At 39.6% G+C, this 121,896-nt stretch overlaps 2 protein-coding genes across 3 annotated transcripts; one reads left to right on the top strand and one right to left on the bottom strand.

The window, feature by feature from the left end:
• Positions 1–28,325: 28,325 nt before the first annotated feature.
• LOC126238324 (coiled-coil domain-containing protein 149) lies at positions 28,326–81,096 on the bottom strand. Of its 2 annotated transcripts, none has more exons than XM_049947783.1 (11): positions 80,646–80,899; positions 78,269–78,427; positions 72,783–72,947; positions 65,062–65,178; positions 64,257–64,429; positions 61,319–61,391; positions 60,408–60,492; positions 58,007–58,151; positions 47,398–47,576; positions 41,841–41,969; positions 28,326–28,554 (listed from the first exon to the last, which is right to left on the bottom strand). In XM_049947783.1, the coding sequence occupies exons 1-11, from the start codon at positions 80,700–80,702 to the stop codon at positions 28,439–28,441; spliced, it is 1,398 nt and encodes a 465-aa protein (XP_049803740.1). In that variant the 5' UTR covers positions 80,703–80,899; the 3' UTR covers positions 28,326–28,438. The 2 variants fall into 2 exon arrangements, 1 of the variants encoding a protein (XP_049803740.1); XR_007545318.1 differs by lacking the exons at positions 28,326–28,554; positions 41,841–41,969 and adding exons at positions 48,956–49,290; positions 81,079–81,096 and having other exon boundaries at positions 47,442–47,576; positions 80,646–80,902.
• Positions 81,097–82,667: 1,571 nt separating this feature from the next.
• On the top strand, positions 82,668–121,569 carry LOC126198682 (transmembrane protein 192). Its single transcript, XM_049935181.1, has 7 exons — positions 82,668–82,817; positions 82,890–83,027; positions 83,106–83,222; positions 94,330–94,444; positions 95,429–95,590; positions 109,456–109,567; positions 118,981–121,569. Exons 1-7 carry the CDS (start codon positions 82,779–82,781, stop codon positions 119,111–119,113), a joined length of 816 nt encoding a protein of 271 aa, XP_049791138.1. The 5' UTR covers positions 82,668–82,778; the 3' UTR covers positions 119,114–121,569.
• Positions 121,570–121,896: the final 327 nt, after the last annotated feature.

The following is a 121,896-nucleotide window of genomic DNA, read 5'->3' on the forward strand; positions in this document are numbered from 1 at the left end:
GCCGGGATCAGCCGCACAGTCCATCCTATGATAATACTTCCCTTGAAATTTATAGTATTCCGTTCTTCTGTAGATTTTAAACACCGTATCAGTACAAGCCATAACGTCAGAGAATAGGTGCGGGTGTAAAATGAGTAATATTAAATAACCTCTTAATGTGGCAAGTGTCGTGCATAGCTGCCACGCTTATCGCGGGTTATCTCTGCGTCGTTTTCGCTTCCGACACGACTTACTTGGAATATTGCTAGTTAAGTAATTACGGGCTTAGATAAAATGAACGAAGAGCGAAAACCTCAATTCAGAGAGGAATTTGGCGGACTGCTTACGACGGATGAGCGGAAAAAATTCGAGAAACTAAGTAGCTCCTGAGTATATCTCGTCGGAAGCAAAAGCGGAACGACAGGTTCTTTTATTGTGAGTGAGCGGACTCAGTAGGGAACGAATAGGATAATTATGGGAGACGGGAAGCTCTTTAGGAAAGCGGAATAAAAAATTTACGAGCACTCCTGCGCGTTATTACGTTATATTTCTGTAGCCATAAAACAGCTTTAAGCTTTTTACGGTTCCGCGCCGTACTGGCAGCGTCGCAGAGTATCTGAATATTCTGAGAAAGGTGTAGCCGTCCTCGAGATTTAAATTTTACACGTCGCTCGAAACGTGCCTGCACTCCGCAAAATCGCATTCCGCATTTCAGGCTGCTTCGTACCGAAAGCGGGAATAATCGCGTCTGCACTTACGAAACTTATCCGAAGATCATAGTCCACCAATGAGCGGAGGTATGGGACTCCATAACCCATTCAAAAACCTAGGTTTATCTTGACATTAAATCTCTTTAACGTATCTTGTAGACTTTCATTATTTGACATCATTGCTTCAATTCCCTTTGCAGCATCAGAGTGCTGTTCATGCAAAGCCTAACACGTTGATAAATAATTTCTCCGCCTGTTCTTTTGATGTGTAGCGCTTTGAGCCAATTATGCTGAAAAGTACCTATTCTGAGAATATGGTACACAAATGAAAAATGAATGAAGAACATCAAAATGTTAGTAGGCGATTTTAACGCACAAATAGGAAGGGAGAAAAAATACCATGGAACAGTAGGCCTCTTCCCAGGTCACAAAAGAACTTCAAAAAATGGAGAAAGGCTTATAGAGGTATGTAGGCATTTCAACTTGAAAATAATGACAACACATTTCAAAAAGCTGAGCCGAAAAACTAAAACATGGAGATCACCAAATCCACTTCTAGGAGAATTCCAAATTGACCATGTGGCTATCTCACTTCATTGTCAAGAAGAAATTCAAAACACTAAAGTGCTGAAAAGCCTTGATGTTGATTCAGACCACTATTTGACTACGATTAAATTCAGACCACTCCCATTTCGAAAAGAGAAGAAAACCTTTTACAAAATTCCAAAATATAACACAGAAACTTTAAAAAATGAAGAAATTAAACAACGGTTTCAAAGAGCATTGCACAAAGATAGCGATGGCATATCCACAATAAATAAGGAAGCGGGATGGGAGGAGATCAAAAACGAAATAGTTGAAATAGCAAAAGAAAATTGTCTCGTGAAAAGAGTAAGAAGACATCCATGGTGGGACAATGAATGTGATGAGAACCTGGAGAAGAGACAGAAATTGTGGCAGAAATGGAACTCCACAAAAGATCCTCAAGATCTTGACAATTTTAAAATCCAGAGAAGAGAAACAGCTAAGCTTTTCCGTAATAAAAAAAGAAGACAATTTCAGGATAACCTAGAACAGATTGAGGAAGACTTTAAAAGAAATAATTCTAGAGATTTCTACAAAACTTTTAGAAAACAGCTAACCAAATACCAATCCCCAAATTTATGTTTTAAAGATGAAGAGAACAAGCTAGGTTTGACAAACAAGACTAATTGTGAAATATTAGCAAAATATTTCGAGAATCTACTAAATTGTGAACCCCCCAAAGATAAAATGAGTTTTGAAAACCACCGAAATACTAATACCGAGTCAAAACCTCCAGACGCTGAAGAAATAACACACATAATACACAGTCTAAAAAACAATAAAGCCCCAGGTGAAGACTCCATAGTACCAGAAATCCTAAAAATAATGGATACCAACCTCCCACAAGTTTTGGAACATATGTTTAAGAAGATCTGGGACGAAGAAAGAATTCCTGAAGACTGGCAGTGTGCCCTGATACACCCACTACACAAAAAGGGGGATAAGATGAATGTTAATAATTATAGAGGGATCTCGCTACTACCAGTAGGATACAAAATTTTGTCAAGGAAATTACTTCAAATCGTGGAGCCAGTTCTGGATAAAAAAATAGGTGAATATCAAGCAGGTTTTAGACAAGGTAGATCCTGTGTTGAACAAATATTTAACCTGAAAACACTAATTCGTTACAGAATCTCAAGAGGCCAGAGATTTGCAATAGTATTTGTAGATTTCAAAAAAGCATACGACTTGGTAGATAGAGAAACATTACTGAAAGTATTGGAAGAATTTGGGGTCGATAAGAAAACAATTCAAATTATCAAACAGACGCTAACAACCAGTAAGGCCAAAGTTAAATTTATGGGTGAAATTTCAAGGAAGTTCGAAATTAAAACAGGTGTTAGACAAGGTGATGGTTTATCCCCAATCCTCTTCAACTGCGTACTGGAAAAGATATTGAGAATATGGAAAGGAGAACTCAAAGGCACCAAGAATGACATCAGAATTGGAACAAAAAAAGAAAAAATAGAAGTGGACTGTTTAGCTTTTGCAGACGATCTGGCAATAATTACAGAAAACGAAGAAATAGCTCAGAATTACTTGGAGAAACTACAAGAAGTTTCGGCCAGAGCTGGACTGCAGATTTCATTTGAAAAAACCGTGTATATGTCTAATCATAGAAATAACAAGAAAAATCTTATTACTAAATACGGCAATATTAAGAGAGTAGAAAAATTTAAGTATTTAGGTGAAATAATTCAAGTGAATGGTTTAGACAAGAGTGCAAACCAGGCGAGAGCAAGGAAAATGGAATTTGCTTTTCAAAAAACCAAAGACATATATAACAAAAAAAAAAACATTTCGATTCAAGCTAAATTAAGACATTATAAAACTGTCATTAGACCAGAATGCCTGTATGCATTGGAGTGCCTAACTCTTAACAAAAAGGGGGAAATAGAAAACATGGAAAGGAAAGAAAGGAAAATTTTGAGAAAAATATTAGGACCGAGAAAGATTGGAGAAGAGTACAAGCTAAAGAGTAATAAGGAAATATACAAAACTATTGAGAAAGTGAGTGATGCAATGCGTAAACGCAGACTAACATTTTATGGTCACCTGTCGAGGATGGATGGAAACAGACTAACAAGAAAAGTGTTTGAACATAGTAACAGGAACGAAAAAACCAACAATAAATGGATACAGATGGTGAAAAAGGATTTGGCCTATTTTAATGTCACCCGTGAGTCAATCAGGGACAAATAGTGAACGAAATTAAGTGTTTTCCAGAAGAAACGAAACTAAAGAATAATAACAGGAAATGGTCGGAAGAGCGGAGGAGGAACCATTCGAAAATGATGAGGAAATATTGGGAAGAGAGAAAAAAGATCAAAAAGCCGGGCAAGTGAATTGTTGAACGTGGTCCAAAGATGGCCGAAATCGAAAGAAGAAGAAGAAGAAGAATGAAGAAGAAATTCTTATGCTCTTGGCGGAAGACACACTCAAATAATCAACAGTGGTTCAAAAGGCCTGCTGTTTCAATGCTCCCAGTCATATCAACAAAACAGTCAAACCATTAGCATACATAGACCAAAAGTTGAGCTGGGATACACACATATGGGAGTTATGTACCAGACTAGCACGTGTAACCTATCTGCTGCACAAGGTGAGAAGCAGCATCAGTGAACAACTGCGTATTTTATGCATATTTTGTATTCTTGCACTCCCTCCTAATTATGGAAGTACTGTTATGGGGTAATGCTGCAGACTCAAAATTAGTGTTACAGAGTTTAGCCCAAGCAAATCATGAAGAGACAATCAAACGTAGTGATAGCATTATACAGCCTGTATATGTGCATTCCCTGACAAAAAAGTGAAGCACCGAGAAGGGAAAGAGAAAAAGGAATGAAGTTTCTCGGGCTGAGAGGGTATGTGGTGTTATTTCAGTGATTACAGTATCAAGTCAAATTTATAAAGAAATAGGTAACACAGTCCCACTTATCGGTATGTTGTTGGGCACTCTCTGGTTTGGTTCAAATGGCTCTGAGCATTATGGGACTTAACTTCTGAGGTCATCAGTCCCCTAGAACTTAGAACTACTTAAACCTAACTAACTTAAGGACATCACACACATCCATGCCCGCGGCAGGATTCGAACCTGCGACCGTAGCAGTCGCGCGGTTCCAGACTGTAGCGCCTAGAACCGCTCGGCCACTCCGCCCGGCTCTCTGGTCTGGATGCATGCACTTATTCAGTTGGGAATGGTGTCATAAAGCCGAGTATCCTCTCCAGTTGCAATCTGGCCCGAAAATGTGGTAAATGATCATTGATGTCTTGGATACTGACACTGAGATGGAGTTGACATCCTCGATGGTCCCACACATGTTCTATTAAGGACAGGTCTGGGGATCTTGCTGGCCACAGCAGAACCTCAACACCATGCAGACAGTTCACAGAGACATGTGCCACACATGTATGAGCATTGTTCTGCTGAAAAACATCACGACGATACTGTCACATGACAGGTAACACATTAGGGCACAACGTGCCCATGATATTCACTGTGCCATCAGCGTATGACATACTGTGTAACTATTTTATTACTGTCAATATTATGAAAGAGACAGATTGCTGCGCACCACAGAGAGGAGATGTTGAGTAGCAGATAGGTGGAACAAAAAGACTGCTACACGTTTAAGCTTTCAGCCAGAAAGCCAAATTCTAAAGTAGAGAACACGTACACATTCATACAAACACAGCCCACACACGCATTACCACTGTCTCTGGCTACTGAGATCGGACTACATGCAACAGCAACTGATGGGAGAAGCAATATTTCGGTGGCGGAGGTAAGGAGGAGGCTGGGGTTTGGAGGGGGAGGGATAGCAAGGTATGGGTGGGGAGGGAGTGGGAGCATTGGAAAAGGACGGAAGTAGGAATGGGGAAAAAAGACTAGTGGGTGGTGTGTAGTGCTGGAGTGGGAGCAGCGAAGGGGATAGGTGTGTGAAGATCAGGGACTAGCGGAGGTTGAGCCCATGGTGATAACGGGAGGGTATATTCCAGGAAGATTTCTCACCTGTGCGATTCAGAAAATCTGGTGTAGGTAGGAAGAATCCAAATGGCACAGGCTGTGAAGCAGTCGCTGAAGTGAAGACCATTGTCTTGGGCAGCATGTTCAGCAAATGGGTGGTCCAACTGTCTCTTGGCCACAGTTTGTTGGTGACCATTCATGTGGACAGACAGTTTGTTGGTTGTCATGCCCATGTAGAAAGCAGCATATTGGTTCCACTTAGTTTGTAGATCACACGACTGCTTTCACACATAGTCTTGGCTTTGACAGGATAGGTAATGCCTCCAATTGGACTGGAGTGTTTGGTGATGGAGGAGATGTGGGCATGTCTTGCATCGAGGGCTTTTTCAAGGATATAAGGTGTCAGGCAAGAGGTTAGGAGCAGGGGTGGAATAGGGATGGACAAGAAAGTTGTGTGAGTTTGATGGGCAGTGGAATACCACTGCAGGATGGGTGGGAAAGGTAGAGGGTAGGCTATTCCTCACTAAAGGACATGATGAGAAGTATTCAAAACTCCGGCAGAGAATGTGATGCAGCTGCTCCAGTCCTCAGTGGTACTGAGTTGCAAGGGAGTGTTCCTTTGTGGCCAGATGGTAGGAATGAGGGAGGTGGTAGGTGAAAGGAGAGATGAGGCATGGGATATCTGGTCTGTACAAGGATGGGAGAGAAATTTTGGTCTTTGAAGGCCTCATTGAGACCCCTGGTATATTTGGAGAGGAACTGCTCATCTCAACAGATACTAAGGCCACAGGCGGCTGGGTTGTATGTATGGGACTTCTTGGTATGGAATGGGTGGCAGCTGATGAAGTTGAGGTACTGCTGGTGGTTGGTGAATTTGGTGTGGATGGAAGTAATGATGTAGCCACCTCTGAGGTGGAGAGCAACATCAAGAAAGGTGGCTTATTGGGTTGAGGAGCACTAGGTAAAGTGAATTGGGAGCTGGTATTGAGATTGTGGAGGAATGCAGATAGGATATTCTCATCCTCAGTCCAAATCACAAAAATGTCATCAATGAAACTGAACCAGGTGAGGAATTTGGAATTATGGGTGGCTAAGAAGGATTCCTCTAGATGGCCCATGAACAGGGTGGCATAGCATGATACATGTGGATGCCCATTGATACACCATCAATCTGTTTGTAGATGATGCCTTCAAAGGTACAGTAATTGTTGGTGAGTATATAGTTTGTCATGCTGACCAGGTAGGAGATTGTAGGCTTGGAGCACATCAGATGTTGGGAAAGGTAATGTTCAATAGTAGCAAGGTGTAATCTCCCCCCTTTTTCCTAATTTCAGTTATCATCCAGAATAAGCAAAGTCTTTTATGAAAAATTTCAGAGAATGGAAGATTACAATAAACTTTCTAGTTTACTTAGCATTTTGCATAAAGTTGGCTCCAGTTCTTCCTGTCTAGTGGTCTGATTCTTGAAGCTGAAATTCTCACATTTTAGGTCGTCATGGTTGAAATGATCTAAATAAATTTGAAGTGTGTTGTTGCAAAATTTTTTTGTTATGTTAATATATTTTGTCACATTTTAGTATATCATAGAGTTTTTTGAATTTTCACATTAACAAATCTGAAATTACATTGTTCACCCAAAATATAAAAATATGTCTGATCACGTCAGAGGCAAGCTTACTACTACTTCACTCTGTGGTAATAACCATATTTCATAGGATTTAAAGTTTTTCTTGGCAAACAAATTTCTGTTAATTTCAATTGTTATTTCATAAATGAACCCAGAAATAAACATAGTAAACAGTACTGGATTGTGTAATTAATAACATAAACTTTAAGTGTGCCAAATAATCCGTAATTTCAAATCTTTCTAAAAAAACAATTTTAACTGCACATTCAGAATTATAACATCAAAACTAAATTAATTCCTTTTCATAAATTTTAACTTAAAATATGACATACTGTGTATAACATTATATAAAAGTTTTCAGAAAAGCAGCTGAGATAATACTGACCCACCCAAAATTCAAAATATAATACTGGTATCAACAACTACTGTTGAGGAAAGGTAATGCTAGAGGAAGAAGTTCCGTTGGGAATGTTAGTAGTTGGTGCACTTGCTATCCAATGCAATGTGCTTCACTTAAGTGACTGCTTCACAGCCTGTATCACCTGGATTCTTCCTCAAGCCTCATGACGGCACCTATCAGTCCTGATCTGTCTCCACCACAACCTTGCATGCCCCCACAGTGGCACATCACTGTTCCCCACCCCTACCCCACTATCCTTCCCCTTCCCACACAGTCTCCTCCTTATCCCTAACAAGCACAGATTGATACTCCCTTCAGGTGTAGTTGCTCGCAGTCCAACCTCAGTGGCCAGAGGCAGTGGTCGTGTGGGTGTGAGTTGTGCTTGCATGAAGGTGCGTTTGTTTTCTACTTGAGAATTAGGCCGTTTGGCCAAAAGCTTAAATGTATAGCAGTCTTTTTCTTGTGCCTGTCTGCAACTCAACATCTTCTCTACATGGTGAGTAGAAATATATCCTTTTTCATAATATTGTCATTATTCCATCATGGATTTTCCATTATTTTATTTTATTACTGTCTAGTACTTATTATCACTTACCTGTTTAATTATTTATTACCTTTGTTATTCACTTAACTATGAAGTACATTTATCTTAAAATTGCTCTATCATGTAATTATTTATTGTTATTGTCATTTACTTAATTATGCAGTGTATCTATCTTGTATTATTTTCTTTTGATTAGTGACATTTGCCTAAGTATCTTTCTTAACTTTTGATAACATTGTTTGTATGTAAACATGCACAAAGATAAATAAACCATTTGCATTTGTATTTGCAAAGGAAAAACATATCTAAGATCTGATTTGAGGGAGGACAGGTGGGATAATTCATGTTAGTTTTGGAATGAATGTGGAAATAGTTTGGAGATTTCACAGTAAATAGCTCTGTCAATATTAAATATCCTACACATGTCCTTGCTTTCTCAAAGTGAGACTGAATTGATATGTCTGTCTGTTTCGCAGGTTAGGATGAGAGTTTGGACTGTGAAGATTTTTTCTAATCCATCCTGGCTACACCCCTTTGGGACATAGACCAGGGCATTGACCGGGGGCCTTGCGATGTATGAATTTAATGTTTTGTCCTGTGAACAAAGCCTCCAAATGATTTGGTAAAATTTTGATGCCTCGCACTCCATTGACCTGTGTATTTTGTCTCTTCCAACTTAGTGTGTCAATATGCTGCTCCATCTGAGGTTGAGGCTGTTGCTAGTGGTGATGCCAGTCTGCTAGTCTCTTGTGTGGTGCTAGTCTTTGTCCAACTATTCTTGATAATTCCTTATTGCTTCCTATAACTCTGAATTTTCTTGACATAGTAACACTTTCAGCTGTTCACCTCCTATAATATGGCATGAGCCCTGGTGATATCCTCTTCTGTGTCAACCATAAATTTCATCAACTGTTTTCTTTTATTGCCCCTATCATTGGGCCTAAATTGTCCATGTGCTTCTGACTTGCATATCTAGTAATAAAACAAGTAATCATACCATTTGCTAAGTCTAGTGAAATTTTGTGGTGGCAAAGAAAATCTGGCCCTACAATTGGCATAGATACACTTGCTACCCCAAAATTCAAAGTGCACTTCAATCCAAAACCTACTGTGAGGTGATGTGTTCCTCAGTGACATGCTGGTGCATTGTTAATGGCACATAGTAAAGACCTTATTGGTTTGCTGCCTGAACAGTAATGTTCCCATGATCTGGTGCTTACTGCAGAACCAGTGTCTACCAGGAAGGAGTGACCAGGCACCTTATCCTGCACAGAATCCTTGTGTTCTTAAGCTGAAAAGACAAAATGTTTGCCTGGTCCTTTACACATTGTAGGCTGCACTACTCTTGAGTCTTGTCGACTGTTGCACCAGTAGCACCATGTTGTTGCTGATATGTGAAATCGCAAAGGAAAGTAAATTTGCATGCTGTTCCTCAGAATTTCTGACAAAACCAACATATGTTCTTCAGTGATGAGCCACTTTTATTTGATGTGGTGATATGCTCTCTGTGCAAGGCTGAGAACCTTAGGTCAATGATCTTCTGTCAGGAGGCGGCTTTTGTCGATTCCTGCTAAAGCTCAGTTAATCAGCATTCTATATTGTCTTTGTGAATACCATGACCCTTCATATTAGACACTGCCAGTCTCTTTCGAGTTCATACTTCTCTGGAATCACTCCTTTCCTGCTGCAGGAATGTGGCTCCCTGCGTAGTATTAGTAATATTTTTTAAGCGCGAATCCGCTTGATTATTGTAATTGCAATACTGCTTGGAGTCTGTCAAGTGTAATTTGATATCTATAGTCTTGTGCTCTCTTCAAATAAGTGTAGCTTGCAGAGACAGTGGAGGCCTGAGGAGCCATAGTCTCCATAACATGTCATCTGAAAGTATATCGAGTCCCACTGTGTGCCTCATGTATCATCATATTTGCAAAGTTGTTTTGCTCCGAATATCCTCTTCATACAAGGCCTTGTGTATTTGTTGTTCAGATGCAACAATAATGTCCTCCTTTAACACAGCAAACTTGTTTGAGGTAGGTGGAGCAGCAATGATGTCACTAATGATGTGAGAATGTTCAACTAAAATGTTCAGCACTGTCGTAAATTTATTTGTATTGTACACACTCCATAAATTTGTAAAATGGATTCAGTTATTTGAAACCAAGTCTGTGGGTGGGTGGGGTCGAATGTCGGTAACTTCGGAATGATTCACACTTGCCATTGTTCAGCACTAACCACTCACTTGAGAGGCATTGTATTGCCAGATACATATGATGAAAAGTATGCTCATATTGTGTCCTGAATGCCCAATGCACATTTCATGTGACTGTGCAGTTAAAACTGGCGTGGTTGAGTCATTGGAATACACATCACACCACTCCAATAGCCACAGAGGATAACGCGAAGTCGGCAGAAATGTCAGGTTATGAACCAGTGTGGTAGAATCTGGCATGGTAGAATCTGGCACAGTTCTCTCTTACAACAACACTGGCTGATTGTAAAATTGACCCACCTGTGCATATATGTAGAGTTCACTGTACATAGTGCTCTGGTATATGGTTGTATCCACACTATAACACAGTTGCTGTCCATTGCTTTGTTCAAATATTGTTCCACCATTATCACCATGGACATTGAAGTTAATAGTCACTGACTCTTTCCCTCTCTGATCTGAGTCTTCTTGTGTTGATGAAATAATGATGGTGTGAAGATCACAATTTGATTCTTCCATCTGAAGAAGGAACTCTTCCTCTGACTGATGACACAAATGTACCATTGTGAGCAAATGTTCCATGCTGGCCGAGTGTCAAAACACTCAAAGTTATGAAGAATCCATAAAGTCCGAGTCACCACTTTATTCATCGAGCTTAGGCAGTTGAGCCAAGTATGCTCAACACCATTTAAACACATAGTAACTACATTAGTATTTGTAAATCTGAACAAGGACATTAACACAACTAACACAAACATTAAAAAGTCAAAAGATAGTGAGAGCCAGCAAACACAAGGAGCTTCCAACCTCAGTACATTTATGTGGGAAAGTTTGCCAGTCCAAAAATTCAATGAATTTTGCCAGTCCTAATTCAATGATATTGTGAGTGTATTTGTCACTAGTGTATTGTACCATAGTTGTGCTGCACGTAATTATAATATGCAAACAAGCTATGCCACAATCCATTTGCATCACCTACACACGAGACAACTATACATTTGAGGGTATGATACTGATTGGCCTCACTAGCCAGAGAAGAGATAAACAGGTTTACCATACTGACTATTGACGGATTGGATGCAGATATCATTTCAGACTGAACTGGTCATGTGCTAAAATGCTTGTCTTTCTGTTGTACATAAATGTGGCATCAATTTCTACCCATAGGTTTTACAACTAAATGGTTCAGCCATAGATATTCAAGGACTTTGGTACACACTGATGCCCAATATCAGTTGATGTGCAGTTGACAATAGTGCCAAAGCTATTACAGTCCATGCCTGTTGTAATCACCACAACAATGATGTCACGGCCCTTGTGCAAGGATGTCTTTATGATGATGGTATGTATATAAGGTGACAGATCACATGTATAATGTTCACCATTTACCACAAGATGAATTATTTACAGATGACATGTCAACATTTTATAAATAGAGATCACTCACTTTACAAATGAGCTCCATTTGACCTAGAAAAGACATAACTAAACTAGTTGTCATTCATCAGACATCCATGAAAGGAATGCCTTGGAACAAGGGAGGCCAGGTGAACAGCAACTCATCTTTACGTAAACAAATAATCTTCCACGTTTCTTTTAGATGAAATTGCAGATCTCTGAAGATCACTTCATTGATGGCCTTGTAGTATATGTCCTAATTCCAGTGCTTTTTCTTATGTTGTGAGTCTTTTGCCTGTTTTGATGCTGTCCTCTGTTTTTTTCCTACATTTTGTCAATCTTTTTATCTCCATGTTACTATTACACCCAACATCTAGAATTCCCAGTTCTTTCATCCATAAGGGTCTTTCACAGACTTCTTTCCTCACCTTTCCTCTTTAGCACTTCCTCATCTCATATTTTGTCTGTCCATCTAATTTTTAACATTCTTTGATAACAATACATTTCAAATGCTTTCCTGTTTCTTCTTCCCCGAAATTCCAACAGGCAACATCTCAAATCCATATAATGCAGTACTCCAGACATACATTTACAGGAACTTCTTACTTAGTTCCATATCAATACCAGATATAAATAGATCTATTTTACTGAGCAATGCTTTCTTTGCCTGTGCCTATCTGCTACTGATATCTCTCAGGTTTTCACCATCCTGTGTAATCTTGCTTCCCAGATAAAACCAGTAAGGCCCACCATTCCCTCAGTTCTTTGTGGAAACAAACTCTCATCATGCGGTAAAGAAATAATAAATTAAAACATTATGCTTGATGCTAAAGTTTTACTGCAGGAAGAATGAACATTTGGTAAGCAATAAACTCTTTTTCTTTTGGGGCTGTAAACATGGAAAAGTATACAAACGATTTGAAATTATATCTAAAGTTTGTCAGAAGTCATTAAGTGCTCTTGTTATCAAATGTTGGATTATAAAATGTAGGTAATTTTGCACTACTTTTTAAGAAAAGTTACTTTTCCATGCATCTCAAAATTTATGACATCAGAATGTTAGAATATGTGTTGTTCAGTTAAATAATTTTTCAGGTTTTTTTATTCATTTATTGATTCGTCCTTTGATCATTGTTTAGAGCAATATTGGATATGTTAGTGTACATTTACAATTTCAGCTGCAGAGCAAATTATAGTCTGAGCACTTATATTATTATTTCAAAATAGATTATATGTCAAATAATTAAATAAAACACACCAGACAAAAATTTTAGTACTAATTTAATTTACTACATATAGGCAATCGATTTCAATTTCTGCTGCAATGAATAAGACATAAGAAGAATTTTCAAGTCTACTGTCTACAAAATGTGTTACAAAGAGAGTTAGTAGTAGAGAAATGATAAATCAAAACATCATGACTGATGCTGAAGTTTCATTGTATGAACAACGAAAATGTAGTAAGTGGTAAAGTTTTTTTCATTTAATTATTTTGGGGGAGAGGGGGGGGAATGTCATCAAGACAAAGTGTTGAAAAGGTCTGAAATTATATGTAAATTTGGTTGGAAGTCACTAACTCTAGTACCTCCCGCCGCGGAAGTCAAACACGCGCCAGAACAAATGGACGTGGCCAGCCCATAGAGGGCTCCGCATCCGTGGCAGCTCTTCCGCGTGGCGGCTCTTCCGCGCCGCGGCTCTCGCTCAGCGAGGGCGCCACCGCTACACCACATGCAGACCACGGCCAATAGCCTCCCTCCGGTTTCGTATATAGGGACCCACTCTGCCCTAGTCCAGTCAGTCTGGTACTCGCTCTGGATTGCATCTCTATCTCGGCGGTACTGCATTTTGGTCGTTGCTCGTTGTTGACATTTGCCTGGCTCTGGTTCTGAGTGGATTTACTGTTGGTGCTTGGCGTTTGGTATTGTGGTTTCTACAAGCCTCCATTGTGTATCTCTTCCTTGTTGTGTCAGTCCTAGTCGGTCATTGTCGGTTGTTGTCGGTTGTCTTTGGTCTCGTCCCTGTGCCTACCCGGTGGTGCGTGCTCCACCGCCTTCCCCGCCTGGCGGCTCCGATCCCGCAGCCCAAGGCGTTCCAACAGTTGGTTTTGGTTACTACACTAACTGCTCTCATTCTCAAAATGCTGGCCGACTATAGTCTGCATAATTTGTGCTCCTTGAGTTACACTGTCTCAAGTCACATATATAGTTTGTAACTTAAATACTTGATTTTTTGTGCCAAATGTAAGATTATATCCCTTAATGAGAAGGTTATGACAGGATTTTGATTTTTTTAAATACAGTCAATAATTGTATGAAGTACTGAAAATCAAATTTATTTCCCCTGGAAGCTATTAGGTAGGCAACTTGTGACTCGATTCATGGTGGCCATTTTAACATGTCAGTAATATAGATTCTCTTCTTTTGCTACTGTACCATTCCCAATTTTGATGTTAAGTATAAGGGCCATTCAAAAAGAAACAAGCCAGAGGCATAATTACAGAAATCAGTACCTGTATGTTACAAGGATTGAACCTGGCTGTTGAGACACTTGTCCCACTGTGACACAAGGCTGTGAATGGCTGTCTCATAAAATTCCTGGGGCTGCAATGTTAACCAGTTCCACACATACAGCTGGACATCATCGACTGAAGTGAATCGTTCGCCCCTCAGAGAGTTTTTAAGGTGACCAAAAATGATGTAATCACAGGGAGAGTGATCTGGACATATGGATGGTGACCGAGAACCTCCCATTTGAATTTCTGCAGGAGTGCCACGACTGTGTTGGCCGTATTAGGCTTTACATTGTCACGGAGCAGAGTGACCCTACAGATGAGATTGTCTGGTCGTTTTAATTTGATTACTTGGCGAAGGGTGGTCAAGGTTTGCGAGTAAGGCTGGGCTATCACTGCTGTCCTGTGCTGCAGTAAGTGAATCAGAAGGGGGCCGTCTTGGTCAAAGAAGAATGTCAGCATAACCTTTCCTGCATTCGTGTGGATGGCGTTGGCTTTTTTTAGTGATGATGACACTGGATGCTTCCACTGGAGACTTTGTCATTTTGTTTCTGGTTCGAAGTGATGACACCATGACTAATCTCCAGCGACCACTTGTGCCAGGAACACATTCCATTCCTGAGCACAGTGCTGCAGATGAGCTAGATTGTGGGCCATTCGATATCATTCTTGGTGTGGGTGAAACATGTGGGGGCACCCAATGTGCATACACCTTGCACATGTGCAGTAGTTCCTTCACGATGGTGTCAACACTTCTGATGCTCAATCCAACCGTGGCAGCTATGGCTTTGTCATTAAGCGATCCTGGGTAATGAGTCCATCCACCAGCTGGATGATGTCATCGGTAATGCAGTGTGGTGCTCTAGGCCGTGCAACATCAGCTAATGGCACACGTCCTTCCCTGAAGCATTTGTGCCGTACCTTGACCCTTGCAAGGGACACGCAGTGTTTGTCGTACACTTGTGACATTCGTCGACGAATGTCCATTCCACCTACTCCTTCTGCTGTAAGAAAACAAACACCTCTTTGCTCTTTTGTTGATGCCTCCATGTCACTGTTTGCAATGCAACTGGCAGTGTTGAATGACTGACGCACGCTGCTGCTAGCTCTGTATAGTCATGTGATGTGCACGCGTACCCTCTAGCGACATGCTATGAACTTCAACGCTCTGGTCGGAACCACACCTCGTTACACACGCCACAATATTACCCCACTGTCACCGATTTGCGCATTCCAGACTCCAGCTCATTCCTTTCTGAATGCCCCTTATAAGTTGTTATAGATGAGGAACGCTGACCACTAAGGAAGAGTTTCAGTTATGGTAAGATATGGAGGTCTGAGTAACTCAAAGTTGGGGAATTGGATTTTCCCATTGCCAAGTCATTTTGTGGTGTAGTCAGGTGCACTGTCTAGATGAAACATTATTGTTTCTTCTGCAATAGACTAATATTACTCAGTTATTGTTTAACCTTTTTGAAGATAGTCAATTAACAGAGTTTGTGTCACATTCCAAACAATCAGTGTCATGTTTTTTCTAGGTCATGACATCATCTTCCCCTTCTTTAGAACTGAAGAACAAGCTTCTGTCTACTATTTCAGTTGTTGTTTTGATTTGGCACAATTCCACCTGTGAAATTTAAATGACATATTCTTGTAAAATGTGGTACCTACAATCTTGTCAGTTTCAAGTGTACTTGAAGGCTGATCTTCCAAGATATTGCGCACATTTTTGAGAATTTCTGGTTGATTGCACATTTCATACATCTTCCATATGGATCATCTTAGACTCTTTCATGGCCTCATTTAAATTCAGCAGCTCAAGGGAGTTCTTGTCACTGCAGGTTCACCAGCCCCAGGTGACAAGACTGCATGGGAGGGATTTTTTGGTGTTGAAAGGATGGCAGCTGCTGAAATGTAGGTATTGTATTTCATTGGTAGCTTTAACGTGGAGAGTGGTCTGATGGACCCATCAAAGAAGAGGTTGTCAATGTACAGGAAGGTGGCACACTGGGTTGAGTAGTACCCGATGAAGCCCTTCCTATTCCAGGCCTGTCATAGTTTCACCCTATCCCATCAGAGACCAAGCCACCTGAGGAAGCAACTACATCATAAATGAGATCTGCTGCAACCATTAGACTGGTTTTATACTGTTAAAACTACCAACAGCTATCCACCAGAATGAATGGCCACTGCCAAACTGTGGCCAAAAGCAAAGTGGATCACCCTGTGGCACAACATGCAGCTGAACACAACATGCTTGATTTCAGTGGCTGCTTCACAACCCAGGCCATCTGGATCCTCTCTTACACGACCAGCTTTTCTGAACTGCACAGATGGGAATTATCCTTACAACACATTCTCCACTCCTGAAATTATCACAGAGTCAACCTGTGGTAAACTACTTTCCCCACACTCTCCACCCAACAGTTCCATCCCCTCTGTCCTATCACTTTGTTCCAATTCATGTCCCCTCATCCTCATTTGCTCCACTCTCTACCGATGTCTTTTCCCCTTCTCTGCAGCTTTCCTTTTTTGCTCCCCATTCCCCCTACCCCTTCCTCTCCCACGGACTCCCAACACTGCACCTGGCAGCCTTGTCCACTTAGTCCCTGCATGCTCCACCAGGCAGCACTGACTCCTCTGCCTCCCACCTGTAACCAGCTATCCCTTTTCCTTTCCTACCCCTACTCCAGATAGTTGCTTCCGCTCAATGGGATACAGTTGTATTCTGGCCAAAGTGCCTGGAGATTGTGGTCATGTGAGCAGGAGGTGTGCTTGGTTGTGTGAATGTGTGTATTTTTTTCCCCTTTCTGGAGAAGGTTTTGGCCAAAAGCTGAATGTGTAACAGTCTTTTTGTTGTGCCTGTCTGCAACTCGACATACCATCTCTACACTGAGCAGCAATCTATCCTTTTCACAAAACAATGAAATATCCAGGATGGAATAATGACAATATTATGAAAAGGGTAGTTGCTACTCACCATATAGTGGAGATGCTTAGTGACAAATAGCACAACAAAAAGACTGTCAACAATAAGCTTTCAGCCAAAAAAGCCTTCATCAGCAATACACACACACACACACACACACACACACACACACACACAGAGAGAGAGAGAGAGAGAGAGAGAGAGCTCATACACACACAACCACCACAGTCTCTGGCTGCTGAGGCCAGACTGTGAGCAGCAGCACATGATGGGAGAAGCAACCGGGTGGTAGGCAGTAAGGAGGAGGCTGGGCCAGGGAGAGGTAGGGACGACGGGGTAGCGGTGGGGATGATAAAATGCTGCTTGTGGGAGCTTGCTGGGATGAGGTGGAGAGAGGGTAGGGCAATTATGTGTAGTCAGGAGCACTACCACAGGGAAAGAAAAACATTCCACAAAAGGGGTCATGAGGCGGTGCCAACTAGATCGTCCCCTCAATTCACTATTGACCTTTGAGACTTTAAATAGTTACTGCGTCATTTAATTACATTTAGCACATTGTCTTCTTTTATTTCCTTAGTCATGTTAAACAGTTTTCGATCAGTAGTTTCCATACCATTTTTACATTTTATTTTGATTTTAAATACAGATTTTGTTTCATTTGAAACTACTGGTGATGCTGGAGTGTTATGTTACCTCATCCCCAGAATCATCTGCCAGCTATAGTTCACATTTACATAAGTATAGGACACCATCAGGCTATCACTAGCACTTTTTAACATACCTGCATGTGCAAAGCATTTGATGTTGGTATATCAGAATACTCTGAACGGTATGTTATGATCCTCAGCCATGTTATCCATATTGTGTACTCTTAGATTTTTTTTTTTTTTTCAGCAGACTTGACTTTCACTGAATTGAACCTATTATTGGTACAATTCTGTTGTAATAGATTTGCTGATGGCAGTAAGCCAAGACCAGTCATAATCTGACCCACAGGGAGTACCACCCCTGTGATCAAGATAGACAATTATGAATACTTATAGCTAACATGACCTTACAGTACTGGTATTGCGAACAGCTGAAGGGAAGGGGAAACTACAGCCATTATCTTTCCTGAGGGCATGTTCTACTGTGTGGTTAAATGATAATCGCATCCTTATGCCTAAAATATTACAGAGGTAAAATAATCCCCCAATTCAGAACTCAGGAGGATATCATAAAAAAAAATTAAAAATTAAAAAAAAAAAAAACAACAACAACAAACAGCACTCAATGGGTTGAAGTGTGGAATGTTCAATCATCAGTTGGGTACGTAGATTACAGAATTTAAAAATGGATATGGATAGTTTGAAGTAAGATACAGTGGGAATTGGTGAGGTGTTCTGACAAGAAGAACAGGACTTCGGGTCAGGTGAGTATGGGATTATAAACACTAAATCAAATAGCAGTAATGCAAAAGTAGGTCTAGTATGTTGTTGTTGTTGTTGTGGTCTTCAGTCCAGAAATGTTTGATGCAGCGCTCTATGCTACTCTATCCTATGCAAGCTTCATATCACAGTACCTACTGCAACCTCCATACTTCTGAATCTGCTTAAAGTATTCATCTCTTGGTCTCCCTCTACAATTTTTACCCTCCACGCTGCCCTCCGATACTAAATTGGTAGCTGGCTACTGTGGCCAAGTGGTTCTAGGTGCTTCAGTCCGGAACTGCGCTGCTGCTGTGGTCACAGGTTCGAATCCTGCCTCGGGCACGGATGTGTGTGATGTCCTTAGGTTAGTTAGGGACTGATGACCTCAGATGTTAAGTCCCATAGAGCTTAGAGACATTTGAACCATTTGATTTGAACTAAATTGGTTATCCCTTGATGCCTCAGAACATGTCCTACCAACCAATCCCTTCTTCTAGTCAAGTTGTGCCACAAATTTCTCTTCTCCCCAATTCTGTTCAATACCTCCTCATTAGTTACGTGATCTACCCACCTAATCTTCAGCATTCTTCTGTAGCACCACATTTCGAAAGCTTCTATTCTCTTCTTGTCCAAACTATTTATCATCTGTCCATGTTTCACTTCCATACATGGCTACATTCCACACAAATACTTTCAGAAACGACTTCCTAACACTTAAAGCTATACTCAATGTTAACAAATTTCTCTTCTTCAGAAATGCTTTCCTTGCCATTGCCAGTCTACATTTTATATGCTCTCTACTTTGACTATCATCAGTTATTTTGCTCCCCAAATAGCAAAACTCCTTTACTACTTTAAGTGTCTCGTTTCCTAATCTAATTCCCTCAGCATCACCCGACTTAATTCGACTACATTCCATTATCCTCATTTTGCTGTTGTTGATGTTCATCTTATATCCTCCTTTCAAGACAATGTCCATTCCGTTCAACTGGTCTACCAAATCCTTTGCTGTCTCTGACAGAATTACAATTTCATCGGCGAACCTCAAAGTTTTTATTTCTTCTCAGTGGACTTTAGCACCTACTCCGAATATTTCTTTTGTTTCCTTTACTGATTGCTCAATATACAGATTGAATAACATCGGGGAGAGGCTACAACCCTGTCTCACTCCCTTCCCAACCACTGCTTCCCTTTCATGCCCCTCGACTCTTATAACTGCCATCTGGTTTGTGTAAATAGCCTTCCGCTCCCTGTATTTTACCCATGCCACCTTTAGAATTTGAAAGAGAGTATTCCAGTCAACATTGTCAACAGCTTTCTCTAAGTCTACAAATGCTAGAAACATATGTTTGCCTTTCCTCAATCTATTTTCTAAGATAAGTTGTAGGATTAGTATTGCCTCACATGTTCCAATATTTCTACAGAATCCAAACTGATCTTCCCCGAGGTCAGCTTCTACCAGTTTTTACGTTCATCTGTAAAGAATTCGCGTTAGTATTTTGCAGCTGTGACATATTAAACTGATAGTTCGGTAATTTTCACATCTGTCAACACCTGCTTTCTTTGGGTTTGGAATTATTATATTCTTCTTGAAGTCTGAGGGTATTTCGCCTGTCTCATACATTTTGCTCACTAGATGGTAGAGTTTTCTTAGGCCTGGCTCTCCCAAGGCTGTCAGTAGTTCTAATGGAATGTTGCCCACTCCCGGGGCCTTGTTTCGACTTAGGTCCTTCAGTGCTCTGTCAAACTCTTCACGCAGTATCATATCTCCCATTTCATCTTCATCCTCTTCCATTCCATAATATTGTCCTCAAGTACGTCGCCCTTGTATAGACCCTCTATATACTTCTTCCACCTTCCTGCTTTCCTTTCTTATGCTTAGAACTGAGTTTCCAACTGAACTCTTGATATTCATACAAGTGGTTCTCTTTTCTCCAAAGGTCTCTTTAATTTTCATGTAGGCAGTATCTATCTTACGCCTAGTTAGATATGCCTCTACATCCTTACATTTGTCCTCTACCCATCCCTTCTTGGCCATTTTGTACTTCCTGTCGATCTCATTTTCGAGATGTTTTTATTCCTTTTTGCCTGTTTCATTTACTGCATTTTTATATTTTCTTCTTTCATCAATTAAATTCTATATTTCTTCTGTTACCCAAGGATTTCTACTAGCCCTCGTATTTTTACCTACTTGATCCTCTGCTGCTTTCACTGTTTCATCTCTCAAAGCTACCCATTCCTCTTCTACTGTATTTCTTTCCCCCATTCCTGTTAATCGTTCCCATATGCTCTCCCTGAAACTCTCTACAACCTCTAGTTTAGTCAGTTTATCCAGGTACCATCTACTAAAGTTCCCACCTTTTTGCAGTTCTTCAGTTTTAATCCACAGTTCATAACCAATAGATTGTGGTCAGAGTCCATATCTGCCCCTGGAAATGTCTTACAATTTAAAACCTGGTTCCTAAATCTCTGCCTTACTATTATAAAATCTATCTGAAATCTTCCAGTATATTCTTCCACGTACACAACCTTCTTTCATGATTCTTGAAGCAAGTGTAAGCTATGATTTACGTTACGCTCCGTGCAAAATTCTACCATGTGGCTTCCTCTTTCATTTCTTACCACCACTTCATATTCACCTACTATGTTTCCTCCTCTTCCTTTTCCTACTATTGAATTCCAGTCACCCGTGACTATTAAATTTTCATCTCTCTTAAATACCTAAGTAATTTCTTTTATCTCATCATACATTTCATCGATCTCTTCGTCATCTACAGAGCTAGTTGGCATATAAACTTGTACTACTGTGGTAGATGTGGGCTTCATGTCTATTTTTGCAACAATAATGCGTTCACTATGCTGTTTGTAGTAGCTTACCCACACTCCTATTTTTTTTATTCATTATTAAACCTACCCCAGCTTTACCACTATTTGATTTTGTATTTATAACCCTGTATTCACCTGACCAGAAGTCTTGTTCCTCCTGCCACCGAACTTCACTAATTCCCACTATATCTAACTTTAACCTATCCATTTCCCTTTTTAAATTTTCTAACTTACCTGCCCGATTAAGGGATCTGACATTCCTTGCTCCGATCCGTAGAATGCCAATTTGTCTTTCTCCTGATAACGATGTCCTCCTGACTAATCCCCACCCGGAGATCTGAATGGGGGACTATTTTACCTTCACAATATTTTGCTGAAGAGGACGCCATCATCATTCAACCATACAGTAAAGCTGCATGCCCTCAGAAAAATTACGGCTGTAGTTTCCCCTTGCTTTCAGCCATTCGCTGTACCACCACAGCAAGGCCATTTTGGTTAGTGTTACAAGGCCAGATCAGTCAATCATCCAGACTGTTGTCCCTGCAGCTACTGAAAAGGCTGCTGCCCCTCTTCAGGAACCACACGTTTGTCTGGCCTCTCAACAGATACCCCTCCATTGTGGTTGCACGTACGCCTACAGTACGGCTGTCTGTATCACTGAGGCACGCAAGCCTCCCCACCAATGGCAAGGTCCATGGTTCATGGGGAGGAGGGGGGGGGTGTCTACTAATGAATAAGAAAACACAAATGAGTTTAAGCTTCTTCTATGAACAGCATAGTGAATGCATTATCATAGCCAAGATAGACATGAAGCAAAATCCACCACAGTAATACAAGTTTATATGATAATTAATTGAATAGAATGTCATCAGTGGTGGGCTACCCGGCCTTTGACCATTGTCTGTGGGAATGTGCACAGGTTGCCTGAACTCTTACGGGAATCGTCTCCTTAGTGTGCGTGAGTAATGAATGGATGGGCAAATATCTATTAGGAACATTGTGAATGTAGATTGTGGACAGTTTGGAATGTAAGTCTCACGGGAAGCGTGCAAGGGATAAGTCCCTGCAGTCGTGCTATTCATCTGTGTCCTCGGTGGCTCAGATGGATAGAGCGTCTGCCGTGTAAGCAGGAGATCCCGGGTTCGCATCCCCGTCAGGGCGCACATTTTCAGCTGTCCCCATCGAGGTGCATGAACAACACCTGTCGGCGGCTGAGGGTTTCAATTAATTATCATTTACTCTAGAGAAGCTGCACGTTCATCAATGGTACCTGTTCTTTCGAGAACAGTTACTATCTTCATACAAGTTTATATGCCAATTAGTTCTGCAGATGATGTAGAGATTACAAGAATTTATGAAGAAATAAAATAAATTATTCTGAAAGGTGAGGGAGACAAAAATTTTGTTGTAATATGGGGCTGGAATTCTATAGTAGGGAAAGGAAATAATGACAAATAGTAATAGAATATGGGCTGGATGAAAGTAATGAAAGGAGAAGCCACCAGATAGAATTTTACACAGAGCATAATTCAATCATCACTAACACTTGTTTAAAAATCATGTACAAATGTCGTGTACATGGAAGAGACCTGGAGATACTGTGTGATTTCTCCTGTAGTCTGCATAAGTTAAAATGTCAAGATAAATTGTCAGTTTGCTCACTACTGAACAAATTACAACATTTGATTTACGACTGAAAATGGCTGATGAAAGATCTTTTAAAAAAAGAACATGATATTTATTTGTACCCAATTCTCTCCACAGCTGATTCTGCACTTGCTCTTGTTGTGTCTGAAGATTTGTATGCAGGTGCAGTGTTCACTGTTGGACAGTAATAAGTCAAGTGATGCATATGTAAAATTGTACCACAATATGATGATGATGAAGAAGACTTATTACACTTATTTATTTTAAAGAAAGTGTAAAACCTTATTACACCATGGATTACACTTACAAAAAAAATATAAAAGATATTCTGTAACTGGAAGGTTCCAGATTGATCACGTCATCGTAAGACAAGAGATTTCAAAATCGGATGTTAAACTGTAAGACATTTTCAGGGGCAGATGTGGACTCTGAACATAATTTGTTGTTTATGAAATGCAGATTAAATTGTAAGAAATTGCAAAAAGGTGGGAAACTAAGCAGATAGAACATGGATAAATCGAAAGAACCAGAGGGAAAAGAAATACAATAGAAGACAATTGGGTACCTTTGAGAGATGAAATAGTGAAGGCAGCAAAGAAGCAAACAGGTAAAAAGACAGGGCCTAGTAGAAATTCTCAAACAACCAAGTGTTGGACAGAGGGGGACCCTCCATGGTATACAGTTCGTGTAAAGAAACAAAGTACTACACAGTAAGTGTAAAACAAAGCATACAGCTAATAATAGAAAGATGTTGAATCAAATGCATTTGGCTATTGAGAAAGCAATGTGTGAAGCCGTCAATGACTGTCATAGCAGAATAAGCAGAATACTCTCAAAAGCTCTTCCATAACACATAGAGAAATTCTGGTTAGTATTCATTCACAGATGAGACAGGAACTGAAAATTAGGATTGAAAAGTAAAAGCAGAAACATTAAACTCCATTTTCAAATCTTCGTACATCCATATTTAAATTGGATGAAGGTGGGACACAGCTGGTATTTTTTTTTTTTTTAATTAAAAATGAAACTCCTCCAGCTGTACTTAAGATTTTATATTTACTTGGCTACGAGTTTCGACGTCGTATCAACACCATCTTCAGGCCCGTACACTTCGATGAAATCAATCGTGTGTGGCTCAGTACTAGAAGTCTGCGGTGAGACCAAAGCATGCTCCACATGGATGGTGGGCAGTAGCTAGAGTGAACATTTTCAAATGTTCTTCTATCAAGGAAAACACGACAGTATTGCCCCAGTTTAATTCTTGTCCTGCTGAAAAGATTAGTGAAATAGGTATTAGCATCAGTGGCAATGAGGCACAGCTGAAATCACTAAAATTAAATAACACTCGAGGGTCCAATGAAATCTCTATCAGATTCTATACTGAATTTGCAGCTGACTTTCCCCTTCTATTAACACTAATCTACTGTAGATCCCTTGAACAACAGACTTGGCCCAGTAGCTGGAAGAATGCACATGTCATGCCAGTCTACAAGAAGGGTAGCAGGGGTGACCCATAAAACTATTGTCTTTGATATCGATTTCTTGTAGTCTTATTACCATATTTTGATCTCAAACATAATGAGATCTTGAACAGAATGACTCCCTCTGTGTCAGTCAGCAAGTATTCTGAAAGCATTGACCATGTGAAATCCAACTCCCCTTTTCTCACGATATCCTGAAAGTTAAGGACCTAGACAGCATCAAATATTTCACCTGGGCATTGAACTGTATTCGACTTCAAGGTGTTTCCCCTCTTAATGGAGGGACAGTATTGTGGTTCCTATCGTTATGCCCAGTAAGGATCTGTTGTCCCTTGATCAGTCCAACCAACATCCACCACGAGTTATTCAAATGGATGGTTGCTCAATTGGATCCTCAAATCTCTAGATCTTTTGTCTCCTTACCAGCGCGGCTTTTCGGAGGAATGTTCTCTGATCAATCAACTGCTTTGTTTGGAAACTGCAGTTCAGCAGGGCTTTTCTCAGTGCTGCCATCTTGTCACACTTTCCTTCGAAAGGCCTACAACATGGCTTGGCAACATCACATCTTTCTTACACTCCATGAATGGGGTCTTGAGGACACCCTCCCAATTTTTATTTGCCAGTTCATGTTCTACCAGTCATTCTGAGTTTGGCCTCGCACCATTCTCAGCTCTCCATGGAGCCAGAAGAATGGCATTCCACAAGGTACCTTATTAAGAGGCCATCCACCTACACCCCATTCTCCATGACCCCTCGGGGGGGGGGGGGGGGGGGGGGGGGGGGCAGATTTGTAGCTTAACATCAAATTCCTTTTTGTTCAGTCATGGGCCATCTCTTGGGGGAGCATCCCCTGTCTAATAAACTTTGTGAGATTCAAGGGACTCCTGCCCTGTGGCATTCTCCCTTCCACCTCTCCCGGCAGGAATCTAAGACCCTCTGCCGTCTTCATACAAGCCAAGCCATACCAGGTTGACCCATGGCTTTTTATGCCATAATGAGCCCTGGGTAGTTGTGGGATTCTTCCTCATCATGATCCATATTTCTGGACTGCCCTCACCTTTTGGCCCTTTACACTAAAAACGCACTCCCACTCTACTTGTCATTCATTATAACATACAATTCCCACATCTGTCCTCGGTTTTGTTTGCAAAAGTGGTTTTTCCTCCCACATTTAAGTGCCTGAATTACCTTGCAATAATGACTCCCTCGGTTAGTGTTGGCATCAGTTTGGGAGGTCTTCAGCCTTGCCTCCATGCCAGCCAGGTTTCCTCTGCCACCCTTGTTTTGTTTGGAGTTTTGTACAATTTTGTTTCCCCTTTTCTTGTCTTCTTCCCCTGGTGTTGTCCTCATTGTGTCATGATCACGGTGTAGTGAGAGGATTGGACTGAGGATAGGTCAGTGGCATTGCAGAGCATCGTCGTGCATAGCGCCTCTGGGTGCCCCGTTCTTGCCCCTCTCCACCCTCTTCTGATTTTTATTCTTCCTGCCACCCCGATATTCCTTCTGTCTCTTTGTTTACCAGTTTTCCTTTCCCACTGACTGGACTGAACTATTGGTGATGTTCCTCCCTTAGTTTCTCCCACCTTGGATCAAGCAACCGATGATCTCCATGTTTCACATTTAAGCAATTGCTCACACAGGAGAATCACACCTACTGTTCGATCACTGAACAGATTCCTTTATGAAAGACATAGTAATAGGCATTCCTGTCTAAGAGAAACAACTGAAAGAGTTGAACACAAAAAAGTCACCAGTCCACATGGAACCCCAATTTTTACAAAGAGTGTTCTGTGGCTTTGGCTACTTACTTAGCTTGTATTTATCATGAATCTCTTACCCAGCACAAAGTTCCAAGTGAATGGAGGAAGGTGCAGGTGACACCTGTGTACAAGAAAGGTAAAAGAATGGATCTTCAAAATCACAGACCAATACCCTTAACAACAGTTTGTTTCAGAATTCTTGAAAATATTCTGAGTTCAAATATAATAATATTCCATGAGACCAAAAAGCTTCTGCCCAAGAATCAGCAAGGTTTCAGAAAGCACTGCTCATGCGAAACACAGCTTGCCCTTTCCTCACATGATGTACTGTGAATTATGGATGAAGGGCATCAGGCAGATTCCATTTTTCTCGATTTGTCATCACATGCTATACATCAAATAAGTTTCTTAATAATAAACTTAAATCAGCTTATATTTTTGATAGTTACTTTGGTGTCAAAAACAGTTCCAAGCTAGCAAATGCAGTCAAGGAGATATAAATATATACCAACTAATGTCACATTAGCATCCTTGGATGTAAAAAGACCTCTACAGTAATGTCCCAATAAAATAACTATTGAAATTATTAGACATAATCTCCTGTTCCATAACAAGATCAGTACTGTAGAGTGTACAGAACTAATTGAGTTTCTAGATTTTGTTTTAGCTTACAATTTTTTTTTTTTACCTTCAATGACAAAATATATTATCAAAAAGATGGGCTTGGGGTGAGTAATAGTCTAATACTTTAGGAGATATAATAGAGGGAAACATTCCATGTAGGAAAAATATATCTAAAAACAAAGATGATGTGACTTACCAAATGAAAGTGCTGGCAGGTCGACAGACACACAAACAAACACAAACATACAAACAAACACACAAAATTCTAGCTTTCGCAACCAACGGTTGCTTCGTCAGGAAAGAGGGAAGGAGAGGGAAAGATGAAAGGATGTGGGTTTTAAGGGAGAGGGTAAGGAGTCATTCCAATCCCGGGAGTGGAAAGACTTACCTTGGGGGAAAAAAGGACAGGTATACACTCGTGCACACACACACATATCCATCCGCACAAACACAGACACGAGCAGACATTTTGGGACTTCAGGAGATATTTTTGAGAACGATTTACAATGTAAATATTTTTGCCAAGTTTCCACAGACAAAAGATAAAACGATTTATTATAAATGGTATGTTGATGACATTTTATTACTGATAGAGGGTGACATCAGAGAGGCCAACACATTTGCCCAAACGATAGGTAGCATGCATCCAAAAGTAACTTTCACTACAGAAGTTGAAAAAGAGAGTTCCATTAACTACTTTGACCTTTCTCTTAAGAAAACTGACAATAAACATAAGTTTTCGATTTTCAGAAAAACTACTTGTACAGATATAACAACGAAAAAAATCAATTACTGACAAAATTATTTAATTGGAGAGAGAAAAAATCTACTCACCAAGTGGCGGCAGAACACACACATACAAGAATGCTGTAATCAGCAAGCTTTTGGAGCCAGTGGCTCCTTCTTCAGGCAGAAGGATTGAAGGGGAAGGAAGAAGGGTGAGGGAAAAGGACTGGAGCAGAGGTCTAGGAAAAAGCGTAGATCTCAGGAAAATCACCCAGAATTGCAGGTCCGGGGAGACTTACTGTACAGGATGAGAAGGGAAGATGGACTGCTGGAGACTGCATTGGAGAGGCAGCATTTGAAACTGACTGCACAATGATTCTACAGCTGGCAATGCACATTTCATGTAAGGGCCATGAAGATAAGATATGAGAAATCAGGGGTCACACGGAGGCATATAGAGTCATTTTCCTTTGCTCTATTTGCAAGTGGAACAGGAAAGGAAATGACTAGTAGTGACAAAGTGTACCCTTCACTGCACACCATACATTGGCTTGTGGGGTATGTATGTTGATGTTGATGTAGAATGTCAGGCCCAGGCTTGCTTGCTTCCTTCACTTGCCCGGCAGAAATCTGCCAATTTACAATTAACACCCTGTAATTCTGCAAATATACACATATAAAAGTAAAATGTGACACACTATCTAGCTTTTGGAACTAAGTGTGCCTACACTAGAACTGCAAAATTGTACTGGCCCAAAGTAAGCCTCTCTAGTTACAGATAGTTATGCCCCATCCTCAACGTATACAATATCTGCAGCACCAAGTTAGAGCAAGAGGACAATGTAGCCAGCTAGGGCATTGGAGACACATGAGTGTATAAAAGTCTGACAACATAAATTGAAAATATTACACCTGATTGCAAAAGAAAACATTTATTGTATATACATAAATATTAACATTTATATAATATATGATTAAATACAATACATATAAACAAAAAAGGGAATCACAGCTGTTTCAGCAGATGCTGGCTTTAGGCAGGAAGAATCATATCTTGTATAGCTTATGGGAATCCATATACAACTGGCAGGCGCAAACTGAAAGAAAGTTATGCACTAGTTTTTGACTGTTGTCTAATGTCTTCAAGAGCTTTCTGTACCAGCAGCTGGAGCTGTGGAGGCAGACAGTCTTCCAAAGACCCTGAGGTATTTTCATCCATTGAACCTGAGGAAAAACATTACTACGGATAATTATCATTGTATTGTTAAGATTAAGTACAGATGAATGATCCAAAGCAGTACACAATCAACAGTTTTCAGATAATGGTGCAGCAACTGATCAATGTTCTTACATATTATCATTTGGCTTAGTTGACTGTACATAATGAAGCATGTGTGTTCATCTACATCTACACGGATACTCTGCAAATCACATTTAAGTGCCTGGCAGAGGGTTCCATTATCTACACAATACTGTGGACTGATCCTCAGCTTTCTTCTATAGCTGTTTCCATAAAACTGTTACTGAACCCAGGGTTCATACTTTATACTGGAAATAAGATCAATCACAATTAGAAAAATATCCAATCAAAATTTGTCTGGAAACAAATACTTGTTAGGAGATGACCCATTCTGCCCTGTGGTAGCCAGTCATCTGCTGACACTAGAGATGATGCTCAATATGGCACTCAGTATGGTGTCCACTCTTACATATAGCTCCCTCCTCATTTAATCACAAAACTGTGCAAACACACCTGGCTGCTCTCAAATTTGGTAACATACACAGTACACACACTACTGTAGAATATACCCAGCGTTGATTGGTGTGGAACACATCAATGCCTTTAAATGTCCCCACAGCCAGAAATCCAAGGGATAAAGGCAAAGAATGGGAAGTTCATACTATGAGACCATCTCTATAAATTCACTGTTTAGTAATTTTTGTGTTAGGTACTGTAAAACAAGATGAAGAAAGAGGGGTGGGGTGTTGTCCCACTGTGTATAAGTCACATCCATAGTCTTATTGCAAGGGTAAAGTTCTCCAATAGCATGGGTAATTTCTCACATAGAAACTTGTATTAAACGTTATCTGCTAATCTGGCTGATAAAGTGTATGATCCTATGAATCTACCACCCTCAGTTCCTACCCAAACTGATACTAAAGGTTATACAATGCCTTACTTCCATCTGCCCACATGTGATTATTGCAGTAATTTATTGTCCCACTTTGTGGTGGATCCTACTTCACACATAAATAAAATGAGAGCCTTAACTGCAGATCATCACTACTACTCCTTAGAATCCACTGGTAGAACTGTAATTTGGCATGGCGATCCTGAGGGCTGAGATCTGGTACAGCCTGTAAACGATGTGATAAAGTAACTACTCACGAAGAGTTGGTCGTGCAAGATTAGAGTTGCTGAAGGCATAAACCACAAATCTTTGCACACTTTCTACAATATCATCTCTACTCATTGCACCAATCATTTCTCCACATCAAGCATGCTAACTGTACAAGGCCTTGTCTTTGTTTGCGATGACCTTCCATGTCCATCTCCAGATGGAGTGCGGCATTGAGGATGTCTTTTGGTGTGACTAATTGATACTGCTGGCTAAACTGTGGCAGTACATCTGCTTGTACTGCTACCGCAAATGCAGAGTACATATTTGGCATCGCCAGTGAGAGACCAAAATAACAGTGCCTATTTCACTTGCTGCTAGGGCTGCCAACGTCTGCATGCCACCAGCGTGGACCGGCTCTCTCTTGCGTCATTCACACTCCTTGCAGATTCAACCTGCTGATTAGGGCAGTTCCGCGACACGATTTTGCTACAACAAACTTTGCCTGTTACCATACTCAGCTTGGACTGTTCTTTCTCAGTTAACATTCGAGTGCATGTGTAACACTAGTGCTAAGTCACTGCAGTTGTGTTTTCCCGTGTACTTGGTTGTTGTTATAAAAACTGTAGATACTGCGTAAACCATAGCCACATACCACATTTGCATACTCTTCACAGAATATTAGGACTCTATTTCACTGTTTAGTAGTTCACAGCCCACAGAATCATTAATAGGGACTTTTTCCTTCTATTTTTAACCAGCACAGCATGAGTATGGGACATTTTTTCTAAAACACCCTAAACAAATATGCAAAAGTGGGCTCTCTAGATTCTATCATAAATATCATGCTTTCACATGTAGTTCAAAAAACAGTAATGCCTATAATGAGGATGCACTTATTTCAGCAAACCATCACTGAATGGCAAAGGAATTTCAAAAGAGATACAGTTAGTCACTTGCATACCTCACACATATGATGGCAAGTATCATACTAAACCCAGCAGCAAACAGAGCAACCTCAACTCTAACAGTCATTCTGCCACCACAATCCCATAACAGGCATTCAAGACATTCTTAAAGCAAGAATCCTTTCATATGACTGACAAAAATCTGCACAACTACTACTGAACCACATACGAACTACTTCAGTTTTCTGCAAGTGATTTTTAGACACATTTTTAATTTCCTTCCCAATTACAACCTAGGCCTAACATCTGTCATTGCCCTGCAACACCTATTGAGACTTGCACTTTAATAGTTAAAATTCTATTGCTATTTAAGATATTATTCTTCTCCCATACACTGTGCATTCTCCCTAGTCTCGAGATATGATTGTCTCTTGTCCCTCTAGTAATGCAGTCAATTCCATATAACTTTTTCTTTATCCTACTTGCAATCAATTTCTCAAAACAGGAGCAGTTAAATGTTATTTTTGGTTCTGTTGCAGGTTCAGTGATTAGTAAGCTGATCTGTTAGGTATCAATCATATAGCACATAGTGTCAGTTGGCTCTGAGCACTATGGGACTTAACACATAGTGTCAGTTCTGGAACTGTTTGAACAGACCCTGTATGTGTACTAAGCTTCTTAGACTTGCTAATATGAAATATGCAAACATTAACACCACATAGACTGGAGGTAGGAAACATTGAAAGTGCAAAAAAGAAACCAGGAAAAAACCACAAAGATTCACAGTACAAATCATTTTATTCAAAGGAATGAAAGTTAGAACAGTTTCACTTCATTTTTAAAGTGACAGAAAAAAGTTGCAAAAGTGTGATAAGTTCAGAATTAAAAAGATATGTAAAAATGAAAATTTAAGTAAACATTTACGTGCCATGCTTCAATTCATAGGAATCACTGACTGTGCACAGCATCACATCATTTATTTCTGAGCATTAACAAATAATACAATATTGACATCACTGACAATGAGAAATAATTTTCCCTGTATTTCAATTATAGAAAATCAACCATGGCTAATAGGTCCTATTTTTCAGCACTTAATTGTTGGTCAATGGAACACGAGTAATATTCCTAAGATGAGAAAATCATGCAGTTTGAACACAGAAATTACACGATATTTGGTTTTATTTCATTATACTACACAATCTGCAGTTAAATTATCATGATTCACACTTACATCATGTTGCATTGGTTCTTTCTGAACAACAGATGTCCATTTGTTTATTATATATGGCTTTTCCTGAATTCTTAGCTCAGTATTCTTCTTTAAGTTTCTAATCTTGCCTTTCCTTTGCTTAATAAAGCACTAGACAGAAAAGATTAATGTTTTAAATAACTCAAATGAAGTAAAATGTACTGTTTCTTGTTGGTAGTAGGAAAGTGAGCAAGAAACAGGTTATAACATGATTACCACTGCGGTCAGGTATGCTTGGCACATTCAGCATTCCTCATGTCACAAACAAAGGTACTTACATACTGCTGAATCTAGTGAAGGTACTGTGAAGCACAAGGTGGCTTCTCTGGTACTTCCAACTTATCTCAAGTTATTGGCCATGATATATTTAGCATTTTACAGGAAAAAAAGAAAATACCCAAATCTGGCAGTTTCAGTGTTTCCCATTTCTAGTATTTAATTGTTCTCGATAATGCTCCCAGCCACTGTGGTATAGCCGTTAAGGTACCTACCAAGGCAAAGGAAAAGGAAAAGGAGAAAATAAATGTTTGTCTTCAACATCACAATGTTGAAGAATGAGATTTAAAAAAAATAATAATAAAATAACAGGATTTCCAAGGGCAAAACTGAAGAGCTGGCATACTTAAGTCTAAAAAGATGGAGCTTATGGAATTAATGTATTTTTAGGGACCATGATTCCCCAGGTGTGAAACTGAAGAGCTTGGCATACACTTTTTACCTGCCACTTTATCACAGAACAGAACTGATACGGGCCAAAGTTAAAGATTACATAAGGGGGGGGGGGGGGGGAAATCTGTCCCCAGTCAAAGCACTCACTACTGACGCTGACAGAAAGACATCTCCGAAAATAAGATTAAAGCCATAAATCACACATTACACAACATGGAAGAAAAATGGCAAAATTAAGCAATTTTGTAAAATTCAGTACAGGAAATGATGACACCATTAAACTATGAAACTGGCAATGTTGGTGATAGCAACAACAGTAATGTCAGGAGAGTTTTTCCACTGTCAGCACAAAGTAGGTGGACAGGCAGATTTAGCAGAGCATTTGGAGCAAGTGGTTTAAACACCTGCAGGGAAAAAGTCTATTTTCACAAGTTTTGACTAATAAGAAAGTTATTCTCAGCAACTGAGTCTGAATGAGATCATATCAGGAACTCAGTCTGTACTACACACGAGAATTCTCTCTCACTGTTTGTAATATAAATGAGTGAACCTATTTTGTGTCACCATTCTTCTTTATTCTGAATCAATATGATCAGTTTTCTCACCTCATTTAACAAGAATAACTAGGTTTTACTTTTTATTTTTTATTTTGCTACATTAGGAATAAGTAGAAAGTGTGATCAGAAACCATAATAATACGTCATTTATAAACCTAGCAAAACAGCTTCTCATACTGAAACCACACGGACAATAACTTAATTATTGATGTGTAAGTGTGAAGAATAATTAATCTCATGTTGGAGATGTTTGACATAGTTCTGGTTTGGAGCAGATGAAAATATAATGGATTCTTAAGCTTTTGTTCACATCATGTATTTACCTACATTCACACATAAAGATGCTTCTTGCATGCCAAAAATTTTGCAGTGCCATCAGGAAATGCATTTTTGTAAACTTTCCGTACTGGTAATCATATTAAAAATTGTTTGTATAAATAAAACTAAAATGTTAACATAGTGAAGCTCTTTCAGCACACACTGACGCCGGTTCCATCTTTGTATGCTGAACAGTTTCTGAGTCTGAGTGAGTTGAATGAAATGTGTGATCATGCACACATTTCAGGCAGGACAGGGCAATTCTGCTCCTTGCCTGCATGTGCTTCTGCCGAAGTATCAACAATGAAAAATTCTAAACAGGGTATGGTCTAACACCTGCAAACAACTTTATTTCTGCATAGGTATTGCAACCAACATATATTTCAACCAGATTACTGTACCCAAGTCTTGGTCTACCTCTACAATTTTTATCGCCACACTTCCCTCCATTACCAATCTAACTATTCCTTGATGCTTCAGAATGTGCCCTATCAACTGACTCCTCCTTTAGTCAAAGTTGTGCAATAAACTTTTCTCTCCGATTTGATTCAATGCTTCTTCATAACTTATCTGACCTACCCGTTTAATCTTCAGTGTTTTTCAGTTTTCAAAAGCTTCTCTCATCTTCTTCTTGTCTCACTGACTGTAGTCTAGACAAACATTTTCAGAAAAAACTTCCTACTACTTAAATTTATATTTGGCGTTAACAAAGTTCTCTTTTCAGAAAAGCTCCTAACACGATTGCAATACTGCATTAAATATCTACTTCTGGTATTTTAAGTTACTGTGATCTCCACATAGTAAAACTTTTCTTCTGCTTTAGAATGTAGTTTCGTAATCTACTTCCAACCGCACCTGATTTAATTCAACTACACGCCATTACCCTGAATTTGTTTCTGTTACTGTTAATCTTACAATATCTTTCCATGGCACCATCTATTCCAATCAACTGATGTTCCAAGTCCTTTGCCAATTCACACAGAATCACAAAGTCGTCTGCAAACATCAAAGTTTTTATTTATTCTGAAGTGTAATTCTTTTTTCAAACTTTTCCTTGCTTCAGTGCAAGTTGAAGATAGCCTTTCATAGTGTCTTGTAATCAACACTTTCTCTAAATCTATAAATGTGGGTTTGCCTTTTTTTCGACATATCTTCTCAGACAAATCGTAAGGTCAGTACAGGCTCAAGTGTTCCTATATTTCTCCAGAACACAAATTGATCGTTCTCCAGAGAAGCTTCTACCAAATATTCCATTCTCCTGAAATAATTGTGTTATTATTTCATGATGACTTATGAAACTTATAGTTCAATAATAGCAACACCTGGCAGCAACTGCCTTCTTTGGTACTGGGATTCGGACAATCTTCTTAAAGTCTCAGGCTATTTCACCTGTCTCATATATTCTTCATACAAAATGGGATGACAATATCATAGTTGATTCTCCCTCTTCTGAGGGAATGTTGTCTACTCCAGGTGCCTTCTTCAGACTTGGGTGTTTCAGTGCTCTGTCGAACTGTCCTCACAGTATACATCACCCATGTCATCTCCACAAATTCTCTCTTCACTTTTCATAATAGTGCCTTCAAAGTTTGTTTTCCTTTAATAGTCGTTCTATATATTCTTTCCATCTACCAGCCTTCCCTTATTTGCTTAGTACTGGGTTGCAATCTGAGCTCTTGAGTTTCATACAGCTGTTTCTCTTTTCTCCAGTGGTTTATTGAATTTTTCTGTACACAACATAAATCTTTCTCACATTCATAAATATATATCCACAAATTCTTCATTTTGTAATTTCTGAAGAAAGAACATTTTACAATATCAATTTAGAAATTCACAACTCATGGTCACAATGTCCTCTGCTTGCTTCTACACATTTCCACTCTTCAGATCGTGGACTGCCACATCATTTCATATATGCCTAGATGTATCAAGAAGCCACAATGATGTAGAGCAGGGCTAGCATGCCAAACTTCACGTGTGCAGCTTGTGTGGGTCACAGGCAGGCCACAGGTGGGCCAAAGCCCAGCCTGTCACTCAGTTTTGCTCTGCCCTTCTTGAAAGTAGCCGAAACGGCACAACGATTCATTTAGGGTTGCAGTGTGGCATTATTCAGTCAGCACAACTATCCGAGTACAGAAGAATAGTGGTGTCAGTGCTGTTTACTCTTCGCTATTTGTTTGTGGTATGAATGTTATTCACAGGTCCTGTGACTGTTTGCCACAAAACGAGGCAGTCTAGCAATCTATCAAATCCTTTAAAATGAATGGGAATAACAGAAGAAGAGATGAATACGAATTGTCATTTCCTATAAGCAACGGGTACTGCATACCTGCTACAAAACTACATTAGAGTACCACACAGAAAGAATTTAAAGATTTAATTGACAGTAAAGGAGCAAAAAATAACAATGATTGCCAGACGGGATTCATTTTACGTACATCAAGAAACAGTTTGTGCTAAATTTGCAGGCATAAAGCATGTGCAGAAATTGATGATATAAATAGTAAAATTTCTGAATTCACACACATTATTCCATTGGCAGTTGCAACGATTTTCATGGAATTTAACAAAGAGTATGGAGACTTCATAAGTTACTGCAAAGTACATTGATTAGGTCAAGGGGCATGCCTGGAATGATTTTTCAATTTAAAACTCACTATTGCTGAATTTATGAAGGAAAAAGGAGTGCAGGAATGAAAAATCGCACATATGAAATAGATTGCAGACTTCACATTTTACACGGACTTCACTGCACAGTGCCCACAAAAAGACACTGCACGGTACCTTCTTTCTGATTAGTTGGGGTACATTTAACAAGAAAATCATGTTGTTAGAGCGAAACATTCTGACAAAGACAGTCCAGCTGCCTAAGGTCACAGGCATTAAAGAAAATGGGAGATCTGAAGAATTCATTATGGTCTTGAGCATCTGTATGCAAGTTGTTTTTGAAACCTTTCGCCATTTCAGTTGAAAGTGCCTCTATGCAGGTGCAGATGTAACTAACTGACCTGCAAGGTAAATCCAGTTATAACGACAAATCTCTTTACTTTAAAACTGTACAGAACATTTACACTGCTTTCCTCAGGCAAAGTTTCCAAGTTTCCATTATGGGGTCACAAAAGCGCTACAATATTTCCATCCACATATTTATGTCAAAGACCTTTTTTCCAAAATGAAACTATATAAGCCATGATTGTGAGACAACTTTGTGAAACTTAATGAAACTGTCTGTCTCTGTACATACGCTGACAGTTTGAAGCAGATAAAAATAGTAATATGTATTTAGTGTACCAAAATTAATTAAATCATATTGAAAACTTGTTTTGTTTGTGAGCTATGTTGTTGACAACTGTTAAATATAAAATCAAGTTGTATGCAACTGCATTGCCATTTAAATGTGGCACGTTCACTGTTTTCCCCTCTTCCCCTTCCTTGCACTCACACAGTGTGTCAAGGCACTAGAGGAAATGTATGGTGAGGCCAAGCGCTTCGGCACTCGGGTGCAGGCACAAGCCGAAATCTTGACCACCCCTGATGTAGAGCCTATGGATCTGGAATTTTCTTCTGATAAAATCAATTGTTTTAGTTCCCTACCCTACCCCTAATTAATAATACAAAGGGTTGAGATCTGGGGAATGTACAGGACACAGAATTGATCCAACCTTACCTATTTGTCTGACATGATAGGAATCATCCAGAGGATATTTAACAACATTAATGTAATTTGCAGGATACTCATCAAGAATAACCAGACACTTCCTCTTTATTTGTAGGGACATATCCTGTATAAAGTTTGGAAGAGTGTTCTTAATTAAGTCATTCTAGCAAGATGTGCTAAGTTGTAGAGCTCTCAAGTTCCACCCACATCGAGTCATTAAGTTCTCCATGATATTTCGGCAAACAGCCTCATTGGCATCTTTGTGTGGCTCCTGATGACTACTGCTCTGTTCATGTCAATGTCCCAAATATCTTAGTGATTACCCTACCCATCACTCTGTTCCTTGTCACTAAACACCTGACAGCAAACTGTGGTCTTCAGCAACAGCATTATCAACACTGGGTGCACACCTCACTGTACACTTAACGCTTTTCTTTTTCTTGGCTCTGTGAAGGGTTCCTTGCCTAATTCAGTTGTAGGCCACTATCTTTGTTAATTAGACTGTCTTGGATCCTAATTTCAGTGGCCTCTCATCACACATTCCAAGCAGGAGGAAGAATGCCTCAGTATCTTGGTTTTATTGTAATCTGCAATACGGCGACTCTCTATATATTATTGTCAGCCACAGCTGATATGGTGGTCTGGCATAATTCAGTGTGGTGTTTATATTCACAGCGCCTTTCTTCTACAGTGTTTACAGTTTCCCAAATATGTATGTCGCAAAATTAGCAGGGGATTTGGTTGACAACTGGTTGAAAAATCCTAGATCATACTGTACAGAACCTTAAGGGTGGGTAAATACACATTTAATAGTATGCTGCTCCAAGATTCTGTTGACTTTTCTTGTGTATTGCCTACAAATGAGATGCACACTAGAAATTTATCTCCTCTTTTCTTCCTGCTGTTGCTTAGCTAGAATCTGTCCAAGCGTACACTTTATCTGCTTGTTGTTATATCCATTTCTTAGTAATGTTGTCTTCAGGTGGGTCAGCTCAGTTGGAAGGCTGTTTTGGTTGTACATGGATTGTACCCTGCGTACACATGTGAACATGTACATACAAATCAGTGTGTGCAGGCTTCCAATTAGTTTTCATTTCACCAGGACATCAAAAAACAGGACAGCACCATCCTGTTCCACCTCCATGGTTAACTGTATGTTGGGCGAAGCAAGTTGAGGTTATGGAGAAACTCACCTAAGCTGTGTCATGCATGTGGCCACACAACAAACATACCATCCAAGTAATGGAAGAGAGATGTTGGTTTTAGTTGGGCTTGCTCCAGAGCCTACTGTTACATAAACAACATGTTTGTCATTTGGCCACATGGACAGCTTAAGTGAATTTCTCCATAATGTCAACTCACTTCACCCCAACCAACAATTTACCGTGGAGGTGGAACAGGATGAAACACTCCCATTTCTTGACATCCTGATGAAATGGAAACCAGATGGAAAGTTTGGACACGGTGTGCACAGCACGCCTACACACACTGTTATGTACTCTTGCACAGTAGATTAGTAAATAAGGACAAGAATAAAATTTTGTTAAGAACCAATGGAGACTGCTAAGTGGAGTGCATCTGCCAGCTATGCAACGGTGTCCTAACTGAGTGTGAATATGGGGACCTAAAGTACAAACAAGCTTTGAGCACATCTCATCAGTCTATGTGAGAGGGCAGCCAAGAACAACTGATTCAACACACTAACAACAGCGCAGAACAGATGAAATATGCACCCATAACAAGATTAAATGTAGTAACTTCACTTACAGATGTCGTCAGGAAATACCTTTCAGGATGCATAAATGAACGCTCTGAAACTCTGAAGATAAATACTAGAGCAGTCAAGAGCACTGACAGATTCAGAAAATTAGAGCACAGTTGATCACCAGTGTGGGGGGGCACCGCATCATTGCCTACTATAAGACCTCTGCCCTCCTCAAGCTCACTCTGAGCTAGGCCATTCAACCTGCATTGCAGATATCAATGGAAACCAGGATGTTCTGGTGAATCAATTAGCACCTACAAGCTGCTGCCAATTTGGAAGTCCACTGCTTAAAATCCACAACAATTCAGCTGTGGAGGGGACTTCTGATCTGCAGGTCACATACCTGATGGTCACAATGGTGACTGAGGAGGGGAGCTGGGCCGATCCTCTTTGGATGAAGAACCAACCTACCTGTTTGCATGCTATTCAAACATAGGTGCTTGGGTGCCTGTGCCTACTGGGGCAGTACAAGTACCCTCATACCAGCCGTACGCTGGTACCACGACCTGGGCCGTCCTTCGTGTTGCTCCAGGGACTTTCCCTACATGCCAGTTTGACAACCGACAACAGGGGCATGCAGATTTCCAGAGCTGAGCCTAATTGCAGCTTCACTCATCGAGAGCACTGAGGCTCTGATGGACAGCCACAGCCAAGTCAGGCTGCAAAGATGCACAGCCTCCTGTCACGATGCTGCAGCACTGACCATGGGCAATGCAGGATCTGAGCTTGGAAAGTTACATGCTTTCAATCACCACGGACTCCCCAGTTGCTGCTAGGCAGCACCAGGAATAAGGTGGAATGACTGTAAAACTCTTGCACTCTACAGGATCACTCACCCCTGCCCTCTGCTCGACCTCCTGATAACAAAAATGACCCCAGCTTGGATCATATCAGTATGTACATGCCTCCATCAGATACCACAACTCCTCACATGAAGGTGTTTTGCACACACTTTTTCACAGGTGTGATCCATCAGCAACCAAGACATCCTTACAGTTGAGTTGAAGCACCTGGAGACAACATTCCAAGGAAGTGGGGATAGCAGCAAGCAGATACAGCGTGTGCTTATACAGGTTGTACCTACACAAACACAGGAAGAAAAAGAGCGGCGCAAATCATTAGTGTGCATCTCACTTGTTAGCAGTAGCTGCAAAAACACAATGTTAAAAGTGTATTTTGCCAATCCCCTAACATTACTAGGATCAGTCAAGGATGATTTAAGCCTTTGCCAACCAGGGGTTTACCAAATCCCCTAGCAACGCAGCAAAGCATACATTGGGGGAACTATACAAATGGTAGAAAAGGGGCTGCTGTGAACATGTATGCCATAATGAATTATGCCAACCATAGTGTAAAAAGTGGCCATAGTACAGATTACAACAAAACCAAGATACTTAGGCAGTCTTCCTCTTCTGTGGTTGTGTTATTAAAGAGGCTGTTGAAATTAGGGTCCAAGAAGATATAATTAACAAAGGTAGTGGTCTACTAAGCCAAGAAAAAGAAAAGGATCCCTACAAAAGTGAGGTCCACAGCTGACACTGATAGCACAACAATGGAGACCATAGTTCGCAGCCGGGCACCACCACCTCCACCACTGCCTCCACCAACAACCGCTGTTGCTGCTTGGATAGCAAGAGGAGTTGAGTGATGGAGGTGATAATGGGTAAAGTATACAGGACACTAACACAGTAGTTGTCAGGAACCACCTGAAGATGATAACACAAGTGTTTCCGAAATATGATGTAGAACGTACGACATGACCTGGGCAGGCACCCAAATATTTTACATCAGATCACACATAAAATGTGCTGGGATCTACAAGGCAGTAGCCTAAAACTGCACTCCACACGTTGAACTTCAAATGTTACTGGTGTTGAACTTGACTTGTACAGTAAGGTTTTCATCAGCCAGCAAAGGTTTGTTGTAAGAATTTGTATTCTACCTCTTCCAAATTTTGCCTCATCTGTAAACAAGACTGAAGATATAAACAGTGGATTAGCAGTTGTGCTGACATGTTATTGGCAAAGAAGATTGGAGTTTGATATACTGCTGACTACAGTGTCACTTCAGACAGAGCACAAACTCAGATATGTGCCATGTTCTTTCTAAAGGCATTTGCCGAAGTAATTTAGGGGAACCACGAAATAACTAAATCTGGATGGCAGATGTTGATTTAACTACCTTACACTGAAATGTGTGTCTAAACCACTGCACCATCTTGCTTGAAAATTGGCGAAAGTTATCACATGGTTGGTGATTTGTGGTTGAAATGTTAAAGAGGATACAGATAATGGAGTCACCATGAGGTACCATCTGTGCAGTGCTACAAGATGTATCAAATGCTATGGTTACATGAATGCAGATACTTCAATTTCTTTAACAACCAGCAGAAAGCACTCTTCCTGGTTAATTATATGCATGATAATTGGCCAGCCCCTAAATGCTATTTGTGATATATGCAATCAATCCTTTCTTAGTAAGGCAGCAATAAACTGCACAAATCTTTAGATGACTCCATTGTTGTTACCTGATGACACATTTTGATACACCAATGCAAACTCTTGTCCCTTACAATGTGTACTCACAAATCATATAGCCAGTTATTGTTAAGCAGAAAACTACTACTATGCATGTGAACAAGTTCAAGATCAATTAACCTAAAATGTACACCAATTTCGAATGAAAATATGTCTTCACAGTAACATAACCCCATAGGGGACACAATAAGTGCATCATCAGATTAACTTCTAGCAATAACATTTCTTGATGATCCAAGAAAATGATTGAACTATTGGTTCAGCTGCCAGATTTCATGTCAACACACACTGAAAGCAAAACTATGAAATTTTGGATGAACGATTATATATACAAGACTGTGTTTCCTTGTTTTGGCATTAGGAAGTCACACCAAAAGATGGTAAAAGTATTTCTAATGTACACTCTACATTGTCCTGCTACAGCAATAGAACCAGAGATGCAGTTTTAAACAGTTACCTAAAATGGTAATTCTGCTTTTACATTTGCTTTCCATTACAGTAACCTACCAGTTCTGCATCCACTGCCAAACGATAGATGTCCAATAGCTGAAAGATTACACGTATCACCTGGCATCTTGCTACACTGTTCCATCTGATGACTTGGTTCCATGCTATCAACACATTCTTCTTGAACTTCTGGAACATTCAAATGCACTGGTGAGTTTAACAGTACTAGAATGGAGCAGTCAAAATAGGATACCTGCAAGCAATAAAATTAAATTCTTTGGAAAATAATTAATACTTTTTTTCATGTCTCATGCAGAGATGCTCTGCACACAAAAATTCACTGAAATTCGCAGGAACAAAATCAAATTTTGTTAATATTTTCAAGAATTTATAAATTACATAAACTGTTAGCAAAGTAAGGAAGCCAAAATTTACTTTTCAATAAAAACAATTATTCTATTCGCTGTCACCTAATCATTGTCAACAGGATTATGAATCTGATAGAATTTCTATTAGCTGTAATGAATAGCAGGTTGCTCTAGATCTGGGAGAAGCAAAGTAAGATAACTATCCTGAAGTGTCCAAATACAGTATTAGTGGTGTAACTGATTGACAGTCACATCACTTAAATATCTACCTGTAACGTTCCAAAGTAATATAAAATGGAACAAATATGTAAGGTGAGTTGTAGAAAAGGTGAATGGTTGATGTCAGTTTATCGGGAGCATTCTCGAAAGTGCAGCTCATCGATAAAGGAGCCCACATACAGAACACTTGTGCAGCCCATTTTCGAGTTATGCTCGAGTGTTTGGGATCCCCATCACGTTGGATTAATGGAAGACATTGAAGCAGTTCAGATCTGTGCTGCTAGATTTGTTACCAGTAGGTCCAGTCAGCAAGTGAGGATTACAGATATGCTCCACGAACTGAAAAGGGAATCCCTGGAGGGATGAAGATGTTCTTTTTGCAAAATAGTTGAGAAAGTTTAGAGAACCAGCACTTGCAACAGACTGCAATGATTTTACTGCCACCAACATACATTTTGTGTAAGGAAATGAAGACCAAATGAGAGACATCAGGTCTTTTACAGAAACATACAGACAGTCATTTTTCTCTCACTCCATTTGCAAGTGGGACAGGAAAGGGAATGACTAACAGTGGTATGGGGCACCCTCTGCTATCAAACTGTATAGTGGCTTGCGGAGAATTTGTATCGTTGTAGATGTAGATTAACTGCACAATTCATACAGCCTCCAACATGGTTTATCATGTTCTTAATTTTCTACCACCATTCACCACTGCATTTATGTCTGTTGCATATTGTATTTAAAATGAGATTCTATGTAATTGAAAAAATATGATGACAACAAAACCAAACTACAGAGCAGAAATTAAAAGCACTCTTGGTGCACAAGTCAGTTAAAAAGTAGAAATATCACACAAAGTAATAAATCTAGTTACTGATTTCCCACGAGTGAAAAAAAAAACAGGTGTATGGAAACAAATGGAAATTATAAAATTCATATAATTTTTGGAACATGCACATAAAAATATGCCAGTACTATTGTCCCGCAAGTAGGCTCGATCACACAGATCATTAGTTTCAATAGTATTTCTAAATATTGTTTCCTGAAATTATTAAGCATTATATTCATAAAAATAAATTCTAATTAGTTTTAAAAATGTTTCAATTTCATAAAGCATATCTGGAAAGCATTTGTTACAAATATTAATCACCACTGATCTGGAGCATATGAAACACATAATATTGCTTAAATTTATTATTTTACTGCAAACATAACAATTTACTATCTCATTCCAACTTATTTCCATAATATGTCTTACATAGTGTGGGCAAACTAAAACTGTCTGGGAAAATATCCATAATGCTGACACAGGATTGGGCCTTGTTATTGAATAAGATAACTGCCCATCACAGAAAATTCTGGGACCCATGATTTCTACGCATCAATCAGTTGCTGTCAAGTGTCCACACTTCTGCATCTCCGACATGCTCTGCCCAAGTACTTCACTGTGTCATTATTTGAATGCAGTCTTAAGAATCAAACAGCATGTATATGCAGACAAGAAAAACAAATTCCCAGAGTTTTCCCAGATTTCCCAGTTAAAAACACACTTTTTCTCGGGTGAAAATACACTCTGTCCCTGGTGAACACACATTTTTTGCTTGTTAAGTGACAATATGCTTTCCCTCACAGCTGTAAAACTTATCATTCCTTTGAATGGTGAAGGTTTAATTCACCAGTACAGACCTTCCCTGCACTTCAGGGAATGAAAGCCAGCAAAAATTAACACTATTTGGAAAGATCTTTGATGTGCAGTAACATTTGCACTGCATATTTTGGTATTACGAAAGTATAAACGAGAATTCCACCAAATACAGAATGGTAGCTTCCAAAGCATTGAAATCGAGATTGTGATATGCTTTTGTCAGCCAATGATAGCCGATTTCATGTGATCTCCCCAGCCAACGATAGCAGATATTCACTTGATGTAATCAGCCAACAGCAACATCGCTGCTAAGTAGCATGAACACACACACACACACAGGAATAGTTAATTAATAAAAATACAGTACATCTACAAGAAAAGCTAAGCTTTGACCTACAATATCATTCATCAAATACTTTCTGCCTTTTTTCCCCCAAGCTGGTGGGTCATAAGAGCACAGCTTAAATTGCAGCAGCTGAATATTTCTGACAAGCATGATTATAAATTTCACTGTTATCACAGAACATTTCGTGGGTTACCTGGCTGAATACGTGTTCTGTTGGGCACTTAGACTTTTCAATAGAAAAAGCTAATAAGTGTCAAACTGCTCAAGCACTAATTTCGCATTTTTTTGGAGGATAATTACACTTTTTGGTCATTGTTACTGCATAATTTGTAATCTATTAAACAACTAAAATAAATATGGAAAACTAACCCTGAAACTTGGTCTTCTTTAGTGTGTGTTACCCTTTGAGATAAAACAAACACAAATGTGCCAATGGCATAAATGGTTGGTCTTCCGAGCCAGAAATTTTTCTAAGTGTCTGGTCCCCAGAGTTAAGTTTTGAATGAGAGTCTAACACACTGTGATTTGTGAAATTTGTAACACATTCTCACACATATTTCATGTTGCGTAAAAGGAAAATTACTTAAAAGCAATGCTTCTCAAACCACTATTCACAATATTTTCCTGCAACGTGTTGGAAATGTAAACAGTTGTGACGTCATGCTCATCAAAACAAGGTTCACAACAAAGACATGTCAAATGCAATTTGTTACAAGGTATTACACAGTCTTTGACACATTTTGTTCTTGGCAGATTCTTGTGTGTGCGCTGTGTTTTGTTGTTGTAAATGGCACACTTTCTTTGCAACTAAAATTTTATTTTGCTTCTATTCTCTTGTCCGTGTTTTATTGTTGCAGTATTGTTCTGCAGTAGCAGGCTGAAGTAAAATTCTTTGTTAAAGCATCAGTTCTTACCAGTCAAAATTGACAAAAAATTTAAATAAAGACAAAAATTCCCAGAATACTTAAAAATTCCCAGGTTTTTCTAAGCTTTCTCCCAGGTAAGAAAATTCCCAGGCTTTCTGTGGATTTCCCAGGTTATATATTCCCTGACCAAAGGACATGAAAGGGAAGCAGTAGTTGACACCTGAGACAAAGTTGTAACATACTCCTCATGTTATTCAACTGCACATAAATCAAGCAAGAAAGGATACCTAGATGAAATTTGTAAAAGAAATTAGACCTCAGGAAAGAGAAATAAAAACTATGATAAACCTTAATGACATTATATTTTTTTCAAAGATGAGAAATGACTTGCAAGATCAGCTGAATGGAATGAACAGTGCCTTAAAAAGATGTTAAGAGATGAAAACAAATAAAAGCAAAACATGAGTAATGGAGTGCAGTTGAATTAAGTTAGGGAATTATGGAGAAGTTAGATTAGGAAATGCGATGCCAAAATAAATAGGCACATTTTGATATTTGGGGAGCATAACAACTGATGGCAACAGCAGTAAAGAGAATTCATGTGAAGACAGCAACAGAAAGAAAAGCTTTTCTGGAAAAAATGGTAACAACAAATATAAATTTAAGTGTTCAGTAGTCTCTTTGGGAAGTATTTGTCTAGAGTGTAACCTTAAATGGAAGCAAAACTTGGATGACAGAGCAGATAAATAATGAAGTGACACTAAATAACACTGGGGAGAAGAGAGATCTGTGGCACAACTTGATACAATGATGAGATAAGTTGATAGAACACACCTTTTGGTATCAAAGAATAGTTAATTTGGTAATGAGAGAGCAAAGAATTTAGAAGACGACTAAGTTTTGAATGTAGTAAATACATTCAAATATATATAGGTAGCAGCAAATACACAGAGGGAAAAAAGAAAGATTTGCACAGAACAGATTAGCATGATGTGCTGTATCAAACTTATCTTCAGACTGACGGCTAAACGACAACAACCACCAAACACTTTGTAATTATGACTAAATTCTATTAGATACCTACAAAAGATCCTGCTAATGGGATTAATATCAATATAAAAAAAAAAAAACTATGAACTTGAAGCGGAATAAGACACTGTAAATTCTGCGCAGATGACTGCCACTGGAGGGCAGCACCAGATGACTAAGTAAAACGATTGGCCACTGACTATCAAGAGGTCAGACTATTGAGAGAGGAGAAGAGAAAGTGGGAGTTGTTGACTTAAACTACAAGGGAACGCTGGTGAAGAATGATAACATGATCTGTTGTTTTATTCATAATTTGACTTCACATGTGGCTATTTGTTTTTATTTTTAAGGCAGTAAACTTTAAGTAAAATTACCTTCTGACAATAAATATTTTGCTGCATGCAGCAACATCTAGTGGTAAAATTTTTGTTAATCTTTTTTGTTTCCATAGCATTTCCCCCTTCCTCTACAATATTCAGTTCACATTTGATGTCATTCTGAGTAGGGTTTTGTTTTTACAGCGTTTTGAAACTGGAACTTTAATTATAGCCATCCTGTACATGCATGGTGCAATAAAGGTCATCTTGCATAATAGAATTTGACAGTCCATGGTGTTTTTTAGTTTTTCATCATTTGGAAAAGAAAAAATAAGCATTCAGAGATGGGGGGAGGGGGAGGGGGAGGGGGAGGGAGAGGGGGAGGGGGAGGGAGAGGGAGAGCAGTGCTTTATTATCATGGCCCTATTGCAAGAAGTATACCCTTGCATTTCTGTAACTCCTGAAGTGAATTACTTAGAGCGATATCCAGTCAAATGTGAAATTGAAAGCACTGAGCAGCTTGGCATTTCTCATACCTAGAAAGCAGATTTCAAATGTGAAACAAACACCACGTGACAGAAAAGAAGTGAGGCCAACTGGAGATCAAAGCTTTAATTTTTGTGGTTCCAGTCCATCATCCACTTAGCTACAGATATAATGTGATAAAGAGAGCAGTAAAGTACAGCCATTGTTTATTTTTTTTATTTATTTTTTTTTATTTTTTGCTAAGAGCCTGAAAGTAGTTTTAAATGTAATATAGTTTGCAAGGGAGCCCAATAATTATTTTTAAGTGAAGGATTTAAAAAAAGCAAGAAACTGGGAATTACCTTTGAGACTGCTATCTCCTTCTGAACTAGAATCATTGTTGAACAGGCATTCCACTTCACGGTCTACAGTTGCACTGCTGTAGCCTTCAAGAAGTATCTGGGATGGAAATGCTGCAACCCGTCCTCCTTCTATCCTTTCTAATCGATACTCCAGTTCTTTAATGCGCCCTGCCAGAATCCTTTAAAAAATTACACAAAAGGAACAGTTTGATAAAAGTTTGTTACCTTCAAACATATTTAAATAACTGAAATATAAGCTTCATCACAAAGATAGTTCTAATCTACACCCACACCAGCAACATTTATGTCACACACTCTCACATCACAAAACTTCAGGATAACTTGCATTTCAAAGAATGTAAGGAACTTAATTCATAAGCAAATTCATTCATAAATCCTCAACTTCTAAAAGTGAACATGATGCACAGGTTCAAAAACAAAGGAAGGAAGGATGACTAAGATTTAACATCATGTCGACTATACAGTCATTAGGGACAGAGAACATGCTCAGAATGAGGGCACCGATATAATAGTTTGGAGGGGAGTGGGCCTATACCTGGGGGTGTGGTATATTTTTAATATTTTGGAAGATGAGTGGTGACTTGTAAGCAGAGATAAAAAGTTACAGTTCCGGTCCTGTCAAAAAGCTGCATAATACTGGCTTTTAAATCATTTTATTGAAAGAAAAATACCTAATAAACTATTTTTTCCTTTCCCTAAGAGATAGGGGCTGGTGGGTGACCCCCACCCCTCCCGTTGTCCCCAGGTATGAGCACCCTTGGCTTGAAATGTTACAAGGATGAGGGCGGAAATTGCCTATGCCCCTCTGAATGACCCAGTGGGTGGAGCTGGAGTGATTTAGGGAAATCTTGGAAAACTTACATCAGGACAGAAAAATGTGGATTTGAACTGTCATCCTCTCGAATGCCAGTCTAGTGTGCTAACCATTGCACCACCTTGCTTGGTAGTACTGGTTCAATCAATAACAACTTCTTTTAGTGTTATGTGGTCTGATGATAATGTAGAACAGTACACCTTTTGATCCATGTTCTGAGAATGCAGCTGTAACAATTCTTCTCCATTTCTGATATTTTGGCTGCAAATGCACTGTTGTCTTTGGAGCGAACCATAAGACACGCATGTGGCTGCAGACAATAGCAGCTAAAGAAATATCAATCAGGTTGCAGAGCTATGAACTAACTGGATGCAGTCTGCAACAGATATCATTGGTGGAGGACTCTAGTTATAGAATTAGGCCATATTGATAAGGGGATGATATCATTGCTTCTGACAGCGGACTGCTGAAAGGACTATATTCCATACTCTACTGAAATTGGAGCCGCCATTGTGATTACGTCCTTTGATGACTTCAACAGTTTCCTTGATGATCAAATCCTTGAAGAATGATGTGGAGGCAAGTATTCAGCAGGAAGGTTTATCATTAATATTTACAAGCATTGTTCTTGAATGGTTTGTGTCATTTGTCCAATACGTGAGAGTCCACACACACACACACACACACACACACACACACACACACACAGGATCTTACACACACCTGAGTTATGAATCGTCAGATCATAGACATAATCCCAATGGTGGCCTCAATTTAAGCAAGTATGGAACCCAGAACTTTCAGTAGTCAGTTTTCAGACCATGATACAGTGTCCCCATCAATATAGGCCAATGCTTCCGACTCAAGTTCTTACAAAATATGTTCACTGTAGAGGGAATGCAGGCAGTGCACAGCTCTGCTGTCCAAGTTGTATTTCTTCAGCTGCTACTGTCCATGGCAATATGCACATTGCTGCACTCCACAAGTTTAGAAGGCAGACAGGAAGGCTGTAGGGTCCATCACACAACTTTCTCAGAATATGGCTGGCTGTTCCAAAGCTGAAATATCAGAAGAAGAGAAGAACTAGTAACAGGTACATTCTTACAACTTCATGGATCAAGAAATACGCTGCAAAGACATGATTAAATATGCACATCATTTAATTATAAACACAAAACTAAGTCATATTATAATAATGACAGAAAAATCTGCATGCACAGATGTGAAACTACTGTTAAAAAAGGTAAAGTCTATGATGCACAACCCATGAAGTGGAGTGCAGCTTTTAGTCCTCCACAGCAATAAGAGGGGAGGGTGGTGAGCCCACTGCCCCAGCCACCTTTAACCCTCAGGAAAGATCGCCAGTACCGATTTCGGTAGCAGGCAGTGTGGACCTAAGGCCATCCTTGAGGGACTGGAATGAGGAAACATCCCTGCTCATACTCAAGATCCAGGACTTCCTGGCCCAGAGCCTAGCTCTCTACCTGCTAGACCACCATGGCCATTAAAATTACAGTGTTGTTGTTGTGGTCTTCAGTCCTGAGACTGGTTTGATGCAGCTCTCCATGCTACTCTATCCTGTGCAAGCTTCTTCATCTCCCAGTACCTACTGCAACCTACATCCTTCTGAATCTGCTTAGTGTATTCATCTCTTGGTCTCCCCCTACGATTTTTACCCTCCACGCTGCCCTCCAATACTAAATTGGTGATCCCTTGATGCCTCAGAACATGTCCTACCAACCGATCCCTTCTTCTGGTCAAGTTGTGCCACAAACTCCTCTTCTCCCCAATCCTATTCAGTACCTCCTCATTAGTTATGTGATCTACCCATCTAATCTTCAGCATTCTTCCGTAGCACCACATTTCGAAAGCTTCTATTCTCTTCTTGTCCAAACTATTTACCGTCCATGTTTCACTTACATACATGGCTACACTCCATACAAATACTTTCAGAAATGACTTCCTGACACTTAAATCTATACTCGATGTTAACAAATTTCTCTTCTTCAGAAACGCTTTCCTTGCCACTGCCAGTCTACATTTTATATCCTCTCTACTTCGACCATCATCAGTTATTTTGCTCCCCAAATAGCAAAACTCTCATTTCCTAATCTAATACCCTCAACATCACCCGACTTAATTCGACTACATTCCATTATCCTCGTTTTGCTTTTGTTGATGTTCATCTTATATCCTCCCTTCAAGACACCATCCATTCTGTTCAACTGCTCTTCCAAGTCCTTTGCTGTCTCTGACAGAATTACAATGTCATCGGCGAACCTCAAAGTTTTTATTTCTTCTCCATGGATTTTAATACCTACTCTGAATTTTTCTTCTTGCTCAATATACAGATTGAATAACATCGGGGAGAGACTACAACCCTGTCTCACTCCCTTCCCAACCACTGCTCCCCTTTCATGTCCCTCGACTCTTATAACTGCCATCTGGTTTCTGTACAAATTGTTTCAGGGTTTCCTCAATTACAGTATTGTTGTTAAAAGACCTGAGAAGAGCAGACATCTGACCATTCAAGGTGAGCTTATGCATCACTCATATTTCATATATAAATGAGTGGTTGGTTGCCCTCAAGTTTTGTTTTTGTTGTTTCCAGCAATGTGTTCAGCTGCTGACCTCGCAAAAAGGAACAGTTAAATATGCTGTTTTAAAGAGCAAACTGTTTTGTCATTGGAAAAGCAAAAGCCATTGTCAATGCTCCTGGAGTAAAGACGATCAAGACACTGCTGAAGATGTTGCCCAGTGAGACAGGTCCATGGAGAATTACAATAGATGGCAAAATCGTCAACAAAAAGGGAGCTGGAGATGCTCGGTGGTAGACAGGCCATGATAGGGTTAATGGCGATAGCAAAGAGGACGACACTCAAGACGGAACTCTGAGGCACACCGTTTTCCTGGATAAAGATGTCCGACAAAGCAGAACCCACATGCACCCTGAAACTCGATTTTTTAATGATGCCTGAAGCCACGGAAGCCCCACGTGTAAAGAGTACGGAGGATACCAATTCTCCAGCAGGTGTCGTAGACCTCCAAATCGAAAAACACGGCCACAGTCTGGGATTTCTGCAGAAAACCATTCATGACATGGGTGGACAAAGAAATGAGATGGTCAACTGCAGAATGCCGTGCTCAATTTCCACACTGTGCATTCGTCAGTAAATTGAGAGACTTGAGCCATCATGCCAGCCGGGCATGAATCATACATTCCATCAACTCACAAACACAGCTGGTAAGAGAGATGGGGTGGTAGCTAGAAGGAAAGTTTTTGTCCTTACTGGGCTTAGGTACAGGTATGACAGTGGCTTCACGCCAGTATCTGGGAAATGTGCCCTCTGCCCAGATGCGGTTGTACGTGTTTAAGCAGAAAGTGCTTGCCCGTAAGAGAAAGATGCTGCAACATCTGAATGGGAATGGCGTCCAGCCCTGGGGTAGAGAATTGGGATGAACTGAGAGCATAATCGAACTCCCTCATGGTAAAGATGGCTTTGTAGCACTCATGAGTCGGAGAACAGAAGGGTATCACCCAAGCCTCCTCCGCTCGTTTCTGATGGAGGAAGGCAGGGTGATAGTGGGAAGAGCTCAAAACTTCCACAAAATGGTGGCCCAAGGTGTTGGAGATAGCAATAGGGACCACAATAACATCGTCTGCTACTTTGAGGCCGGAAATGGGGGAACGGATCTTGGTCCCAGAGAGCCGTCGGAGGTTGGCCCTCATGACAGAGGGGGGGTTGGAACTGTTAAAAGAACTAGTGAATGAAATCCAGCTAGCTCGTTTGCTATCCCGAAGAATGTGATGACACTTTGCGCACATCTGTTTATAATGAATGCAGTCTGCCATCATAGGATGATGGTTAAATATGTGGGGAGCATATGCCTCCATGTGCGAATTGCATCGTGGCATGCCTCAGTCCACCAAGGGACTGGGACACAGTGTGGTAAAGAGGAAGTGCAAGGAATGGAATGTTCTGCAGCAGTAAGGATAACATTGGTTAGATAGTCCACCTGGTCATCACAACTGGGGAAAATCTTGTTTTTCGAAGGTCACCAGGGAGGAGTACAGCTGCCAGTCAGCCTTAGTAAGCTGCCATTTGGGCATGCACATGGATGGGGTAGGAGTCCGCAAACAGGGAGCACACAAGAAATGGTCGCTTGAGTAGGTGTCTGAAAGAACGAACCACTCAAGACAGTGGGCAAGCTCGGTAGTGCAAAAGGATAGGTCCAAATGGGAATAGGTGTGTGAGGAGTCGGAAAGGAAAGTGGGTGCTCCAATGTTAAGGCAGAAGAGGTTTAGTTGGTTAAGAAGGTCAGCCAAGAAGGCAGGTCCTGGGAGAACCTCAAACGTGATGATGCACATTAAAGTCACCGGGTAGCAAAAATGGGGGAGGTAGCAGCCCAATAAGCTGAAGGAAGTCTGCCCTAGTGACATTGAATGACGGAGGTACATAAATGGTACGTACACAGGGAAAAAGTCAGGCGGGAAAAAAAAAGGTGAACTGCAACAGCTTGAAGACGGAGAGCCAGGGAGAGGGGTTGACTATGAATGTCATCCCGTATGAGCACCATGAAACCCCCATGAGATGAAATGCCGACCTCAGGGGGAAGGTCAAAACAAATTGGTAAGTAATGTGAAAGTTCAAAGCGGCCATGAGAGCACAATTTCGTTTCCTGAAGGCAGAGTACAAGGGGATGCCACGAAGCTAAAATCAGCCGTAAATCCTCTTTGTGGGACCAAAGGCTGCAAATGTTCCATTGGAGGACAGTCATGAGGAGGAAGAGATGTAAGGGTGTCAACTCAGCGGTCGCCAAGTGACAGCCAGTGTAGAGTTGCAACTACAGGGCACAGAAGCAGAAGGATCCTGCCCCATGGGGTCCAGAAAAGCATCGGCTTGCTTGTGCAATCATTCGGTGGACTCAAACACCAAAAAACCTCGAGTTGGCGAAGGTGAAGACCATTTGCCTTCGGTGGACTTATTTGAGCCTTTCTGGTTAGAGGAAGACTGGTGTTGTTTGGCTGGAGGGATGGAGGAAGTCTTCACGGAAGTACTACTCCTGTCCTTTCCTGCCTACTGGTTGTGTAGCTGGTGGCTTCGCCCCTTGTGGCGAGAGTTGGACGGTTTGTTTTACAGCGGGACAGGAGGATGGCAATGCTACCTTGACACTGGGCGATTTCACAACCTCAGAGCTGAATTTGTGGTCGCATGTCTGTGTGGCCACATTCTTCATGGAGGGAGGGGTAACAAGAAGAGAACTATAGGTGCCAGACAGGAGAATACAGGGTTTGCGAGTAGCCTGTAACTTGCGAGCTACTCGATAAGGCACTTTTTCCTTTACCTGAAGCTCTTGGACAGCCTACTCATCAAGATACATGGGACAATCCCAAGATGAGGCAGCATGGCCACCATTGCAGTTGATACAGCGGAGAGAAGGAGGCGGACAATCGCCCTTGTGTGCATCCCTACCACAGGTTACACATTTGGCTGGGTGTCGACAAGATGTTCTACTGTGGTTGAAACGATGACACTGGTAGCAATGCATCGGGTCGGAATGTATGGCCAGACTGTGATAATTTCGTAGCTTGATCTTTGATGGCAGCACCACTCTATCAAAGGTGAGGAAAAGAGTGCGGGTGGGCACTAAGGAGGAATCTACCTTTTTCATTACATGATGGACACCAATGAAACCCTGATTAGAGAGGTAAGATTGGATTTCTGCCTCAGTTAGACCGTCGAGCAGCCTGGTGTAAATTACACCACGGGAAGAATTCAAAGTTCTATGGGCCTCGACACAAACAGGGTAGCCATAGAGAAGCGAGGCAGCAAGCAGTTATGCTTGAGAATCAGAAGCAGTCTCCAAAAGCAAAGTGACAGTCTGTAAATGAGAGCAGGATTTCACAGGGCCAGCAATTGCATCAACACCTTTCTGAATAATAAACAGATTTACTGTGGGGAAGGACTGACCAAATTCAGTACGTGAGACCACAAGGAACCATGGTGCAGCAGGAAGGGTCTTCGAATCATTAGCCTCATTACGTTTACATTTTGCAGACGTTGATTGGGAAGCTGATTGACTCATTGTGAGAAAATCCCCCATGATTGCCAACGTCTCTGATGATGCGCTCCTTCCAACTGGGGGCTCCCTTCAAGGGGGCACACCCGCCTTAGGTGATTGTTCACATCTCAGGTCACACCTCCCGAACATCTGACAGAGGGACCAATTGGCAATTTGGGAAGGTTGCAACTCATTCAACCACCCCTCCCTGGGCCTGGCCGGTACCAAGGGGTACGTGCAAACCCTACCTGTTGACCCAGGGCTGGGAATTACACGTTACCCAGTCACCTGTTATGTGTCAGATGCATGGGCCGGCATTCAGGAGTACACAGGGAGGAAGAAGAAAAAGAGGAACCTCAAATGCCAAAGTGGAGGAATGAGAGGAGAAGGGAAATGAAGAAAGGAAAAGGGAGCAAAGAACAAAGGTGAGACTGTTCCTACATCAGCAACAGACAATGCACAACATTCCCAATAACATCCTAACATGTTCCCCAAGGGACGCAAAAAAGAATAGCAAGAGGACAGACATGTAGCACGGATGGGAAAAAGTGCTGCAAAGGCTAGTGTCCCATGCCCTTGGTAGCCAAGCACGAACCCGTCAAAGAGTGGCGAGCCCCTGGGGGCCACAGTTATTGTCACAGTTTCCAGCAGTTTTCATAAGATGCGTGTCTGAACGCCTTCCTTATCTGAATGTAGCTGCAATTACTGATGTCTGACGCTAATGAAACTTGGCAGACATGTTTGTATGTTGTTCTAATATTCTCAAAGGGTGTGATACCTCTGGAAACACATCTTTATGTTACGGTACTTTACAAAACTGGCAGTAATATCTTGTTTCACTTCTTTTACAATGCACTGCACAAACTCTGCATGGCCGGGCTAGATATTTCCTTTTTCCACTTCTCACAAAAGTTTGAATAGTATGTTCTTTCACGTTCCCTGACAACCCCAGGTGGATCTTTAACAGGTACTCGTTTTGTAGGTCGCATTGCTTCAGTTTCCTCCACAGTTGCTGCACCAACTTGATGGTCACTTGTCTAGACTCTTTCAACTTCTTTTAGGAATATTTTATATATTTTTTGTATATCTGGATTTAGGTTTCTGTACCCTTTGTATGTGTTAATCAAAGCACAATTTATTAGAAACTGTTATAGCCGTGAGCGACAGTGAGCGGTGCATGGCAGAGAATGGAGACAAAGCCACCAGGCAAGGGAGCTGCTGGAGGTATTACTAACAATGAACAGACAGGACAGACAAACACTACGACCGATCAGGCCACAATACGAGACAAGCAAGCAAGAACTGAGATGATAAACATGGCGAGACAACAACAACACAGGAACACTCCAAACAACGACAGTATGTATCTCAACACACAGAATTGGAATGCAGTACAGCCGAGATGCACACGCGAACTGCGGCAAGTAACAGACTGCCGGGGTAACGCTGCGCAGCTACCTAAATACATGACGGCAGGAAACACAATTGGCCACGGACTTCACATGGTACAGAGAGTGGCACACTCGCACAGTGAGGCTCGCAGTGCTAGCACGCACCTGAGCACAGATACCCCCAGTGGGTATCCAGGTCCATACCCTCTGGCGCACATTCAACTTCTGTGCCTTCTGACACCAGAGAAACAATACTACTTTCTTTGTCCATTGACTGATTTTCCACATTGTTCCACAATACAAAAGATATCGATCAGCTCTGTACACACCTTTCATAAATTTATTGTAGATCACAATACATTTTGGTTTCTGTATGATTTCCCATTGTATTTTTTTCCTGTTGCAACAATGGCTGCATCGTGAATTATTGTTATCGTTATCAACTCCCTTTCACCTTTCCATACCTGCGGAAAAAGTCACCTTCTCTTCAAAATGTAGTGTCACCTTTCTTTAGAGATTTGACTTCTGTTTGTAGACACTGACAGAGACCTCTACTGATGCGAATTGCATCACAAACTCTTGTTTTCCTTTCTAGAAGTGTTTCGGCAATAGCTCTACTGTCTTGATAAACGTGGTGCCACATGCCACAGTGAGGTGAAAGTACAGAGAGAAATAGTGTCTTGAAGATTTTTTCCTTCCCCACTGGATATTTCTAGACTGGAGATATATCCACTTATGCTTTTGCAAACCATATGAACAAGCAAACAAAATCTGATAAGTTTTCCACGATTATATGACTGGAAACAAAGCAGTCCTCTCCATGATATCATTTTGCTTCATCAAGAGAATGCTCCTGTTCAGGTTTATACACAATCTGAAATTTATCTAGGAGGTATTTTAGCACAAGTTCAATTATGTAGAGTGTCTTTTTCTACCCACTCCGTAAGGAATTGTCATTGAAATGCCATGATTTCCATATATGCGCGAATTGATTGCTGCTCATTAGCTTGTCAAATATTGGTGTCTCTGTTAGAGGATCTGTTGACCAATAATCCTTCAAATAATCTTTTTTTATTTGCCCATTAAGATTATCATGCCCAGAAATTTTTTCAGTTCAACAGCAGAGATATTTGTAAATTTGGGACACTTGAGAGACTCATTATAATGGTTTTTGTTTGTATTGTTTGTGATACTAGTCTGATTGTGATGACATCTGATCGAACAATTCAGCCCTACAAATAATATCACAGTGCTTATAATGCTATGCATCTCATTGGGAAGCATTTTTAAACCTGGAATTACTCTAAATGTTTCTAGAATAATGTTCTTGTTGTTCTTCAGAAACTTCCACTGTCAGAAGCTTTGTCAGCTAAATCATTCACAATTATTTCACTTTGGTTGATTACAGCCATGTGGTTTTCTTCTTCACTTCTACTACCACTATCAGTTACATCATCTGAATCACTCGGAACATCAGAACAATTGTCTGCAAACAGTTCAGCAAGAATCTCACTTTCCATCAACCGTTTTCACTTCATACAGCACAAGGCATCAACTACAATACTGACTATTTCGAGGTACTGATTATTGGCAGTAAAATGAAAGATAAAAGTAAGTTAATACAGTTGTTCACTGCACTGAACCCTCCAACTCATGTACAACCTTTTGTTAAATTGAAATAGTTACTGGCATGAGCAACAGGTCTCAGAAAATGCTTGCAGAATGAAAAACATAAATTTATGTGACCCATTCCTGACAGTTGGATGTGGAAAAACATAAATCTACATGAACCATAAGCAATGCATTGATAATCAGTGATATCTCCATCCCCTGCAATGCAGAAACTGCTATTCATAGAGGAAAAATGAACAGGACCTTTTTTGTAGGAAATTTAATGTAGTTTAATTTTGTATTGGGAAACATTACTGCTAGAAGCTGCGGTTTTGGAGTTACTCATGGAAAACAAACAAAAAAGTGACCTTCAAACACTCCCTACACCACGGTGAGGCCGTTTTTAGTATGTTGTACATTACACTCTCTGCTACCACTACACAAAAATTTGCCATTATATGGTTTTTCCCTCTATTCAACAATTTTTAGTGTTTTTCGACTGAGCTAAACAATCTAGCATCCTTCAGAAAAGGAGTAGGATAAAAAAGCAGAAGCTAGCTTTAATAACTACACAAAGAACATTTATAATAACTTTCAGAACAATTAGTACAACAAAGAGAAATGTCTATAACATGGCTTCTAATTAACAAACTTAGAAATTTTGCAAATGTTAAAAGTCTTATCTCGAGAGTGACTATTTTCACTTCACCTGTTAGCTTTTTTCTGATGTGACAATGCCAGAGTCTTGTCACCCAGCGCCTCAAGAAGTGCAAGGCAGAGACTTTTCAGATCTGCCACAGTGGCTGCAGTATTTGGTAGCTGTGTAGCAGTGCCATTTTCAAGAAGTTGTTGCACTGAAAGAGAAAAGTCAGGCTGTTAATGACAGTTGGTGACTAAACCAATTTCTTCTTCTTGTGTCTTAGTTGTGGTCATAACAACAGAATACCTGTCACATTTTACAATGATGAATTTAACAATAATTAAAAATTGCATTTTTTTAGTGAGATACAAAAAGGAGGGTCAAAATGAAAAAAAACTAATATTTATAAGACCTATAATCTGTTTGGAGCACAATGTGGAGGTAAAATATTTAAGAAATGTATTTCTATACCATTTAGCTAATATAATATCTGTGTTAAAACTGCACTGTCGAAGATGACATACTTATGTGTCCTATCTTTTTCAAATTTCTTGACAAGAGTTCTGTCTTCTGTGATGAAAATAGTTGGTTACTGTCCAATGATGGCCTTCTAAGCCAAAGGCCAGTAAATGAACACTATACAGTATCCACAGTTTCTGTTTTTCATTGATACTTGTCTGTCTAGTTTTGTGTCAAATTCTTCAGTACGCAAAAAATGACACCTAACAATTTTGTGCAACAAGATTCAGATATTTTCGGGACATGGCTGTTGAGTTTCACAATTGTGAAGTACCTGATCAACAAGGTTGTCTCTGATGAGAGCCATCTCCTAGATCCCATACCATGCACGTTTTGACAACCTTTGGAAAATTACCTGCGCGAATAAACTGCCATTGTCTTGCTCATACATTCCCGAAGACTGATGATTAATTCTGATCTGTCATGCTTTGGCAGTGCAAAAACCTGAACAGAGACTGTTTTGTTCAACAGGATGCAGTTCTAGAACCCTGAGCCTTTTCTGTACTTGAAGGTAATTTACTGATGGCAACAACTGAATTTGAAGTTAAATTCAAAATGCAGTGAATCAACAGCAATGGAGAACCACAAAATTAAAAGTTTTCAAGATCGTAATTTCCTAACATCCAGACAGTTTCACACTACAAAATAAACTGAACACATTCAGTTGTTACAAAACACTGATTGACAATACAAAATAATTCTGAGAAAGAATGTTTTCAAGATGCATTAATGAGCTATCACTAAAACTATAGGTTCAAACTGTTCTGTGTCAAATCATACAAAAGAGAGCCCCGCTAACACAATTTTATACAAAATAATGATTACTTGAATGATTAGTAGAAGTATAGTAGTAATTTTCTAAACAGGGTATGTTAGTTGTTTCAATATGACAGCCCATGTTAGTGACAACTACTACCTTTAGTTGCTATTGGGGCCTGTCTACATCTCATCTGTCTATCCTTCTAAACCCAAGAATACCGAACCCACTTTATGCTATTTTTTATTTCTGTACTTAAGAGGATAATCATTTCTCATATAATGCACACTGTTTGTCCCTCATTTTTGTATAGAATCGATGTTCCATACTCAACAGCCTCAGCCTTGGCAGAATTATCAGACAAAATAAGTAGCAACACACCAATTTACAGAAAATGATGGGACACACTCTATCCTTCTAAACAACGTAATACGATTATGGTATCTATTAATTTTTTATATCAACAGTTAAGTTTCAGACAGCATATTATGGGAGAAATGATCTCTTAATATGTGCAGGTAATACTAGGTACATGGGTGCAGCGTATCTGGAAGACAGGAAGATGAATTTAGCATCTCCACCTGATGAGGGGCACATATGGCTTGGAAGTGTGTTGTGGCCATGGAAGAACAGCATTCACAATAACAATAAGTGTTTCATAAAAATGAAACACAGCAAGTTTTTTAAGTGTCATTCTGATAGTCATTCTCTGATGTTTGATCCATCTAAATGTATTCACATTGTACAGTCTAACGAGACAAGAGATCTGTAAGCAATCAAGCACTTGTAATATGATTATGGTATACACACTGATGGGAGTTATCTGTGATGTGGTCATATTTGATGAGGATTATAGCTATCTTTTGGCCTCAAGCACTGAAGACACTGCAAAGGAAAAGAAGGCCACTTAGAACAACAGATCACGGTTATTCAGAGTGGATTAACAGGTCTGAACCTTAATTAATTCATGACACAAGTGACTTTAGAAAGTTTATTATGTGCCAATTATTGATCAGCACCACAGACAGGATACAATCTAAAAAATAACATGAAAACTCTGTTGCTTGATAAGTTTCCTTCCCTTTAGCTCTAAGGCAAGACCTGCTTGGATAATCAGTTAGCTAGTGGTAGTACGAAAGGAAAGAATATAGCACTCAAACCACATACTTATGAAACAGAAAAATCTTTAGTTACCTTGCTTATGAGACATTATCATTCCAGTGCTGCTGTTACTTCCCAGTTTCACAGCTCCCTTATTGCGTTTCTTATCCAACATGCTCTGTTAAGGTAAATAATGTCAACATTACAAGTTAGCAAAGGTTAGTAGGAAAATGACTACAAGCACTAAACATTAGAAGTTATAAATGTCATGCAAACCAATGAAAACATGTTTTACTGTCCTATTTTCCAATGCTCATTGTTAGTCATACTAAAAATATAGTAAATTGATTAAGTTTCTTTTGAAACTACAACATGAAATTTTATCGATCTGTAAAACATTTGAAAATAAAAGTGAAATACTTTTCAGCCCTAACCACTACAAGTAGCCTGAGAATTTCTGAATGATTTACAAATTCTCATGTTTATATTTCATGTTTCTCTTTTATTCTTTCACCAAGCAGCAACAATATGGATTACATGTGACAAATTAAAAATGTATGCTAAACTGGGACTTGGAACAAAACACTCCATTTTATGGGCAGTGAGTCAACATTTACACCATATGAGCACAACCCCCACAGACTGACTCAAAGCTTGATCTCATCACAATCTTCTCCCTTTTCCTTCCAAATTCCACACAGGGTGTGATATAGTGCTATAAGACATCTCAACACGGTTACACTTGTTATAAGCAATCAAAAGAACTTTGTCTCATTAACCATATTGCTTGTGTACACTAACTGCGTCCCAATTTCTCCTCCCTCCCACTACCTCCCCTCCTGAACTCTCTCTCTCTCTCTCTCTCTCTCTCTCTCTCTCTAAATGAGAGACAGAGAGAGAGAGAGAGAGAGAGAGAGAGAGAGAGAGAGAGAAGGGGGACCGGGGAGAAGTAACGAGAACAATATGGATAACAACAATTCCAAATAAAGCTTTGCAAGCCTTACCTTATACTTCACGACTGTCTGATTTGACAATTCTTTTTCTTCTTCACACTGTTGCAGTCGGTCTTGTAAATATCTATGGAATTGAAACAATATTTTGAACACAATTACACAAGAAATGGAATAAATAATCAGTTACTAGAACACAAGATCATTTTTGTCTAAAGTATTACCATAAACAAATTATCTATCATCGTCTTTACCCATGCGTGCACACACACACACACACACACACACACACACACACACAAAACCATTACTACGACAATACTCACGTACACTCAGAATAGAACAAGAGAGAGAGAGAGAGAGAGAGAGAGAGAGAGAGAGAGAGAGTGTGTGTGTGTGTGTGTGTGTGTGTGTGTGCATGCGCGCACGCATGTGTGTACATGCATGTGCACGTGCGCATGCGCATGCGCAACAGTTCCAATGACAAGCAGTCAGCCTCCATTTTTGTATGTCCGTCCATCAGTAAGAACATCATCAAAATGAATGAATTCTGGCCTTTCCCTCAATTGTCACTCAATCTTTTTTCAACAAGTACTTTCTATTATCATAAAGATATGTACCCTTTGAAGATTCTTTTACAACTAACAATATAAAGCATTTACATTATAAATTTTAACATAAAATAAATGATCCTATTTCATTATCTTGTTTTTTACTGAAATTTGTTTAAGTGCAAATTTATGGCTTTCACTTTAGCCCACATCAACATATGCATTAACAAATGACAAGATATGGAAACTTTCACTACACTATTAGCAAAACTTTAACCTCCACATCTAACAGACAATAAACTTAAAGCAATTGATTTAGGCACTTAATACAGCCCCTTTTGCTCTCACGAACGCACAGCACAGCGTGGCATGGACACCACTAGAGACCAAAATCAAAGGGAGGCCTTCGTGGTCCATTATCTTGCCGAAGGCACAGATTGTTTTTGGGATGTGAAGATGAAGAAATGGACGCACAGAATCAAACAGTAGTTACTGCATCTTTCACTGGTGAGAATAAAATGAGACATATGTGTTGGTTGCCCCATTTCACCCTATGTAAACATCACCCACAAAAGAGTACTCCCACGGCCAGCAACAACAGTGTCCTGCTGGTAAACAGGATACGTCACCACACACAATTCTGGACCAACATGTACCAATGTCATCAGATCATGTACCAACATGTACCATGACTCAATAATCTAGGTGACACTTCCACACTTTGAATGTCCAATGGCAGTGTTCCAGCATCCACTCTAATCTCTATACCCTGAGATGTGCATTGAAAAGGGTACACATCTGGAGCAGAGACTTCCATATTCTATAACAATGAGGTAGCTCTGAATTATACAGGTACTTGAGGCACATTCTGAATAAGACAGAATTTGAGGTTTTGAAGCTACTTGGGTTTTAAGTTGCTTGAGGAGTTAAAATTAACGTGTGGCAAAAAAAAAAGAATTAAACTAAATTTTTTCTGCGTGCTTGGAAGGAAAGAGCAAGAAGGATATTCAGGTGACATTTTTAATTTTAAAATACGAAAATTACAAACAATAATTCAGATTTATAAGTAATTTCCAGCGTAAAAGGATGAGTTGGTTTAAAAAAAGATATTCTATAGAAATCGTTTGAGTCTGTGCACAAATATGCTCAAATTCTGGAAACAGAAACCTTCTTGCAGAGTTACAGAAGTTGATAAATCATAGTAATCTGACTAAAAGGCAATAAAGGGTGATTTTAATCAAGAAAGTATGGCAGAAAAAAATACTGATTGTGTAGCAGAAAACTCTGGGTACAATACTAGAAATAATGAAGGTTATATGTTAATAGAATTTGTGTTGAACAACACGTTTGTCCTTCATCCATTCTCCCAGAAGAAAACAAATCCCATAGCAACTTGATAAGGACCTAATGAAAATAAAATTTCCTCCATTATATCAAACAATGAAGAAATTTTACAGGCTGTTATAGTTTTAAACCACTTTTGAGCTGCAAATAATCACAAATCTGTAAGATGCAGAGTAAAAATACATAAAAAGCTAGAAATAAACAGACTCATTAGGCAGGAGAGAATATCTAGATTACAAGGATTTGTATTAGAATACATAGAGGCAATGATTGGAAGTTCTGATGGTGTGTAAATAATTTAAAGAGCAAGATTAAATTAAGTATGCAATTAAGCTCATTATTTTAGAAAATGAAGATTATATGAGCATACACAAAAGGGACAATTGTTATACATGCAAATTTTCAGTAAAAAAAAAAAAAAAAAAAAAAACACTCTCTCTCTCTCTCTCTCTCTCTCTCTCTCTCTCTCTCTCACACACACACACACACACACACACACACACACAGAATTTCAGCACAGTAGCTGACAATTAAAGTCTTTTCTAAATGGTACCATCTTCTCCCCCACCTCAATTTCAAAATTCTCTTATTGTGTGATGATTTTGTCATTACAAGACTTGCTCTCCAGCTTACATTGGCATTTATTTTCATGAAAACTATTTAGAATAATTTCTATCCCTTTTAACTGTGGAGATATAGCAGTACCTCTTGATACGTCCTATAAGGTGAAATCACTCAGAATTGTTACTACAGTTCATCACCTACACACGATTAAGGTCACTACACTGGACGTCAGTTTGCACAGCATATGAAATACTGGGAACATTATGAACATTGCTTCCAATACCAAATCTATAGTCTGATACAGAATAAACTTAACACAATTTATCCCATATGAAAAATGCAGAAAACATTTCAACAGAAGCTTTTTTTCCACACACACACACACACACACACACACACACACACACACACACAAGTTAATCTCACTTGTATTGCATGTTCAAAGCATCAAGACAGATTACTATCGCTGCTACCCTTCACAATTATGACTTTAGGGTTTATTCATGAAATTAATAAAACATAATGTGTCTCACCTATTTTCCATGACCAAAGCATCTACGTCCATAACCTTGTTACTGTCACCCTTCAAAACTACATGGAGTTCGTGGTTCAGTCGGTGAACTTTACACTTGTATGCATCTCGTTCTGTCACTAAATCCTCCTTTTCATCCAGAACAGCCTGAAGATCAAGAGCCATCTGTGTGCACTGTGGGGATTGCTAGCATTAATATCACACACTCTCAATAAAACATTACTGTTGTGTTGATTTTACACAAAACATATTCCAATGGTTTGTAACTTAACCATATCAACAAAATTCAAATGTTTACAAATTTTGAGAAACATACTCTCCTTTTTGATTTCCTGATGGAAATAAAATGAGAGGCAAAGAGGTGGGAGATGAGTCACTCACAATCAGATCAAGAAATGTTCGTACAACGCAAAGCAACAAATATGTGCAAAATTATAGTCATAGGTGTATGGGGCAATGACAAAGAGACAGTAAGAGGCCTTCTGCAGGCTTTAGTGAATGGGTGGGTAGTGTTACTGCTCAAATCCACAAAGAATGGGGGAAATAGATGATATCATCACAACACACTAGAAACTGAGTCACGAAGTATGCTCAATGAAGGAGATAAATATTTAAGAACTTTCTAGCAAAATTCGAATTTCAAATCCTCTAAGAGGAAGAAACATAGATTAGGTACAACAGCAAATAAAAGTTAGTATTTTAGCTATTTAATAATAAAAAATAGTATTGTAACCACAGAGTTTTAATTATGTTGTGTTATTAATGAGCCTGTAAGAAATAATAAGTAAAAATGAATGGATCAATACCCTTTGATTCAGTGTCTCCAACTGCTGAACTAATTCTTCCCTCTGGTGGGAAGGAAATGCTTCATTATCTCTGACAATCGGAGCATTACGCTGCTGATTTAAGTGCTCTCTGAGTACCTAAAAAATAACATCAATCTTATGTATTGGAGAAGACTTGGATTAATACAGAGATGAAAAAGTTCAATACTGAAATATTTATTAGGTTTTAGCACAGTGTAACTCCAAGGCTTTTCATAATAGTGTAAAATTTTTCTGTACATTGAGTATGAATATTAATCTATCTTAAAGTCTCTAGGGCTGACAGATAATCTTCTACAGTATATGCATCAAACTCTCTTTTGTTTCTTATTTAAGACCTACCATCTGTAACACACCTTAGAAGTCATTTCGTCATGAAACCATTGTTAAAATTTTTTGTCATATGTAGTATGGCAACACAGAATCTATTAGCTTTAGACATGTTTTGTTTGTAAACTGCCATAGTTAATGTTACAATTTATAGTCAAGCATGTACACAATTTACTTACAGCGGTACACATGCAGCCTGAAGACTAGACAATTTTATTTCATTAGTTCAACTCTCAACCTATTTGTATTGAGTTTGCAATTTTTAATCCTCACTTGCTTTACCAATCCATGTAAGCTAATCTGACAACAGCTGACATTTATTAGAAGTCTAAGAGTTCACAAGAAATTAAAATTTGTACCAATTTAAGTCTTGGATTGGATACTCTTAGACATTATTTATACTCCCCAGAAACAACTTTCTTCGTCAACATAAGCCCTTAATATTTGTACGCTAGGAGCTGTTTTGGAGTTCAGAAATACAATACAATTTAAGTATTTAGTATTTCAATATTAACTAACCCCAGCAAGTTTGATGAAATGTGAAATGTATTTTGGATAACTTGTCACTTAAATTTTCCAATGAGATAAATTCTTAAAAAGGTAATTACTTTGTGTAATAAGTAATTTTGCAAATTATGTATTTCATCAATTTATGTTCTGCTTCTATCTTGCAGTAATTTATATAGTCATATAAACTTTGCAGTTATTACCATACTATATTGAGTACTACTGTGACACAAATTGCTTTGCAATCTATAGTGTCTGGATTACTGCATATTTTTAAACTAAGCTGCCATTATAGCTCGTCATCAAACTTTGTTATCTTTGCTAAACATAGGAATATAAGTCAACTGTTATGATATTAAGTAAGTATGAGTATCACAGATAACTGATCAAAGATTGCAATTTCAGTTACAAGTACTATTAACTGAAATAGAATATGGAAACTCCAACTGAAGTGACTGGTGCCCAGCAACACATGATTCAATGCTTAACAACTGATCACATTACTTAGGGAATCGACCGATACCCAGCCTAAAGATTCCAAGCACTTTTTTTTTTTTTTTTTTTTTTGGGTTGGGGGGGGGGGGCAGTAGCTTTAGGGCGCAAAACAGGTTAGGTTATAAGCACCCATAGCCCTGAGTTAAAATGGGTGGGTTGTTTTCTACGATAAGCATTCTGTGGCTCTTGAAACTAGTCGAGACATAACAACATAATCGGCATTGGTAGGCCAGTAAAGCCATGAAGCATAACGACAGTGATCCTGAAATTCTCATTAAGAGGTATGCAAAGAATGAAGCTAAAATGTACAATTACAACAACTCTCCTTTTTTAAGAGGCTGCTCAGAAAGAGTTTCTAGGACAACCAGTGTTCACAGTAAAAAATTACATCACTATGCTTGGGTGAGTAAAGCGTAGAGAACATTCCACAGCCTGTGCAGTCTCTACTTAAAACTAGGATAGTTCTGATGACAAACGTGAAGTGTAAAGGATTAAAAAATTGACACTACATTGGAAAGTGGTGCACTGTCAGTGGTTCATTACAATGAGAGCAGAGTGGTATGAGGTCACCGCGTTAACAGATGAGGATGGCTGGTTGGGGGGTGGGGTGGGGGGGTGGGGGGTTAGAGAACCGATATGTAACCTAGTTAAAATGATCTCCTTGCAACAGGAGGAAGTCACCTAGGCATTAGGGATAGCCAATGTTCATGCCAGAGTGATAGATGCACAGCAACACTGAAGGTATTCAAGGAGACAGAACAGCTAAAAGCCATGGGTAGTTGAGCTGCTGTCTTGGCAGCAGCATCAACAGCCTCAATCCTCAATCCAGGCTCAAATGGCTCTGAGCACTATGCGACTTAACTTCTGAGGTCATCAGTCGCCTAGAACTTAGAACTAATTAAACCTAACTAACCTAAGAACATCACACACATCCATGCCCGAGGCAGGATTCGAACCTGCAACCGTAGCGGTCACGCAGTTCCAGACTGAAGCGCCTTTAACCGCACGGCCACACCGGCCGGCCCTCAATCCAGGAATCCAAACAAATGACACATTACTGCCAGCTTCAGTGAGCAAGTGAGGGAATTCCTGGATTCGTAGTACTAAAGAGTGGTACTTACTTGCTCATTGCACAGAGGCTCTGGAGGACCTGGCAGAATCAGAGCACACAACAGATTTAGAGAATTTGTGTTACCACACATAAAAGGTGATCTGGTACAGGGCAAACACCTCTGCAGTAAAAATCAAGCACTTACCTACAAGGTGATATTTAAAGATCTTTTCGCCACCAACAAAGGTGCACCCTATGCCATGGTCATCCTTAGCGCTGTTGGTGCAAATTAAGATGGTCTCCCCAAATGGCATAAGAAGCTCCAGAAAAGTCGAGCCAATGATTCAAGCCAGACTAGTGTTTGTTTGGAAGTCCAAGATGAGTACTGACCTCTGCACAGAGCCAAGGAGGTGGGGGGCAGGGCTGGGATGGGGGGGAACACATTCACCTCTCACGAACATAGCAGGTAATGCGAGATAACGCTTTCAATATAGGATATGATAGCAAACTCAAAGAGGCACCATGTATCAAACTCTGCTATTCTCTTTTTGTATGAACTGCTTGTTTTACTTTTACTGATGTTCATTTTCCAATCTCTTTTCAAGACAATATCCATTTAACTGCTATTCCAAGTTCTTTGCCATCTCTGATGAATTACAGTGTCATAGCCACACCACAAAGCTTCTCTTTCTTTCCCCTGAAGTTTAATTTCCTTTTCAAATGTCTCTTTAGTTGACAGGTTATAACCCTTTCCTACTTGCTTCCCAACTACTGCAAATACATTTCTCAAGTCTCCCACCAGATCATATTGCGCAAATGCCGCAACATTTCATCGATACAAGTGCTTGACATCTTCAGGTGGTGGTAGTTGCTATTGTCAGTGCTGCAAGACATGACAGATCATAATCACACGGCGGCATCGAAATTTACTACGCCGGGAGCAGGAAATACTCACGCACAGGAAGACAGTCACAGTTGGAAAAAAGGGGCGCCCGTAGTGCCCTCTGCCAGGAGCCACAGAAAGGCGTCCCGTGCTTTGCTCCGTGGCCAATTACTGTGCCGCCGGAAGCTCCTGTGGTTAAAAGCTGAATAAAATCTCTGCAGTTTGCTATGTTGATCATGAATTGTAAGCTCCTGTTTCTCCTGTTTTAATTTAAAATGAAGACAGTGCTGGATTCCAGGCAGCACTTCATTGAAAACCTGAATTCCCTACTGATAAGACTGTCTGCCATATGGATATGTATGGCCTCCTTAAGAACACAGTCACCAAAAGACGACGCTGAGGATAAAACTTCAGTCTTCTCGTAAAACATATGATGCCCCGCTACCAATGATTTATCAGGTTGCCCCAGGTGTGTATGTTGATGACGTTTAACAAAACGTTTTTGCATGGTTCGGCATGTCTGCCCAATATAAGATTTCCTACATTGGCATGGGATCTTACACATGTCACATTTCATAATGCTAAGACCACCTTTGATCAAAGACAACAAATTCCTCAATTTTGCTGGAGGCCGAAAAATATGGTTGATGTCTTGTTCCTTGAAAATTCTTTCTATTCTCCAAGACATGCTTCCAAAATATGGCAAGAACAGCGATGCCTCTGCATCTTCATTTACATCCCTGCTTTGAACTTGCTTCAAACAGAATGCATGGTATATGTATCAAAATAGCCATTCTGATGGAATGCCGTTCTTAGGTGTTTTAGATCACCAGGCAGACTGTCAGTACCTGAGACAACATGTGCTCGATGTACCAAAGAGTGTAAGATTCTTCCATTTTGTGCAATATGATGACAGCTTGTGGTCTGCAAATACAACACTGTGTGAGTCGGTTTGCAGTAGATACTATGTCCCAGTGAACCATCGTCTTTTCTTCTGACTATGACATCCAGGAACAGTAAGATGCCATCTTTTTCCATTTTCATGGTGAAGTGTATATTTGTAAGCTAAGAGAGGATCCAACAGACAAGATTAAGAGAAAAACATCAGACCTTCTCACAAAGAGTTCTATTCCAACTAAAGTCATTAAAAGTCTGTGCCAACAGGCTGCAGTCCCCCCAGGACTGTACAGCCTGCTGATGATATACAAGGATGGATCTTCTCTTCCCCCAACAGTGAGCAACAATGGCACTCTTAACTATTTCCTGGCTAAATATCTTACTTTGGTGCCGGGACCCCATGTACGCAAATGTGAGCATCATATCTGGAAATCAACGGCTTCATAGGACACTTTAAGGCACTTAAGCTACAACCACTGGATCTTGTGTAAGAAAATGACACACTTACAGCCATTCTTATGTTGTCATTTAATGTGTAGCTACCAGGTTCAGCACTTCAGTACACCATCTTCAGGCCATAGTTGATGCTGAAGGGATTAGAATCCATACATACGATGCATCACTGGCCAACAAGTGGTTTACACTGACTACCTGTAACTGTGATGTCGTCTCTCCAACCATCAACTGTCAACCATCAGTTGATCGTGACAACCCCTTCAGCATCAATTAAGGCTCGAAGATGGTGCACTGAAGCACTGAAACTGTTGCTACACAATAAATGACAACATAAGGACGGTGTAGGTGTTTCACTTTCTTACAATAATGAATGGCTGAAGTCCCCCTAGACCTCCTGGCACAAGATGGACAAACAAAAAGTTGGATCATTTGGTTAGCTTTGACGTAGTATCTTTATTTACGAAAGTACCTCTGCAGGACTCGTTGGAGTTTATTAGCAGCAAGTCTGAAAAAGACATTGTGGCATTGTTTAAAGATGTGTTTAATTTATTTCTTATTCAATAACCAATATTTAGAACAAATGAGTAGTGTTGGCATGGGAAGTCCTCTGTCTCCCATGGCAGACAACTATTTTATGGAAGACTTTGAGGAAAAAGCACTCCAGTTGGCAAGTCTCCAACCTTCCTGCTTCTGGCAGAATGTAGGCAATACATTTGTGGTGTGGCCCCATAGAATAGACACACAACCTAATTTGTCTCTGGCACCAGAACTCTGTCCATCTGAATATACAGTTCACCATGGAAGTGGAAACAGATGGTATCTTACCATTCCTGGATGTCATGGTCAGAAGAAAAGACGATGGTATACTGGGACAGAGTGTCTACTGCAAACCAACTCACACTGAGATATATTTGTAGGCCACAAGCCATCACCATCCTACACGATGTGGTACTGTCTTACACTCTTTGGCACACTGAGCACATGTGGTCTCAAATACTGACAGTCTGCCTGGTGAGCTACATCCCAGAGTGGTGTTCCATCTCAATGGCTATTGAGATAGACATGCCATGCATTCCGTTCTAAGCAAGTTCAAAGCTGGGATGACAATGAAGATGTGGAGGCATCCATTCCAATGCTGTTCCTGCCATACTTTGGTGGCATGTTTTCAAGAACAGAAAGAATTCTCAAGAGACATGACACTAAGTGTGTTGTTTGGCAACCAGCGGAATTTAAGAATTTGTTGACAAGACAAGACAAGAAATAAAAATAATTTTATGTTACCCACACACCATTTGAAATTATATGCACGAACTCCACAGTATATGATGACAATATATAACAAGCTAATGGGCAAAAATATATTTAATATGAAGCCAGAGAGTCTAAAAATAAGGCTACAGCAAAAAAAAAAAAAAAAAAAAAAAAAAAAAAAAAAAAAAAAAAAAAAAAGGGCTCTGAGCACTATGGGACTCAACTGCTGAGGTCATTAGTCCCCTAGAACTTAGAACTAGTTAAACCTAACTAACCTAAGGACATCACAAACATCCATGCCCGAGGCAGGATTCGAACCTGCGACCGTAGCGGTCTTGCGGTTCCAGACTGCAGCTCCTTTAACCGCACGGCCACTTCGGCCGGCTAAGGCTACAGCAGATTCTGTGGAAGAAATGCTACTATTCATTAGAAGAATTCATAAAGGATGACAAGATAATTTGAGCAAGGGGTAATTAATTGTTAGTCTTTTATTGTATGTGTAACAAAATTGTATTATTATTATGATACCATTTGTTAAAACGCCTTGTTGTAATTAATTGTTAGTTTTTTTATTGTATGTGTATTTTTATATTGTATATCTAAAAACAAGATGGTCAAGATGTTCTTTGACCATCTTGAGCTTTGGAAACATGGCATATATATGTTCCCATGCCAATTTGGGAAACATGCCGAACCATTCAAAAACATTGTGTTGAACACCATCATCATACATGGCTGGGGCAACCTGGTAAATCAGTGGTAACAGAGCATTGCCTGGACATGGGGCACTGCATGTTTTAGAAAAAAACTTAAGTTTTGTCCTCAGTGTCATCTTTCTGTGACTATGCTCTTATGGGGGCCATACATATCTGTACGGGGGGGTGGGGGGACAATTTTATCAACAGTGATGCAGGTTTTCAGTTAGGTGCCACCTAGGATCCAGCACTGGCTACCATTAAAATAAACAGGAGACACACAAACTTACAATTCACAGTCTGACACAGCACTTCTGCTGAGATTTAATTCAGCTATTAATCACAGGAGCGTCCAGCTGCAGAGTCATTGACCACAGTGCATGTGCAGAAGGCCTTTCTGCAGTTCCTGGCAGGGGACACTATGAGCAATGCTTTCCTCTATTGCAAGCATCTTCTTGTGCACGTGTATTGCCTGCTCCTGGCCTGATAAATTTTGACGCCGCCACACAATTAGCATCTATCATGTCTTGCAGTACTGACAACAATTACCACCACATGAAGATGTTGAATAGTTGTACGGATGAAAAACTACGGTATCTGCACAACATGATCTGGTGACCAACCTGAGAAGTGTATTTGCAATAGATCCATCATGATATCCTGAAAAGTCACTTTGCAATTACTGTTTCCCTTTCATTTTCTTATGACTCAAAACTGCTGTCTCGTTTATGTGCACGTTGTAGATAAACTTTCACTGCCTGTATTTTATCCTTTACCTTCAGAATAGTAAATACTAATCAAGTGTGGAACAATTCTGTAACATAAGAGGAACAAAGCAGACGTCATCAGTCACCAAACCCTACAGTTTCAGAACAAAGCATTTTGCTTCTGTTGACTATTTTGACATAGCTCAGCACTCTCTCTCTTCTCTGTGTGTGTGTGTGTGGGGGGGGGGGGGGGGGTGCAACTTTTTTCCCTAATCACAAGATCTTTGTGCTGCTTTTGACAGCTGCATCACTGTGCCCATTATATTTAACCTTATCATTATAGCATATTACAAACATTTTATGTCCACAGTTGTTACAAATGCCTAAAAACCCACATCACAATACCAGATTTAAAATGTGATGATACGTACCTTTATATCACCTTGAGCATCTCTAAGTTTTTGTTTCAGATCTTCTGCTTCCATTTTGAGTGCTTTATTTTGTTCTTTGGTCTCCCCTAGTACCTGTAGTATGCTTGGAGCATTAGCACCATATGAATCAATTCCATCATAATATAAAGACAGCTTACTCAAACCCTAAAATAAAACAAATTTCTGATCAAACTTACATAGCATTAACATCTAATTGATGCATAATACAAGAACAAAGTATGAAACAAAAAATCAAAGCTATGCAAAAGCAAAATCTTAATCAGCCAAGTGAAGAAACTAGAGGCAGAAATGGCAGTATATTATACTTAAAAAGACAATAAATCTATATCTACTGGATGAAAAATTGTCAATGACACAAGTAAAAAAGGGCATTATGCAAACATTAGATAGATTAAATGGGGGACATTGTTCATTGTGTAGATTTATAGTGAGGAGTTCCTTGAGGAGTATAATATCCAAAACAAACTCTAAAACATTATATAAAAAAAAGGTCAGCATCTGTAAAATATGTTACCCTTATTACTAAAATAACCTCAAAATTAAACAATAATCAATTAAGGCATAAATAAAACTTACCAGGCAGATGAGAAATGATAGTAGTTATAATCAGAGACTTTCATCTTTCAGGCAAAAGGAACCCTGACTCTTTCAGAATTAAGTGTGAAAATCACTTTAAAGCCAAATTAATGGAAGGCATAAAAGCACAGAAAAAGTGAGATATCAACCATTACTGCAAAATGCCAATAAGATATGAGCATCTGATAAGGTTAGGAGTGGTGAAGTGGTACTCTACAACTCAAAAGTAGAGAAACAACACAGAGAAAATAAAAAGTAGAAAGGTTATAGGTTAAGTTTCCATCAATGATGCGGTAATTAAAAACAGAGCACAAGTTCAGATGAGAAAAATGAAAACAGCTATGTCCTTTTCGAAGGAACCATCTTGGCATTATTTTTAAGTGATTTAGGGAGATTTAGGATGGCTCAATCGAAATTTGAACTGCCGTTCTCCAGTTGAGTTGGTGCTGTTCAGCATTGCACCACCTCATTTGGTAAACAGAAAACAGAATATTAGATGGAGCTAGAATAGCTTACCATAATATTTTAGGGCAGAAGGCCACAATGTTTTCCCTTAAGTGGAAATTTTGAGGATAAGGCTTTAAGCGGCTAAAGAGCCACAGTTGATTTTCCAAAAATTCAAAAATACCTTAACCTTTAAGTTTTCAATGAGGGAATGCACACTAAGTGAAAAATCAATGCAATGACAATAACTAAATTTAAGAATAAGGTTTTAATGACTGAAGGCCCACAATTGATTAACATAAAACAAAGTTAAAATTTTTTATAAAGCATTGTCTATAATACCAACATACCATTAAACACCCATGAAAAGGACATTATAGACAACAGCACTCAGACACCTCCAGGGGGTTGGTGGGGGTGGTGGAGGGGGGTTGGCCTGCCCTCAAAACATTAACATTCACTTAGGTGAGACAGGTGGTGGGCCCAACTACACTTCATCTGTCTGTAACCCAACCAAGAGACAGTCACAGACCAACAGACCAAACAACTTGCTAGCCACCAATCGGTACATAAAAACTCAAAAATCAAACTGTTACAGATGTGATTATCCACAATGAAATATGTATTAAGCTGTCAAAACTACACACCATGTTGGACAGCACCAACAGGTGAGGAAAGGACACTGCCTGAAATTACATTAGTGGCCAGGGCAGGTAATCGGCGAGCCAAAACGCATCGTCCGGTAGGACGACCGACCGACGATCCACCTAGACCATGGCCCATCTCAAGTGATGCGTGGCGGCAATGGTCGGGCGGGCCATGTTGACTTGACGCCGACCTCACAGCTCCAACCTGACTGCACTAGTGCCGCATTGCAAATCCCCGACTGGCAGGTCCGGACTGTGCTCCAGAAGCATTCCAACTGACTGGCAACCCAAACTCACAACCCGAACTGGCTTATGACAGACAATGACCGGGAAGTAATAGCAGTCGAGCAAAGATACTACGGGAGGGTATATATTGATACACGGTGCTAGCAGCACGCACAGTCAGGCAAAGCAGCAACTCAGTGACACCAGTAATTTAAATTAATGTAGTGAGGTGGAAGTACATTAAAAACAGGGTGTAAAATACGTGATGGCGAGAACATGAGCCATGCACAGCTCAGTCACATTTGGTAAAAGAGCACTACGGTATCAGCAGCCTTTCTATTGCATGCTGCTGCTGCTGCTGCTGCTAACAGTTCCCATAACTGATTATGGGAAGTAAACACAATGAATCGTTAATCAGATATGTGTAACCAATCAAATTGCTTGTTCATACATTCCTATGCTTCGCAAATGAAGTTAGCTCGTATTTTGTTTTGGCTACAGCGATTTAGGCTATGCTGATCTGGCCTTCTAATGTTAGCCAGTATGGCCTTGCTGTGACAGTACTGCAAATGGCTCAAAACAAGGCGAAATTAATGCACTTATTTTTTCCAAGGGCATGCAGCTGTTCTGTTAGAGATGACAAAAGACTTGGAGGAGCAGATGAACAGAATGGGCAAAGTTTCGAAAAGAGGTTATAAGATTAGTATCAATAAAATTAAAACAAGGGTAATGGAATGTGGTTTAACTGAATCGGATGATGCTGTTGAATTAGATTAGCATAGTTGACTGATTATGGCCGAATTAGAGAGGATATAAAATAAAGATTGGCTGTAGCAAGCAAAAATTTCTCAAAAAGAGGAACCTGTTAACACTGAATATAAAATTAAGTGTTGGGTTTCTGAACATATTTGTTTGGAATGTAGCCTCATACAGAAGTGAACGGTAGATGTTAAGCATTTGTGACAAGAAAAGAATAGAATTTTCTGAAATATGACTCTATAGTAGAATGCTGAAGACTTAATGGGTAGATCATCTAACAAATGAGGAGGTACTGAAATGAATTGGGGAGAAAAGAAATTCATGGCACAACCTGACTAAAAGAAGGGAAAATTTGATAGGACAAATTCTGAGGCACCAAGGATTTGTGAGTTTGGTATTGGATGGGAATAATGGGGTACAAACTGTTGAGGGAAACCATGGGCTGATACAGTAAACATGTTCAAATAGATGTAAGTTGCAGTAGTTATTCAGAGATGAAGAGGCTTGGACAGGGTAGGTCAGCATTGAGAGGTGCATCAAAACCACAACAACATTACATTCCACCCTAACAACCACCTCAGCAATTGTGATACACTATGGAAAAACAGCCAAATATTGGCAACAACCAAGATTTTGAATATCTATCAGGTCCCAACCTAACAACAACCTAAGGAATCTTGACATACTCAAAAAAAATGTTATTAGATTGGGCAATTTTCATGGGCTATCCTATACTATCATCTGACTAGCTATGACCAACAACAATGAATTGCCAACAGCAGCATGCAACTGGAGAGTTGCAGACATCATAAGTGCACCTTAGTTTTATATCTATACATCATTCAATGGAATTCATCTTATAACCAAAAGATTAAATAGCAGTTTCATTTCAGAGCAAATTATTGTACTTGCACCAGTCTTCAACTTTCTTTTGGTGTTGAGGAGGAAGAAAAGAAAATATTGTATGCTGATGACATGACAATACTAAATAGTGACCAAAATATGGAACAGCTTGAGAGAAGAGCATACATATCTGCAAATGTCACAGCTCAATGGCTGTTGAAAAATGAACTGGTTAAAAATCTAAAACAGACTATGTATGCAGTGTTTAAAAACAAGGAAAAGGCTGTAGACATGGATTTAGAGGTTGATGGAACAAGGCTGGAAGAAGTAGAATCTGCTAGCTTCTTAGGTATTCTTGTGGATAATGAACTGAAATGGAAAAACATATTAATAATGTCTGTAAGAAACTGAGCTCTATCATATTCTTAATTATGCAGCTATCACAGTACTCAGACAAGAACCTTCTGTGTACAGTGTATCATTGATTTTTCGAACCATACTTACAGTATGGAGTGACTGGGTGGGGAAACTCAAACAAACAAAGAGACAAAACGAGTGTTCACATTACAAAAAAAGCTATTAGGACCATTTTAAGAAGAAAGACCTCTGAAACAGGCAGAAACTGTTTCAAAAATTTAGGTATCTTAACGTTTTCATCGTTGTATATATACAAAACAATAAAGTACATCACAAAAGGTATTGAGGACTGGACTACAAATCTAGTGTACACACCCACAATACAAGAAGGAAGAATGAAGTACGGAGCATACCCCACCGACTGGCAATGCTAGAAAAAGGACCCCAGAACTCTGGTATCAGACTACTAAGTAGTCTGCCTAAAAACCTACAAGATAGTGTGCTTCACAATGACTTTCCAAAGAAACTTAAAGACTATCTCATTGATAAAGAGTTTTACAATGTTGCAGAATACTTATGCGATTGAATTTTTATATATTGTTATTCACTTTCAGTGATGTAAAAATGTAAGCTAAAGGTGTAGAAACATAAGTCATAATGAATGTTAATACTTTTACATGTCCTATATTACACGTACATTTACTGTACACAATGTAATCTTACAGGATCAAATAAAATTCAATTCAATTAAATTCAACTTTTCCTCAGTAAATGAATTACATTTGTTGGCACTTACCATGTTGTGTTCGTATGATCTGTTGTTAGTTCTTATGTGGTCTGAAAATACTTACACAAATTATTTAATCATCAGATGTACCAACTAAGTAATAAGTTATTGGTGTTATGCTGTGTATGGCAAACGCCCAAAAAGAAAATAAAAACCATTACAAATCCCCTTTGGTTCATTCAAGGCTGATTTTCCTCTCAACTAATCTCTTCATTAACATGAAAAGGTTAGTGATCCTCACTGTTCATCTGGTTGGTTGTTTGTATATGGATACACAACATCTACATCATGAATTGCCGAGAATTTGCAAAATGAAGACTAGTGTGATTAGATAAAACATTTAAAAATTATTCAACACAATCGAAATCAGTGACCAATGCTTTAAAAACTTTCACTTAATCACGCTGGCCCACAGTGCAGTTGTAAAGATGGTTATTTTTACATTTCTTACACAGTAGATGCCTTTTGCGACATGACAACTGCTACTGAGCTGTGAGAGTGAAAAATATCATGCAGAGTTTGGAAGAACAGTTACGAATCGACTTTGAGGGTCAAGTTCAACTGTCTCAACTGACAGGGGGTATATCGGGTTCAAGATTCAGTATAGAGTTATGTCAAGATTTGCCACTGTTATTACCAACACTGCCACTTTATTGCAACCTGACATTTTCTTAACTGTGTTTCTCTAAATGGATTTTACATATAGGACCAGCACAAAGCAGCTTCGAGTAAGTGGTAGCCTACAGTAGAGTATGAGGGAAGAATGTCAGGAAGGAATGAAAGAAGGGAAAAATGGAAGGAAGAAAGACAGAAAGAAAGATAGTTACCATCTCATGAGATTTTTTCTTGAGAGCAGAATATCGATCTTGAAGCTGCTCTGCCATCAACTTAAACTGGTCTCTCTCTGTTCGGCATTGGTCTAATTCCTTGCTAAGAATTAACAATGCTTCAGCCTTACTCTGCAGCTTTCTCCTTAATGCAGAATTCTGTACAAAGAAAGAACATTTTAGCAATTTCCATAAAGCAAAGCACTTCTTGCTCAATATTTAATTTGCTAAAATTGATATTGTACAGCCTCTGTCACAATCATGTGTGTATATGCCAAGATAAACTTCCTTCAGACCTACAAGCCATTCCAGAAAATAAACATTTATATTTATCAGCGGAATTTACAAACCACTTGAAACACCAACTGACAGCAACAGCTCATTCTGTCTGATATTTTATAGAGCTATCCTTTTATGCGAAACTGCTGGATACATAGTATATGAGAAACTGTCACAAATACCTTACATGCTCTAAATTTACAGAAACAGAATAAGATGAAACTAAGAATGAATAAAAGGCTTACACTGACATTGTTAAGAAAATGCAATCGAACAGCAAATCTAATAGTCTTTGACCAAAGCAGTAAAATTAGTTAGGCTCAGAAATGGATGATGAGTAAACTTAGATTACAAATGTAAGAACCATAAGATGAAAAGACATTACAACAGAAATGGCACTACAAAAGGTCAGAAAGGGGATTGAGAAAAATCAAAGAACGCCATATGGAATATAGTACAGGTCAGTAAACTTTAAAAAAAAGGCAATAAATACAGAAGCAAAAAATGTAAAAGAAGCAGGAAACAAAAGCTGGACAGAAAAGGAGATGGTGGGGAGATAGACAGAAAGAAAGAAAGAAAGAGAGAGAGAGAGAAAGAGAGAGAGAGAGAGAGAGAGAGAGAGAGAGAGAGAGAGTGCGCCCAAGTCACACGTATATATTACATGAAAAAAAAAAAGAACTGGTCAATTAAGTGGAGATTAATTGAAACTGTTGACACCACCTGTCGGCTTTAACCAATGATGACACTGAAGTGACTGACAAATAACTAGCCTAACTGAAATACAGTATTTGTAACATACATACCACAACAATAATTGCAGTCACATTCATGACATAACATTCGTTGCCTTCACCATCTCACAACCAGCCTGTATGCTTTCAACCTAACGTAGACCTTGGACTACACAACATGTTGTCACAATTAAGACTTTGTATTAAAATTCATATTGGCTTTGCAAACCCTCAGCCAAACTCAACTTTTGGCTTATGCTAAATCCCAGACTATGCTACACATCAGTCTGTCACCATAACCCATATAAAAAGAAAATTATATAGTCACAAAGCAAATGTTATTAGTATTCTGTTCTCTTACTGTTAGCATGAATTGTTGAACTGTGTTTTATTCAACTCATGACATACATCTGCAATCCATTTCGTTTGCATACAGGAGATATGTCAAAAATTTATAATACAGTTACAATGCCCAGTATTGATAGAGTCAGTTCACTCTTCTGTGGAGAAGAAAAGTTAAAAATCTGTTTTACATTGTAAGGGTAGCAATTGCAATAAAAAATAAATACAGCCCCTATTGATAGCACAATGAAAGAAATCAAATACTTTCACAATAAAAGAGAATATGGGGGCGTCACAGGAAAACAAAGAAAAAAATCATAGTCATTATAATGTCATCTCTGAAACAGGAAATCAACATGCAATCAAATTTAAGTTTCCAAACAGCATCAAAAGAGGTCTTCTTCCGATGTAATGCTCGCAGGCAGATCACATTTGAAAAAAACAGAGCACACTTTTACATTTTCAAGAAATTGTACGAAAAACTATTTTCTCACCCTTTCCACACAAAATTTCTATATAACTTACATATAATACAAATATGATTGTGATATAATTACGTATTAGCCAACTAAAGTAAATTTCAATTTATAAATGGAATGCAACAGGGCCATGTGAGAGTAGTGGAGAAATTACCCGAAGAAGTTATGTAAGTGTTTTCTCCTGATGTGAATGAACACATAGTGTTTTGTATTTGCATTATACAATTACTGAAACGTGAAAAATGTGTTATTTAATACAGATGGCTCTTACGATGTTCTCAAAAGTCCTTAATTATGGTAGGGATTAACTCGGTAGAGCATACGGTAAGAAAACATGCGATTTCTACCTCTTTTGAGCATTAATTTAACTAGTGCTGAAGTGTCTTAGTTGTTAATGGTGCTGCAGATACAGGATTTTACATTTAGTGACTAATTAGTCTTTAATTACAGGATTTACAACTCTGAAACGTAAGATGTATACGAATATTTTGCACAGCTGACCGGCAACCTATATGTTCCTAACAGCTTTCAAATGATGCAACTTACCTCGGCTAAGAAATTTTCAACATATTCTTCTACGGCTACTTTCCCACCACCTTCCATTGTGTAAAAATAATGGTGTACAAAAAGGTAACACCAATATAATTACTGCCTTTAACGCTTGATAAACATACTGCCATAACAACTGCTGTCACGTCAAGTTTGTGATCACACAGTCCACAGTGTGACCAACTATCAGCGAACTTAGGAAATTATATGATTCGGTCAGCCACCAGGTCTATGTGTTTGTAACGTTGGCAAAACTGTGAAAACATAATGTTTATTTTATTATATTACTAGCTGAGCACCCGGCATTGCCCGAGTATGTATTTCAGTTCTAACATAGTCATTTGCATTAACAGTCAAACTTGATCACACCAATCACTTATGGTTGCTTCAAGTCCATCCCGTACGTAATTTCTGTTGACTTGCCCTTTACCTGCACAAGATCTCACACAATCTATTAGTGTTTCACCCCCCCACACGCTCCATTTGAGCGGCGTGGTGGACTGTCAGCTGTACGATACTCTGCTCTTCAGCGAAGAGTTTTCATAAAAACATAATAAAGATGATAGAAAAATAAAAATGAGGGCTGTTTTCATTTTAAATTAAAATATTAATGATGGACAGCTAAAAAACGAGGAATATGTACAATTTAAAAGCACAGTTGCGATGAGGTGAAATCTTTTATGAAAAAACACTTGAGCACTTCACTTTCCCATGACTTCGGAATGACCTGCATTGGGTAAAAAAGTGGTCTGGTAGAGGAGTGCGTATGTTCCATAGAGGTCTAGAGGGTGTGGGTAAAGTAGTAGGCGTCTGTTAGGCGGGGAAACTACGGAGATGATACGAGGTGATGCAGATACTCAGACGGAGGGAAGGACGGGGTGTGAGGAGGTGTAATGGTGCGTACTGTGTGGCGAGGCTGGTGGTACAAGAGGAAAGGGATATGGGTGGGTGCTGAGACGAAAGGAAAGAGGAGCCCTGATGTTGAGTGGGACAGGTGGGGAAGGATTAAAATTGATAGGATGGATAAATATCGAGGCGGATCTCATTGTCTGGAAGAGGGATTAGGTTGAAGTTGCGTTGAGAGAGGATATGGAGTATGTGTAGGGATGCGTTTGTGAAGGCGCGGCAGCATACCGGGTTGGCGAGCAGAGGCGGTACAATCGGGTTATCGAAATCTACTTTACGGTAAGTTTATGGAATGCGGGGGTGTTCGATGTGAGGGAAAAGGAGGAGGAGGAGGGGGTGGGGGATCTCACAGAATGTAAATAAATAAGTAGATGATAAATAATACATCATCGTGAGATGATACCTGGATGAATTTATAAAACCGCTTGCCACATTTTTCTTTGTGTTTCTTATCATGGGAATTATATGCAGAGAAGGAGACAAACAAGTACTGCACAGTTTAGTTCCCCCGTAGGTCGGACACGATAACTGCTTTGCTTGAAGAGAAGGTACAAGCCGTTATGACATTTCCTATATAGATGGAACGACGACGACGACGTGTTCTTTAGAGATGGGTATTAAGTTCAGATTAGGAAGGAAAAGGAAATCGGCTGCCTTTTTTGCAAAGGAACCATCATGGAATTTGCCTTAAGCGGCTTAGTGCAACCATGGAACAAGTAAATCTGGGTGGCTAGGACGATACTTGTACCGTCGTCCTGTTGAGTGCAACGCTAAACTCTGTGATCTCACCCTGTTACATAGGCTGCAATAGCTCCTCTTGAAATCCCAATAATTGAATACAGAAGTATTTACATACTGGAACGCAAACTGTGCGCTTTTTGGCGGCCAAATGAGTAAAAGAATTATGAAGCTCCGCTACATGAATAACGAAAATAACTGATCTTTCAAGTTAGCTTCTTTCTTATTATTTATAGCTATATCAATTAACAGATAATGAAAGATTAACAAAAATCCTGTTCGACAGTGTGGCAGGGATCTCAAGCAACCGACGTCTGAAGAGAATTATTTATTTTGAGCTGTTGGCTGCCGTGTAAACAAGTGAATCATGCAAGCACAAAGTAAACATACTTTGCATGAGTGACGGGTATTTGTAAATATTGCGGATTTCGACATTTCTGTTACGGTTTTGTTCGTCCTGTCGTAGTACTGTAATGTCAGGCAGGGATGGTTAGCCTTACCAGAAGTTTTAACACATCGACTAGCGTAAGTTTCAGTACTGCCGTTATTTCTGTTACATAGCCCAAATGTCTAACATAAATCTATTTTTATTGTTAGGGAGGAATATTTTTCAATGACAACTCAGTGTCAGAAGATGACGCTCAGCTGCTGCAGCCAGCTGCCGGTTCTAATAGGCGCGACAACTTCGCACCCCTAAACACAATTCTGCTCTCTGCGTTTCATCTGTCCGTTGCTGTACGTATATGTTCACATGCATCTTTCGTTGACTGATACTGAGGTCAAGTATCTATTGAAGCAGTATTTTTTTTCCAGGTGGGCGTGTTTTTGGTGTCAGTGGTCCTTAGTGCAGTGAATGATGCCAGCAATCGACAGTGCTTGTCATATTTCATTGTGCTGTATTTGCATGCACTGTTTTGGTGTATATCATGGGTACGTACTTCTCCAAATTATAACATTTTGTGACCATGAGAGGAAGTGCAGAAATATTTATGCTTTCCCTACGCCTCCTTGTTTTATTTTACTCTATTTCTGTTGTCGGCAAAAGAATCATTGCCTCCTACATCACTGAGATTATTTGGATACTTCCCACATGCTAATAGTTTTCCTGAACTGTTAAGATGGGAGCTTGCTGTCCAACACTCCTTGTGTCCCAAAACTCTCCTGACCTCTGACTCTGATGCCTTACCCTTAATTTTTACCTCTTTGTTCCCTTATTGTCACTACGGATGGGTCCCTCTAGTCCTGGGGTCTGAGTGATCTGCCTTTCCTTTCTAATCTTCCACACTCTGTTCCTCTCTCCTCAGTGAAGTAGTAATTGATAGTTCAGAAAGCTAGGATGGTCTCACAATGTTTACTTTTATGTGTGTTTATTTCAGTACTAAACATTTAATCTCATGAAGGTAAGTATTGGCCAGCACTTATGCCTCATAATTGTTAATTTTCTTGGTAGAATTTTCATTTGATACAGCACAAAGATTGGATGGACTTGGAAATTGGCATGTATTCCATGTCATCTAGGAACCAATTGCAGTAGGAGATATGCATTACTTCTCATGAAATTCAAGATTGCATTGAAATGTATACATGAATGATGGCGTTACATCTTATTGACAGCATGGCCACATCCCATCAAAACACATTGCAGGAAATATGATTCCTAGGATTGAACTGTAGATGAAGGGTAGCGGCATATTCCATATATATTATATTTCTGGAAAGCATTTGACACTGTGCCCCACTGCAGACTGTTAATGAAGGTACATGCATATAGAGTAGGTTGCCAGGTATATGATCTGACAAACTGAGTGTGCAGCAATCTGTAACTGTTTGCTGATGATGCTGTGGTGTATGGGAAAGTGTCATCATTAAGTGATTGCAAGAGGATACAAGATTACATAGTCAAAATTTCTAGTGTGTTGAGTGGCAGCTTGCTGTAAATGTAGAAAATGTAAGTTAATGCAGGTGAGTAGGAAAAACAATCCTGTAATGTTTGAATACACCATTAGTAGTGTGCTACTTGACTCAGCCGTATCAGTTAAATATCAAGGCTTAACATTGCCAAGTGATATGAAATAAAATAAGCATGTATGGGTGGTAGTAAGGAAGGCATATGGTGTACTTTGGTTTATTGGGAGAATTTTAGGAAAGTGTGCATCATCTGTGGAGGAGACCACATACAGAACACTTGTGTGACCCATTCTTAAGCACTGCTCAAGTGCTTTCGATCTCCAGCAGGTTAGATTAAAGGATGGCATCAATGCAATTCAGAGGTGGGCTGCTATATTTTGTGTAAGGACATGAAAATAAGATAACAGATATTAGGGCTCATGCAGAGGCATATAGACATTCATTTTTCCACCCCTCTGTTTGCAAGTGGAACAGGAAAGGAAATGACTTGTAATTGTAGAAGGTACACTTCACCATGCTCCATACAGTGGCTTGCATAGTATGTATGTAGATTGTACTGGAAAAGAGATCTGATGTGTTGAGATGGAGTCAAGGATGGAACAGTAGCAATATAAACCTATACTGTTTCAGTAGCTCTGTGCACACATGGTTTTTTCATTGTGTAACATCTTGTCTACAAGCCTTTGGGATCAACAATTGATTGTTTCTACCGAATGTGTGAAGTGCATAATAAATAACTCAGCCCTTGCCACCTTATCCCTGGCAACCGCAGTCACATTCCAGAGGTCATCGTGAGTTCTTAATGTAAAGTCAGGCAAGTTTTTTCCTATATTCATTTCATTTTTGCCTTCCACCCCTCCCTCTCCCCCTCCCTCCAACTGCGATCCGTGGCAAGATATGACCAGCTACGAGCAGCAGGCTGTTTTTTTTCCCATAACCTGCACATGAGCTACCATACACTTGTATTTTGAAAGCTGGTCTGGGAGCAGATTACTTTTTTAGTCTTTAGTTGTTCCATTCATTGAAAAATTACCGTATTTTGTGAGAATCTAACTGACCATCCATAATGCGAAACATTCCAAGTACATGGGAAAACTTCAGCCACAGACTGGCACAGTGTTGGACGGGTACTGTGAAGTGCTCCATGGATATTTTTGCCAACTTTCAGCCTTTCACTTCTTCCATATAATTGTTCACAGAAGAAACCCTTGATTCATAAGAAAACTTTTGTCTGTTGAAACCCATACTCTCCTTCCTTGTAATTCAGTAACTAGTGGAACAGAATGCACCAACCCAGGGAAAGAATATTCCAATTGGAATGTGCTCCATAAAGGATTTTAATGTGATGTGCTTTTTAACTCATTTTTGCATGGCCATTATTCTAATGTTCCAGAGTCCTGTTCCCGCATGTCTACAGATTCTTCAATTCTGGGATACTGTTCTATTCATTGTCATGAAGTATATGCTGGAATTCATTCACCACATTCCTGGCTTCAGTGCTGTCGCTTGTTTCACAAGACCAATCATACTGTCAGTGGTAGTCTGTCAATTATGAGGCATGACATGAGTAAAGTGGCTTAACTTTGAGTCAGATGTTGCAAGTATCTTGCTTAGATTTGTGTGCTGTCAAAGCCTACCATAAGAATGAAAGATACGCTTATGGACATAACTGACTATTTACAGCAAATACTGCCACACAAGTGAGACAGTTTCTGTTGTGAACAATATTCTGCAAGATAAACTGTACCATAATCACATTTCAGGTGAGGTACAATGGCCCTAAAAATTTAAAGCATCCTCAGCTCTTCATTTTAGCCTTTTGGACAACATTTGCAATAATGAGAGTGACAGATATAGTGCACTGATGTGCTCTGCCTCTTGTATCTTCTAACTTGTTAGACCTGGGTGTAATACAGCATATAGTATCTTATCTAAATCATGATATTTATATCATAGGAGGAAAATATTTGAATCTTCAGAGTGAACAAGAAACTCGCAAAGTCAGATCAGTCACCACATAAGAAACTTGGTGAAATATTAAAACAAAATTGTTAAGGCTTTCGTGGCCACTTGTTGAAAAACTGCCTACTGGCTTCTGTCTCGGGTTCTTCGGCTGACGTTCATCTAAGGATTTTTCTGACGTTTCGCCAGCACGAGTGGCTGGCATTGTCAAAGCTTCACCCTCCATTGCCGGTGGTGAACTGGAGCCGAGCTCGCGGGCGCAGACTATATGTACCTGGCACGCTAACGTTGGAGGGCTTCTCCGCGGTCATTTCCGGTGCGGTTCTCCTCTTGCTACCTGCGACGGTCGTTCGCTGCAGTACGGGAAGCCAGGATCCGTTTACCTTAAGGCTTTCCTCTTTCTTGTTGAAACTGTTCGCGTGTTTTTGTATTTCTACAGCTTCTCTAAACAAGCGCGTGTGATAGTGCTTCTCTACAGCCAGAACTTCTGTGTCGGCGAATTTTATTACGTGGTCGGTCTCATTCAGTGCGTGCTCTGCCACGGCCGATTTCTCCACCTGCCCCAACCTGCAATGTCGCTTATGCTCTTTGATCCTGGTGTTAATGGATCGTCCAGTCATTCCGACATAAACTTTTCCGCATGTGCATGGTATACGGTATATTCCCGACATTGCAAGTGGGTCTCTTTTCTCCTTCGCCGATCTAAGACACTCTTTGATCTTCCTTGTCGGTTTGAAAATCGTCCTTACGCCATGTTTGCGCAATATACGGCCGATTCTGTCCGTCACTCTGGGAATGTGTGGCAGAAAGGCTGTACCCGACATTTCTTCTTCTGGTTCCTTACTTCGCCGAGTGTTTGGCTCTGTTACACTTCTAATGTAATTTGTGGAGTACCCATTGCTCCTCAGAACAATTTCCAGGTGTTGCATTTCTCGTTTGAGGTGTTGCAGCTCACATATTCGTCCTGCTCTCGTTATGAGCGTACTAATCATGCCTCTTTTCTGGCTCGGGTGGTGGTTTGACAGTTTGTGCAGGTATCGGTCTGGGTGTGTCGGTTTTCGATACACGCTGTGTCCCAGGTTTCCGCCGTCCCTTGTGACCAGCACATCTAGAAATGGCAGTTTCTTGTCTTTTTCTACTTCCATGGTAAATGTTATGTTGGCATGGAGGCTGTTCAAGTGCCTTAGGAAGTCACCGAGCTGTTCTTCACCATGGCTCCACACCACGAAAGTATCATCGACGTACCTGTACCACACCTTAGGTTTGCAAGTCGCTGAGTCCAGTGCCTGTGCTTCGAATTGTTCCATGAAGAAGTTGGCCACCACTGGACTGAGAGGACTACCCATGGCGACGCCTTCCAGCTGTTCGTAGAAATCACCATTCCACGTGAAATAGCTCGTGGTAAGACATGCATGGAAGAGCTTTTTGATGTCTTGCGGGAACATGGAACCGATGTGCTCCAGAGCGTCACTGAGTGGCACTTTCGTAAATAACGAAACAACATCAAAGCTGACCAGTATGTCGTTTGGTGCAAGTTTCAGAAGCTGAAGGAACTGAATGAGACCGACCACGTAATGAAATTCGCCGACACGGAAGTTCTGGCTGTAGAGAAGCACTATCACACGCACTTGTTTAGAGAAGCTGTAGAAATACAAAAACACGCGAACAGTTTCAACAAGAAAGAGGAAAGCCTTAAGGTAAACGAATCCTGGCTTCCCGTACTGCAGCGAACGACCGTCGCAGGTAGCAAGAGGAGAACCGCACCGGAAATGACCGCGGAGAAGCCCTCGGACGTTGGCGCGCCAGGTGCATATAGTCTGCGCCCGCGAGCTCGGCTCCAGTTCACCACCGGCAATGGAGGGTGAAGCTTTGACAATGCCAGCCACTCGTGCTGGCGAAACGTCAGAAAAATCATTAGATGAACGTCGGCCGAAGAACCCGAGACAGAAGCCAATAGGCAGTTTGAAATATTAAAAGTTTTGAACAGTGAGGGCTCCAGATTTGGGCTACACAATGTATGGACAAATGACAAAGCCTGTGCTTTAGGAGCTAAGAATATGTCAATTAGTACAGCTGTTATTCTGGTTCTGTGTCTGTTATTACCATAGAACATAGCTTTATTATACAGTGCTACAATTTACTGGTGTAATACTAATTTACTTTACCTTCTTACTAACATTTATAATTTGCTTTATCACCTACCATGTTTGTCTTACTTTCATTTATTTTAGACACTTTATTATAACATTGGTATCCTTATCATATCATCATTATCATTTAACAGCTTCATTTTCCCTATGCTGTGTACAATCTTTCTCCGTGTATTCTGATCATGTTAAATCCTATTATTCATGTCACCGTAGTGTTCTTCCTCTTGCTGCAGTGGTCATCTAACATGTTCTTGGTTTTCCTACCCACTGAGTTTCTTAAACTTTTCTCTTAGATTTACTCAATGTTGCTTTCCCTGGCATCCTTGGATCTCATAAAAGTGATCTAACATGTTGGTAGAAACGTAAGCTGACTGACCCTATTTACAGTCGCTTTCATGGCGAGATTGCCTCAACAAATTACGCTTTCAAAGTAGTCAACAATTTCCACAATTCCCAGGGGTAACTACCTATCTTAATGTTTTCTGCATCCCCCCAACCCCCTCCCCCCCAATTGCACCCTGTCCATCTCCCTCTCTTACAGCCGGCCGCGGTGGTCTCGCGGTTCTAGGCGCTCAGTCCAGAATCGCGCGACTGCTACAGTCGCAGGTTCGAATCCTGCCTCGGGCATGGATGTGTGTGATGTCCTTAGGTTAGTTAGGTTTAAGTAGCTCTAAGTTCTAGGGGACTGATGACCTAAGATGTTAAGTCCCATAGTGCTCAGAGCCATTTGAACCATCCCTCTCTTACAGTGACATTACTACTGCTCTGACACCACTTATTTGGCCATTGTATTTCTGGAATTCATCCATCCACCAGTCCAGTCTCAGTTGTGCAGCCACCTCTGTTTCTCCCCAGTTCACATCAGCAGCAGCAAAAGCCAAGGCATTTCACTGCACATGGGATTTCTTGATGTTCTTCATTATGTCACCCATGAAAGTGATAAACAGCAGTAGTAGTGGAGCACTACCTGGCTGGACTCCACTTCTTGTCTAAAGCCAGGATGAAATGACTTACGCCAAATTGCATAAAGCAATGCATTGTTCATACTAGATCTGAGTTGTTCTTGCCAAATTTTCAGGCATATTTCTGTTTCTCAGGCACTTCCAGAATTATTCTTTTTTCGTGTTGTCATATGCCTTTCTGATATCAAGGGACACTGTGATCAGCTCTTTACCTTTACCTAACATTAGTGCCACTGTTATTACTCTTTTCATTTTGCTTTTAATGCTATTGTGTTCAGATTATTTTTGCTCTATTTAGCAAGATTCATTTTCCTGTTGCCCCTTTCTTGTCCCACACCTGCTGCAACCCCTTTTTTCTCTTTTTCACACCCCATTTTTTTATCTGCTCCTGCCTAATCAGCTTTTCCTCCATTCCTCCATTTCACCCCTTCCAAGTATCCCTCCCTCCCTTCGTGCATTCTGCAAGACGTGTCATGCTCTGTCACTGAGTGTGGGCTGACCCAAAGCTGGCTATCATTTCAGCCAAGAGTATCCTCAAACTGCACCTGAATGCACGGTGCTCCATGCCACATGAGCAAATCTTGGGTCCTTGCCAGCTCACTTAGTTAAGTTCTGTCACATATTTCAAGATATAGACATCAATGTAATACATTCACTGGAGATTTGGCTAAAGCCAAGCATTCCTTCCAGTTCCATAAATGTAGATGGCTTTGTTTTTAAAAGACATGACAGATGTAGCAGACGAGGGGAACAATAAGTGGATACGTACTCTCTGACTGATTTTTCTGTCAGAAAATCACATCCAATTGTAATGAGCTCAAATAAAATATATGTTCATAGAGATCAAATCACTTAAGTGAAAGTCCGTTATCTGTGATCCCACCAAACCAAAAATAGGTGGGATGATCTTTTGAAACAGCCCTTTCAGGTCTCAAATTGTCAAGTGAGTATTATTATTGCTGATGACGTTAGTATAAATTTTCTTTTTGCATGTAAATTCAAGTGCATGCTTTCATCAAGTGTAATGCTACTTCAGCTTGCTCCTACCCAGCAAATAACCAATAGTCACAGACTCATAGATAAATTTGTAATAAAATCGTCCAATTGAGTAATTCGTACCAGTTAGGCATCAGACCTGACATACCTGTCCAGGACATAATTTTCATAAGTCACTCAATTAACTACATACAGAGGCTTTAATGTGACTGAATGTGCAGATGAGTTGCAAGAGAGAGATTTGGAGAGGACTTGCTCCATTCCTAGGCATAAATAACAAACTTAATAGATTTATTAACAAACTTACTCAACTATATGACAAGTATCTTCCCCATAAGACCATAAAAATGAGAAGGAAACCTGAACTTTGCCTAATGGTTGATGTAAAACAACTAATGAATCTCAGAAACACTGCACATTGGGACAAGCAACTCTCCATGTCAGAAAATCACGTTGCTTACAGTGAGAAGCAGAACAAAGTCAGTCAATCTGTCAGAAATGTCAAACACTAAGTAACAACAGGCAGAGATCAGCTACCATGTATGATAATGTGTGTGGTCTAAGTACAGCCAAAGTAAAAGCTACATCTGATCCCATTGGTTCGACCAAGGAATTAAACCGGTATTTCACTTTCCAATAACTATCATCGAAATGCAAATAAAACAGAGAATTATTAATTATTTCATGGGGGTCATAAAACACAATAGCCCCAAAAGATTCTATCTTAAACATGTTACAGGCAATATCATAAAAAATCTGTCGCACATATCAGATCAGCATCTACGGGATGTGTTAGTATTGCAGTCCTAAAGGAGTTCAGGAACACCCTGACTGGTCAGGAAAATAGGTACAAGGTAAGAGTAATGGTGGTGATGGTGGTGGGAGGAGAAGGAGGAACAGATAGTTAAAAAGACAAATAGGTCCTTTTGCAAGAGAATAATCATGGGAGCAGAACATCTGAACTAGTACAAAACACGAGTGCAGGGCCCAATAATGTCACCTTTTATTTAGCCTCTCTGGGGAAAGATCTTGGTGAAGAAAATCGTGTAGTGGTTGCTGTGGGTATCAGGAACAGTTTGGACCATAACCTCAACCACACAGTTGAGTATGACCTGACCCATCACAGGGAATTTTCAAAATAACATTTATTTTGTCTTGGTTACAAATTTATACAAGAATGACCAGCTTTGATTGTCCAGGCCATCATCTTCAGATCATCAAAACCTTGTTACCATAACTAACTCAGCAAATATCATTTGAAAGTAGTCATCCTTGTATAAATTTATGATTGAGACAAAATCAATTTTATGTTTCACAAATGATTTACCAGAGAAATTGGTGGACTTTTTGAAAACTCTAATATTTTATGATGATAGAGTTATATTGATTATTGTCCCAAACACTTCTACAAAGGAGACATCTTACAAAACACTTGTGTACCCTATCTTACAATATTGCTAAATTGTGTGGGACTCACATCAGATATGACTAATAGGGGATATTGGATGTATACGAAGAAAGGCAGCATGAATGAATGGCCACAGGTTTGTTTGACTTGCAGGAGAGCATCATAGAAATGGTAAAAACCTGAGCTGGCAGACACTTGAAGATGGACATCAATTATCCCCTGAGAGCCCACTTATAGAGATTCAAGAAATAGTATTAAATGAAGAATACAGAAGTATACTTCAGCCCCCTACATAGTTCACCTGTAGAGATGGCAGAGACAAGATTAGACTAAGTGCTGCAAGTATGAAGGTTTTTAAGGAGTCATTCTTCCGACACTCCATACACATATGGAGCAAAAAGAAACTCCATGCACAGTTGGAACAAACAGAAACTCTAAATGCTAAGTGTCCTCTGCCACACACTTCACAGTGATTCTAGAGTTTGTATACAGATGTATCTTTAGACTGTACCTGGTTTGGTGTAGTAGATAGTCTTGAAGGCCCCAACCTGATCAGGGTAAATAGGACGAAAATGTTACCTTGAATTCTGAGCATTCATCTATAGATGTGACCAGCAGAAGCCTTCCTTCACTTCCAGTTGTTCAGTTATATTTTGCCTTTGAATGGTGATTAGCCATTATATATACCCTACACATAAAAGTTTATTCAAATAAATGGATTTCTTCTTGTCTAAGACTAACTGTAATATTTTCAAGACAGATGTGAAATTCAAGCCACTTTTGTGGTGGCATTGTTTACAAATGTGCCTATCAAAGATTCTTTGTACCTAGTATCCTATTTCTTTGTAAGTGACATGGTCAAGCTATTTAAGCACACTCTTATATCTACTCATTTTCTGTACAATGGCCATACAGATAGTGTTGCAGTGGGAATCCCATTAGCTCTTGATGTTACAAACTTTTTCATAGAGAATTTCAGGGATATTGTCCTACACATGGCACTATTAAGGCATAGTTGTTTCCTCCATTATGTTGGCAACACGTTCATCATTTGGCTCCACGGATGTGAGGAACTTGAGTTCTTCTAACATCTCGATGGCATAAACAGCGACATCCACTTCACCATGGAGGTAGGAAAAAAAGAAGACATTGCATTGCCCTTCATCAGCATTCTCGAACATCGCAAACAGAATGGATGACTTGGCCACAGTGAGTATAGAAAACCTACTCACACCAGTTAATAAGTGCACACCATCAATCACCACCACCTGGCACAGAAGTGCACTGTCTTACAAACACTGGTGCATCGTGCAAGAACAATACCAGACACCAATAACTGTTAGTGAATACGTATCAGTTGTTCCTGAAGCAACAGTGTTCACCAAATAAATAAAGTGATCTCAGGCAATAAGACCACTGACACAGAGCAGGAAAAGAAACTTGCTTTCTTGCTGCTCTGTGGCTTTGTGTAGGGTAAGAAAGCTGCCTACTGAAAAGACACAAATTCAAACTGACACTGACAAAATCTGGCATCTACTGAAGGTCTCAGAGCACTTGGGGTCTCTCAGACGACGTTCGAATGTGGCCAGTCTTGTGTCGGAACAAAGTGTAGAAAAATGCAGGTACAAACATGAGAGATTTTATCACTTGTGCTAGCTTAAGAAATCCAGATCCTTTAGAAAATGGTCACTGTATCACATTCGATGGAACCTCTGTTGTGGCTTGCACTAATGGCTTCTAGGACTGTGTAGTTAAACAAACCATCAACATAAAGATCACTGATAGAGATAGTGGCCTGCAGCTTAGTGCAGCGGGGCATCCAGTGACAGCAAAGTTGAAATGGACACCTAGAATGTCGAGACAATGTATGCCCATATATGGCGATGGTGCGAGCACCAGAGATGTCACAGCTACCAGCTAGTGTATGTGAGAGCATACCAGCTGGCCATTCCACTGATATCCTTACCACTTGACCATGGACAAAAAGTGCTTGGTCAAAAGCTCTTGGAATTTTAACCACTTGCTGCAGCTAGACACCAGATAACTCTTTTCATGTGTATGTCTGATAGTTATATTTTGCTTGGCTTTAATTTTGGAAATTGCACCACATGTACCATCATCACCACTACGAGCTCACATACAATTCTTCTCTCAAATGTCACAGAGACACTTATATCACATGAATAGTTATTTCTTGGTATTTTTTCTGAGAATGGGGCATAGTGATAAGACACTGCACTTGAATTTTGAAGGACAGAGATCAAATCAGTGTAGCCATCAAAGTGTAGGTTTTCTGTGGTTTCCCTAAATCTCTTAACAGAGACACCAGGATAGTTGCTTGTAAATAAACACGCCCAGCTTCTTTCCACATCCTTCCCCAATCCGAGATTATGCTGCATTTCTTATGACCTTGTCATCAATAGGACATTTGACTCTAATCTTTCCTCCTTACTGTTTAATTTTCTTAATTCTACATCATTGAGCACAGTTTGTTTGGGTGAAAAATTGGTGATGTTAATATAACTGAGTGATTATTGCTATTTCAGTGTATTCAAATGACATGCTCATAAACAATTTCATGTACTGACACAACAGTAATGTAAGAATCAGATGGCAATAACATTTGCATAACATTTTGCAATTTGTTCCAGATTTTGCATCACTTACTTAAAAAGAAACATGATAGCCTAAAGATCTATGGCTACCTTGATTTTTATAAGGAAACAGAAGATCAATTCAGACTTCCTCATCATGTGGTTTCTGCATGTATGTAAATCTATTGTTAGTGTATATAAATGTTTATGTGTTAAGTAGTCAAAAAGCATGTTGGAACAGCTGAATTTCACAAGACTAATTTTTACTCTTAGGAACATATTATTATAGGTCTGATATAACTAAATTTGAGTCACGTCAATATCCATAAGTGGTTAATTATTTATACTTTATCGGACAGACTATTATGATTAATTTTTACTCACACAGGAATCTTTAGCCTAAAGCTAACATCACAGTATTAATGTGTGAAAAGAGGAATTTAAACTATTAAATGCTATTGTCATAGAATAAGTCTCATTTATTAACTATTTTGGCAAAATAGATTTAGAAATCACAGAATCATTATTTTTTACTAAACAAATATATTAACAGAATGACCTTTTTACCTCAAATTGGAAAAAATGCCAAAACTGATGTAGATTTGCCAGAAAGGGAAATCAGTTCTACATCTGTTGGGGGGAGGGGGGGGGGGGGGGACTGGCAACTAGCAACCAGAGTTTTCACTTCATGAGCATAGTAAAGGGTAACAAGAGTCACTGGAAACAGCTCAGTGCATAGTTTGAACAGCTTGCATGTGACTAACCTAAATGTTACCAGGTGATGTGCAAGAAAATGGAAGCATACAAAGCCTCTTCCGTATGCGTTTTTAGAAATCCACTGGATCATTTGCATTATATGAAATGTCTTCTATATGTGAGAACAAAACATATATCTTACAACAAATTATATACCTTAGAATAGCTACAATAGGTTATTGCAGATTTTTTTTTCTTTTACATTGATTTAGGACACTGTAAAAGTCTGATTAAGGGTTTTGGCTGGAAGTGATGATGTATTTTGTTGTGGAGAACTGTTATTTGTTGTAGCCATCTTGTCATCTGAGTGTATGCAAAGACATGTGAACAGATAGGTAACAAAATCTTTGTAAAACTGTTGTGCCACAAGTGAGTATGATTTCATTTATCTTCTTTCTAGGGAGTGTGCTGCTGCTCGTCGTTGATTCACTGCTTCATCAACTGTATCCAGACATGGCAGCTCACTGTGAATCAGGAGGACTTGTCCGACCCATTGTATACCTCGTTGTACTCTTATCACTGGAGACCATTGTACTGGTTATCTGCATTGGCAGTTACATAAGTAAGTAGAAAAATCTGATTTCCTTGTACAGTCTGTCTCAATTGCTTGTGTCTTTTTTACACCTTCAAGCCATCTAATTTAGTATGTGGTATTGATTTGATTTAATGTGGAAGATAAATCAACTGTTGCCCACATTGAAATTAATTTTATTATTCAATATGTCTCTCTGCCATTCAAGTAAAATCAACCAGTACCCTTGGAGAGTAGTAGGAGTGCGTTTACTGGGTCTGTGTTAGACACAATTTCTTCAGGGATTAGTGGCTGAAATGTTTTGTGTCCTTTCGGGCTCCATACTCTGCATTGGAATATTAAATCTGTGGCTTCATCCCTCATAGTCTACATTTAGGGACTTCTTTATCTGTTCCCATCATGTATAGATGTTTTTTGAGTTTCCATGGCCAGTCACTAAACTTACTATTCTGCTTGTTGACTGCATGATCCCAACAATACAGTGCTCCATATTCACTCTTCAGCAGTAAGATTGGCAATAATGATACCAACATTTTAATCTCTGTTGATTCAACACTACAGACAAAAGTCCAAAATAAAATTACAGAGACTGAATAATTAGTGTAGTTATGTTTAGCATTATCATTCTGTACTTCATATGGATCACTTGTTAAATATTTTATTTACATTTTTGTGGTGCTGGATTCATATTCAGAATTAAAGACAAAACACCACCAAAATAATTGTAAGATACTTCCTTGGACAGGTGCAGAGGTGGAAGAAAAATCACACACACACACACACACACACACACACACACAAAATTAACTTAAGGGCTGGGTTACAGGAAAATTTTGTTCGACTGCAGAATGAGGCAATGTTGAAGAGATAAATGATTTGTTCATTTATTTATGTATTTTTAATCATTTTACATGTATTCATGGGTAAAGTGCATAATTTGATGATTTATATACAAAGTTCACATATACATGGTGAACATAAAGTCCAGGAACACTTTCAATTATTTATTGCACAAGAACCAAACATTGTACAGTTATCATACATATGTCATTTTGAAGAGAAACCCTGAAAGTTTCTCTCTCTCTCTCTCTCTCTCTTTCTTTCTTTTTCTCCCTGTCTCCTCCCCCCCCCCCCCCCCTCATGTATACCGCCACAGCATAGTTTGGTAATTTGCCGATAGTCAGCACTAGTCACAAACATGGCGAGTTCAGGTGTGGAGCGAGCATTTTGTGTGTTGGAGTTCAACAAAAACAAGTGTGCTACAGCTGTTCAGTTGATGTTTAGAACCAAGTATGGTAAGAAGCCACCAACGAGGATGCCATTTACCACTGGCACAACAAATTCATTATGACCGGTTGCTTGTGCCCAGCAAAGAGAAGTGCACATTGAAAACTGTACGGACCATTCTTTGCCGAGAGCACTCACTGTCGCTGGATATTCCTACTCAGACATGTTGCAGCAATGGCTGATGTCTCAAATGCAATCGGACTCTCCATTCATCTTTCAGCCGGATGGGGCTCCACCCCATTTTCATTGTGAAGTTCGTGGGTACCTGAACACAGAGCTGCTGCATCAGTGGATCAGCCCTGCTACAGAACAGGACAGCTGTTTCATGAAATGGCCTCCCCGATCACAAGATCTCACTCCATGTGACTTTTTTTCTGTGGGGACACATTAAAGATCTGGTGTATGAACCACCTCTACCACGTGATGTAGCAGAGCTCCAGGAGAGAATACGGCAAGCGGCTGCCACAGTCAATGATGGCACGAATTCAATTACCATATTGATGTCTGCCAGGTCACTCATGGATCACATATCAAATGTTTGTAAAAAAAAACTTTCAGAGTTTCTCTTCTTGTGCAATAAATAATTGAAAGTGTTCCCAGACATTATGTACACCCTGTATTAATATTTATATAAGTATAGCTATTTTGAAAAACTAGAAGAGCATCAATAGGTAATTGTTTTTATGCTTAATCAAAAAATGGAAAAATTCAGGATGGAATAATGACAGTATGAAAACATAGACTACTACTCACTATAAAGTGACTCACCATTTCCACTATATGGCGAGTAGCGATCTATCTGTTTCATAATACTGTTTTTATGCCGAGATACAGTAATCTATGTGTGCTAGTAACTTACAATTTCTGTGATTCAACAATTGTTCATGGTCTGTTGCTCAAACTGTTAAAAATTGAGACTTCCTTCGATGAATATGTCCCTTTGGTTATGAGAAATGTTTTTTTAATTTAGTTTTAAGTAATTCCTCATTATGTGTGTATATGTAGTCCAATAACTTCTTGTACCATATTGAGACTCTGAGATGGATTTTGGTTAGAATGCCTCAGTTTGAAATAGCTGTGTTTTTTCTTATGTCGTAGTAATCTATTTCACAGAGGTTCACAATTTTTTTTTTTAACCTTTTATGGTTTTTAAATACAAAATTCTTTTATTGCATTTTCAGTCTTATGTCATAGAAATGGTACCATACCTAATTTCAACTACTTCAAAAGACAACAGATAGTTGATTATAAGGTGACTACGTGCTGTGATCCTTTTCCTACTCACGGAAGGAATAGTACCTACTGAAATTTTCTCATGAATCAAAACAGTTTATGGTGAAGGTATTATGAACAGAACAAGTGTGTTTGAGCGGTATAATGAGTGAAGTGAAGGCAAACAAATTTTCATTTTGATTGATGAGTTTGTGCCAAAAATAGAGGAAACTGTTCGTGAAGACAGCCGATTGACAGTGGGTGAAATTTCTGCACTGTTTCCACGACTCTACAGAACTCTATTATATGGACGCTCATAGAAATGCTGGGTTACTGGAAACTGTGTGCAAGATAGATCTGGATACAGCTGACAGAACAGCACAAGAAAAATTACTGGGGGTTAGTAGCACCTGCGAATTACATGAGCGACTTGAAATAGAAGGTGAGGATTTTCTGAGCTCTATTGAGACTGGAGATGAAACGTGGGTGGCTCATTACATGCTTGAGACAAAAAGACAGACATCACAGTCGCATCATGCCAATTCCCCATCTGCTAAAAAATTCAAAACCACAATTTTGGCCAAAAAAATCATGACATCAGTGTTTTGCGACTGAAAGGGCATCATTTTGGTCAAATTTCTGGCTCAGTGGGAGACAGTCACTGCACAACAATATTGTGAGACCCTAAAAAAACTGAAAAAGAGTATTTGAAACAAAAGAGGGGAGGTGGGGGGGGGGGGGAGCTTTGTGTAAAAATAGTCAACGAGTAACTAACAATATCCTGTATTTTTTTTTTCAAATACACTTTTTTTTTTTATTATAAGCATCTAGTACACTTATTTTGTGAACATGCCTCATACATGAGAAATAGAATTGATACAAAAATCAAGGCCTGTGGGACACTGTGCAGTACTGTTTCAATTATGGACTGAATATTGATTTTCTTCTGATTGCATTGATAGTTCATATTTTTCCGATTTCACGATTGTGTTGATATGCAAACATGAGTTAATTGTTATTAGATGCCATTAGTTTCTTCCAAAACAGTACATAACTGACCAGATAAAATGTCTTTGTGAAGTTTGAAAATATATTCTCTGTCAAAATAGTGTGCAGAAGTGCCATAAGAACCTTAGATTTGTGTGGTGTTTTCCAAAAATATTCTGGATTCTACTTGAAAATTGTTTCATGGGAGAAGGCATTAATCTGAGCTAGCCTCACAAACTCAAATATCTTGCCAACTCTGAGAATTAAATCTATTGGTCTTCAGTTCAAAATTTCCTCCTTTGATTCCATTTTGCATGTTGTTCTCACTGATGCCTTCTGTAATGACAGAATTGTTAAAATATGTAATTGGTTTAATCTGTCATTTAAACAGTTTTGCATATGTCTTCTTCTTTTACTTTTCTACTTTTAAGCTATCATTTGACAAGAAGAAGCGTAATTTTCTCACTATACTCATCTATATTTGAAATTATGATGCCAGTTGGAGGGATGAAATGTTTGTTAAAACAGTGCACACTGGTTGTGGTGCAAAAAGTAAATAAAACTTCTGTACCAGCTGACTTCACACAGAGTGGAAGAAAGGGTTCATACACTACCAGAAATGTAAACATAGAAATGATTAACGAACCACTTGCAATAAGGAACACCTTCAGTGGCAAGCTGCACCTTGTGTTTGTTGGTTGCGATTAGTGGTGAATGGCATACAACAGCAGAATGGGCTGCAAAGGGAAGGAAACAGCTACATAGGAAAGGCAAATGGTTACCTCCCAATACAAAACGAGAAGACTATTTTCAGAAATAACTGGTATTGCTGGAGGAAGCTTGGCAACTGTGTAGTCCATAATTTCACAATTTAGACAAAGAAATAATTTCATTAAGAGCTAAATAAGAGGTCAGCCACAAGAGATAATGCAAGAGAACAAAATGTGTTAAATGAGGGTGGTCAAGAAAGATAGTAAAGTGGCAGCTACTGCATTTTCTGTTCATGTTAATGATCAGTTTGGGAAGGAAATCACACCAAGTGATGGTCATTCTTTTGTAAGTAGTGCAGATTATGGAGCTAGGGTACCTAGAAGAAAACCATATACCAGCAAAAAGAACAAGAAATTGAGATGAATTTGCTTGAAAACATATATGCAAGAATATAGGTGTCTAGGACAAGGTACTGTTCACAGATCAAAGTAAATGTAACATATCATCAGTGAAGAGACGATAATGTGTAAGTAGCGAAACACTAATTTTACGAGAGGTCAAGGAATTTACATTGTTGTACTACAATGATATTCCAGATTGTAACAAAAAGTGAAACAAAGAAAATACTCTTCAGATAGCTTAAATTACAGCAGATATGTGGAATTGTTTTGGTATTTATGGAAGAGGAATGTTATTTATGTGGTATTGGTTTTTCAGTCTCCTGTATGACTTACTGCTTTTACAGTGTTTTTGGTGCTGAAAAAACAGTAACATCATTATTTTACAAAAACTTTATTGGAAGACTTCGTGAAAAAACTTCAAATATATACATGGTTCACATAGGTCTGATAAGTTCTGTAGATTTCTTCAAGAAAAAACTGACAAACAAAGAACTCCACCGCACTGTCACTACTGGAACAGTAACGTCCAAGATGATCATCATTCCTAAGGAATGTTGTCATAATAGCAGTGACAATCCTTGGGAAAAATGGCTTTAAATTGTTGTAAATGACCCCATATGACTTACCCAATTTTCAGTTTTTCTTTGTATACTTTTGGGAAGCAAACTTTTCCAGAAATTTTTCTTGGACGTATTGGTATTTCTTGCCACACATCATTCAAAGTGCACTTGTAGTAAATACCACAGTTTGGATGGTACTGTATCACCCTCAGGTCTGTAACTGTTGGCTCATTCTTCACAGCTATTCCAGGCCTAATTGAGTCATACAGCCACAAACTTTTCTCTGCATAGTTAGTGAAAAAGGAGTAACCTAGGTAATGGACTTTGTAAGGTCGTGGCTTTCTTCTCGACACTTTAGGGATCAAGGCATATTGGCTAAGAAGTGTAACTTCACATACTTTGAGCTTGCACTCAATGGAACTGTAAACAGAGTCACATTCCATCTGAGTATGACCTCTCTCCAAAACCTTTTGCATAATCAGTACTCCTGAATCAATTGCTAATCTTAGAAGAGTGTTTGGTAATATCATTTTTCTGTTCTGATTTGTATGGCTGTCAGAATACAAAATAACTGGAACAGGATTTTCCTTAATTGTTTTGGATAGTGTGTGCACGATACACAAGACAAAACTTGAATACGTCAATTCACCTTATGCTTCATGGGACCAGTAACACACTGCATCATGACTTTCTAAATTATACACTTTGAAGTTATGGACAGCAAATTTTGTTTCGTAATAAACTGCACCTGCCTGTAAAAGTGATGCTGCTTTTACGGCCTGTAAGTCCATGGTGTAGAGTATGCAGAGCTTTTGCTTTGCATTTTTCTTATCTAGATCTTCCTGCGACCCTGCCTGCTCTTTCCATTGCATGTGCTGCTTCCACATGTCTTCACTCAAGTTTCTAAGCCAGTAACTACAAGACAAGTCGCACTGGTCTTTCTTGGGGGAAAATAAGCTAAGTTAACCTCTTCGAAAATCGAGTTAAAGGTAGCCCAACTTAATGGTAAAACCTGTTCTTTACTACATGTTTCAGTGTAGAGTCCATACAGCTGTTGTTTGCTTCTTGCATTAGGCTCAAGGTACAGCTTGGAAGAGTACTTCCTGCAGTAATGTGATGGCAGTTTCGGAAGACAGTCCAGGAATTCTTTTACAAAGTTTTCCTCATCTTTCTTCTTCATGTGTTTAATTCAGGAACATGACAATTCTGAATCAGGGCTCATCCCAGGTGTGGAATTATCCAGCCAATATCTCACTGTCCATTCTTTACTGCCAAGAGATTCTTTCTGTTTTCCCGTATTATTTCTCAGATAATAAACCAGCTTGCCTTTTGTTCTGGATTCACCAGTGATCTTCCCTGGATATTTGGTTGGAATTATGTCCACAGGATTGATTACTTAAATCTTCCTCAGCTCCCATGACATTGTTTCCCAGAAAGTATTAAAAATTGCCTGCCTGTACCAGCAGAAATTTGATGACACTTTTTTTGAAGTGATTTCTGACACATCTTTGAAGTACACATTGGACCTAATTTTCACGCCTCTTTTGTACTGTTATGAGTAATTTTGCCATGATTTCTTTTATATCCCACATATGCTTGTCCGCAAATTCTCAGAATTTTGTTGGTGTTTTTCTTCCAATCTACAGGGCAGGCTTTAGATTTCCTTTTTCTGTCACTACTTAAGTCACCACAAAATTCTTGACCTCCACTTTCAACATCCTTGCTTCCATCAACTCCCAACAAGTTATCTGAATTTTATGGGAAAAAGTCAGCAGCATTATGTAGCAATAAATGTGAAGAAGTACTATCATCTCCAGTGGCAACTGTGATTGCTGTATCATTTTGAGCATTCTTGGATGCAATCAGTGAAGTTTCTAGATGAGAAATGTTTGAAAAATTAACTTACGAAGACCAAAGTTGAATTTCAGATTAAGTTTTTACAATAATGATGATTACTGTATAATTATTAACACTTATGCTCACAAGATGACCCGAAAAAAGTGACTGAGAACCCCATATACTAAATTAATTCTTCTTCTTTGCTTGTAACTTCACTGTTACTACTGTTCTCTCCTGTTGTTCATTCTGGATTTACATGAGAACCTGTAATTAAGTGGGTATTCAAAACATTTTTAGCAGAAAGGACTAAAGTGCACAATAAGTGAAGTGTGGCACTAGTATAAAGCAGCTGTGTTACTACTAAATTTTAGAGTTTTAGCAGACTGCTGTTAATGCGAGTTAAATATTAAAAAAATTTTCTTACCACTGCCAGTCACTCTCAAGAATGATTCTCTGCTTTCATGAGTTAAGTTCAGCTGAGAAACAATTTCTTCCTTAGTAAAGAGATCATCTTGTAAAACAGAGTCCATTTTCATGAACTGCAAGTAGAACCAAGGAATCACATTCTAACACTGGAAGGTATGTAGTAAGCAATAACAATGTGCTGTGGTTGCACGCACTTTTGCGTTTGTGCGGTACTGTTTACTATGTCCAAAACAATCTACCTAGTTACTCAGTATTTTGTTCATTTGCACTTACGCGGTATTTCCATCCTTTTCCCTGTGCCACATATGTGATATTATTTTAGTACATTTTATATGTAGATAATTTTTAAAAAGTCTGCATTCTTGCTGTAAGAGTAGGTGCATTGAGACTCAAGGATATGAAATGACAGAAAAAAGCAAAACCGATAAGCTGTCAGTCGCGCGGTATTGTTTCTTCACTGGCGATATTTGTAAATGATGGCAGAATTTTGGTGTGGAGCTAGCCAAATACTGAGCTGGATCCCAAACACATTCATCCCACAGTAAAGCACAGTGGTGGAGGAATTGGTGTTTGGCAGCTTGTTTTTGTTGAAGGTTGCATGACTAGATTTCAGTATTAAATACCCTAAAAGAAATTATGCAAAATTGTTGACATCTTGAGTTTAGGCACAGATTACTACTTTCAACAAAACAATGACCCTAAGCATACAGTGAAAATTGTTTAACTGTGGTACCATAGTCCCCACATTCTCAAGTTTCCCAAACACTGCAAACCTTAATCTAGTTGAACATCTTTGACATAAACTTGAAAGAATGGTCATATAACATGAAATACAAAGTAATGCTGCCCTGAAACAATGTCTACAACAAGAATGGCAAAATATTACATCAGAGGATACCAAGAAACTGCCTGATTTCATGCCAAAGAGGTTAACAAAAGTGGTACATAGAAAAGGAATGCCTACACAGTATTAACATTGTAATTATATTTAATTACTTTGTAATTTTCTTTGTATGTATGAATACTTTCTTCCCCACACTGTGAACCCAGCTGTACAGATTTTAATTTACTTTCTGCAGAAGGCTGATTTTGTTAATCCTTTTCTGTGTTCAGATTAAGAAGGAAACCCCATCCTGCTAGTTTACCAAATAAGATCTCTGGTTGTGACCTCTAGTTCTAATAAATGAAGTTATTCTACATAAACAACAGTGTATGAATACTTTTTCTATAACTGCATGTATGAGACGCATTTCAACATGTTTGTGCTATGTAAGGTTGTGAGAGATGGGAGGGGACCACCTTGGTTCAATAGCCATGTTTGAAGTATTTGGCACACTGAAAAACAATAACTGAATCAACCCAAAATGCATGTAATGAGAGCAATTGGAAAAGCATTCAGAGAATTCAAAAGTAAAATTTTATTAACTGGTCTGCTGAGAAATTAGAACAAAGTTTGGATGCAAATGAAATCAATCAATGGATGAAAATTGCCTAGTCAGTCACTTATAATCATAGTGGCACCAAACTGACGATTATGGATAGAAGGTCAAAACAGTGAATTCAGTCTTCTGAAACTGTTTCACTTCAGAAGACTGTAATAAAGTTTCCACTTTGTCACTACACAAACAAGGAAATGTCGAACAACAAGATAAGGGATTGTGAAAGAGAAAATCAGCTAAAATTGTCAGTGGAAAAAGGCACAGATGGTTCCTATTTTCATGAAGGGTTGTGTGATTTTTTGACTGAAATCAGGACTTACTAGTAGATACAGGTAGAATTCAGCACACCTTTCTTAGTGGGACCAAATCGTCAGCTAATAATGGTAACTTTGTGAGTACACCGAGGGAGTGTATTGGGGTTTTTACTACACACACGCACGCACGCACACACACACACACACACACACACACACACACACACACACACACACAAATCTGGGATGATGTAGGAAACTCCACAATGCTATTTCTGGATGATGTTGTTGCATGTAGAAAAGTTGCAGCACTAGAAAACTAGCAAAATGCATGAACAACTGCAGGAATCAGCGTGTGGTGCAGGGACTGACTGTTCACTATCAAAATCAGTGTAATTAAATCTAACATAATGTGTGATTGTTGTATCTTAAGTTTAACTTTTTAGTGGAGGTAGCTGTGTTTGTATTATTGATGATGAAGGAAAACATGAAAAACAGACTCCTTGTAGCAGCGAGGGATCAGTGAGTGTTATGTAACAATCTGATGGATGAATCACAGAATCAAATGCCTTCACTACATGAGGCACTGCATAGTTTTGGGACTAAACCCAAAGAATTGATGCACTGTCTGAGGATCAGGAACTGATAGCTGTCACCTCTGCTCTTCATAGTGGTCAAATGCTGCTGAAAAAAAAAATGTTCTGTTGACAAGATTTGATCTTTTAAGATTAGCTCCACCTCTCTAGCAAGCAATATCAACGTTTAGTAGCACACTGCAGTAGCAGGCAATAGAGTCTACAAGGAACACAATCTGTGTTCTTGATCCACTGACCTAATTGTTTTCTTACCCGTTTATGTGAAATATGTTATTTAAAATATCCTTAAATGCTGACAGTCAGTGCTAAGGTCATATAAGCAGATCTAAAATTGTGACTTTTCATGCTTTCCCGACGGATATGTTGCAAATACACTTCTCGGGATTGCCGCCAGACTTACTTGCACAATATTTCGCCAGTGCAACTGCTCGACATCATCAGGTGGTAGTAGCTGCTGCTGTCACTGCTGCAGGGCATGACTGATGATAATCACACAGCGGCGTCGGAATTTATCATGCCAGGAGTAGGCAATATGCGTGCGCGGGAAGATGCTCGTAGTTGGAGGAAAGCGGCGCTTCTGGTGCCCCCTGCTGGGAGCCGCAGAAAGGCCATGGGCAAAGACTGTGCTGCCAGATGCTCCTGCAGTTAAAGTCTGAACTAAATCTCAGTTGCGCATTGCATCACTTGATGAATTGGAAGTTCTTGTTTTCCCTGTTTTGATTTCATGGCAGCCAGTGCTAGATTCCAGGCGGTGCTTAGTTGAAAACTGCATCCCTGTTGATAAGATTGTCCGCCATATGGATATCTATAGCCTCCTTAACAACACAGTCCCAGAAAGATGACGCTGGGGATAAAATTTCTGCCTGTTCATAAAGCATATGATGTCCCGTGTCCAGGCAGTGCTCCGCTACCACTGATTTATCAGGTTGCCCCAGGCATGTATGACAATGGTGTTCAACACAACGTTCTTGCATAGTTCGGCATGTCTGTTCAGTATAAGATTTTCCACATTGGCATGGGATTTTATACACACAATGTTTCCTGATGCCAAGGTTGTCTTTGACCGAGCACAATAAATTCCTAAATTTTGCTGGTGGCCAAACAATTCTTTCTGTTCTCGAAGACATGCCACCAAAATAGGGCAAGAATGCTGTTGGAGTGGGTGCCTCCACATCTTCATTTACATCTCTGCTTCGAGTTTGCTTAGAACGGAATGCATGGCATATCTGCCTATCGGAATAGCCATTCTGTTGGAATACCATTCTCAGGTGTTGTAGCTCACCAGGGAGACTGTCGGCATCTGAGTATTCTATGCACCAAAGAGCGTAGGACACTACCGCGTTGTGCAGGATGATGGCAACGTGTGACCTGTAAATATAGCTCCATATGAGTTGATTTGTGATAGACGCTGTGTCCCAGCTTTTCTGCTGACTAAGACATCCAGGAATGATAAGATGCCATCCTTTTCCACTTCCATTGTGAACTGTAGATTGGGATGGAGTGAGTTCAGATGCCGGAGAAACACAGATAATGTGTCTCTTCCATGGGGCCACACCTACAAGTGTATCATCTACATACCACCAGAAAGAAGAAGGTTTGAGACTTGCCAACTGCAGTGCTTTTTCCTCAAAGTCTTCCATAAAATAGTTGGCCACCTAGGGAGACAGAGGACTTCCCATGGCGACACCGTCCACTTGTTCAAAATACTGCTCATTGAATAAGAAATAAGTTGAAGTAAGCACATGTTTAAATAATGCCACAATCTCTCTCTAAAACTGGCTGCTGATAAGCTCTAACGAGTCCTGCAGAGATACTTTCGTAAACAAAGATATAAAGTCAAAACTAACCAAAATATGTGATGCTTGTAGCTTGAGTGTCTTCAGGCGCCCTATGAAGTCCTCTGAATTCCGGATATGGTGATCACACTTGCCTATGAGAGGTCCCAGCAGTATAGTAAGATGTTTGGCCAGAAAATAAGTAGGAGCTCCAGTGTTGCTCACTATTGGGTGAAGAGGTGTCCCATCCTTGTGTATCTCGGGTAGGCCGTAGTCTTGGGGGAACTGCAGCCTGTTGGCATCAGCTTTTGGTCAGTTTAGAAGGAATAGAACTCTTCTGGAGAAGATCTAATGTTTTTCTCTGGATTTTGTCAGTCGGATCCTCTCTTAGCCTGCGATAGGCAGGATTGTCGAGCAGCATCTCCTTTTTGCTGTTGTATTGAACTCGTGAGAGGAGGATGATGGTGTTCCCCTTGTCAACAAGTAAAATGATGAGTTCTTTGTCTGCTCTCAAGTCTCATAGAGACTTCCTTTCTGTTGAGCTGATGTTGAACGTGCTTGGTGGGGCTCATGTTAAAATTCAGCGGGTGTCCCTCCTAATCTCTTCAGCAATATCATTGGGAACCTTGAAAATTGCCTGTTCTATGCCAGCTATGAGGTCTCGGATTGCAGCTGTCCGTGGTGTTGGTGCATAGGTCAAACCTTTCTCGAGCACTGCAACAGCTGCGTCATCCAGGATTCTATCCATGAGCTTAAATACGGTGTGTTGATGTGGTGCATTCCCTTCTTGCTGTTGAGCCTTGAGATGAGAATACTTGGACATTTGGTGGACCTTAGCCTGTTGTTTTGACCAGTCAGCTGGCGCCCATGTAGTGCTATCTATCCAATCCCAGAATAATGCTGAGAGTTTTGAAAAGATCTTCAGATGCAGTGATAACAATTTTGTGGACACCATGTGCAGTTCCCGTCTTGTATAACGTACCCTCTCTCTCACTAGGGCTACAGTTGCATGTCATTTAATTCTAACAGTGGCCGCAGATTCAATATGATGTTTAAATTTAGCAAATGTTGGGACAGTTTGCTTGTCAAGGCATCTCAATAAAAATGCCATAGTGCACAGCAATCTACCTCTCTTATTACATAACTTGTCAAACTCATGTATGCCGTTGGCCATCTCCCAGCGGCTCCCAGCAGGGGGCACTAGGAACACCACTTTCCCCCAACTACGAGCGTCTTCCTACGCACGCGTATTTCCTGCTCCCGGCATGACATATTCCGATGCTGCCATGCAATTATCATCAGTCACACCCTGCAGCAGTGACAGCAGCAGTTACCACCACCTGATGATGTCGAGCAGTTGCATCGATGAAATATTGTGCGAGTTACACAATACGATCTGGTAACAAACCTGAGAACCATATTTGCAGATCTAAAATTGTTAGTAGTGTTTCATACAGACAGTATTTGGAAATGCTTAATTTAGTTTCATATCTGTTTGTATCGTCTTTATCATCTACTTTTATTTTGAAATTTCCCAGTAGATTGAAACTGTGTATCGGATCAGAACTCTAATCTGGGATCATTGCCTTTCATGGACAAGTACTCTACTGACTGAGCTCTCCAACTATGACTCATGACCCATAAGTAAAACTGTGATGGCAGCACATGAGTTGTGCTTGGATAGCTGTTAGCATAGCAATTGCTCAGAAAAACAAAGATCCCAGGCTCGAATCTTGGTCCAGCACACAGTTTTACTCTGCAAGGAAGTTTCAAATCAGTGCACACTCTGCTACAGAGTGAAAATTCATACTGGATACTTTTGTTAACTTTCCTCAATTACTTGGTTTAACCTACTCTCAAAATACCTCAATCTCCAATCCATCTTTGCTCGTGTCTGCTTTGTTACAAGATGAGTTTTCCTCTCTCAACATGTTATTCTTTCTTTAGAACTGCATTGCATATGGTTACTACATTGTTCATCATTACTTGTGAGACAATGACTACAGTCCCATTAATTCCCCGCTCCCCTGACCCCCACACATATTTGTTGTCCCTCTTGTATCACTGTATTCTAGCTTACTTACTCGTATTTGCTTATGCAGTTTTTTCCTAATTAGCATCCGAAACAAATCTTTGTTTCCTTAATCTTTTGCCTAACAGTCACTTTTGGATTTTTCTGCCCGGATAAGATTCAAAAGTAATGTATATAACTGAATTATAGTTTTATCTGCTTTGCAAACTTGGAGCCAGTTTTTATTATGAAAATTAAGTAGTTGTAATGGGGTTCAGAATGACCTCATATTGATTTGCTTTCTCTCTGCTTTGAAACATTGAAAAGTAAAAGCATTTATACATTCATTTGTATTATTACGCATACTGTAATGGCATAATATCTCTGCACACACTAGGAAAGGTGTACAAGTTTAACAAGAAATGTCCTCTACCTGATGCGCAACGTGATGAATGGCTGTTACAAAGAGAAACAGAAGGACAACGTAGTGCTTCAGAAGTTGGTTACAGGTATGTTCGTGACTTTTTTTACTTAGTATTCTCTGTGTATTTATAAATTGTTGTATTCATTATCTGTCAAGTGGGCTCTTACAGAAATGTGATTCATAAAGCCTTAATGAGCTGCAGAATATTGTTCCACTCCTTTCTGACAAAAAATTCTTGTCGTCAAGAATTTTGTCTTTGCTAATTATGTTCCAGATTTTAATATCTTCCATCTAATATCGTCCGTCTGATGTCCATTTTATAAACAGGGTGTCTATAAAAAGTAATGAGTCCAAATTTATGGAATACTGTATACTGAAGATATTGTTACAAACAATTAAAATTCTTCAAAGCAGGGCTCCTCAGCATCGACGCACTTCTGACAGGTTGAAAGGTTCCCAGAAGAACTTTTACAAAGTGTCCCTCAAGCAGCACATCAAAGCTTTAGTCTCGTGCATTGTCCTTTAGTGGCTGCATCCAATTCAGAACAGTGTCTAGCATCTCTCAGTTCACCCTTCCCTTCAGTTTTTGCAGCACTTCCACATATAAAGCAGCTATGATGTTGTCCCCCTTATGTAAAGATTCATGATGGACCACACCTTTTGCATCAAAGAAGACCATGACTGTGGCCTTTGAACTGCTCATTTGAGTCTTAGTTTAGTGAGAGGATGCTAGTGTGTGCTATTTGGAGGTTGTATTCAGAAACCCACATTTTATAGCAGTTATCACATTGTCAAAAAAAATTGAAGTTTTCTTTGAAGGCACTGTAAAAGATCTTCACAAAGAAGCACAGTTTTGCCTTCAATTGTGTGTCAATTGCTTTGGGATGAGCTTGACACAATTTTTTTTTTCATCTGTAAATCCTGGGTAAAGATGATGTGCACAGTCATTTTATCAATTCCTGTGTGGTCTGTGATCATTTGAAGACTTACTACTGGGCTGAGTTCAATATATCACACGCATGTTGCACATTTTCCCTGTTCCTGCTGATGGATGGTGCATCCTGTATGGAGTTCACATCCCACACTCCCTTAACCATCTTTGAAGTACTTGAGTCATCTGAAAGCAGCAGTTTTTATAGGCTTTCACTTCTATACACTTTCTGAATCATGAACTTTGTGTTCGTAGCTAATGTTTTGAGTCCCACACAGACTCTGATGGCATAGTACTTTTCAATAGTACATTGCATTTTTCAAGGTTTGACTCAGCCTATAAATATGAGTACATGAAAATGATGATGCAAAACACTGGAAAAGTCATAAGCAAATGATGACAAGTGTGTTTCGAAGGCTACTCTCCCCACCTCAAAATCCCTTTGTTTTTATCTCTTTTTTTATGCTGCCATTTTGACAGCGATAAAAATTCAGTTGCTTTTACTAGTAAGCTACAATTTGAAATCTGTATCTTAAACTGTTATCAAAAAATTCAACTTATTTGCAGATACAATGTTTGTTCCATGGCATATGCTGGTTAGGAGTAAAAAATTAAGTTACGGTTTACATCTGTAGTGAATTTTTCTCACACAACACCAGCTTATTTTCATTTCATACAAGCATCATAGTACAGTATATTTATAGCTGTCGGGCCTCAGTATTACACCCATTGATTTTGACACAGTATGCACATTTGGGAGTAGTTGGGTCCAAATCCCATCTGCCCAGACTTACGTTTACTGTCATTTATCTGAATCAGTGAAGGCAAATGCCAGGATGTTTCCTCTGAAAAGAGCACAGCTGATTTTCTTTTATATTGTTATCTGCTATGAGTTTGTGCTCTGTCTTTAATGAGCATTTCACGAACAAGACATTAAACTTTAATCTTCTGTCCTTTCAGTGACCAATCGTATTCTCATGATTCATTTCATCAGTGTTTATATTATGATGAAACTACTGTACATTAATGATAAAATCACAGTGGAAAGCTTCTAAAACACAAACAGTGATTTTTCCATGACAGCAGGTTGCTGTGATCCTTGTAGTAACCCACAGACAAGTAAATACGCACTTAGAGTCCTAACAGCTTTGATGATAACACAAATTCAATATTCCATACAAGTTCCCGAGTGCAGTCCAGGATGAGTCCTCAATACAGTTCACAGTTAGTTTCTGAGAGCAGAGTTCAAGTAACTACTTTGAAGTACAATAACGAAATGAAAGAGAGAGCTCTTCACTCTGGTGTGATATGTTGTTTGTTTGTGTGTTGGTGAGTCATGCTGGTGTTGACTGGCAATGGCACACACAGGTTGTGAGACAGTGCTCTGTCCTCTTATGTTTGACCATGCCACCTCCTGGCAGCTGGCCCTATGTCACTTGGCACTGGCACAGGCAAGTTCAGTAGCGATGGCTCGCACTGGTAGCTCGTGCAGAATTGTGGTAGCAGTGGCGCCAATACATTACAAGTGGTAACATGGAGGGTTACCACAGTCCTCTTCCCCTGGGGTCAAGGGGCAAGGAAGACATTGCATCAGTGCTGACCAGGCATCCCACCCTCCCCTTCCCCCTCACCCCCCACTGCACCATTTACTGTGGCGAAGAAAGTGCCGTCCATTGCCTCTCAGGCATCAGAAGCCACCAAGCAAGGCACAGACAGAATCACTCTGTTGGCAGCAACTGGAGAATAGGGCTGGAACTGGTTCTGACATTGATGAGTCTGCTATGTTTGAACTCCACGCTGACAGCCACCAGGGTCCCCAGTGCTGGAGCAGAAATCATGTGAACATCCAGTTCTTCAGAAGCAGGAGCGAGAATGTGCTGTGATGCCTCGAGTGGTCCACTCAGTGTCTCCTCTCACGCAAGGACATCTTTGCCACCAGTCCCCTCATGTGGAGGGCTGGGAAAAAACAGCAGGTGAAGTGTTGGGGGCAAAGGGCAGCATAATGCAAGGGACCAGTCAAGAGAGGGAGGGTATGCCCAAGAGGCAGAGGAGACAACGGAAAATCAGGATCCAAGTGGAGTGATGTGGGAGGTATGAGATGGGCCGGTCTGTGTGCTTCCCCCACCCAAAGATGTAATTGACTGCGATGGCTGGCCACCAGGCTGCCTTCCATCTGTAGTATAAAGACATGCTGACTCCATTTCCCATGAACCAGTGCTGGAATACATCACTGATGACAAGCGAAGGCGCAAACCCAGACAGGGGTCCCAGCGACGCAGGAGGTGGGCAAGGAGTCACCAGCAGGAGGTGCAGCAAGGTGTGTGGCTGGCATCCATGCAGCAGCTCCAGCTGTAGAAACTAAGAAAGAGCATGAGTGCCTCTTCCATTGGAGTATCCCTGATGTATTTCTTTATCTGTGTTTTAAAGGTCCATATGAGACACTGTCTCCCCAATGAACACAGGTGCAATGGAGGTGTCTTGACATGCTGCAGGCCCTGCTGCACACAAAAGTCTTGAAAGGTCTGAGAGATTAACTGTGGACCGTTACCTGTCACCAGTGTGTGGAGAAGACCTTCAATGGAAAAGATATGAGACTCTGTCATCGTGGGGCAGCAGTTGATGATGTATGGGAAGCAGGAGTGTTCATCCATGACAATCGATCAAAATGCTTCCAAGAAGTGACTAGCATAATCTAAGTGAACTTGTTTCCATGGCTGCATGGGTTCCAGCCACAGCAAATAACATCACTGGAGAGTGTCTATTTGGAACACACAATTGTGTTCATTTTGTCATTCGACATCTGGCTAATATACATAGCAGCGAGCAAGCACCTTCATAGGTGATGCTCCCCAGTAGCTGTGATGCAAGAACTGAAGGATGGCACTATGGAGGGATGTGAGATTGACCAACAATATCACACTGTTAATAAGAATCAGTCTGTGGATCAGCACAAAATAATTACGGACGGGGTCCTATGCCCTTGCTGGAGGCCGTTCTGGCCACCCTACCTCTATACGCTGCCTCACCTGGTGAAAAAGAACCTGTGCTAACGATGTCAGCAATATGTAAGCTCTTTGAAGGAAAGCCATCCACTGCCTGCTTAGCTTCCTCCCAAAATAAAAATAAAGGCTTTCTTTCTGGTCAGTGCAGGGGTCAGAACCCATAAGAAACAAGAGAGGGCATCTGCGTTGAAGTGCTGAGCCATCAGGTGTAAGTGAATCTCATAACTGTAACAGCTGAGAAACAGGGCCCCATAATTGCAGCTTGTGGTCTGTCGTATCCAGTAGATACGCCAAGTGGCTAAAGAGGGTGAAGAGCAGCTTGTTATCTATGACAAGTTGAAGTTCCACAACATGTATAAAAACATAAAATTTCTTGATCATATAAATAATGATGATGGCCTCCTCCTCAGTTTGGAAATAATTTTGCTGTGACACACTGAGCATCTTTAAGGTGAAAGCTATCAGTTGCTCTGAACTGTTAAAAATGTGATGAACAACAACAGCCCCAAGCCCAAACTGGGACATGTTTACCCAGCTTAAATATGGCTAAGCAAGAGGCTGGATGAACACTGTCTTTCAGTATAGTGCATGCTTGGTCATAGGCAGCTGTTCAGATAAAAGGTACACTCTTTTTTAGTAACTGATTTAGAGGAGAAGCAATGGCAGCAGTTTGCACGATTTATCCAGACTGCACTCGAGACCTGTGTTGTGTAGGTTCTGAAAAAGAAGCCAAATGTTCGAAGATGTTCCTCGCTGGAGGGACAATGACCACAATATCATGCAGATGTTAATACAACGAGGAATGTGTTTAACGAGTTGCTTGAAGGAACATTTAAAAAGTGCCGGTGCACTTGGTATGTCAAAGGCTAACCATTTGTATTTGTACAATCCATTGACCACCAGCAACTGCTGAGGTGCCTCATCTAATAGAAGCTGCAAATATGCCTTAGAAAGATCTATTTTTGAAAAATAATGATCCCTGTGAGTTTCACCTCCAATTCATCTGGACACAGGATGGGATGTGTCACCACCTGTGCATTGACTGTCACTTTAAAATCACCACAGATACAGAGCTTGCCAGATGGATTCGTGATGATCACTAGTGGCATAGCCCATTGGCTGAATGGAACAGGTCCAATCATATCCAAAGATGACAAACTGCCTAGGTCCTGCTTGACCTGGTCATGAATTGCTAGCAGTACAGCCACGTCCAAAAAACAATGAGGCTATGCCGTTGGTTTAAGGGCAATACAAGCAGGAAAGTCCTTAACTTTGCCAAGCCCAGGCAAAAAAAAATGTACGAAAATGACTTGCAGAGTTCTTAAAGTTCCTGGTACATCACTAGTTTGCAAAACAGGTGAACCAAATCGGAGACTGTAAAATCATAGGCCATGAAAGCACCCAAGTCAAACAAGTTGTCAGTGGACACACTGTTCACCACAAGAAAGGTTAATAAGTGAACCACAGTCTTGCATGCTGTGTCTGCCATAAATTGCTCAAGTATGGGGATCTGTTGCCTGCTCCGGCTTACAAGATGATGCATAGTTGGTGACAGTGACAGGGCACTGAGGTGCACATATGTGTGATAATTAATGAGAGAAGCCGTGGTGCCAGTGTTGACTTGCAACTAAAGTGGCTTCCCATTGATATGCACAATAGTAGCACAACTGTTGGATACTGTCACAAGGATGTCACCATAGGGCTCACAACATTGACGTCTGTGCAGTGGGGAGCCGAGGCTGCAGAGCAAATGGGCAGAGCATCACACACTGCCAAATGTGTCCCTTCTTCCGATAGTTATAGCAGGAAGACCAACACTTTGGGCAGTCAGGCCAGACATAATGAACTAAACAAGTAGGGCAAAAAGCAAGGGGCTTGCAGGGAGCACCCCACTGCAGACGTGTGGAATGTGACTTACGGGTGTGCTGCACTGCCACAATTTTACCTCAGAGGACATGCCATAACCTAAGCGTCTGCTGTTGGCACTGTTTACTGCAGCCATGTCTGCCCTGGATTCCAATTGGCAACCCACCACATGGGAAATGTCAAACAATTGAGCAACTGAAAGTACTTCTTCCAAGGTTGTGTCTTCAAATTTCAGCACCCATTGGTGAACCTCTTTGTAGGGGTCCGACCTAATGATAGTATCCCTGACCATAGTGCCAGTGTATGACTCTTTATATTGAGTGGCAAAAAATCACCACTTTTGACTAAGATCCTGTAATTCCACTGTCCAAGCACAGTACGTTTGGTGAGCATGCTAGCAGTAAGCAGCACATTTCATCAAATGAGAGGGAAGTGTATTCCTGAAGCAGAGCCAACGTAAGCATGAAAGGGAGGCAGATGTGCTGGAAGCTGTTGTGGTTGAGTCAGAAGTCTCATCAACACCCTGTCCCGCAGAGCCATGTGTTCTTGCAGTTGAAATTCCAAGCACTGCTGGCTCTCCTGTTGCTGTTGAAATAAGCTTTGAAGTACCACCACAAAGGACACACTAACTGTCATTGTTGAATCAGCAATAAAGACACACAAAAGCCCAAACACTGTCATTGCCAGTGTAGTATGCATACGAAGATCCAACAGTTTTAATGAGAACACATATCTGATGTTCCATACAAGTTCCAGAGTACAGTCTAGACCAAGTTCACAATACAGTTCACTTTTAGTTCCCGAGAGCAGACTCCAAGTAAGTAACTATGTTGAAGTACAATAGGGAAATGAGAGAGAGAGAGAGTAGTTTGTTTGCTGGTGAGCCACAGCATCACTGATCTTCCTCGGCTCATGAGGCCGTGATGCGATGCGATGCTGTTCTCTAATGTTTGATCATGCTGCCATGTGGCGGATGGCCCTGCGTCGTCTGGCACTGGCGAGCACGAATTGAGTAGCAAGTCTCATGTCTGTGCCTCATAAAGCATTGTAATAGCAATGGCGGAGGAGCTGGTACATGACAAATGATAACACAGATGCTTATCGCAATTCTATTTGTGGTGACGTGTGAACTTTTGGACATTTCAGTGAACTTTATAAGTGATAAGTCATCACTAATAATCATTCCTTGACAAATATTGTCTCTAAAACTGATTGGAATATCATGAATATGTTTTCTTTTTTTTAATTTTTTTGTTCCATTCCTTGTTCTCTCTCTCTCTCTCTCTCTCTCTCTCTCTCTCTCTCTCTGTGTGTGTGTGTGTGTGTGTGTGTGTGTGTGTGTTGGTCTTCAAAATATTAAAGAGACACTCTTTTACATGGGAACTATTTGTACCACACTATTTGCTGACTTGTGACTGGGAAAGCAGCAGCTATTTGAAAAGTGGTATCTTCTATGTGTGTTCAGTAAGTTTTATATTTACAGCTATTTTATATATGTCCAGAGTGGAGAAAATTGACTCTATACAGGGTCATTTTTCCACTGTCTATAAACTCTAAGGATTGATCAGTGAGAGGACACAGAACAAAAAAGGTCTATTGAACTTACATCCGGAAATGCATGGTTTCCATTCTAGAGACCATGTATTCAATCATTCTTTGTTGCAGAGACTGTGGTCTAATATACGCTGTACCAGGCAGCCACAGTTACAATATGCAATGGTTCCCTCCTAGAGCATAGTACTGTTCCTCATACGCCATGCCCTAGCATCCTCTCCTACCATAGTAATTGGTGATATTGTGTCCGATTCAGTTCCCTTGCTGACTCACCTTGTAGTGGATGTGATACAGCTTTGCACACAATAATTCCATATTCAAATCGAGAACTTGCTGACATGGTGTTTACTTAGAGAAAGGTAAATGGAAGAAAAGGAAAATGTGATTAACACTGTGGAAGGTGACCGCCATGTCAGCACCAGGCAGTTGGCCTGCCAGTACAGGATAAGCCAGACGACCTTGTGAAATATTCTCCACAATAACTGTTACTACCCTTATCACTTACACCTTATGCAGGTCCTACAAGTGACAGACTTTCCACATTGGGAGCAGTTTTGTCATTGGTTTCTTCATCAAGTAACTATGATTCCAGGATTTGTGTCATCCATCCTATTCAGAGATAAGGCCACCTTTATGCAGAGTGGTATCTTCAGTTTTAATAACAGTCATCTGTGGAATAGTATGCAGAACCCCCATGACATGATGAAGCGAATCATCAGCATCGGTGCAGCCAGAACAATTAGCGACCATATTTTGGGAGTGTTCTTCCTTCCATGTCGCCTCGGGAGGGCCAGAACTATTGACATTTCTTGTGGATTATTTTGCCGTCCCTGCTGGAAGATGCGCCATTGATAATTCGAAAGGTTATGTGGCTGCTACGTGATGGTGCTCCAGCCCATTTCACCATTAACATCCAGACGCATCTCCATTGTGTCTTCCATGGTCAGTGGATTAGACAAGGGGGCCCAGTTGCATGGCCTGCTCGTTCGCTGGATCTCAACCCGTGCAATTTCTGGTTATGGGACCATCTCAAAAGTATTGTGTATGTAGAGCCCATTATGCTGCCTTTGACACTTTTCAGATGCAGCGTGGCCGATGTGAACGCATCAGATAGAACATGCTACGGTGCATACACACGTGCATTGAGGAACATGGAAACTATTTTCAACACATACTGTAACTGTGACTGCATGGTACAGCACATATTAGACCACGGTCTCTGTAACAATGTATGGCTGAATGAATGGTCTCTAGCATGGAAACTATGCATTTCCAGACATAACTTTTTTTGTTCCATATCCTCTCATCGATCGATTCCTAGAGCTTGTACACGGTGGAACAAATCACCCTGCATACACAAATATATCATCATTGCAACCAACAGTTGCATAACATATGCTTCTTCCTACTCTCATATCAGTAGTTTGCAAAATATGGCTATAGATATATTTTTAAACATGTTCAGCATCATTCTGGTGTTAATACAATATTGTAATGTGAGTGAGTGAGGACAGTGCATGAGAAAGAGCTTGAGCCATAGCATGGTATGATACTTCTTGTCCAGCCTCTTTTTTACCCTCTTTAAAGGGAAGTCTTGCAATAGGCGGAACTGACACTAACTTCATTGTGTTGAAACTGAAATTCCTGCTGGATTCTGAAAGAACACAGAAAAAAAGAATGAAAGAATGTTGAAACAGCCGTCTTTAGAGAGATATAATGTAATACATTGGACCAAATAATGTTAATGAATGAGGGAGCAGTCTTTAGGCAGATATAATGAAATATACTGAACTAAATAATTCCAGTTAAGTAGGGACTCTAATTCCTTAAGTACAGGTTCTTCTACTTTTTTTTCTGGATGGATTGCACTTAAGCTTAGAGAAGTATGTGAAGATACACTTGTGTAAAGCAAAATGGAATTCAATAAATAAAGAGATGGGTAGAACAAATGAAAGCTAAGGAGTCCAAGATGTAATTTTAATACAGCCAGAAGAAATTTCCTTCTTTTTTGGGGGAAGGGGAGGGTATGGGATGCATTATAGGATGGAATCTTTGTAACTAAAAAATGTATTCAAATGATTGATGTACATTACTTGCTTCAGCATCTTCTGTATTGAAATTAATTTAGATTCTTTTGACCTGCAGGATACACAGTGATCATCTGCAAGATCTTCTAGAACGCCAGGCAGATGTAATAACACATCTTCGTGAGCACAATGCTCGCTTGAGCCGCAAAGTGATGGCTCTTTCTTCACGAGCAAATACCAGTCATGATTAGTTACTCTCATTTTTTCTCCTATTTTTTAAACTGTAAAATATTAGCCTACAATTTTGTATGACCAAAGTATATTTTAGTAGAGAAATCTGTATGACTGTTTACATTGACTGACTTAAATATTTATGACTTATGTGTTTGGTTTTAGATTTTTGTAAATACAAGAAAGAAATTTATTATCAGATATTAACTTTGGGAAATGATGATGTTCCTATTTTATAGTTAGACACTTTGAACACATCAAATGTGTAAATAATAAAGGACAGAAATTTTGTAATAATAAATATTTTGTGGTAAGAAATTTTGGATATGAAGAATTTGCCTTCATTGTTCCACTAGTGAAGGAATTATTGCAAGCTTGCAGCTGTATGGCTGCTACATTTTGTTAGGTTACATGTCAACCAAGCAGCTTCTTTATGTTTTCATATATATTTTATTAACATGTAATATAACAGCATTAATAACCAGAAGATATTTAAGTAACATAACATTTAGTGTGTTCTACACACATATCCGATCAAAACCCCATCTGCTGGAAAATATGAAACTGAGATTCTTACTGCTGAGCACTCTTTTCAAGAGACAAGTGGCTTGACATATTTATGTCAGCATTGCCCACAGATTGATTTAGTTACCTTCTATTTTCAAAACAGCCCCCTAATGTGTTGACAGCAAAACATTTTGAATATTGGATAAAACTTTTTGACTTTAAAACCCCACTGAACATCTATGTCAGAACAGTCAGTAGATAGGTAATTTTATTTTCTTCTGTTCAGCTTGTTTGTGACTTAAGCATTATAGAGTAATGGGCTAGTACATTTTATATGTTTTAACTGGATTTATTCATGGATACAATTGTGTGTGTAAGTGAGACTTCAATATTTTGTCGTATGGAAAGTTTTTTTTATGTCTTGGAAAGCAAGAAATGGTTGTTACTATTGCTTTCCAAACATTGAAAACCATATTCAAATTAACAGGTGACACATGTTTAAATGTATGATGGGACTGTAGTTTGTTTTCTCTTTCAGCTTTAATGTCTCTTTTTTTTATTATAGGCTACCTCCTCCATTTCTGTGTTGCTTTTTACAAATTTGATAATAATTCCATCAATTTCTCACTATCTTCTCTGCATACATATTTTCTTCTTATTAGTTCTTTCCATCTACTGTTAGATTGTCTCTTGTTCCAAATTCAGTTATTTCACTTTCTAATGTTGCCAGCAGTCGATACCTGGAGTAATTCGTTAAATTGAGCCCCTTTTAGAGTTATAATCAAATCTCTTGCTCTCTTGTGGAGTCCACAGTCAAGTCTTGTTCAACATTGGCAGTAAATGTAGTGGAAAAAAATAACTTTTCCAGCATGGTCTTCTTGAGCTCTGTTTCACTACATCATTCATCTCATTCAGCAATCTTCCAATAAGAGATCATCTTAATTAAGTTACACCTATTGTTCATGTGTCTTATGCTATTGGTTAGGGATGTTCAAGCAAGTTTGGCTTGATTGGAGTACTCACTTCATACCTGTTTGCTAACACCTGACAGTGAATGGAAAAATAGTAACTACCATGCATTATTTCTTCACAAAAATAAAGTAATAAGTTCTTTGATATAAATACATTTTCAAAGAAAGATAATGAGCAATTGTGAGAAAGGAATTTCTTGCAATTATTTGGTTTTGGATTACTTGCTGACTGGGAACCAGTGCTTTGTCTCAGATCAACAGTTTTATCACTACACTTGGAGTGCACAATATACAGTACCCTATGATAGTTTAATTTAAAGGATTATTGGGAGGGCCAGAATGAGAAGTAAAGGTAGACTAAAAAAGGAAGTGGCAATCAGATAATTAATACAATAAAGGGTAGGAAAGAAAAGGTACAAACAGATAGTGTGGCTGGCCACTACTTACCTGGAAGAGGTGAAATTCTAGTACTGCCGGTAGACTCATTAGAAGTAAGTGGAATTCTGCCTCTTGAAGGTAAGTACTGCCCAGCCATAATGTCTCCTCGTAATTTCGTAGTTTTCTTGAGTTGATCCTCATTTTGATATATACTGCATAGAACGAAAGAAAAAGAAGAAAATGCCTTGTTGATCCCCCTTAGTATGGATTTTAAGTGACCTGTCCTCTTGTCTGATCTTACCAAGTGATTCCTCTTTTTTCCCTAAAAAAAGTAACTTGTTGTTCTGACAATTAGGGGTGCTGTTATGAGTTTTTGTTACTTTGTGTCAGCAACATTAGGTGTTGTGCTTTCTTGAGGTAAGTTCTGGCCATCCTTTCTGTCTCTACATGGTTTTAAGAATACACTGTGCTCATGATTCATCGTGCACATTGTAGTGTTGAAAGAGGGAATTGTGCTCCTGTGTTAATAATGAAGAATGCAAGTTTGGCACTGGAGCAACAACAATCACCACTAATGTAGGCTTCCATGGCTGTAGACCATTATTATGTTTCCCCCCCCCAGTGTCACATTTTATAAAGTAACTGTCACAAAACACAAAATGAATAAAATTAACACTTCAGCAAGCCTCTTTAAGATTATAGCTGAAACCTTTAGATACAGTAGTTTTAATTTAGTGACTGTTATTTTACAAAATAATGCTTCTCTTCACCACTATATTTGTGTTAATAGTCGCCACATTTTAGTTCCTTGTCCGCTGCTCTTCATTTCATCTATTGTGAACTGTACCCTGTTCATACATAACTTTTTTACTTCACAGACCAGGTTCTTCATAACAAAGGACATGAATATAAGGACTGACAGTCGCACTCTAGAAGTAGTACTAGTC

Source organism: Schistocerca nitens, chromosome 1 (genome assembly GCF_023898315.1).
Source record: "Schistocerca nitens isolate TAMUIC-IGC-003100 chromosome 1, iqSchNite1.1, whole genome shotgun sequence".
NCBI lineage: Eukaryota > Metazoa > Arthropoda > Insecta > Orthoptera > Acrididae > Schistocerca > Schistocerca nitens.

Coding starts and splice junctions, on each gene's coding strand:
- LOC126238324 (XM_049947783.1), bottom strand. CDS start 80,702: ATGGAAGGTGGTGGGAAAGTAGCCGTAGAAGAATATGTTGAAAATTTC. Junction 58,152..60,407: donor GATAATGTCTCATAAGCAAG/GTAACTAAAGAT, acceptor TTTCTCTTTCAG/TGCAACAACTTCTTGAAAAT. Junction 41,970..47,397: donor AGGAGATAGCAGTCTCAAAG/GTAATTCCCAGT, acceptor TGAATGTTCCAG/AAGTTCAAGAAGAATGTGTT.
- LOC126198682 (XM_049935181.1), top strand. CDS start 82,779: ATGGTTAGCCTTACCAGAAGTTTTAACACATCGACTAGC. Junction 83,223..94,329: donor TGTTTTGGTGTATATCATGG/GTACGTACTTCT, acceptor AATTTGTTCCAG/ATTTTGCATCACTTACTTAA. Junction 109,568..118,980: donor GCTTCAGAAGTTGGTTACAG/GTATGTTCGTGA, acceptor TTTGACCTGCAG/GATACACAGTGATCATCTGC.